The 122,943-nt window shown below is 43.4% G+C and overlaps 2 protein-coding genes and 1 pseudogene across 3 annotated transcripts; 1 reads left to right on the top strand and 2 right to left on the bottom strand.

Moving 5' to 3' along the window:
- Positions 1–9,770: 9,770 nt before the first annotated feature.
- On the bottom strand, positions 9,771–28,195 carry rabl3 (RAB, member of RAS oncogene family-like 3). Of its 2 annotated transcripts, XM_078232996.1 has the most exons (8): positions 27,901–28,193; positions 25,449–25,540; positions 22,632–22,761; positions 20,170–20,284; positions 18,895–19,045; positions 17,649–17,720; positions 16,238–16,276; positions 9,771–11,914 (listed from the first exon to the last, which is right to left on the bottom strand). In XM_078232996.1, the coding sequence occupies exons 1-8, from the start codon at positions 27,944–27,946 to the stop codon at positions 11,846–11,848; spliced, it is 714 nt and encodes a 237-aa protein (XP_078089122.1). In that variant the 5' UTR covers positions 27,947–28,193; the 3' UTR covers positions 9,771–11,845. The 2 variants fall into 2 exon arrangements, with proteins under 2 accessions (XP_078089122.1, XP_078089121.1); XM_078232995.1 differs by lacking the exons at positions 9,771–11,914; positions 16,238–16,276; positions 17,649–17,720 and adding an exon at positions 18,179–18,506 and having other exon boundaries at positions 27,901–28,195.
- A 340-nt stretch (positions 28,196–28,535) lies between these two features.
- On the top strand, positions 28,536–98,465 carry gtf2e1 (general transcription factor IIE, polypeptide 1, alpha). The gene is made up of 6 exons (XM_078232992.1): positions 28,536–28,627; positions 35,304–35,403; positions 45,786–46,240; positions 82,145–82,346; positions 91,450–91,682; positions 94,040–98,465. The coding sequence occupies exons 3-6, from the start codon at positions 45,793–45,795 to the stop codon at positions 94,453–94,455; spliced, it is 1,299 nt and encodes a 432-aa protein (XP_078089118.1). The 5' UTR covers positions 28,536–28,627; positions 35,304–35,403; positions 45,786–45,792; the 3' UTR covers positions 94,456–98,465.
- A 10,551-nt stretch (positions 98,466–109,016) lies between these two features.
- LOC144506734 (U2 spliceosomal RNA) lies at positions 109,017–109,226 on the bottom strand (annotated as a pseudogene).
- Positions 109,227–122,943: the final 13,717 nt, after the last annotated feature.

The raw sequence follows: 122,943 nt of genomic DNA, 5'->3' as shown, positions 1-122,943 counted from the left end.
GCTGTGACAGAAGGAGAACAGTAATGGCATTATATTTACCCAATATGGAGTGGTTAGAACAATCAGAGATAATTGTGCACTCCATTGGGAACAAGTTGCCAATACAGAAGCTGCCCTCGCGGGGATCAATGGTGAGATTGTTGCCACACGTACAGAGAGACTATAATGGTATTGGATTGCGTCTTGGTAGCAAGGGGAGAGATACCTGCAGTAATTGGATCAGCGTGTTGCACTTACATACCAGACAGTTCAGTAAACATAACTAATCTGGTTGTGCACATCAGGAAGGAGGTGGGGAAACTCAAAGACCCTGAACCATTTACCTTGGGTTGTTGGCTCTCAGGCTGGATAGGCTCTCCGGGAACATCGACTCTGGAAGGGATTATATTATTTTCATTGTGATCCCAGTGTTTGTAGTAATTGTATGCCTGACCACATATGGAAGTGCACAACTTTCTATCCACAGGAGGAACAGCATCAGTAATGGCAGGTAGGGTAAAGAAAAAGAGAATCTGAAAGTCGAAATACTTAGTAAGGGCTAAGATTAGTTACTTAGATACATCCATTTAGTGGCCTTAGTTGGTCCTTGGCCAATGGCCAAAAGGGGGGACTGATGTAGGGGGGCTAATTAGACTAATAAACACATAATCATAGATTTAGGAGCACTAACACAACATTAACTTTAGAATGAATGATCTTGGACTATGGGAATGTAAGCCAGCCAGAGCTGTTGCCGTAGAAGACAGCTCTGTATGATTAACAAATATTTCTCATTTAAAACATGTATTTTGAATTTACAAGATGGATGTGTTTTGTTTTTGGTTACGTTTTGTGAAACTTCAGTTAGTGACAAAATACAGGGAGAGGGGAGGGACAATAGTTCCACTGAAAGCAGTAATGCCATCAGCAGTGGTCGGGAACAAGATGGCTGCCAATGTTAGCCTTATGAATAGGGTCATACAACTCCGAGAGATAGCGCAGGTGGCGAGCAGACAAGAAGAATTTCTCAGGGTCAGACAAGAGTCACGTGGGTTCAATTCGGTGGGAATCATTTCACTGTCCAGCGTCCCATATTGCTGGGCAACAGAAGGGAGCTAATGTCTGTAATTAATGACAAATGAAATCCCATGAGGTCAGGATGTGTATTGTTATTGGCTGGGATTAATGGCAGAATGATTATTGACTAATTTGTGATAATTTTTACTGGATAATGTCCACCAGAAAGGTGGGCAATATGATTTGGTAAATGTATAATTGCATGGGGGCATTGTTTTTCCAGACTGGTATCCGGCTGCCTGCATTCTTTACCTTGAGTGCAGGCTTCCTCATATCATTCTCCCATTCGATCGTTTAGTTAAATAAAGTCACATCTTCAAAATCAACACACTACATTTTGAGTCTTTGTATTTATCTTAAATCTGAGCAAATAATAGTCTTGAGAGGAAACCTCCCCCCCCCCCCCCCCATCTACAATTTGGCACTGCGAGCAGGGTGATGTCACTGGCTTCAGGTAGCAGGACAGAACTCCTAAGTGGGGGTGAGTATGTTTTTATATTGATCACCCCAATTAGTTAGAGGAACCCCTATCAGGCCATCAGGACCATAAGTTGACTCACCTGAATTACTGCGAAGGGTTGTGGGTTAACTGAAGGGTTGGAGAAGACGTGAGGAGTTTGGCGCACTTAATATGGATGACGGGGAGTGAAAAAGACCCCGGATCGGTTTGAGAGCAGAGACAGAGCCGCACCCACCAGGAGCAGCACCATCAGGTGGCAAGACTCCAAAAAAGAGAGAGCCACACCACATCAGGTGTCGAGACTTGAACAAAAAGTTGGCACAAGGGTGTGGACCATTGGCACAAGGGTGTGGCTAAAGGGTGTTAAGAAACTGAGAAGTCCCCAAGGAGGGGTGGGGGGGGGGGGGGGGGGGTGCAGGAGACTAGTGAGAGTCCCGGGTGGGCTTAGAGCAGGACTCAAGAGGTTAATGTAGAGAGAGACAGAGAGAGAAAAAGAGAGAGAGAGACAGAGAGAGAGAGAGACAGACAGACAGAGAGAGTCAGAGACAGAGAGTGAGAGAAAGACAGAGAGAGAGAGGCAGTCAAACAGGCTGCGATCCGAGTAGAAGACCGAGGAGAGAGAGCTAGAGTTAATGGAGGGAAAAAACCCAGTGAGAAATTCTCAGAGAGGAAGTAAGGAATTTTTTAAAATGAGAGCAGAGAGGGATCTGGATTTGGAGAGAGAGGGCCCGATTTTACCATCAAGTTGCGCCCGTTTTCGGGCGCGGAAACGTGGTAAAGTCAGGCAAGAGGTGAGTATCGCAACCCGCGCCCGCTTCTGCACCGGTTCCCCCTTTACCAAGGCCCGAAAATGGTGATTGGGACCTCACCCAGAACGGAAGCGATGGCCATTTAAATGCATTTGCATACATTGAAATTGACTTAATGGGCTGCACGCTCACCCTTACCGCCACATTCACCCATCCAGAATCAGCGCAAAACGGACATGCTGAATAGAAGTCTGATTTTGGCGTTCCAGTTAATAAGTAGGTAGGTGCCTAGCGTCTGACGGCTCTCTGCTTGAGATCGTTGTGGGGGGGGGGGTGAAGTCCGCTGCCACTCTGCCGAGATCGGTGAGGAGGTACGGGTGTCCGCTGCCACTCTGCCTCAGATCGGTGTTGGGAGGGGGGGTCCATTGCTACTCTGCCTGAGATCAGTGGGAGGGCAGGGGGGAGGGGCTCACAATCGGTCTGAGTGGCAGGTGGGTGGGGGGATAAGGGGGTCAGTAATGTTGTGGGGGTGGGTCAATGTCTGTGGGGGCCAGGGGGAGGCATTATCCGGCCCAGGACGGATGTGGCAGGGGAGCCGCATTCTATCATTTTTTTTCTGCGCATGCGCAGTGGGAAGCGCTGATCGGAGCTGCAGGATTTCGGGCGCGTTAAGTCCCAGCCACAGACTTGTGCAGCACGATTCAGAATCGCTGATATTTTTGCAGGCCGAGTCAGTATGGGGCGCCTGAGAACAGGTCTAAAAGTTGGATCTGAAACACTCCCAGTTTCAAGTCCACCCAGCACTTAGAATCAAAATGGTAAAATAGGGCCCAGAGAGAGAGAGAGAGCGGTGGGCAGGTTGTGGGTGAGAGCGAGGGCACACTCGTGTAGATGCTTGGGAATTGCAGGTGACAGCAGAATTAAGACTAATGCAGACACTTCAAAAATCAAAGTAAGATACTAACGTCTTGAATTTCTCAATTTTTGGAGGGTGATCAATGGCCAAGGCCATTCTTTAAAAAAGAGGATAAGAATTTGGCAGAGGTTTGGGCTCTTTGTGTGTGCATTGGTCCAAAAATGGCAAAATGTTGCATCTGAAAAGTATTAAGAAGGTGAGGAGAGTGCGATAGTCTTTAGCAGGTATGGTTTCGAATCCAGATGTTTAAAAGTGATTATGATAAAGCTTGTTTTGGATTAACCTTAACAATGGAAAGATAGGGATTAATCTTTGATTCAGAAGTACAGGGTTTTGATGTGATGACATTCATTTGAGAAAATGTACTACGTCCCATTTTGAAACAAGTAGAGGGTTAACTCATTCTGTCCCACACAGAACGGATCTTTGTGTTTTAAGATTTTGTGGTAGCTTTTAAATAGTAAAGTCATTAACTTAAATCAAAACATAGCAGAGGGGAGAGAGAGCATTCAGTGAAGAGTTACATAAGGTAGAATGGGACTGAGTTTAATGATTGGCAGATTGGTAATAAGAGGTGAACGAAATGATCCAGTGGAATAAATGAACACTTAAAGGAAAGGAACAGGTAAGTGAGGTACAGATGAGATGTGGGAAGTGAACAGGGTAATAAAAGAAACATTATGGAAGAGATGATAATCGACAATGAAATAAATGGAAATGGGGTGGAAGTGGAGGGGAGAGTTCATGCTCTGAAGTTGTTAAAGTCAATGTTCAGTCTGGAAGGCTGTAAAGTGTCCAATCGGAAGATGAGGTGCAGTTCCTCCAGTTTGCGTTGGGGTTCACTAGAATTGCAAAAGGCCAAGGATGGACAGGAGAGCAGGGTGGGGTGTTGAAGTGGCAAGTGACAGGAAAGTCTGGGTCCCGCTTGCGGACAAACTGAAGGTGCCCAGCAAAGCAGTCACCCAGTCTGCGTTTGGTCTCTCCGATGTAGAGTGGGTCCACATCTCATCTGTACCTCACTTACCTGTTCCTTTCCTTTAAGTGTTTATTTATTCCACTGGGAGCAGCAAATGCAATAGACCAGATTGAAGGAGATGTATGTGAAGCACTGCTTCGCCTGAAGGGGAAGTTTAGGACCTGGGACGGTGAGCAAGGAGGAGGTAAAGGGGCAGGTGTTGCACCTTCTGCGATTGTGTCAGGGGGAAGGTGCCGTGGGCAGGGGGTGAGGTGTTGGGTGTGATGGAGGAGTGGACCAGGGTGTCCCAGAGAAATCAGTCCCTGCAGAATGCTGACGGGGGTGGGGGGGGTTGAGAGGAAGATGTGTCGAGTAGTGGCGTCATGCTGGAGTTGGCAGAAATGGCGGAGGATGATCCTTTGAATGGGGAGGCTGGTGGGGTGAAAAGTGAGGACAAGGTTCTATCCTGGTTCTGGGAGGGCGGGGAGGGGGTGAGAGCAGTGGCCCGGGGGATGGATTGGACGTGGTTGAGAGCCCTGTCAACCACAGCAGGTGGAAGACTACGATTGAGGAAGAAGGAAGACATATTGGCAGCACTAGTTTGGAAAGTGGCATCATCAGAACAGATGCCGTGGAGGCGAAGGAACTGAGTGAATGGGATGGAGTCCTTACAGGATGTGGGATGTGAAGAGCTGTAGTCAAGGTAGTTGTGGGAGTTGGTGGGTTTGTAATGGATGCTAGTGGACAGTTTATCATCAGAAATGGAGACAGAGAGGTCAAGGAAGGGAAGAGAAGTATCGTAGATGGACCATGTGAAGGTGATAGAGGGGTGGAAATTGGAAGCAAAATAGATAAATATTTCCAGGTCCAGACAGGGGCATGAAGCGGCACCGAAATAGTCGTCGATATACTGATAAAGGAGTTGTGGGAGGGGGCCAGAGTAGGACTGGAACAGGCAATGCTTCACATAACCCATAAAGAGACAGACATAACTGGGACCCACTCACTCATGATGAGGTGCATCCAAGGATACGGAGGGAAATGAGAATGGAAATTGCGATGACACTAGTCATAATTTTCCAATCTTCTTTTGACTCAGGGGTGGTATGGGAGGGCTAGAGAGTTGCAAATGTGGCATCCTTGGGCAAACAAATGATGTAAAGATAAACCCAGCAACTATAGGCCAGATAGCTAAACGTCAGCGGTGAGGGAGATTTTAGGAATGATAATCCGGCACAAAATTAATAGTTGGTTGGGAAAATATGAGTTAATTAAGGAAAGTCAGCAAGGACTTGTCATGGGCAAATTGTGCTTAACTAACTTGCTTGAGTTTTTTTGATGAAGTGGAGAAGAGGGTTGATGAGGGTAATGCTGTCGATATGGTATACATGGACTTCCAAAAGGCATTTCATAAAGTGCCGCATGATAGGCTTGTGAGCAAAGTTAGAGCTTATAGAATAAAAGGGACAGTAGTAACATGAATATGAAATTGGCTGAGTGAGAGGAATGAGAGATTAGTGATTTGTTTTTCAGACTGGAAGAAAGTTTATAATGCAGTTCCCCAGGCATTGGTTTTGGGACTCCTGCTCTTCCTGATATGTATTGATAATCTATATCTTGGTGTACAGAGCAGAACTTCAAAATTTGTGGACAATATGAAACTTGGAATCATGGTGAAGATGATAGTGTAGGACTTCAAAACTGAAGTTGCCCATCACTGGAACTATTCTTGTGAATCTTTCTTGCACTCACTCTAATGCCTTCACATACTTCCTAAAGTGTGATGCCAATAACTGGATACAGTGCTCCAGTTAGTGCCGACTCGGTGTTTTATACAGGTTTAACATTGTTTCCTTACTCTTGTATGCTATAGCCCTGTTTATAGAGGGCATAGAGAAACTGGTGGAATGGGCAGACAAGCGGCAGATGAAATGCAGAGAAGTGTGCAGTGGTAGAAAGAATGTGGAAAGACAATATAAAATAAAGGATACAATACTAAAGGGGGATTGCAGGAATAGGGGACCTGAGTGTATATGTGCATAAGTCATTGAGGGTTGCAGAACAAGTTGAGAGCACGATTAATAAAATATTCACCATCTGTGTTTTATAAATGGGGGATTCCACCCTTGGCCTGCTGCAATGCTCCAGTAAAGCCCAACACAAACTGGAAGAACAACTCATCTTCCAATTGGGCATGTTATAGCCTTCTGGACTCAACATTAAGTTCAACAACTTTAGACTGTGAACTTTCCTCTCTAGCTTGGCCCCCTTTTGTTTTTTTCTTTGGGGTCCTTGATTTGCTCCAATACAACCCCACCATCCCCACATGGCCTTCTGTTCCATGCTTGTCAAATGTGCTTTCACTCAGCACTGACCTTTATTCTCCTATTACATATTCTGCCACTTTACCTTTATGCCACGATTAGCACTTCTTCAGTCTCCATTAACACCCTCGTCTTATGTTCATGACATCTTTGCCAATCTGACCTTAGTTCTGACCTATCCTTATCCTTCCATTCTACCCACCCCCTTCTCCAACAATAGAATTAATTTCTATCCCTCTTCAGTTGTGTAGAAGGGTCATATGGACTCAAAACGTTAATGCTGTTTCTCTCGCCACAGATGCCGCCAAACTTGCTGAGTTTATTCAGCATTTTCTGTTTTTCAGAGTTCCAGCATCCGCAGTATTTTGCTTTTATTGGGATAGACGTGCTGGTGATGATGGCAGATTTAAAAGGAGCAGGACAAAGAGGAAGGATCTGCTTACAACATACGCTGGCATCAGCACAAGGAATTGACTTCGAATGGTCAGAAGTTTAGTGATAATAAGGGTGAGTAGGATGCACATTTTAAAAAATTCATTCATGGGACATGGGCGCCACTGGCTGGCCAGAATTTATTGCCCATCCCTATTTGCTCTTGAGAAGGTGGTGGTGAGCTGCCGTCTTGAATCGCTGCAGTCCATGTTCTGTGGGTTGACCCATAATACTGTTAAGGAAGGAATTCCAGGATTTTGACGCAGCGACTGCGAAGGAACGGCAATATATTTCCAAGTCAGGATGGTGAATGGCTTGGAGGGGAACTTGCAGGTGGTGGTGTTCCCATGTATCTGCTGCCCTTGTCCTTCTAGATGGAAGTGGTCGTGGGTTTGGAAGGAGCTGTCTAAGGATTTTTGGTGAATTGCTGCAGTGCATCTTGTAGATAGTACACACTGCTGCTACTGAGCGTCAGTGGTGGAGGGAGTGGATGTTTGTAGATGTGATGCCAATCAAGCGGGCTGCTTTGTCCTGAATGGCGTCGAGCTTCTTGAGTGTTGTTGGAGCTGCACCCATCCAGGCAAGTGAGGAGTATTCCACCACGCTCCTGACTTGTGCCCTGTAGATGGCGGATAGACTTTGGGGAGTCAGGTGAGTTACTTGCCGCAGTATTCCTCGTCTCTGACCTGCTTTTGCAGTCACTGTGTTTAAGTGGAGAGTTCAGTTGAGTTTCTGGTCAATGGTAACCTCAAGGATGCTGATAGTGGGGGATTCAGTGATGGAAACACCATTGAATATCAAGGGGCAGTCGTTAGAGTGTCTCCTATTGGTGATGGTCATTGCCTGGCATTTGTGTGGTGCGAATGTTACTTGCCACCCAAGTCTGGATATTGTCCAGATCTTGTTGCATTTGAACATGGACTGCTTCAGTATCTGGGGAGTCGCAAATGGTGCTGAACATTGTGCAATCATCGGCAAACATCCCCACTTCTGACCTTATGACAGAGGGAAGGCTATTGATGAAGCAGTTGAAGATTGTTGGGAATCTCATGGAAAAGATGAGTTCTGTGGGCAGAAGAAGAGTTGGGGGAAGAACTAAAGAAATATACGTATGTCCATTGGTGGTATGGCTGGGGTGGGGAGAGAACCTTGGCTTGGTGAGCAAGGAGAGAGTTGAATGGATGGTCTCCTTGCACATTGCAGGTGCGATTGAAGGGGATAGGGGAAGCCTTTGAGGATATTGTTCATTTTGTTAGGTTTGTTTCAAGACTATTCCAAGACATTGGGCAGAATTCTCCACCCTCCCAGCCACGTGTTTCTCGGTGGTGTGTTGTTCGCTGGCAGTGGGGTTCTCTGGTCCCACTGTTGTCAACAGGATTTCCCATTGGAGCCACCCCCTGCCACCAGGAAACCCATGGGTGGGGGTGCACTGCTGGCCGGACCAGAGAATCCCATCCATTATTTTGCATACTGACTTTTAAAAAGCTTTATTGATTTACTCATTGCCAAGAGGGCGTGATAGTGCACGCAATTAGACTGGGGCTTACGCTCATAAGAAATAAGAGTAGGCCATTCAACCCATTGAGTCTGCTCCACCATTCAATAAGATCATGGCTCATCTGATGTGACTTTAAATCCACTTTCCTGCCTGCCTCCCATGATACTCGACTCCCTTGCAAATTAAATTAGATCTCAACAATCATCATCCTTTAGGTGATTCCCAAGTCACCTCATCCATTCTCAGTCTCGGTTTCTAGCTGTAATTGTACAGTGACTTGGGAACCACAGAGCTACCTCTTTCTGATACACTGTAATCTCCTAAGAATTGTTCAGACTAATTTAGTACAACTCAGATCAGTCAAGTAGACTTCATTCATTGCTTTCCATCAGTTTCTGTCAAAACAGGTTTCAGAAAAGTGGCTAAGCAATTTTTCTTCCATCGACTGCATTATAGGTAGTAAAATACAAATTGCTGTAATTTATCTAGTTACTGGTCTGGTTTAATAAATTTAACTTTAATGATGTTTCAGAAACAGAGGAATCATTGTTTTGCAGCTGCTTTGTTCTCATTCCTCTGAGAATACCAAGTTCAACAAAAATATGAAGCTGCAAGAACAAAGCAGTTATTTCATGCTTCTGTTAACAATGCTCTTTCAACCGTTAAATGTGGACATGATTAAAAAATAATCATCGCTGGCAGTCACAAATAAGGGTAAAGGAGAAACGCGGGAAGTATCAGTTTAATTTGTTTTGCATTCCTTCGGAACAGCATTTAAAACTACGTGGGACTGTTGCTTTGTCTCACTAAAGTTTATTTATTAGTCACAAGTAAGGCTTACATTAACACTGCAATGAAGTTACTGTGAAAATCTCCTAGTCGCCACACTGTTCGGATCAATGCACCCTAACCTCCACGTTTTTGGAGTGTGGGAGGAAACTGGAGCACCTGGAGGAAACCCACACAGACACGGGGAAAACGTGTAGACTCCGCACCGACAGTGACCCAAGCCGGGAATCGAACGCGGGTCCCTGGTGCTGTGAGGCAGCTGTGCTAACCACTATGCCGCCCACACTTGATCGAAGGAGGTTTGGCACTAATAGCTGAAATGGAGTAAGTTTCATTCCTCAGTGTATATTTACACACACACAAAATCTTCTATAATGTTTAGCCATTCATTCCTCCAAAACGTACTTTGTTACAATTGAATATCTTTTGCAATTTTCAAACGATATAATTTTAAGTTAGCATTGATTTTCAACAAATTTAATTACAGAACTACAGAACGTGTTTACCAAATAGCATTTAATAAATTATTTTCTGAGAACGCTTTTAAAAAAAATCCAGTTTTAATTTCCTTTTTTGTAAATCATAAACCCAAAATCATACTTGAGCTCAATTCTTCACCCTGTGCACTCAAATCAATTTCTAGCGACATTATAAACATATTTACAGTAAACATTTATACCTGGTTTTACAAGAGAAATTTTAGCAAGTCTATGTAGTCAACAACAAAACTGTACAATACAGCTCATGTAACCACAGGAGATACAAAGGCTCCCCGTTAGACATACAAGTTGAATTATTGGTACAGGTTCCAAACATGGGTACCTAAATATCACTAAAATCAAAGCAGATGTCGGAAAACTTAAATAAAAACAGAAAACACTGAAAAATAGAGTCTGGCAGCATATGTGGAAAGAGGAGTTTTAGAAACATAGAATTCTACAGTGCAGAAGGAGGCCATTCAGCCCATCTAGTCTGCACTGACCACAATCACACCCAGGCCCTATCCCTATAACTCCATGCATTCACCCTAGCTAGCTCCCCTGACACTAAGGGATAATTTAGCATGGCCAATCCATCTATTTAGCATGGCACATCTTTGGACTGTGGAAGGAAACCGGAGCACCCGGAGGAAACCAACACAGTCATGGGGAGAATGTGCAAACTCCACACAGACAGTGACCCAAGTCAGAAATCGAACCTGGGTCCCTGGTGCTGTGAGGCAGCAGTGCTAACCACTGTGCTGCCCAGTCTAGAGTTCGTACATATGGACTCGGAATTGAACTCAGTTTCTCTCTCCGCAGATGCTGCCAGACGTGCCGAGATGTTTCCAGCATTTTCTGTTTTTATTAACCAAGTTTTACTTCTGTACTCGAGGAACCATTACAAGCTGTTATGGAGTTCTAGTAGCCTCAATAATCCAACGTCTAATATAAAACAGAGGTTGCATGGACATGACAGACCATAATGGCCTCCTTCTGTGGTGTAACCACTCTAATGATTCTTTGATCAAACCTTTCTATCCACCATTTTAGTCACAGGGACAGGTGCAGTGCTTTAAAGCAACGGAATGTGGTGTTGGGAAAGAAATATTTAAAAAGAGTGTTGTAAGGACCAGTGTTGCCCTTCAATAGTATCCTACTGATAACACAGCTTGGATGGTGATTATGGTGGTACCCGTAGCCCAAACACCTTCAGGCAAGAATGGAAGTAGTTGAGAATACACAAACTGAAGTGTAAAAAGGGCACTACATCTAGTTTTGCCTTTTTTTGTTTCTGAAAATTTCAAAAAACACAAAACAATGGCACCAGGTGCTGACCCACAGGCCATCCAAAGCACTGACAATTCGCAAACATAATTTTGAAGACACTCAACGCCCCAGGAAGAACAATAACTTCAGGTGATGCCGTGCTCTGTTCGCAAGAAACTAGTTAGCCGATTGAATGATTGTCTATTGCCCCAAGGCAAGCCTTAAAACTATATTTGCGCACATGTTTACATACAGCATGCTTCAAATAGAGTGGAATCCATTTATTAGAGACCTCTAATGAATGTTTACTCCCTTTCTCAGCCTACAAACACCTGAGGAACATGTATTTTGAGTGTCACAGGTCCCTAGGGATTTTCACCGAAGAGGTCTCTGGACAATTCTAGATAGACACAGGTAACAAGCTCAGGCAGATCCTTCAGATGCACATTCATTTTTGCAAATGAAACTTAAGGCAGTTACTCATGAAAGAAATTGGAACATTTACTGGACAAAAGTTTATGTTCAGATTTGCATAACACCATAAAAGCTTGCACAGCTCAATCTTATTAGACAAATTTGAATTCAACTTTTATACTGCATATCATTTCATATTGCTATTGGTTGCTAAAACGTTCTCACCATTGAAATATACATTATTTCATGAACAAAGTGTAATTTACAGATTGAAGAGGGCTTTTGAAACATGTATCTTTTGAGCAATGTAACCCAAAATTTTGACAATACAAAGATAGAAAATGTTTCAAATATGCTCAGGCGGCTCAAATTTTACTTTCTTTTATAAAAAGCAAAAGTAGCAATCCGTTCCCGAAAAAAATTCTCCAAAATATGTAAATGTGCGATCAGTGTGCGGTGTTGAGGGTCGAGCCCCCATACTCCACAAAACATTGACCATTCCGCTTAATCATAATGAAGAATCTTCATTGTGCCTGATGCCCCAAAGCGTTTCCGGTCAGCAAAATTGGGAATCTGTGAAAATATAACATTTAAAAAAGAAAATAACTAATTACAATTGCACGATCCGTTCCATACTACGTACTCCGAACTCAGTTCCCTGATGCAGTCATCAAAACTTAACTCACTCTGACGTGTTCATGAAGATGTCCTGGGGTTGTTAAATGGAAACATTCCATGACGCGCAGGCTTCTGCTTCGTGCAAACGCATATTTTGGGAAAAATAAGTTTTCCTCTTTGGGTTACTTTGTGGCTAATAATTCAACCCTGGTGCAGCATAGCCACTGTTCGGGCACTTTGCATATCCGTGCAAGAATGAGCCGAACTTGCCCGATCACTCGAGACATATTAACAAAGCCAAAAGCAGCGGGATGGGAATTCAAGTGCCGGGAAAGGCTGACTTGTAGCTTTGCCTCCTAGGGGAGGAGTAGGAGTGGAGTGTAGCAAGGCAGGACAGGGAAGAACAAAAGACAGGCTTGCATTTATACAGCACTTTACGTGACCCACAGGATGTCTCAATGCACTTAACAGTGAATCGCATTGTAAGGAAACACAGAAATTACCGTAAATAAAAAAAGCACTGCTCTGGGTGGCACGGTGGCACAGTGGTTAGCACTGCTGCCTCACAGCACCAGGGACCCGAGTTCGATTCTGGCCTTGGGTAACTGTCTGTGTGGAGTTTGCACATTCTCCCTGTGTCTGCATGGGTTTCCTCCGGGTGCTCCTGTTTCCTCCCACAGTCCAAAGCTGTGCAGGTTAGGTGGATTGGTCATACTAAATTGCCCCTTAGTGTCAGGGGGACTAGCAGGGAAACTGCATAGGGTTATGTGAATAGGGCCTGGGTGGGATTGTGGTCAGTGCAAACTCGATGGGCCGAATGGCCTTCTTCTGCACTGTGGGATTCTATGATTCTTTCCCTCAATTAACCTTTCAACAAACTTTATTTAGTAGTTTAAAGCAGTTTCTGTAGTAGGGACGATGTTCTGTAAGACAGAACAACATGTCAAGGGTTTTCTGGTCAACCCCTAGAATTTGCTACAGTTAACTAGCAACTGGGCAAGTGAAGGTATAACCTGATTCATAGGGAATCTACGCAGGTTTACAAGAGTGATGAATGTCACCAAACTCAAAAATAAATTAAGTTGTTCAAATCACATTATGAGTATGTCATCCATTTAAGGTTAAAGTCCAACAGGTTTATTTGGTAGCAAAAGCCACAAGCTTTCGGAGCGCCGCGCCTTCATTCGGTGAGTGGGATTTCAGTTCACAAACAGGGCATATAAAGACACAAACTCAATTTACAAAATAATGGTTGGAATGCGAGTCTTTACAAGTAATCAAGTCTTAAAGGTACAATGTGAGTGGAGAGAGGGTTAAGCACAGGTTAAAGAGATGTGTATTGTCTCCAGCCAGGACAGTTAGTGAGATTTTGCAAGCCCAGGCAAGTCGTGGGGGTTACAGATAGTGTGACATGAACCCAAGATCCCAGTTGAGGCCGTCCTCATGTGTGCGGAACTTGGCTATCAGTCTCTGCTCAATGACTGCGCTGTCGTGTGTCGTGAAGGCCACCTTGGAGAACGCTTACCTGAAGATCAGAGGCCGAATGCACGTGACCGCTGAAGTGTTCCCCAACAGGAAGAGAACACTCTTGCCTGGTGATTGTCGAGCGGTGTTCATTCATCCGTTGTTGTAGCGTCTGCATGGTCTCCCCAATGTACCATGCCTTGGGACATCCTTTCCTGCAGCATATCAGGTAGACAACGTTGGCCAAGTTGCAAGAGTATGTACCATGTACCTGGTGGATGGTGTTCTCACATGAGATGATAGCATCCGTGTCGATGATCCGGCACGTCTTGCAGAGGTTGCTGTGGCAGGGTTGTGTGGTGTCGTGGTCACTGTTCTCCTGAAAGCTGGGTAATTTGCTGCAATGGTCTGTTTGAGGTTGTGCGGTTGTTTCAAGGCAAGAAGTGGAGGTGTGGGGATAGCCTTGGCGAGATGTTCGTCTTCATCAATGACATGATGCCATCATCTCACGTGAGAACACCATCCACCAGGTACACGGTACATATACTTGCAACTCGGCCAATGTTGTCTACCTGATACCTGATTGTGTCTTTATATGCCCTGTTTGTGAACAGAACTCCCACTCACCTGATGAAGGAGCAGCACTCTGAAAGCGAGTGGCTTTTGCTACCAAATAAACCTGTTGGACTTTAACCTGGTGTTGAGAGACTTCTTACTATGTTTACCCCAGTCCAACATCTCCGGCATCTCCACATCATTCCATTTAAGGCCCAGATGTTTAATACCACCAAACATCTATTCAGATATTATATTGGTTCTGCCACTGAGATAGCAGGAGTGCTATTTCACACAATAATTAGTTGGAATTCCATGTGTTATTGGTCATTTAAAAATCTAGAGATAACTGGTCTCAGCGATTTAACTTGCAATGGAAACATTGCTAAATTGCTCATAATCTAGCTACAAGTTTCACTACAATTAAAAAGTAGATTGTGCAAAGTGAAAAAAAAATTCTAGGTAGGGATATTCTGATACCAGGGATTGGGCATATTGTTGTGCACAGCTCAGGGAACTTTACTATACCTCTGGTCTGCATTATATCAGACCTGGGAGTGCCTGATGTTGGCACCGAATACAAGTCCCTAGCACTAACAACTTGTACTTTGATGAACATCCTAATTTGAATTGTGTATTTTGGAAATTGTTGTCCCACCAAGTAGATTTACAATGGCTGGAAAGAAGTAGGAAGAGAAAGGGGAAAGAGTGATCTGGAAAGAATGCTCTATAGTTTACTTTAAAATAAAGCTAAAATAGATTGTGGTTTTATTAGCATGCAAAATATATTGCAGCAGTGCACTGCATTCTCTTTTTTGGAGACTTGTATCCAATGATGGCATGGTGGTACAGTGGTTAGAACGGCTGCCTGGTAGCACCAGGGACCCAGATTCAATTCCAGCCTTGGGTGACTGTTTGGAGTTTGCATGTTCTCCCCGTGTCTGCGTGGGTTTCCTCCGGGTGCTCCGGTTTCCGCCCACAGTCCAAAGATGTGTAGGTTAGGTGGATTGGCCATGCTAAATTGCCCCATAGAGCCAGGGGGATTAGCAGTGTAAATATGTGGGGTTAAGACGATAGGGACTAGATGGGATTGTTGTTGGTCCAGGCTTGATGGGCCGAATGGCCTCCTTCTGCATTGCATGATTCTGTGATTCTATATCCAGCCAAACTGACAATCCCCTGTAATTGCAAGATCACCCAAGTGAAATAAATTGAGTAATATCAATCCAATTTCCAGTGGACAGAACCAAACTAATTAGCAAATTTTAATCAATTAAATTACAGAATAGCTGATAAAGAAAACAGAAAAAATTCATAGAATCCCTGAAGTACAGGAGGCCATTTGGCCCATTGAGTCTGCACCAACCACAATCCCACCCAGGCCCTATCCCCATAACCCCATGCATTTACCCTAGCTAGTCCCCCTGACACTAAGGGGCAATTTAGCATAGCCAATCCACCTAACCCGCACATCTTTGGACTTTGGGAGGAAACCGGAGCACCTGGAGGAAACCCACACAGACACGGGGAGAACATGCAAACTCCACACGGACAGTGACCCAAGCTGGGAATCGAACCCGGGTCCTTGGCGTTGTGAGGCAGCAGTGCCACCAAAGGAACTGTCAGAACTTGCATTTGTATAACACATCTTTGTCAGGATGTTCAAGTGTGCTTCACATCTAAATAATTACTTTCCAAGTATTGTTATGTAGGCATCTGAACATAAGATTCCATAAACATCACATGAGAAGAGTGACTGGTTAATGTATTTTAGTTGGATATAAAGATGATGGCCATCATATCTGAAGAATTGATTTTCTTTGAAGTGTGCCACAGGATATTTAATTCACTCAAACAGTCAGATTTGGACTTGTGCTTTATCCGAAAGAACATACCTCCAACAATACAACTCTCATTGAGTGCCACAATGAAGTATAAACTGAGATTGTGTGTTCAAATCTTGGAGTATGTGTTCAGCCAACAACCCTCGGGCACACAGGCAACTGTGCTACTTGGGTGAGTCAAAGCAAGGAACCTGGCCAAGCAGGGGATGTTCTGCTGAAGCACATTGCTGAAGCTCTGCTCTGAAAAATCATGCTGAGCAAAGACTGATGTGAACCCAAGGTTGGTGCTCATTGATTTTCAAATCCATGCATTTCAATTGCTTGAATTATTCACTCATCTGAACCACTAGCTGGGGGAGAAACAAAGCAGATAGAATCCGGTTTGGGAGAAAAACAAATTTAAAAATGTACAAACCTGGTTACCATCACGTGAAAAATACCTCCTTTCAATTACCTGGAAATACAAAACGGAACAATTATCATCATATATGACAGTGATAGAGCTGAGTAAAGCAGAACAATTACTATACATGTATGACAGTGATAAGAGTGAGATATAGACAGCAGCAGGTAATGTGCTGCAACCACTTGAGAACAAAAAAGATGCAGCATTAATTGAGTTTCAGAAGATTGTTTGTCGTGTATAATTAAAGTTTATTTATTATTTATTAGTCACAATAAGGCTTACATTAACACTGCAATGAAGTTACTGTGAAATTCCCCAAGTCGCCACAGTCTGGCGCCTCTTTGGGTCAATGCACCTCACCAGCACGTCTTTCAGAATGTGGGAGGAAACTGGAGCACCCGGAGGAAACCCACACAGACATGGGGAGAAAATGCAGTCTCCACACAGACAGTGACCCAAGCCGGGAATCGAACCCGGGTCCCTGGCGCTGTGCCACCATGCCACCCCTGAAGTTATTCACTAGCTGTATAAACCCTCATCCCCACTGTACTCTCTCCCTAAAAGAAATATATTTTACATTGCAGCAAGATGATAGTATATTGAACATAGCAAGCAATGTGATGCAGGATTACGTATGGCAAAAAATCTTCCAAATTTCTGCATTTTCATTTTAACATTAAGCCATTGGAGTGGTGATAGTTTCGGAGAAGACATTTCACTTGTTGTCATGATCAATATGCAGAATTCAAATATTTATAGAAAAGCAGCCAGCATAATTAAGGACCCCACGCACCCCGGATATTCTCTCTTCCATTTTCTTCCTTCGGGAAAAAGATACAAAAGTCTGAGGTCTCGTACCAAATGACTCAAGAACAGCTTCTTCCCTGCTGCCATCAGACTTCTGAATGGACCTACCTTGCATTAAGTTGATCTTTCTCGACACGCTAACTGTGGCTGTAACTTTACATTCTGTACTCTCTCGCCTCCTTCTCTATGAATGGTATGCTGTCTGTATAGCGCGCAAGGAACAATACTTTTCACTGTATGCTAATACATGTGACAATAATAAATAAATAATAAATCAAATCAAATCCTCAGATAGTTTCTTAGGAGAAGGACAGTGTGGTGCCCAGGGATTGGAGTTTATAGCAGGGACCAAAGACAATGGTTTTGATCTTCCCAATATTGAACGCAATTATAACATAGTCCACACATCACCTAAAAACTAAAATATTAAGTTCCCATCATGTTATTTCAATAATTGAGATTCTCAAAGCTGAGACTTCAAGGGTAATGCATGGTTTTATTAAAATATCTGGCAAATGGTAACTGCTCCTTGAGAATGTCAATTCATTGAAAATTCATGTGAAAGTAAGAAATTAAAAGATTGGTTACAGCAAGAACTTTTTTAAAAACCTACTTTATCAAAGAAACGGCTCAGTTTCACAGCATTGGATGATCCTGCAGCCAAATATCGTGGATTGGTACAGTCCTAGGACAAATAGTAGAAAAAGGGATCAATGAAAGAGCATTCCAATAGGAAGTATTTAAGCAAGAGCGAAATACTGCGGATGCTGGAAATCTGAAACGTAACAGAATTATGAATCCTCAATGTGTCTGGCCGGATCTGTGGAGGAAGATAAAGCTAATGTTTCAGGTCAGTGACCTGTCATCAGGTTTCTTTGAGCTGAAACATTAACCTGTTCTCTCCCACAGAGATTTCCAGTAATGACTCAACTTTATGACTGAATTTCTTTGGAATCACTGAGAGAATTATAATTGTTTACTATTTGAGAACTACTTTCAAAAAAGATACTACTACACTTCTAATATATTAATTTAACAGACATATAAATTCATCTTTATGTGAAATGGCCGGTGGCTAAGGCTGTGCAGCTGTACACCATTTTGTGGTACACAGTTATGCTGATCATGAATGACATACACCTATGGTTTCGATGGAGGCTCTGAAGCTGGCCAGGGGGCTGAGAGTTGAGAAAGAGTAGAAATCAAACAACAGGCAAGGATTTTCTGTCTCTTCCCGCTGGCTGGATATTTCGTTTCCGTCGCGGGTTCCCTAGCAGCGCGGTCAGCGAGTAACGCAAACAGACGACGACTTTGGTGGGACGGGAAGATCCCACCAGCAGCCAATGGTGAGCTGTCTCCGCTGCTGGAAAACTCGCCACAAGGAGGTCAGAAAATCCCAGCTGGGGTCTTTAGTACCAAACGTGGACCACCCTACTGGGAAATAGGCAAATGTGGACATGGATTGTCTTGGCTGAAAAATATGGATAAAAACATATTACTTTGGAATGCTTTTTAATTCTATTTGTAACAAGTCAAATTTTAAACTTGAGACTTTTTCCATGTAATCAAAGCAGTTATAAGAAATTAAAACTAACCCTTGATCTTCACACCAAGCATCAAAAGCACGACTGAAAACCAAACCATTATAACCTCCCAGAACACAAGGTTAGAGATTTTATTGGGCCTAGTCCATCCATTACTGTATAATAATTACAGATTTTATTAAATGTAGAATCAAATGCAAACTGATAAAATAGAATAATTTTCCTAATCTATCCTCACTCCTACAAGAAGCTCTTTCTCTAGTAGAATTAAATTTTGCTGTTTGAAGTCTGAATCATGATATAAAAAGCCCGTACCAGATTAATTTCTTCAGCATTGAAATCCTCTGCCAAGAATGCAGTCCTTGTCAAAACCTCATTCCTTTTAGTTTCATGAATCTGGTCCAACTTGGTACCAATGACCAATAGTGGAATCTGGTTATCTGCAAACTGTTCACGATCGTAGTCCCTTGGAAAAAAAAAGGGTTGACTTTGGACTTCTACACAGCTCATGTAAACATGCAATTGCATCAATTCAGCTTTTATTTTTTGTAGAGTCGGAATTATGAAATAAGTCAGGGATTCCTCAGCTCTTCCGGCATCAGCGCTAGCTCAAATCTATTTTTGTTCACTTTTCGTTTACTCCAAAACATTACTGCATTTCCCATTTTAACTCACTCTTTGGTTATAAATCCCTTCTTCCACCCCCCACCATTGGCTGCAGTTTGCCCTCAGATTTTCAGTTGAATACAGACCGTGAAAGCGGGGCCTCACGATCCTTCTGACCTTTTGGGTCTACTACTACCCTGCTTAGTTTTCCCCTTCAAAAATAAATCACCCCACAAGTTCATTTCTCCCCTCTTCATTCATTAGTATTCTCCTTCCCCCAAATCAATGGTTTCCACTTCTCAATCCCCATATCTCCATTGATCAGAGTTCGATTTCCAGCTTGGTCACTTGTCTGTGCGGAGTCTGCACGTTCTCCCAGTGTCTGCGTGGGTTTCCTCCAGGTGCTCCGGTTTCCTCCCAGTCTGGAAGACGTGCTGGTTAGGGTGCATTGACCCGAACAGGGGCCGGAATGTGGCGACGGGGGGAATTTCACAGTAACTTCATTACAGTGTTAACATAAGCCTTACTTGTGACTAATAAATAAACATTTAACTTCTGTTACCATTTGCCCCACTGGCTTTCTTCACCCCTTGCAATGACAGCATTTCCCCGGCGAGGGACAGATCCATTGAACATTACCTTCCGCAATGTCCCTCTTCCCACTCCTTCCTCCGCTTAATTCTACTCCTGCCTCCCTCCTTTCCCCACCTCCACTCCATTCTGTCGCCCCCTTCCCATCCCTCAGATAGTTGCAGTTTTCTCTTGAACCTGAACAATTAAATTTAATCATGACTATTCAGGTGCAGTACTACAGGAGATTAACCTAGTAATGTAAAGGTATTTCCAGTGAATTCTTTATCGAATTTTAGTTGAATGTAATATAGTACATACTTAAACTCTTCAAGCTATCAAAATGAATATTCAAGTAGGCGTATTGCTATTGCTTGAAGAATGTAACAGAATGACAATGAAAGCACAGCTTACCCATTCGTCACTATAACTCCAGTAGGAGAGGAGTCCTTATTTAAAGCTTCTAACGACCACCGATACAGATTCTGGGATGACTTTTTGTTCGTACAATCATGCACTAATATTATACCTTCAAGGACAAACAAAAGATAAACAGAAAAGATCATATTTATGAAAAATAAAATATTTTGACTGTTCCTGCCATGCAGTTATAATGCTTTTCATTCCAAGGGATGGAACTTTTCAATAGGAAGTCCATGTAGATCTCACCAATATTGCAGCAGAAATAAAAATACAAACACTCCCCAAAGCCTGTCTACCAGCTACAAGACACAAGTCAGGAGTTGGATGGAATACTGTTCACTTGCCTGACTGAATGCGACTCCAACAGCACTCAAGCTCAACACCATCCAGGACAAAGCAGTCTGTTTGATCGGCACCCCATCGGCCACCTTAAACACTCACTCACTCCACCACTGGTGCACAGTGGCAGTCGTGTGTGCACCATACACAAGATGCACTGCAGCAACTTGCCAAGCCTCTTTTGTAAGTGCCTTCCAAACCTGTGACCTCTACCAGAAGATGCATGGGAATACCCCCACCCCTTCCAGAAAACCATCACAATTTGGAACCAAGTCGCTGTTCCAAAAGCGTGGAACTCCTTTACTAACAACGCTGTAGTTACACCTACCCCACATGGACTATAGAGGTTCAAGGTGGAGGCTCACCACCTCCTTCTCAATGAACAATTAGGGAAGGGCAATAAGTGCTGACCCTGCCAGCAAAGAATATTTTAATTTTCAGCTGTTGCCAGTTTGGCAAGTGGTTAGCATTGCTGCCTCACACAGGACCTGGGTTCGATTCCCGACTTGGATCACTGTCTCTGTTGCGTTTGCACATTCTCCCCTTGTCTGCGTGGGTTTCCTCCGGGTGCTCAGGTTTCCTCCCACAGTCCTAAAGACGTGCTGGTTAGGTGAATTGGCTATGCTAAATTCTCCCTCAGTGTACCCGAACAGGCGTCGGAGTGTGGCTACTAGGGGATTTTCACATTAACATCATTGTAGTGAGAATGTAAGCCTACTAATAAATAAACTTTATTTTCAGCTTATACATCGTTCAGCTGTGGCCAGTTGGCCTCAGCTTATACATCGTTGTGTTAATATTTTTGCTTCAATAATTTAATATATGTAAAATAGTGCATCTCCAGGAATAAAACACTCCCTCAGTGTCAGCCTACATTATGTTTTCTGATGCTGGAGTGGGGTTTGAATGCTTAACCTGCTGATTTAGAAATGAGAATGATACCAATCGCACTAAATTACCAGTGCTTTTAAAGGCAAATGTCAGAAACACCCACTCCCAGCTGTATATTTGCAGTTTGACATTTTTTAGACATCTCTAAATACACGTTGCAATTATAAACTTCATACATACTTTTGTAAGTATATAGTGCTCTTATATACTCATGCTGGGTAAATTATAACAATATGTGGTTCATTAGGGAGTGTTTACACAATCCAATCAAATCTTTTTTTGAAAAAAAATCAACAGCTAACAGGGATGGAGTGAAGATCTGCATTTAAAAAAATCAAAATACAAGTGTGAACAGACTTGTAGAAAATATTAATTAAACTACAGAGCTGTGAAATTGACTACATTAAGTTGGAAGATATATTATTTCACGAAGGCATCATACCAGGTAACACATCATTCTGTTAGAAAGTGCCTGCATGATTACTGTGGTGTGTTCTTTTAGCACTGCATAGTTTAATTACTATGCTGTCCCACAGTAAACTGCAGGTTAATTACAGTGACAGAACAGCAAAAGTAACTCCTGGCACACTGGGAATCTCAAGGTCATGATAATGTACTAAGTAAATGTAAATGACATTCCTTCATTTAAGGAAGTCCTTAAGTCAGTTAAGGTTTAGAAGAAACCAGCAGGAAATTGCATTCAGTCTTTCTCTTGGAGCTGTTTTTAAGAAAAAAGCGTCACTCAGAAATATTGCATGCTGAACAAAGCATGAGATTATCAGAAAGGCATCACATTTATCCATTAGGGATGGTCCATATGCATTTTAGGTTAAAAGAAAGAAATCCTCGCTTTGAGTTTGCACCTAAAAACAGATTAAAATCCAAGATACATAATAACGGACCATTTATGACCAATTTTAAAATAATATAAAATAGTTGTGTCACTATACGATTTGAGAAAAGGACTGAAATGTAACAAATGGTAACTTTAGGATCAGGTACAAGTTACAGGTTGGTGAAGTAGATTCCATAAAGGGAACGAGGTAGTTGCTCTTGAAGAAAGAGCATGAAACACTGGCTCGGATTTGATGGACTGCATTACCTGTTTCTCTGCTGCAACACTCAATACTTTAAGGCAAACAGTTTAGGACACAGATTGAAAATGGACTAAGCTTACTCATAATTAGACAAAAACTACTGAATCGCAAAAGTAGCTTCCATACCATTCACAGAGTTATAAAATACAGCTCTAGTGCTTTTAATACTGCTGGCATTGCCCACAGATCCACCAACATCCCACAGTTCAATGTAGTAGGTTTTCTCAGCTGGTGTGCCTTCTTTATAGTCATGAACCTGAGTTAAAGAAAGGGAAAAACAAAATGTATACAAATTCCACAAAAGTCACCAATTCCAGCAGCTACTGGAACAAATGGGACAGATTTCGAACAGATCTAGCAGCTCAAAACTGAGCATCCATGAGGTGCTGTGGGCCATCAGCGACAGTAGGATTGTACTCAACCACAATCTGTAACCTCATGGCTCGGCATATCTCCCCAGTCTACCACTACCCAGGATAAACTCTGGTTCAAAGAAGAGTGCAGGAGGGCATGCCAGGAGAGCACCAGGCATACCTAAAAATGAGATGTCAACCTGGTGAAGCTCCAACATAGGACTACTTGCATACCAAACAAGCAAACACCATGCGAGAGAGCCAAGCGATCCTACAACTAATGGAGCAGATCTAAGCTCCGCCATATCCAGTTATCAACAGTCATGGCCAATTAAATAACTAACTGGAGGAGGAGAAGGCTCCACAAATATCCCCATCCTCAGTGATGAGGGAGCCCAGCACATCATTGCAAAAGACGAGATTAAAGCATTCGCAGCAATCTTCCGCCAAAAGTGCTGAGTGGATGATCCATCTCAATCTCCTCCCAAGGATTCCAGCATCAAAGATTACACTCTCCAGTCAATTCGATTCAGTCCACATGATATTAACAGCTGAAGGTACCGGATACTACAACAGGTATGGGTCCTGACAACATTCTGGCAATAGTACAGAAGACGTGCTCTAGAACTCGCTGAGCCCCTAGCTAAGCTGCTCCAGTAGAGCTACAAGAATGGCATCCACGTGGCAAGGTGGAAAGTTGCCCAGGTAAGTTTGTCCACAAGAAGCAGGACAAAGCTAACCTGGCCAATTACCACCCTATCAGTCTACTCTTGATCATCAAAGTGATTTAAGCAAGAACCTGCTTACTGATGCTCAGTTTGGGTTCTGCCAGAGCCACTCAGCTCCTGACTTCATTGCAGTCTTGATTCAAACATGCACACAAGAGCTGAACTCTACAAGTGAGTTGAGAGCGACTGCTCTTGACATCAAGGCGCACTAACAAAATTGGAGTCAATGTAAATCAGGGAGAAACTCTCCACTAGTTGGAGTCATACCTAGCACAAAGTAAGATGATTGTGATTGTTGGCAGTCTATCACCTCGGTCTCAGGCCATTGCTCCAGGAGTTCCTCAGGGTAGTCCTAGTCCCAACCACCCTCAGCCACTTCATCAATGAGCTTCACTCCATCATAAGATCCGAAGTGGGGATGTTAATGGATGATTGCACAATGTTCAATGCTATTGACGGCCTGGAGGCACAGTGGTCAGCACTGCTGCCTCTCAGAGCCAGGGACCCGGGTTCGATTCCAGCCCTGGGTGACTGTTGAGTTTGCACATTCTCCCAGTGTCTGGGTGGGTTTCCTCCAGGTGCTCTAGTTTCCTCTCACAATCCAAAGATGTGCAGGTTAGGAGATTGGCCATGAAAAACAAAGTTAAAGTTTATTTGTCACATGGCAGGCTTATATTAACACTGCAATGAAGTTAATGTGAAAATCCTCTAGTCGCCACACTCCAGCGCCTGTTCAGGTCAATGCATCCAGCCAGCATGTCTTTCAGACTGTGGGAGGAAGCCAGAGCACCCGGAGGAAACCATGCAAACACGGGGAGAATGTGCAAACTCCACACAGACCGGGAATCGAACCCAGGTCCCTGGCGCTGTGTCACCGTGCTGCCCAGTGTTACAGTGTAGATGTGAGGCAATACATTTGGTCAGAAGAATGAGGAGACTGTGGGAGGAAAGTAGAGAACCTGGAGGAAACCCACCCAGACACTGGGAGAATGTGCAAACGCAACATTCTAAATAGCACCATTATAAGGTGGGGATGGAGTGCACAAAAGGAGGGAGCGACCTGGGATGTTTTGCACAATCTTTGTTGATGCAGGAAAGATTAACAAATCCAACAGTAAACCCAACGATAAATGGAGACATGGTATACAAAGGCCAGGAAGTGATGCTAAGCCTATATAAAACATTTGTTCAGCCTCAGCTGGAGTACTATGTCCAATTCTGGACCCAAGACTTGCTGAAGGACGTGTTGATGAGTACGGAAAATATTTACTAGACTGATTTCAGGAATAATGGTTTTGTGAGTTGGAATTATTCACTTCAGAGCAAAGAGTTCACTTACACTTCAGTAAGAGAGCATTTAATGCAGGTGTTTATGATCATGAAGGATTTAGAAAGAGTAAATAAAGACAAACTATTTCCAGTGATACTGATTTCCCAACCAATGTAAACAATATTTTTCTATTAACGACTCAAAGCTTGCAGCCTACCCAAGTAACGAGTTTTCTACTTTTTGCGCGATCCATTTGTTATTTATCTTCCATACTGTTTCTCCTATATTTGTTTTAAATATTATTGAAGTCCTACATTCATCTGCCTCCGTAAAAAGAGGGAAGATGCTTATCAAGCAATTCTGCTATTGCATCCCAGTACAAGTTTTTCCCTTCATCTCCAAATTCCCATTACATTGAAATCAGCCAGTACTAATGCACAGTTACGTCTAGTTTATTTTCCCTCTTAGAAATGTATGGTGCTATACAGAGGGAACCAATCAATTGCTAGAGAAAAAAAAAATCAACTTTCACATCTTTTAAAACAATAAGAGCTTTCACATTTATGAACAGGTTTGGCCCTCTCATACATACCCTCACATCAACTGAGCATCCAACCGTCCAAGATGGATTTCCTAACACTTGGTTGTGGCACAGCAGGTGGACAAGGGATGATTTCCCAACTCCTGGATAATAAACAGAGTCAAGATTGAAAACAGAAGAGGTGGAATAAAATAATTCACCCTTTTGCTGTCAGCATTGTCTTAATAGCAGTGTTCCACATTTCACACAATACAATAAATAAAATCATATGACTTATATACAAAAACTTTACGAGCATATGCAACATTCTAGTGATATTCAAAGATTACCTCACACCCAGCTGTACACAGATTTTGTTTGCAAGAATATCTTTATACATGAATAGGATGGGAATAGAGGGATATGGGCCCCGGAATGATAGGGGGTTTTAGTTAAGATGGGCAGCATGGTCGGTGCAGGCTTGGAGGGCCGAAGGGCCTGTTCCTGTGCTGTAATTTTATTTGTTCTTTGTTCTAATAGTAATTCAGAATACTGGTCTTTTCTTTAAAATAGGGGAAATTTAAAGATCTATATTCAGAGCACCAATGTTGTGAAGAAAAAAATAGAATTTGCATTTATATAGCACCTTTCATACCTCAGATAAAGAGCTACACGGCCAATGTGAGCCCTATTTGAAGTGAGGTCGTTGTTGTAATTGAGGAGAAACACTACTCAAGGTGACACAAACAGCAGCTTAATAATACAAACATACAAAATAGGTGAATTAGGTAACTTAGCTCCTGGAGTCTGCTCTGCCATTCAATACCATCACGACTAACCCTTTTGAGTTTCATATTCCCCATCAAATAATGGCCAAATAATGTTTATGGTGATGTTGGTCACGAGGGAGCTGCTTAACTCAGTTGGCTAAGCATGTGGTTCAGATTAACGCCAACAGCTTTGATGCCCATTCCAGCTGAGGTAGGACTAGGACATGCCTTCCTTACCCTGCCTGGAGAATGGCAAACAACCAAAAGGTAAAGTTTATTAGTCACAAGTAAGGCTTACATTAACATTGCAATGAAGTTACTGTGAAATTCCACACTACGGCGCCTGTTCAGGTCAATGCACCTAACCAGCACGTCTACCACTACTAACAAAAACTGTCAAGAAAATGGGTCAGGATGAAGCAAGAGTAGGCAGCAGAATCAAGGACCAGCCTTTGGGCAGAGCAAACTGGAACAATGGTGTTAATTGAGCAATAAATGTTGGCCAAGACACCACAAGAAGTTCCCAACGCTTCTGTGAACAATGCCATTGAATCTTTTACATTCATCTGTAGAAGCAGACGAGCTTAAATATCTTATTTAAAAGACTGAAGTTCCACAAATACCTCATTCCCTGAATTTGATATTGCACTTTAATCTCTTAATTAGGACTTGAACCCTGGATCTTCTGATTCATAGGTGAGAATGCCAGGAATAATCCGAGGCTGACATTATGTTTAGCTGTTTTGTTTGTTTTAAAAGGGAGACAATTTCAGATCACAAAACATTACATTGTCGGTTTATTTTGTTCATTTGAAAGACCTTAAAATTTATCCATGTCAATATGCTCAAAAATTGGGGCAACAGGGTGGTACAACGGTTAGCACTGCTGCCTCACAGCGCCAGGATCTCAGGTTCAATTCCTGGCTTGGGTCACTGTCCGTGAGGAGTTTGCACATACTCCATGTGTCTGCATGAGTTTCCTCTGGGTGCTCCGGTTTCCTCTCAGTCTGAAAGATATGCTGGTTAGGTGCATTGGCCATGCTAAATTTTCCTCAGTGTACCCAAACGGGCACTGGAGTGTGGCAACTAAGGGATTTTCACAGTAACTTAATTGAGGTGCTAATTTAAGCCTACTTATGACACTAATAAATAAACTTAAATTCAGGCAACAGATTATTTAGAAATTCATACAGTGCTGTCTGTGGGAGCTTGTTACACACAAACTGGATCACAACAGAGATAACCAACTTCAAAACAACACTTTGGCTGTAAAAACTTTGGGATGTCTTGAGTTGATGAAATGCACTATATAAATGCAAGTCATCCTTTGGTTCTGATTAAATCAACTCATTAAGAATTAATTCCCATTGCTCATCTCGTGTTTAACCTATTTGGATCATTCTATCAATAATTTACAACTGACAGCACAAGTGACATTTCCATCTGCTAGTCCGGCCCAGTGAATTGAATGTAGAATGTTGTCAACATAGAAAACAACATTGTCCACCAACCTGAGGGTCAGGAAGATTAGAAATCCACTTAAAAGAGGAAATTGCATTTACTAGTGAACAGATTCCATTTCTAAAACATTGCTCCGGGTATGTAATATTTGTGGGTGAAGCTTTATTTCCAATATAGTACATTAACCGAGTAATTAATGATTAACCATCTGGAATTTCATACATTTTGGTTGTGGCAATGCGGAGGCCGGCTCCATGCCGCTCTCGGGAGGTAAACTACACCTGAATCTTTACCTGAATCCCCCAACACCAGCACCTTCACCCGCTCCAAGGACGCCATGTCACTAACAGCTCCGCCTTCACCCCAGCCCCCACCCCCGGGTTAGCGTGTGAGATTATACACTATATTTCTCCAGGCACAGAGAGGCGAGGATCGATCAGTCTTTACCGAGTGGCTGACAGGCGGGCCGTCACAGCGGGCCAACTCAGGCCCAGCGCCTTCAGCGGGCTAAAGCCCCAAGAGGAGCCATCCTCTGGACTCAGACCTTCCCCACCGCACTGCGCCGTGACGTCAACCTCCACGCTCCGCACTTGCGCCGCGACGACAACCTCCACGCTCCCCACCGCGCGGTGACGTACGCCAGCCCCACCGCGCTGCGCGGTGACGTACGCCAGCCCCACCCACACTGCGCGGTGACGTTCACCTCCACGCTCCCGCGCTGCGCGGTGACCTCCGCCCGCCCCACCGCGCTGCGCGGTGACGTACACCAGCCCCACCCACACTGCGCGGTGACGTTGACCCCCACGATCCGCACTGCGCGATGACGTTTACCTCCACGATCCGCACTGCGCGATGACGTTTACCTCCGCGGTGCGTGGTGACGTACACTCGCCCCTCCGCTCTGCGCGGTGACGTCACTTGCCCAGCCGCACAGCGTGGTTACGTCGCCCTCTTCCCACCGCGCGGCGCCAGCCGGGTAAGGTGGTGGTGCTTCTTTAAGGGCTGTAGTTGTGAGCTGTGGTGGGTATTTATTTAAATATAGAAATTATTTTAATAGTTATTGTCATTTAATGTCTAATGCGGCTGTTAAAATGCCCCCCCTTGACTGGCACCAGTGGCCGGCCCTTTGTGGTAGTTGGCATTGTTTTTAGTGTGGACCTGGCGCTTTGATCAGTGACCATTTGTTGAACATTTTGTATTTGGTGATGTTTTAAATTCCTCACCTGAAGCTGTCTTTATTGATTATAATCCACAATGTGCGATAGCATTTAAGTTTCGGTATTTGCACTGAGTAGTTCCAAGTGAGGTGTAATTTGTCAGAGTGGAGGAGGTGGTTGTGGTTTAATTACATGGGGAGTAGACTATTTAAAGGCTAAAGCACTCGGGGGGATTGGGATCAGATCTCCTAAACAACCAGGGCAAATCCCCAGTGGGTTGTACAGCATTTGAATGAACCTTGAGCTGTATTCCCCTGTAACCCAACGTGAACTCTTAATCCCCCCCACTTGTTTGAAACTAGACAAATATGTTAGGAATCAATATTTGTGGGCCTCCATGCAGGGGTGTGTTTTGAATGTGTCTAACTTTTAATGTTAGGAAAGAAGTGCTCATGCTGTCTGGTTTCTATGAACAGATTTGAAAGTGTAGCCTTGTGCTGGGCTTGAGTGCTATTGAATCTGGTGTGAGATAATGTTGGATAACATGCTTTGGTGTACTTGGGAGTTATTAAAACCAGATCTGATTAATGAAAAAGTTCATTCCCATCAGTGTTTAGTGTAGCTACCTTTATTTACCTTTTGAGGATTGACTCGGTGAAATGAAACTATGATTTGACGGATATAATTCTTTAAAAATTGTAAACTTTCCAACTTGTACAGATAGAGGCTGCAATCTTTGTCGTGTTCCAGCAATGAGACATGGGAGTCAAACATTGGCACCCAGCAGTGCTTTGCTATACAAGTTTAAACATGATCTAGATCTCTTTCTTTTACAAACTTTGAGCTACTGTATTACACCATATATCTTTCTAACTATATTACTTTGCTTGCCTTCCACAAACTCAGCTTGTATCAGCCTTTATCAAAAAGTTGTATGTGATTTAAGCATCCGTCATCTGAGCTCCTAGCGGCTTGTGGAATTTGCTTATGTTTAGGTTAGAAAAAGTGTAGAATGTAGACCGCTGTGGGTCAAAATCTGGTAACTCTTATCCAACAGCATTGTGGGAGCAACATTACCACATGCAATGCAGTAGTTCAAGAAGGTGGGCCACCACCTTTTTGGTGGTTAATAGGAATGAGTAATGAGTGCCAGCCATAATGTCACATCATGAAAATTAATTTAAAAAGGAAAAATCACTTGTACAGATAAATTAGCCTTGAAGCATGTGTGAATGTGAGAAAGTTTAGAATTAAATGTAATTATTTTACTTTGCTCAGGCTGTTTATGACTGATGTGAAGACTGTCACTGTCAGCAATGTTCTATGGGCTTTTCACATTGAGACTTAATATAAAGTGGATTACCCATTAGGATTAAGATCCTTGTGTTAATTTATTTGCACCTCAGATTGTAGAAGCCTACTATTTTTGTCAGTCTTGGTATCTGTAGCTTGGCCAAAAAACGGTTCAAAAGAACACAACCTGACATTGCATATTAGGACAAGTTTGGTCAGTTTGAATCAGTGTTACAGCATCAAAACTTTGGGCCCATCAAGTTGACTTTTCCTGCCAAACCTCCTTGTCCAAATATATTCTTCTGTTTACTCCATGTAGCCTTCAAAGTTCTTCCTGTAAAGCTGTTATCTAATTCTCTTTTAGTGGGAAAGCAAAATTGCTTTAATTTAATTTATTATTGTCACATATATTAGCATACAGTGAAAAGTATTGTTCCTTGCGCGCTATATAGACAAAGCATACCATTCATAGAGAAGGAAACGAGAGAGTGCAGAATGTAGTGTTACGGTCATAGCTAAGGTGTAGAGAAAGATCAACTTAATGCAAGGTAAGTCCATTCCAAAGTCTGACAGCAGCAGGGAAGAAGCTGTTCTTGTGTCGATTGGCATGTGACCTCAGACTTTTGTATCTTTTTCCTGACGGAAGAAGGTGGAAGAGAGAACGTCCGGGGTGCGTGGGGTCCTTAATTATGCTGGCTGCTTTGCCGAGGCAGTGGGAAGTGTAGACAGCCTACTAGGAAGACTACTGGGAGGCTGGTTTGCGTGATGGATTGGGCTACATTCGACCTTTTGTAGTTTCTTGTGGTCTTGGACAGAAGCAGGAGTCATACCAAGTTGTGGTACAACCGGAAAGAAGTACTGCAGATGTGTGAAATCCAAAATAAAAGCAGCAAATGCTGAAAATACTCAGCGGGTCAGGTGGCCTCTGTGGAGAGAAAAACATGTTTTGTGACTATGGCCGTTCATCAGAACTGGTTAAAGGTTTTGAAGAAAGGTCACAGACCTGAGAAGTTAACGTTCGTCTCTTCCAGAGATGCTGCCTGACCTCCTGAATATTTCCAGCATTTTCTGTTTTATCCCTTTTAATGGAACTTTATTTTAATCATGACTTTTAAATTTATGCCCCCTGGATAATATCTTGTTAACCACCCTCGATCAATATTTACTATATCATAATTCTGGTTGCCCCTCAACCGCCTTCATCTCCACCAAAGTCTCAAGTATAATCCCTTCATCCCTACTGTTGAATCTATGCTGCATTTTCTGTACTGATTTTTATATTTTTCCTATAATGAGATGTCCAAAATTGCGGAAACTGCAAATACTTCTGAAAGGTTATTTTATTCCGATTAATATTTTTTTAAAAATGAAGTTATTCAATCATTTCAGTGATTTTGATTGACAAGAAGACCTGTTGCTTATCTAAGTTTAACACGTTAGAGGCATGTCATAAGAGCTGGAAAGACCTTCTTTAAAAAGCTGGGTACGGGCATCTATGAAAGTAGGACTATGATATAATTAGGGTTAAAAGGCGCCTCTGTGAAGGAGGAGAATTTTTAAATTGTTAATATGATTGAAAGATAAGGAAGGCAATTACAACATGTTCTGACTTCACAAAAGTGGTTCACAAACCTTTTTGAAAAGTCACTTGCCCTGTGCATTTTAATGTGACCACACAAGCTTCTCAAAATCAATCAAATATAATTATGCATTTTTAGCACAAAAAACCCAAGTCTGCCAGAATAGGTGGATCACGAAGCACAAATTCCACATTGCATTGGACTACTCAATACAGAAAAATTTAAAGTTATGCACTTTGGCAGGAAGAGTAAAGGAGCTGAATATTTAAGTGGTGAAAGACTGCAGAAAGCTGCAGCATAAGGATTTGAGGGATCTTGATCACAAGCTAGCATGCAGGTTCAGCAGGCAATAGGGAAGGCTAATGGAATGTAGGCCTTTATTTCAAAGGGAATTGAGTATAAAACTAGGGAAGTTTTGCACTGCTAGTTAGACTACACTTGGACTACTGTGAACAGCTTTGTCTAAGGAAAGATATAGTGGCACTGGAGGTAGTCCAGACTCGGTTCACGAAGGTTGATCCTGAGTATTGAGGGATTTTCTTATGAGAAGAGGTTGAGTAGGTTGAGCCTGCACTCATTGGGGTTTAGAAGAATCAGAGGCGACTTTATTGAAACATATAGGATTCTCAGGGGGCTTGACAGGGTACATGCTGAGAGGTAGTTTCCCCATGTGGGAGAGTCTAGGACCAGAATGCGTCATCTCAGAGTAAGAGGTAAGAGATTGCCCATTTAAGACAGAGATGAGGTGGAATTTCTTCTCTGAATCTGTGGTGTTCTTTACCGTAGAGGCTGGGTCGTTAAGTATGTTCAAGGCTGAGATAGACAGATTTTTAATCAGTAAGGGAATCTAGCGTAAGGCGGGAAATTGGAGTTGAGGATTATCACATCAGATCAGTCATGATCTTTATGGTAGAGCAGACTCAATGGGCCGAATGGCCTACCTCTGCTCCTTTGTCTTGTAGTTAGCCAATTTTTAAAAATTTTCTTTTGCAGCACTTTAAAAGAAATGCTAACATCTTCCTTAATAGTACTCCTTAATAGTAAACTGCAGCTCTTCAACATAGGAGACTTGGACAGGTTAGGAGAGTGGGCAAAGAAGTGGCAGATGGAATACAAAGTAGGAAAGTGTGAGGTTATGCAGTATTTTTAAGGAAGAATAGAGGTATAGACTATTTTCTAAATGGGGAGATAATTCAGAAATCGGAAGTGCAAAGGGACTTGGGAGTCCTAGTTCAGGATTCTTTTAAGGTTAACTTGCAGGTTGAGTTGGTTGTTCGGAAGGTAAATGCAATAGAGTCATAGAGGTTTACAGCATGGAAACAGGCCCTTCGGCCCAACTTGTCCAAGCCGCCCTTTTTCTTTTTAAAACCCCTAAGCTAATCCCAATTGCCCGCATTTGGCCCATATCCCGCCATACCCATCGTACCCATGTAACTATCTAAATGCTTTTTAAAAGACAAAATTGTACCCACCTCTACTACTACCTCTGGCAGCTTGTTCCAGACATTCACCACCCTCTGTGTGGAAAAAATTGCCCCTCTGGACACTTTTGTATCTCTCCCCTCTCACCTTAAACCTATGCCCTCTAGTTTTAGACTCCCCTACCTTTGGGAAAAGATGTTGACTATCTAGCTGATCTATGCCCTTCATTATTTTATAGAGCTCCAAAAGATCACCCCTCAGCCTCCTACGCTCCAGAGAAAAAAGTCCCAGTCTATCCAGCCTCTCCTTTTAATTCAATCCATCAAGTCCCGGTAGCATCCTAGTAAATCTTTTCTGCACTCTTTCTAGTTTGATAATATCCTTTCTATAATAGGGTGACCAGAATTGCACACAGTATTCCAAGTGTGGCCTTACCAATGTCTTGTACAACTTCAACAAGACATTCCAACTCCTGTATTCAATGTTCTGACCGATGAAACCAAGCATGCTGAATGCCTTCTTTACCACTCTGTCCACCTGTGACTCCACTTTCAAGGAGCTATGAACATGTACCCTTAGATCTCTTTGTTCTGTAACTCTCCCCAACACCCTACCATTAACTGAGTAAGTCCTGCCCTGGTTCAATCTACCAAAATGCATCACCTCGCATTTGTCTAAATTAAACTTCATCTGCCATTCGTCAGCCCAGTGGCCCAATTGATCAAGATCCTGTTACAATTGGAGATAACTTTCTTCACTGTCCACTATGCCACCAATCTTCGTGTCATCTGCAAACTTGCTAACCATGCCTCCTATATTCTCATCCAAATCATTAATATAAATGACAAATAACAGTGGACCCAGCCCTGAGGCACACCGCTGGTCACAGACCTCCAGTTTGAAAAACAATTCTCTACAACCACCCTCTGGCTTCTGTCAAGAAGCCAATTTTGTATCCATTTGGATACCTCACCCTGGATCCCATGAGATTTAACCTTGTGCAACAACCTACCATGCGGTACCTTGTCAAAGGCCTTGCTAAAGTCCATGTAGACCACATCAACTGCACTGTCCTCATCTACCTTCTTGGTTACCCCTTCAAAAAACTCAATCAAATTTGTGAGACATGATTTTCCACTCTCAAAGCCATGCTGACTGTCCCTAATTGGTACTTGCATCTCTAAATGCCTGTAGATCTTTCAAAATACCTTCCAACAATTTACCCACCACAGATGTGAGGCTCACTGGCCTGTAGTTCCCAGGCTTTTCCCTGCAGCCCTTTTTAAACAAAGGCACAACATTTGCCACTCTCCAATCTTCAGGCACCTCACCCGTGACAATCAATGATTCAAATATCTCGGCTAGGGGACCCGCAATTTCCTCCCTAGCCTCCCACAACGTCCTGGGATACACTTCATCAGGTCCTGGGGATTTATCTACCTTGATGCGTTTTAAGACTTCCAGCACCACCACCTCTGTAATATGTACACTCCTCAAGACATCACTATTTATTAAATGCAATGTTAGCATTTGTTTCGAGAGGACTAGAATACAAATGCAGGGATGCACTGCTGAGGCTGTATAAGACTCTGGTCAGACCACATTTGAAATATTGTGAGCGATTTTGGGCCTAGTATCTAAGGAAGGATGTGCTGGCCTTGGAGGGGATCCAGAGGAAGTTCACAAGAACGATCCTGGGAATGAATGGCTTGACATACAAGGAGTATTTGAGGACTCTGGGTCTGTACTTGATGGAGTTTAGAAGGATGAGTGGCGGTGGGGAATCTCATTGAAACTTACAGTATACTGAAAAGCCTGGATAGAGTGGACGAGGAGATGTTTCCATTTGTCGGAGAGACTGGGATCCAAAGGCACAACCTCATAGTAAAGGGACAGCCCTTTAGAACCAAGGTGAGGAGGAATTTCTTCAGCCAGTGGATGGTGAATCTGTGGAATTCATTGCCACAGAAAGCTGTGGAAGTCAAGTCATTGTGTGTATTTAAGATAGATGGGTTCTTGGTTGGTAAGGGGATCAAATGTTATGGTGGAAGAATGGGGTTGAGAAACGTATCAGCCATGATCGAATGGCAGAGCCACTCGAGTCAAATGGCCAAAATTTTGTTCCTATGTCTTATGGTCTTATGATATATTTTGTGTCTTTGCGTCTGTACCATTATTTCAACATTTCTAATGCTTTGCTTTTTAAAGCAGTTTGAAAAAACAATATTATCCTCATCTCCACAGATGAATTATCATCGGGCTTCTCTACTGGATCCAACCTTGATTCAACCCTGTGTCTGAAAATTTAAACCAGTCTCTGAAGTGGCACAACCCAGAAACTCAGGTGGGTTGAAAGACAACGTCTTCTTTTGTTACTTGTAATTCTATGCACAATTATTCATTTTCTGAAAATAGGAAACAGATTTGGGGGTGAGAGATGCGCTGATGCCGAATAATGAGAAGAACCTTCATCTATTGCTGAAACCTTCAGTGAGCCTTCTCTGGGAGGCACTGCACAAGTTGATAGCATCTGTAATAACCAATCACGTGGTACATGTACCAGCCCTTAATTATGTTGCTGATCAGCTTTATGTGGATTCCGGTGGACTGTGTTTGACTTTGTACCATTGGCTATTTTATGTATGTCCATCCGGGTAAATGCATCGATATGATGCAGAGGGAATTTGTTGCTTATAGTCCACCTTGGCATGGAGAAGAAATCTTTTGTGCTGCCTAATTTGTCTTAAAGTACCTATATGGTATACAATATCATTTTCTATTAGTTACATTGGTTGCAGCACAGAAACAGGCTATTTGGCCTAACTGATCTATGCTGGTGTTTTATGTTCCACGTGACACCCTCCTTCACCTCATAGCATCCGCAGAACTTTCTATTCTTTTCTTCATCCACTTTTCTAATCACGGTGGCACAGTGGTTAGCACTGCTGCCCCACAGCGCCAGGGACCCGAGTTTGATTCCCGGCTTGGGCCACTGTCTGTCTGTGAGGAGCCTGCATGTTCTCCCCGTGTTTGCGTGGGTTTCCTCCGGGTGCTCCGGTTTCCTCCCACAGTCCGAAAGACGTGCTGGTTAGGTGCATTGGCCATGCTAAATTCTCCCTCAGTGTACCCGAACGGGCGCCGGAGTGTGGCGACGAGGGGATTTTCACAGTAACTTCATTGCAGTGTTAATGTAAGCCTACTTGTGACTAATAAATAAATAAACTTCAATTGTCTACATTAACAGTAACGAGAAACCTGGTCCTATCATGCCTCTGATGATTTTGGCATTCTGATTTAGTGTGTTTAAAACTAATCTCACTCCCTTTACTTTTGCATAAGCCAATCTTGCTTAGAAATATCAGTGGTGTGGCACTGAAATATTACCTGTGTGTTTAAGCCAGCCTACATACTAAGAAAACAATGGTAGGGATTTCTGTCTGGAAATCAAACTCTCCAATTCAGGATACCAGGTTCAATATCAGGGCAGGTATAGTAAGCAGCTGCAGATGTGCCTAAATGTAGCAGAAAACTGTTGGCATTTTAAATAGGTTTTGCTGTCTCAGCTGACAGCTTGATGCTGCCCTCTTACCCATGTAAAAGTGATAATGACCAGAACCTCCAGACTCACACGGCTGTTGTGGTTTCACTGACCTGTCCTAAATTTAACTGCGGCTAGGGTGGCACGGCGATTAGCATTTCAGCCCCTCAGCGCCAGGGACCCGGGTTTGATTCCCAGCTTGGATCACCGTCTGTGCAGAGTTTGCACGTTCTCCCCGTGTCTGCGTGGGTTTCCTCCGGGTGCTCCAGTTTCCTCCCACAGTCAGAAACAGGTGCTGCTAAGGTGCATTGGCCATGCTAAATTCTCCCTCGGTGTACCCGAACAGGTGCCGGAGTGTGGCAATTAGGGGATTTTCACAGTAACCTCATTGCAGTGTTAATATAAGCTTACTTGTGACACTAATAAATAGACTTTAGATGATGTTTATACAACACACAAGGATTCATTAAACAGTGGGTCATGTAGTTTATTAGTCTGGTCTAGGAAACTCTATGGTAGTCATGATGTGGAGATGCCGGCGTTAGACTGGGGTAAACACAGTAAGAGTTTTAACAACTCCGGGTTAAAGTCCAACAGGTTTATTTGGTAGCAAATGGCATTTGCTACCAAATAAACCTGTTGGACTTTAACCTGGTGTTGTTAAAACTCTTACTAGGAAACTCTAGTCAATATGCGTGCTACTCTGAATTTTAAATTACAAAATTCCAATTACCTTTTTTGCGGTATGGAGCACTTTATTATGCTAATGACATTGCATAATTTGAGCTATTGGATAAGTAGTGCAAAAGTAACTTTTGAATTATCAGAAGGGGACTGACCTGGTTTAATATCACAAAACAACTGATTTTCTTGGGTTACAAAAATACAGACCCCACCTTTACGTAATGACCCGATGAACCCACTGTAAGTGGTGAACAGTGTTTCAGAGAATAGGAAGTAGGATTGAAACCACACCGTTCTGGGCATAATCATCTTTGCTGCCACGTTTTGAATTTTTTAATTCATCCGTGGGGGCTGGGCATCGTAGACTACATCACCAGTTATCAATGCCCTTAAGAATGTAGTCATGAGAAGTCTTGTGATGTAAGTACACTTAGGGTGTAAGGAGAGATTTTAAGGATTTTGAAGGAGTGATGATATACTTCCACGTTGGAATAGTGTGTGGCTTAGTGGGGTACTTGCACACGATTCCTATATGTCTGTTACCCCTGTTATTCTAGATGATAGAGGTTTCGGATTTGGAAGGTGCTATTGTAAGAACCTTTAATGAGTTGCTGCAGTGCATCTTGTATATGTTATGCACTGCTACCGCAGTGTGTCAGCAGTGGAGAGACTGAAGGATTAAGGCTTTGAGGCATCAGGAAGTGATTTGCGTGCCAGAGTTCTCAGCCTCCGATATACTCTTGCAACCGCAGTATCTATATGGATGGTCCAGTTAAGTTTCTGGTCAGTATTAAGTCCCCAGGATGTTGTTGATTGGGAATTCACCGATGACGATACCATTGAATGTTAAGGGGAGTTGGTTAGATTCTTTCTGGAGATGGTCATTGCCTTGCGTGACCTGAACGTTGCGCTTATCAACCCAACCATGAATATTGTGCAGGTATTGCAGCATGCAGGCAGATATTGCTTCATTATCTAAGGAATTACAAATGGGTCTGATTGCTGCAGTGAACAGCCCACTTCTGATTTTAATAATGGAGGGAAAATAATTGATGAAGCAACTGAAGGTGATTTTGCCTAGGACACTACCCTAAGGAACTCTTGCAGCAATGTTCTGGGATGAAATGATTAGTCCCCAACAACCACAATCACCTTCCTTAGAGTCTTTCCCCTCATTCCCATTGACGTCAATTTTATTAGGGCTCTTTGCTGCTATCCTTGATCAAATGCTGCCCTAATAGCAACGACAATCACTAGCCTCACCTCTGGAATTCAGTTCATTTGTTCATACTTGGACAAAGCTGTAATGAGGTCTGGAGCCAGGTGGACCAAAACTGAGCAGGTTGTTGCAACATAACTGCTGCTGGATAGCACTGCCAATGTCACTACCCATCACTTTGCTGATGATTGAGGGTAGACTGGTGGGGTGATACTTGGCAGGATTGGATTTGTCCTGCTTTTCCACGTTGTCAGGTGAGTTGCCAGTATTGCAGCTGTACAGCTTGGCTAGTGGTGTAGAAGGTTCTGGAGCACAAGTTTTCACCACTACAGCTGAGATGTTGGTGTCACAGATGGCCTTTGCTGTATCTGTTGTGTTCAGCTGTTCCTTGATGTCATGTGGAATTATTTGAGTTGGCTGAAGACCGGAGCTGTGATGGCGGAAGCCATAGCAAGAGGCCAAGATGGGTGTATTCAAGGAATCTGGAGAGCAGTGACAGGAGGAAGCTGCAATGGACTATCTGCTCAGTATTTCTGGCTGAAGATGGTGGGAAATGTTTCAGCATTAATGAGCTGGGCTCCATCATTCAGGAGGGGGATGCTTGTAGAGTCTCCTCATCCTATTAGTTGTTCAATTGCCCTCGACCATTCAAGACTGGATGTAACTGGTCTGCATAGCTTTGATCCGATTCATTAGCTGTGGGATCATTTAGATTTATAACATGTGTGTTCGCTGTTTAGCATGTCTGTAGTCCTGTGTTTTCACTTCACTAGGTTGGTATCTCAGTTTGGGCTGTGCGGTGCTACTCCTGTAATGCTGTGCTGCACTCTTTGTTGAACTGGGTGGTTCTTTTGCATGTGAATTATGGATGTGCTGAACCATGAGGTACAGAATGTGGTGGAGTACAGTTCTGTGGCTGCTGGTGGCTCACAGGGTCTCATGGTTGACCAGTTTTGAACTGCTAAATCTGATCTGAATATCTCATTTAAAACATAGTGCCAAACAACACAATGGAAGTTGTCCTCAATGTGAAGGTGGGACTTTGTTTCCACAAAGACTATGCAGTGATAAGTCCAATACCATCGAGGACAAAGGCATCTGCGATAGGTAGATTGGTAAGGACGTGGTCCAGTTGGTTTTCCCACATGTTGGTTCTCTCACCAGGGCCACTCCTTCCCTACCATGTACCACTGTGTCGCCACCTCTGCTGGTGGGACTGAACATACACAGGGAAGGTAATGGAGGAGTCTGGGAAGATTCTGAGAGTATCGCTATGTCAGACTATTACTTGTCCAGAGCTGTGGGGCAGCTCTCTCAATAATAGAATCACTACAGTGCAGGAGGCCATTCGGTCCATCGCGTCTGCACCGACCACAATCCCACCCAGGCCCTATTCCTGTAGCCCCTCATATTTACCCTGCTAATCCCCCGACACCAGGGTTAATTTAGCATGGCCAATCAACCTAACCCACACATCTTTGGACTGTGGGAGAAAACCCACGCAGACATGGGGAGAACGTGCAACCTCCACACTGTGACCCGATGCCGGAATTGAACCCAGGTCCCTGGCGCTGTGAGGCAGCAGTGTCGCCCACTGTGCTGCCCTAATGCTGGCACATCCCCAGATGTTAGTGAGGAGGATTTCACAGAGTTGACTGGGCAAGGTGTGCCTTTGTTGCGTCTGTGGCCAAGACAGATGCTGGGTGGTCTGTCCTGTTTAATTCTTCAACATTTTAGTGAACTGGATTGGTTTTTATGACAATTTGGCAGTTTGATGGTCATCGTTACTGAGACTAGCTTTTTATTCCAGGGTTATCAATGAATTGAATTTAAATTCCGCCAGTTGCTGCAGTGGGATTTGAACCCATGTCCCAGAGAGTTAATCTGATTCTCATTCCCTAATAGCAGTGCCTCAATTATCTTTGAGTCACAGGGTTCTAAGTCTCATTCCAGGGTTTGAGCACAAAAATCAAGGCGGTGCTGTTTTTTATATGATCTGTTAAACTGAAGCCTTGTATTACTGCTTGGGTGGATGCTAAAGATTCCATGGCACAATTTCAAAGAAAAACAGGGGAGCTATCCCCAGGGCCCTGGCCAATGTTTATCCCTCAATCAACATCATAAAAACAGATTAACTCCTTAATATATAAACTAGAAAGAGAGCAGAAAAGATTTACTGGGATGCTACCGGGACTTGATGGTCTGAGTTATCAGGAGAGGCTGAATAGACTGGGACTTTTTTCCCTGGAGCGTAGGGGGCTTTGGGGTGATCTTATAGAGGCCTATAAAATAATAGGGGCATAGATCAGCTAGATAGTCAATATATTTTCCCAAATGTAGGGGAGCCGAAAGCTAGAGGGCATAGGTTTAAGGTGAGAGGGGAGAGATACAAAAGGATCCAGAGGAGCATTTTTTGACTGAGGGTGGTGAGTGGCTGGAACAAGCTGCCAGAGGTAGTAGTAGAGGCGGGTACAATTTTGTCTTTTAAAAAGCATTTAGACAGTTACATAGGTAAGATGGGTATAGAGGGATATGGGCCAAATGTAGGCAATTGGGATTAGCTTAAATGGTAAAAACTGAGCGGCATGGATAAGTTGGGTGATAGGGCCTGTTTCCATGCTGTAAACCTCTGACTCTAATATGGGAGTTTGCAGTGCACACATTGGCTAACACATTGCAATATTAATATATTTTTAAAAATGGTTTAAAGCACTGAGACAACTGGTGATTGTGAAAGGGCCATATAAAGAACAAAAGAAGAAAGAACAATACAGCACAAGAACAGGCCCTTCGGCCCTCCAAGCCCGCACCGCTCCCTGGTCCAAACTAGACCATTCTTTTGTATCCCTCCATTCCCACTCCGTTCATGTGGCTATCGAGATAAGTCTTAAACGTTCCCAGTGTGTCTGGCTCCACCACCTTGCCTGGCAGCGCATTCCAGGCCCCCACCACCCTCTGTGTAAAATACGTCCTTCTGATATCCGTGTTAAACCGCCCCCCCCTCACCTTGAACCCATGACCCCTCGTGAACTTCACCACCGACCTGGGGAAAAGCTTCCCACCGTTCACCCTATCTATGCCTTTCATAATTTTATACACCTCTATTAGGTCACCCCTCATCCTCCGTCTTTCCAGTGAGAACAACCCCAGTTTACCCAATCTCTCCTCATAACTAAGCCCTTCCATACCAGGCAACATCCTGGTAAACCTCCTCTGCACTCTCTCTAAAGCCTCCACGTCCTTCTGGTAGTGTGGCGACCAGAACTGGGCGCAGTATTCCAAATGCGGCCGAACCAACGTTCTATACAACTGCAACATCAGACCCCAACTTTTATACTCTATGCCCCGTCCTATAAAGGCAAGCATGCCATATGCCTTCTTCACTACCTTCTCCACCTGTGGCGTCACCTTCAAGGATCTGTGGACTTGCACACCCAGGTCCCTCTGCGTATCTACACCCTTTATGGTTCTGCCATTTATCGTATAGCTCCCCCTTACGTTAGTTCTACCAAAATGCATCACTTCGCATTTATCTGGATTGAACTCCATCTGCCATTTCTTTGCCCAAATTTCCAGCCTATCTATATCCTTCTGTAGCCTCTGACAATGTTCCCCACTATCTGCAAGTCCAGCCATTTTTGTGTCGTCCGCAAACTTACTGATCACCCCAGTTACACCTTCTTCCAGATAGTTTATATAAATCACAAGCAGCAGAGGTCCCAATACAGAGCCCTGCGGAACACCACTAGTCACAGGCATCCAGCCGGAAAAAGACCCTTCCACTACCACCCTCTGTCTTCTGTGACCCAGCCAGTTCTCCACCCATCTAGCCACCTCCCCCTTTATCCCATGAGATCCAACCTTTTGCACCAACTTACCATGAGAGACTTTGTCAAATGCTCTACTAAAGTCCATATAGACGACATCCACGGCCCTTCCCTCGTCAACCATTCTAGTCACTTCTTCAAAAAACTCCACCAGGTTAGTGAGGCATGACCTCCCTCTCACAAAACCATGCTGACTATCGTTAATGAGTTTATTCCTTTCTAAATGCGCATACATCCTATCTCTAAGAATCCTCTCCAACAACTTCCCGACCATGGACATCAAGCTCACCGGCCTATAATTTCCTGGGTTATCCTTCCTACCCTTCTTAAATAACAGGACCACATTAGCTATCCTCCAATCCTCTGGGACCTCACCTGTGTCCAGTGACGAGACAAAGATTTGCGTCAGAGGCCCAGCGATTTCATCTCTCGTCTCCCTGAGCAGCCTTGGATAGATTCCATCAGGCCCTGGGGATTTGTCAGTCTTTATATTCCCTAAAAAACCTAACACTTCCTCCCTTGTAATGGAGATTTTCTCTAACGGCAGTCTAATAAATGGCCATCCACGGACGATTAAGGGCATGCATTCACAATTATAGCCAAGCACCATACCTCTCACGTTCAGTCTGCACTGCCACTTTTAAACTGTGCTCATACTACCTCACTTGAGATTCACACGTATTCACTACACGAGGCTTCTCCCTTTCTCCAAAGTGGGCAGCATGGTAGCACGATGGTTAGCGCTGCCGCCTCACAGCGGCAGGGACCCAGGTTCGATTCCCGGCTTGGGTCAATGACTTGTGCAGAGTTTGCACATTCTCCCCGTCTCTGCGTTCCCTCTGAGTGCTCCAGTTTCCTCTCATTCTCAAAGACGTGCTGGTTAGGTGCGTTGACCTGAACAGGCGTCGGACTGTGGCGATGAGGGGAATTTCACAGTAACTTCATTGCAGTGTTAATGTAAGCCTACTTGTGACACTAGTAAATTAACTTAACTTTACTTTGAACATGTGTTGCCTGACTTTAACTGCATCACTCCTTAACTAATCACTCTGCTCCATCTCTAACACTGGGGTAAATGCCTCTTCCCACACCTACTGGCTGATATCAACTCTATTACCCTGTTCTACCACCAACTCTTTAAAAGCATCATTTATATAGTGCTTTCCATGATCTCACGACGTCCCAAACTGCTTTGCAGCCAATTAAGCATTTTTGTGGTGCAGTCACTATAATTTAAGTAGTAATTTATTTAATCCAGCTGAGACCAGAAAAAAATCTAAAACCGGCAAAGACAAAGAATTATCCATGAAATGATTTAAATACAAATGTCAATGAGGTGCAACAAGCTTATTGAAATCCCTGCAATAGTTGCTACACTTAATGGGTTATAGTCAGTGCTTCTGTGATTGCCTTCAGTAGAAAAAGCAAATGATTATCAGCTTTTCAGGTGATTGCTCGTGAAGTGCAGGCAGTGGGGCCCACACTTCAATTCTGTACCAGAAATATAAAACAAAAGCACTGATGTTACATAACAAATATTCATAACCACTCAGTAAACCATGGAACTTGTGACTTACCTGGTCTGTCGAGCTGGATATTAATCAATCAGTGTTGCACTTCATGTCAGCCCATAGCATTGTGTTTTGTTTTAAATTACTCCCACAGGTGTGGGCATCGCTGGCTAGGCCAGCATTTGTTGCCCTTTCCTAATTGCCCTTGAGAAGCTGATTGGACACGTTTTGGAGAATTAGGTAATGATGTTACTCACTGCAGAATTCCCAGGGCACCTCGGTGGCACAGGTGGTTAGCGCTGCTGTCTCACAGCGCCAGGGACCCGGGTTCGATTCCTGGCTTGGGTCACTGTCTGTGTGGAGTTTGTACATTCTCTGTGTGGGTTTCCTCCGGGAGTTCTGGTTTCCTCTCACAGTCCAAAGATGTGCCATGCTAAATAGGTGGACTGGCCATGCTAAATTGTCCCTTAGTGTCCAGGGACTAGCTAGGGTAAGTGCATGGCGTTATGGGGATAGGGCCTGGGTGGGATTGTGGTCAGTGCAGTCTCGATGAGCCAAATGGCCTCCTGCACTGTAGGATTCTATGATCTACTCTTGTAGCCAAAATTTTTATATGGCTGGTCAATGGTAACCAAGATGTTGATGGTTTTAAGGGAATGTTTAAAACTACAGTGCAGGTTCACATTAAAAATGTCCTTACTACACATGTGAAGCACTCAACAATATAAAATTCTCTATAATTGTAAAAGGAGGTTATAAAGGCGGCTGTGTGTGAAGCTGAAGCAAGACCAGCCAGCTAGGTGTGCCCTGTGGATCGGAATAAGCAGTAGCCCATGGCATGGTGGCACAGTGGTTAGCACTGCTGCCTCACAGTGCCAGGGACCTGGGTTCGATTCCTGTCTGTGTGGAGTTTGCACATTCTCCCCATGTCTGCGTGGGTTTCCTCGGTGCTCCAGTTTCCTCCCACACTCCAAAGATATGTGGGTTAGGTGGATTGGCCGTGCTAAATTGTTCCTTAGTGTCAGGGTGACTAGCAGGATAAACACATGCGGCTGTGGGGATGGGACCTGGGTGGAATTGTGGTGGGTGCAGACTCGATGGGTCGAATGGCCTCCTTCTGCAATGTAGGATTCTCTGATATCTGTTGTTCGTTGATTTCTGAGATGACTCATTTTATGCTGGTCCTGACTTAATTTGAGTTTGTTTATTTGGTTTGATCTAAAAAGAGGTCAATAAATAAATACAGCTCGTACTCGGCTTAACATTCATAAAATTGGTCACTGGTGGAGAGGCACTTCTGGGCAGCTGTGACACACTTTGAGGAGCGCCCAGCATGAGTTACTACCTTTTTTAGGAGAGGAAGAGAGAAGCTAGTTTGGGATGGAGGTAAACGGGTTGTCCACCTCGATCATCGGTTAGCATTTCTGGGATTTGGACTGAATCTGGTCCTGACTGATGGCATGAAAACTGTCTGCTGTCGGTTGCGATGGTTTCAATTGGAACATGTTTGAGTCATGACAAGACAGGTCTCTAAATTAGTACTCTCAGTTGAAAACCAAAAGAGCATTCAAAACTAGTTGTGGCATTCAATGTTTGTATAGGATAATGCATTTCCTTAGTTTGTTTCTACTATCAAAGGTGCTGTGCTCACCCTAGACCATGGGGCCATTCCAAGCCTTGTTGACAGTAAACATATTGACAGCTACAACATCAAGTGCAATTTTTAAAATTTTGATTATCGTTGTAGGTGACTACTTCTAATGACAGGAGTGCAAACCAGGGGATTCTATTGCCTTAACAATGTAGTTAATATTCTGACAATATAGCTTGGTTAAATTTATCGTCCATATACAAGTTACCTGATAGTAACAGGTTTGTGTTTGTATGTATATTCCCAGTGTGAGAGATCCTAATTTTGAATGAATTTTCTTTTTTTATAAATCAAAGGTCAAAGATGACTGATCCAGATGTTGTGACTGAGGTGCCTGCAGCTTTGAAACGCCTTGCCAAATATGTTGTAAGAGGATTTTATGGGTTGGAACATGCACTGGCCTTGGATATTCTCATTAGAAACCCTTGTGTCAAAGAAGAGGACATGCTGGAGCTGCTGAAATTTGACCGCAAACAACTGCGAGCGGTCTTGAATACACTGAAAAATGACAAATTTATTAAAAGTAGAATGCGGGTTGAAACTGCTCCCGACGGTAAAACTACCAGGCACAATTATTACTTCATAAACTACCGTCTTCTGGTGAACGTGGTGAAGTACAAACTTGACCACATGAGGCGAAGGATTGAAACCGACGAACGAGATTCCACCAACAGAGCCTCTTTTAAATGTCCCACCTGTTTCAACACATTCACAGACCTGGAAGCAAACCAACTATTTGACCCAATGACAGGTACAGAAAGTTTTGTACTTAATTATTCAACATGCCACCATCATTTACCCAAGTAGTTTAAATGATCCTGATTTATCTGAGAACCGTGCTAGTGAATATCTCATCCGCACCGACAAGGAACGTCCCAATCTTAGTTCCCATTATATGTTGCTGAACTTAGCCACGCTGGTGGTCGGGGTACTATAATTGTCATGAATATCTTGGGTTGTAGAGGGGAAAATCAGCTGAAATTCCAGGAATCCTTGCTTGAAATGTATATCAGTGGACAGGATTGGATTGGGCTCTAAAACTCTTTAAAACCAAGGAGCATATTGTCACAATTCATGCATCAGTGATGGCCACTTGTGGAAGGGGCACGATAAATATCTCAAACCTTTGGACAGGAAGGAGGGGAAATAATGATGCGGAATGGAGTAAGGAAAGAGGTAAATTCTTTAAAAAAAAGGAGTATTGATTTTATGGATTACTTAAATTTTGAAAATTTAGTTACAGGAATTGAAACTACATTTGAATTTCAAATATTTCTAATCAGTTGGTAAGTTGCCAATCTTGTTCCATTTAGGAACATGAGTAGGTTTTTGAATCCCTCAAGCCTACCCCTATCACAAATCATAGCTGGTTGGCATCTCAACTCATAGAATCATAGAAACCCTACAGTACAGAAAGAGGCCATTCGGCCCATCGAGTCTGCACCGACCACAATCCCACCCAGGCCCTACCCCCATATCCCTACATCTTTTACCCACTAATCCCTCTAACCTACACATCTCAGGACACGAAGGGGCAATTTAAGCATGGCCTATCAACCTAACCTGCACATCTTTGGACTGTGGGAGGAAACCGGAGCACCCGGAGGAAACCCACGCAGACACGAGGAGAATGTGCAAACTCCGCACACACAGTGACCCAAGCCGGGAATCGAACCCAGGTCCCTGGAGCTGTAAAGCAGCAGTGTTAACCACTGTGCTACCGTGCTGCCCTTTTATCTCCTTTTATCTGTCCTTTCAACTCCTTTTATCTGTCTTTTTTCCACCTATTCCTTAGTACCCATACCTAACAAAATATCCAAGTCTGAAAAAGGATTTCGTTCCTAAATGGCCTACCTTGTAAGTTATTTTGTCTGGATGCTCCACCAGCGGAAGCAGTTTCTTTGTATATATGCCATTGAATTCCTCAATCATTTTAAATACCTAGTTTGAATTCCCCCTCAACCTTCTAAACTCAAAGGAATAAATACCACATTTATGTAATGTGCCCTCATAATTTAACCCTGAAGTCTTGATATCATTCTGTGGAACCTGCACTGCACCCCTTCCAGGGCCAGCATGTCCTATGGTATGGTGTCCAAAACTTTGAGCAAGGATTTATCTAACCAAATTATGATTGCCTCCCTATTATGTTCTTGTCTGCTTGGGATAAAGCCCAACATTCCATTAGCCTTTCTGATTGCTTTTTGCGCATGCCTGCTAGCTTTTAATAAGAATATAGGAATTTTGTGTAGTTGCGCTGTCAAATTTGCTCCTGTATATTTTATTGTTGAGGTAACAAAGAGGGTTGTTGAGGCTAATATAGCTGATCTGGTGTCAATGTAAGAGGTTCACGGTCCTGTGTCCCCTAGCTGGGGCAGCACGGTGGCACAGTGGTTAGCACTGCTGCTTCACGGCGCCAATTCCCGGCTTGGGTCACTGTCTGTGTGGAGTTTGCACATTCTCCCCGTGTCTGCGTGGGTTTCCTCCGGGTGCTCCGGTTTCCCCCTACATTCTGAAAGACGTGCTGGTTAGGTGCATTGACCCGAACAGATGCCGGACTGTGGCAACTAGGGCAATTTCACAGTAACTTCATTGCAGTGTTAATGTAAGCCTTACTTGTGAGTAATAAATAAGCTTTAAACTTGACTTTAGGATTTTATAAAGGACCAAATTTACAGACACAGGAATTGGCTCAACCACAAACTTGTTGTTTACTAAAAAAAACTCCTAATGCCCTAATAGAGAGAGCTCTAAACTAGTGTAAATGACACTACACGACACTTAATTGCTTACTCTGATTTAGGTGCCTCCACGATTTAACCTCAGCTTCCACGTAAACATGCAATACAATCACGACTTATTAGGAAGCCTCTATTTAAAAGCCACAGGTAAAATCCTGCATTTGTGCCCCAGCCCTTCCTCAATTCAACCCCCCCCCCCGACCCAAATTTTGCAGAAACATACTTTATTCGTAAAATCTCTGAAAGACAGATTACAAAATCATTTCAAATCAGTAAAGTACAATGATATTCACATTTCCTCCAGATGTCAAGATGCCCTCTGACGAATTTCAATTCAGTAATGGGAACATTTAATATGCTTCAATATTTTCATTACAGGGAGTGCAATTCTTTTGAAACCATGTTGTACTCTGCAGTGCTTCAATATGGTAACATACGATTAGGATTAAACACACAGTCTGAGAGGTTTTGCACATTTACCAGCCCCTCGGTGTACGTTGGCTGAAAAGCCTTACGTGGTGGTCTTTCACCATTGTGCCTTGGCAGCAGCTGCCCCAAGCTTGAGTGTGTCCCTCAGCACATAATCCTGGACCTTGGAATGCGCCAGTCTGCAACACTCTGTCGAGGACAATCAGAAAGATGAACGCGTTTTGGGCAGATCAAAGAGTGTCTTCCGCAGAGTTGATGATTCTCCAGCATTTGTCTTGGAGTGTGTTCCTGGGAACAGCCCGTAGAGCACAGAGTCTTGTGTCACAGAACTGCTTAGGATGAACCTCGACAAAAACCTCTTCATTTCTCTCCAGACCTTCTTTGCAAAAGCACATTCCACAAAGGGGTGTGCAACCATCTCTTCCCCACCCCCACCCCACGGTTCAACTACTTGGAGTGTTCCACGGCAACGTGGCCAGACCGGGGTCAGGTAAAATCTCAGTACTTGGTGACACTTGATGTTAGCGTACCAAGAATCAACACACAGCTGCGTGCAGCCACATACAAAGGCGGCCATCAGGATGAGGGTAGTATTGGTACATTTATTCCTCCCTTTGTGCTTGGCGTCCCTTTTGGACTCGATCCATCTTGGATTTTCAAATTAACTTGAAGATGGCTTGGGTGATAGCTGTGGCACAGGATCAGAGTTTGAGCCAGACCTGTGCCACGTATAGTAACCCCAAAAGTACCTCACACCTAATGACTAGGCTCTTGCCGGCAATGGAGAGGGAGCGTTGGTTCCATATGCCCAGATTCTGCTTTTACCTTGGCAATACACTCCTTCCAGTTTTTGGCACATGTGCTAATCACTCTGAACCACATCCCAGCAACTTCTGGTATTCTGACCTGATGAAGGGGCCAAAGGATCAGTCAGCCCAGTTCTCAAAGAACATGGTTTACCTTGGCTCCCAAGGCCTGATTGAACTGGTCACAGACCTTCAGGGGCTGTGCATAAGCATTGGATTCAAGCAGAATATGGTGATGTCATGCATATACAGGGAGGTTTTGACCTGCGTGCCTCTGTTGCCTGAGATCGTCATTCCTCTTACGCACAGATCCTTCCTGATGGACTCGGCAAAAGGTTCTATGCAGCACACAAGTAAGATGGAAGAGAGAGGGCAGCCCTGCCTGACGCCAGATTTGATCTGAAAGCTTTCTGATTCCCAACCATTGAATAAAGCTGTCCCACTGATCTTTGTGTAGAGCAGCTGGATCCAGTTGTGGATTCCCTCCCCAAACCCATTTTGGAGAGCAGACCCATCATGTAGGTGTGCGATATTCTGTCGAATGCCTTCTCCTAGTCCAGGCAGGTGTTCATCCTCCTGCTCTGCACATAGGCAATCGTATCCCTGAGTAGCGCAAAGCTATCAGAGATCTTCCTGCCAGGTACAAGACCGGTCTGCTCAGGGTGGATCACTGACTCCAGAGCAGACTTGACCCGATTGGTGATGACTTTGGCTGGAATTTTATAGTCAATGTTCAAAGTTGAATGGATCGCCACTTTCTAATTTCTTTCCTCCCCCTTTTCCTTTCCCTTTTCCCTCTTCTGCTTGTAGATGAGAGCAATGATTCTCTCCTCATGGATTCTGACATGCTGCTGTCCAGAAGCATCCACACATATACTCCAGCAGCTCTGGGCTGATCCAGAGCCGAAATCCCATACAGTTCTTTGGCATGAATTGTAAACCAGGGTGACTGTTTCAGATCCTCTTGTCCTTTTTATGGTGATTCTTATCGGAATATCATAAACACATTTCCTGAAGCCATCTTGTTGCCAGTGCTTAGCACCGTTCATCCTTTTCAGTCTGTCATGTCCTGGTCCAGTCAGACTCGCTCAGTGCTGATATTTCCATACTCAAAAACAATGGACTTGGCCATTCGGAGGTGACAATGGCCTCCTTGGCTTCTTAATTGGGTTATCTGATGGCAGTTATCTGGTGCCACTGTTGTGATAACATCCCCATTTCTGGCCCTTTAATAGTGCTGCAGTTCTGCTGCAATATTGGGTTGTTTGAAGTTAACCCCTTGCAGTACAGCTTGCCTCTCTGTGTTTTGTGTTGAGATTGGCTTTTTATTTACAGTCCTTGTGTCTGTAGGTTTTAAGTTTTTTTTACTTCAAAATACCCAGTTGGAGGGGCTTCTGATCCTTCATAAATTAACTTTCAAAGGGCGAGCATGCCAGGAGCAGCACGTGGCATACCTAAAAATGAATTGCCAACCTGGTGAAGCTGCACTACATGACCTCAGACTTTTGTATCTTTTTCCCGACGGAAGAAGGTGGAAGAGAGAATGTCCGGGGTGCGTGGGGTCCTTGATTATGCTGGCTGCTTTGCCGAGGCAGCGGGAAATGTAGGCAGTGTCAATGGATGGGAGGCTGGTTTGCCTGATGGATTGGACTACATTCACGACCATTTGTAGTTTCTTGCGGTCTTAGTCAGAGCAGGAGCCATACCAAGCTGTGATACAACCAGAAAGAATGCTTTCTATGGTGCATCTGTAAAAGTTGGTGAGAGTCGTAGCTGACATGCCAAATTTCCTTAGTCTTCTGAGAAAGTAGAGGCATCGGTGGGCTTTCTTAACTATAGTGTCGGCGTGGGGGGACCAGGACAGGTTGTTGGTGACCTGGACACCTAAAAACGTGAAGCTCTCGACCCTTTCTACTTCGTCCCTGTTGATGTAGACAACGCTTCCAGAAATTGATGACAATCTCCTTCATTTTGTTGACATTGAGGGAGAGATTATTGTCGCTGTACCAGTTCACCAGATTCTCTATCTCATTCCTGTACTCTGTCTTGTCATTGTTTGAGATCTGACCCACTAGGGTGGTGTCGTCAGCAAACTTGAAAATCAAGTTGGAGGGGAATTTGGCCACACAGTCATAGGTGTATAAGGAGCACAGTAAGAAGTCTCACAACACCAGGTTAAAGTCCAACAGGTTTATTTGGTAGCACGAGCTTTCGGAGCGCTACTACTTCATCAGGTGAGTGGATAGTTGAGATCACAAACAGGACATATATAGACAGACAATTGCAAGATAATGATTGCAATGCGAGTCTTTACAGGTAATCAAGTCTTTACAGACCCTTGTTCACAGCAAACTACCCAGTCTTCAGGAGAACAGCGACCATGACACCACAGGCACCGTATGACAATCACCAGGCAGGAGTGTTCCCTTCCTGTCGGGGAACACTTCAGCAGTCCAGGGCATTCAGCCTCTGATCTTCGGGTAAGCGTTCTCCAAGGCGGCCTTTAAGACACACTACAACGCAGAGTCGTTGAGCAGAAACTGATAGCCAAGTTCCACACACACGAGGACAGCCTCAACCGGGATCTTGGGTTCATGTCACACTATCTGTAATCCCCACAACTTGCCTGGACTTGCAAAATCTCCCCAACTGTCCTGGCTTGAGACAATTCACACCTCTTTAACCTGTGATTATCCCTCTCTCCACTCGCATTGTCTGTACTTGAAAAGATTTGATTACCTGTAAAGACTCACATTCCAACCGTTATCTTGCAATTGAGTCTGTGTCTATACATGCCATGTTTGTGAACCCAACTATCCACTTACCTGATGAAGGAGCAGCGCTCCGAAAGCTCATGCTACCAAATAAACCTGTTGGACTTTAACCCGGTGTTGTGAGACCACTTATTGTGCCCACCCCAGTCCAGTGCCGACATCTCCACATCGTGTACAATGGGGGCTGAGAACACAGTCTTGTGGGGCAGCGGTGTTGAGGATGATCGTGGAGGAGGTGTTGTTGCCTATCCTTACTGATTGTGGTCTGTGGGTTAGGAAGTTCAGGATCCGGTCGTAGAGGGAGGAGCCGAGGCCCAGGCCACGAAACTTGGAGATGAGTTTCATTACAATAATGGTGTTGAAAGTGGAGTTGTAGTCAATAAATAGGAGTCTGACATAGGTGTCATTGATGTCTAGGTGTTCCAGGGTTGAGTGCAGGGCCAGGGAGATGGCATCTGCTGTGAACATGTTGCGGCGGTAGGCAAACTGTAGTGGTTCCAGGTAGTCCGGGAGGCTGGAATTGGTTCGTGCCATGACTAGCCTTTTGAAGCACTTCATAATGATGGATGTCAGAGCCACCGGATGATAGTCATTAAGGCACGTTGCTTGGTTTTTCTTTGGTACAGGGATGATGGTCATCTTCTTGAAGCCGATAGGGACCTCAGATTGTTGTAAAGAGAGGTTGAAGATGTCTGCGAATATGCCCACCAGCTGATCCATGCAGGATCTGAGTGCTCGTCTGGGTACCCAATCCGGGCCAGTCGCAGGATTACAAATTTGCTGAACAGCAGAAGCAGCATGCGCTAGAGCAAAGCGATCCACAACCGACAGATCAGACCCAAACTCTGCAGTTCTGCCGCATCCAGTCGTGAATGGTGGTGGATGCTTCATAAGCATCCCCATCCTCAATGATGAAGGTGCCCAACACATCAATGCAAAAGACAAGGTTGAAGCATTTGTAATCATCTTTGGCCAGAAGTGCTGAGGTGATGGTACAGCAAGAGGTCCCCAGCATTACAGATGCCAGTCTTCAGCGAATTTGATTTCAGTTTACATGATATCATACAAAGACTGAAGCACGACATACAGTCAAGGCAATGAACAACACCGAGACTCTAGTACTGAAGACTTGTGCTCCAGAACTAGCTATGCCCCTAGCCAAGCTGTTTCAGTACAGCAAGGCACTGGCATCTACCCGGCAATGTGGAAAATTGACCAAAAAACACGACAAATCCAACCTGGCCAATTACCGCCCCATCAGTAAGTGAAAGAAGGTGCCATTGAAGCTGCTAAGAGATAGCATTTACGCAGCAAAAACTTGCTCACCAATACTTAGTTTGGCTTCCATGAAGGCCATTCATCTCTTGGACCTCATCACACCCTTGGCCCAAATATAGATAAAAGAGCTGAATTTCAGAAGTGAGATGAGAGTTGACTGCCTTTGTCCAAGAGTGGCATCAGGGAACCCCAGCAACAATTGAAGTCAGTGGGAATAACTGCGAAAACTCTCCACTTGTTGGAGTCATGTATATTTTACAACTCTTGAATCTGGATGAAGAGACTGCTATTGGATCATTCTGGCTGCTTTTTTGGTAAAAGGTTGAAACCAAGTGCTAAATAGATGCTGGCTAGTAAGACGTCCATTTGAAGGTATTGTCTTAGCACTCATTTTGGACCTGATTTCTGAAATTTTAACTTGCCCGGAGGAGCTTAAACAGACTCCTGTGGGTTTAGCACTCGAGCACCATTCGACACAATCTTCACAGAGTAGTTAGTGTATGTGAACCCCACGCACCCACTTCCACTATCTGTAGGTCTGTAATGTTGTGGCATATTTAAGGATGGCTTGGGGACCAACTGAGATGGCCACATAGGTTCTCCTGACTTGGCGTGGAGGCCCTAGTGGAAGCTGTGTAGTGAAGGAGGGTTGTTCTGTACCTGCAGGGGCTGAAGGAGCCCATCTTGCTCACCTGACAAAAAAACATTCCAAGCATAGTTGAAAATCAAGAGGTAAAAGGGAGTGAGGAACTTCTAACAAAATCACTCGGGAAAACGTACTGGGAAAAGTATTGAACAAAAGGCTGACAACTCGCCTGGACCTGATGTTCTGCAATCCAAGAATCTAAAAGGAAGTTGGATGCATTGGTTGCGATCTTCCAATGTTCCCTCCATTCTGGAATGGTCACAGTTGATTGGAAATTTGCAAACGTGACACCTCTATTCAAAAAAGGGGTGAGGGCGACAGAAAACAGCAACTATAGGCCAGGTAACCTAACCTTTGTCACAGGAAAAATGCTGGAACGAGGCATTTAGAAAATCATAATGCAATCAGGCAGAGTCAACATGGTTTGGTAAAGGGAAATTGTGCTTGACTAATTTATTAGAATTATTTGTCGAAGTATCAAGCAAGATGGACAATGGGGAACCTTTGAGTGTGGTACACTTAGATTTTTTAAATGCCCTCGAGAAGGTGCCACACATAGTCTACTTCACAAAATATGAGCTCCCAGTACATGGTGGCACAGTGGTTAGCACTGCTGCCTCACAGCACCAGGGACCCGGGTTCGAATCCCAGCTTGGGTCACTGTCTGTGCGGAATCTGCACATTCTCCCCGTGTCTGCATGGGTTTCCTCCGGGTGCTCCGGTTTCCTTCCACAGTCCGTAAGACGTGCTGGTTAGTGTATTGGCCATGCTAAATTCTCCCTCAGTGTACCCAAAGACAGGCGCCAGAGTGTGGCAACTAGGATTTTCACAGTAACTTAATTGCAGTGTTAACGTAAACCTACTTGTGACACTAATAAATAAAACTTTAAACAGTGTAGGGGACAACATATTAGCACAAATAGAGAATTAGTTAGCGAGCAGGAAGCAACGGGTAGGGATAAATGGGCCACTTTCAGCTTGGCAAGCTTTGACTAGTGGAGTTCCACAGGGATCAGTGCTAGGGCCTCAACTATTTCCATTCGTAGCGATGATTTAGATGTAGGGAGTGAATGTATGGTAGAAAGATAGCTAGGAAAGTAAGTTTATACAGTCATACAGCATGGAAACAGGCCATTTGACCCACTTGTCCATGCCACCTTTATTTTTTTAAACCCCTAAAATAGCCCCAATTGCCCTCATTTGGCCCATATCCCTCTATACCCATCTTACCCATGTAACTGTCTAAACGCTTTTTAAAAGACAAAATTGTACCCACCTCTACTACTACCTCTGGCAGCTTGTTCCAGACACTCGCCACCCTCTGTGTGAAAAAATTACCCCTCTGGACCCTTTTGTATCTCTCCCCTCTCACCTTAAACTTATGTCCTCTAGTTTTAGACTCCCCTACCTTTGGGAAAAGATATTGACTATCTAGCTGATCTATGCCCCTCATTATTTTATAGACCTCTATAAGATCATCCCTCAGCCTTCTGTGCTCCAGAGAAAAAAGTCCCAGTCTATCCAGCCTCTCCTTATAACACAAACCATCAAATCTCGGTAGCATCCTAGTAAATCTCTTCACTCTTTCCAGTTTAATAATATCCTTTTGTATAATAGGGTGACCAGAACTGTACACAGTATTCCAAGTGTGGCCTTACCAATGTCTTGTACAACTTCAACAAGACGTCCCAACTCCTGTATTCAACGTTCTGACCAATGAAACCAAGCATGTTGAATGTCTTCTTCACCATTCTGTCCATCTGTGACTCCATTTTCAAGGAGCTATGAACCTGTACCCCTAGGTCTCTTTGTTCTGTAACTCTCCCCAACGCCCTACCATTAACTGAGTAAGTCCTGCCCTGGTTCAATCTACCAAAATTCTTCACTTTGCACTTATAGTTGTTAAGAGTGCCACAAAGCAGTTTAGATAGGTTAAGTGAGTGGGCAAAAAATTGGCAGATGAAGTAAATTGTGAACTTGTCTACTCTGACAGGAAGAATAGAAAAGCAGCATATAATTTAAATGGAGAGAGACTGCAGAACTCTGTGTAACAGATGGAACTGGGTCTTTGTAGATGAGTCTTTGAAAATACAGCAAGTGACTGGGAAGGCAAGTGGAATGTTGGTGTTCATAGCAAGGGGAATGGGATATGAAAGTAGGAAAATGTTGCTACAGTTGTGCAGGGCCTTCGTGAGCCCGTATCTGAGTACTGTATACAATTTTAGTCTCCTTACTTAAAGAAGGACATATTGCATTGGAAGCAGTTTAGGGAGGGTTCACTTGATAGATTCCTGGGGTGAAGGGGTTATCTTTTGAGGAAAGGTTTAGCAGGTTGGGCTTGTGCAATTAGGAGCACAGAAGAATGAGAGGTGATCTTATTGAAACATAAAATCCTGAGTGAACCGCACAGGGTGGATGCTGAGAGTGTGCCCTTTGTGGAGAAGTCTAGAACTAGGGGACACCGTTTATATTTTTAAAAAACATAGTGGTCTCCCATTTAAGACAGATGAGAAATATTTTCTCTCAGTGAGTCCTTAGTCTAGAATTTTCTTCCCAAGAGAGCTGGGGAGGCTGGGTCAGTGAATATATTTAAGGCTGAGTTTCTGATAGATTTTAGGTCAACGAGGGAGTCAGTAATGGGGAGGAGAATGGAAATTGGAGTTAAGGCCACAGTCAGACCAACTATGTTCTCACTGGTGGAGCAAGTTCAAGGGCCGAATTTACCTACTAATTCTTGTGCTCTTCTTTATAAGATGGATAAACTACAATGGGCTGAATAGCTGCCTTTGTGAGCATCTATCCTTTGATCCTGTCAATAGTCGTGCAGTAGTGGTTTTAAATTAAGAGGTGGGGCAGAGTGTGGATGGATTGGGATTACTCTGACAGTGGGATGAAGTGGTTTCTCTGATATATGTTCCACAAACTTCCCCTGGGCAGTAAATACCTAACCAATGTTGCTCTGGCTAGTCAGATAGTGCCTTTTACAGCAAATGTTCCCATATTTCTGTCTTTGTTCTGAAAGGAATCTCAGGTAGTCTTTTCCTTCAATTCAATAATTCTGACACTTATGGTGGAATTAAGGAGGGTGGTGTAATTTTAATGCACATGAAACAAGTGAATAGGGCCTAGGTGGGACTGTGGTCGGTGCAGACTCAATGGGCTGAATGGCCTCCTTCTGCACTGTCGGGATTCTATGAGGTAGGTTGGAAACATGGTGAAAATTTTAAAAATCTGAAGCTGATTTCCAACCTGCCTACTTATGGATTTTATCAAGGTGGATGATGGAATGGGTAACCAACCTGTTCCCAGTAGGTGGGTGTCAATTGAAATATTTCAGTGAGGTATGCAACCTTTGATTTAATCTGCTTTGCAGGTTTTAGTGGGTGGGAAACCTGACAACTAATGTGAGGACAGCTTCAGGTAGAAGGCAAGTGTCCTTACACTACTGCTTATAGTCTGGGAGAAGCAGGAATACTTGCCCTCATCTTCTGCGTGCACATTGCAGCCCCCCCCACCCCCAAATACAAAACCCCTGCTAACTGGTTTCATGGACTAGGATGCCACTAACATCCTGGAAGTTACTATTGACCAGAAGCTAACTGGGCCAGCTATATAAATACTGTGACTGCAAGAACAGATCAGAGGCTGAGAATCTACAGCAAGTAGCTCGCCTCTGAATCCCCAAAGCCTGTACACCAACTACAGGGCACAAGCCAGGAGTGTAATGGAATGCTCTCCAAATGCCTGGATGAGTACAGCAACAACTGCGCTCATAAGCTACACACCATCCAGGATAAAGTAGCCTGCTTGATTTGATGCCCAATTCTCCACCTTAAAGATTTATTCCCTCCACCACTGACACACAGTGGCAGCAGTGTGTACCATCTACAAGATATACTGTAGCAACTCACCAAACCTCCTTCGACAACACCTTTCAAACCTACAACCTCTACCGCCTAGAAGGACAAGGGCAGCAGACACACGGGAACATTACCACTTGCAAGTTCCCCTCCAAGTCACGCACGATCCTGATTTGGAACTATATCATCATGCCTTCACTGTTGGATCAAAATCCTGGAACACTCTTCCTGACAGTACTGTGGGTGTATCTATACCACATGGACTGTGGCCGTTCAAGAATGCAGCTCACCCCCAACTTCTTGAGGGCAATTAAGAATGGACAATTAATGGTGGCCAGCCAGTGACGCCCACATCCCATGAGCGAATTTTTTTAAAAATCGGTCTTGGGATCAGGTTGGTCCGATCTGGTGACCCGCAATACTCCCTGTCTGAAACTTCATTTCCCGCACTTGTCTACTCAACTTGGCCCTTTTAATATCCCGACCACAGTATTTCAACTCACCCCTTTCCCAGCAGCGTCTACACATTATGTTAATGAAGCTCCTTGGCTCTGTCTCAAGTTGTTCTTTTTTCAATTTCCTGTCACCCATTTTGGTAATAGTTCAATGAAAAATGCTTACAATCTTGAACATTTCCCAGTCCATTTGGTAGATTTTTGGCCAACTGGAGTTTACCCTCTAATACCTTGCTGATCACTTACTGCAATGCGTTGAAGAGGCAAGTCACTATTTCTGGAGCTACTGTCTGCTGCAGCCAAATGCTGATTTGGGAGACACTAAGTGAACAGGGTTTTGAAAAAAAGCGATCCGTCTACTGTGAGCACAAACTAATAGCAACTATGACTAATGTGTCATGTTCCAGCATTTTTAGATATTAATTTCTTCAATGCCTCGATTGAACTTTTCTCCATCAGGCAGTGCATTCCAGATCCTAATCACTGCATGAAAATGTTTTCCTCGTGTCGCCGTTGCTTTCATACAATATTAAATGGTTCCAAGTCGTGCTTTTAGCAGTTCATGTGTTCTGCAATCTGCTGAAAATGAGCAAGGAAACCAGGTTAATTTTGAGTCTTAGCTATACTCTACCGATATAAATTCTGTACTCCATGAAGTGCTCATCAGTGAATGGAAAATTCTTCTTTGGACTGACTAACTACACAGCATTTTGCCACACCAACACAAGTACAACTTTCAGTCCTTGCTTCCTATCCCAACAGTGACGCATAACCTTCAAGTACACCACACATAATAGACAATGGCATGGAACATACCTTTGTGGATCTAAAACAATTAAGTAGCTTTGTACAAACAATATGTACTTCAAATTGTGAATGGAATTAAGAAGTTCAATTCATCCTCCAAAGCACTTGAGTTTGTGTATGCAAAGTACAATAACGTTTCTTGATTCTGAGACTGGACCATTGCAAAATGCGCATGATTTTTATAGAAATTACCGTTATTGATTTGATATTGTCAGATGTATTAGCATACAGTGAAAAATATTGTTTCTTGCGCACTATACTGGCAAAGCATACCGTTCATAGAGAAGGAAACGAGAGAGTGCAGAATGTAGTGTTACAGTCATAGCTAGGGTGTAGAGAAAGATCAACTTAATGCAGAGTAGGTCCATTCAAGAGTCTGATGGCAGCAGGGAAGAAGCTGTTCCTGTGTTGATTGATACGTGACCTCAGTCTCTTTTTCCCGACCGAAGAAGGTGAAAGAGAGTACGTCTGGAGTGCGTGGGATCCTTAATTATGCTGGCTGCTTTGCTGAGGCAGCAGGAAGTATAGACAGAGTCAATGGATGGGAGGCTGGTTTGCGTGATGGATTGGGCTACATTCACAACCTTTTGTAGTTTATTGTGATCTTGAGCAGAACAGGAGCCATACCAAGCTGTGATACAACCAGAAAGAATGCTTTCTATGGTGCGTCTGTAAAAGATGGTGAGAGTTGTAGCTAACATGCCAAATTTCCTGGTCTTCTGAGAAAGTAGAGGCGTTGGTGGGCTTTCTTAACTATAGTGTTGGCATGGGGGGACCAAGACAGGTTGTTGGTGATCTGGACACCTAAAAACCTGAAGCTCTCGACGTTTTCCGCTTCGTCCCCATTGATGTAGACAGGGGCATGTTCTCCTCTACGCTTCCTGAAGTCAATGGCAATCTCCTTCGTTTTGTTGGCATTGAGGGAGAGATTATTGTCGCTGCACCAGTTCACCAGATTCTCTATCTCATTCCTGTACTCTGTCTCGTCATTGTTTGAGATCCGACCCAGTACGGTGGTGTCGTCAGCAAACTTGAAAATCAAGTTGGAGGGGAATTTGGCCACACAGACATAGGTGTATAAGGAGTATAGTAGGGGGCTGAGAACACAGCCTTGTGGGGCACCGGTGTTGAGGATGATCATGGAGGAGGTGTTGTTGCCTTTCCTTAATCATTGTGGTCTGTGGGTTAGGAAATTCGGGATCCAGATGCAGAGGCGGGAGCCAAGCCCCAGACCACAGAGTTTGGAGATGAGTTTTGTAGGAATAATGGTGTTGAGCTATGATCAATAGATAGAAGTTTGGCATAGATGTCTTTGTTTATTATTCAGTAAACAATATTGAACATTTTACTAACTTGTAACCAAGGATTAATATTTTGTGTACAACATCACATAGCTGATAGTAATTTGAACTCACTTTGTCAAAGCAGATTATACTGAACGAACAAGCTTGCATTTAAATGGCACTTTTAATATGCTCGGGTCGTCCCAAAGCATTGAATCAATTTGAAGAGTAGTCACTGGTTTGTAGGCGGATCCAGCAGCCAACCTGTGTGTAACAACGTCCCACAGACAACAATGAGAGAGTTCATCAGTTCAACTACTTTGTTCATCGAATTTAAAATGGTAAATGGTATATTCTAGCACTGCCTCATTTAAATTAGAAAAAGGTATATCCTGGCCTGTCTGAATTAAATTGGAAAATAGTATATCATAGTCCTGACTCATGTATATCCTAGCCCTGTCTCATTTAAAATGGAAAATGGTATATCCTAGCTCTGTCTCATGGACATAGAAGGATGTGCTTTAAAATGTCTCAAATTAATTTCCTATTTTTGTTAAAGCACACCACCCTTTGGCAGTCAAGAAATATTTGATATATTTTTAGGATTTATCCTACTTTATTAATTTGTTTGTCTGAATGTCCATCAATGCAGCACATTCTCATTATTGCCCCGTAGCAATATACTGATTTGATACTTATATAGATAGCTATTTTTAAGCCAGGTAGACTGACTAATGCCAATTTATCCATGCAGTTTGTGCATACTGTAGTTACAAAAGTTCGGCTTACAGTTTGTATTTAATGCATGTAGGAGGTGAAAAAAATACTATTAGATGTACCACAAACTTTGTGCATGGATATCATTAGACTTTTCTGCAATTGCCACAATATAATTACTAAAGTTACCATTCGTTAAATGCTGAGAGTGGGTCCCTTTGTTTTTTTTTGCTGGTCTATAAAGGAACATTCTCATAGTGATGCAGCCTAGAGGGTAGCACTCAGTTTGGGTGATACAAGTGTGAAACAACTTGCACTATTTTTGTCTCCCACCCCATCACAGATTTCAACATTATTATGCTGTACTTTAGTTATCCGGTGTAAGATTTGTTTTTCCACTGAGTAATTTTTCTTTCCCTCACATTCCCCAAGACCTTTTTTCTACAGGAGGCTTCTTGTCCAGAAATATTGTTGTTACATTGGATAGTCAATAGAGGGCAAGACAACACCAGTGGTTAAAAAGAAAACTAGAATCCATTGTCGGAAACAACATTAATATAATGACATTGCTGTGTTATTATGCAGCTACTCAGCTAAATATATATTTAACTCATTTAATCAATCATCTCTGTTCTTGGCATTTAACTCATCTACTCAAAGAGGAGAAATTTGCAGGACTAAGAGCGAAGAGCAGGGGAATGGGACTAATTGGAAAGCTCTTTCATAGACTCCTACAGACACGATTAGTCGAATGGTTTTCTTTTGTGCTGTATAATTCTATGCACTAACAGACCTTCTGTGGGGGTGTTCACAATGAGTCAGAGGTTTATAAGAACAGGGATGTTATGCTCAGTATTATCAGGGACACTCATTTATCAGCATGGAGGCGGCACTTAAGGGGATATGGGTCTGGCAATGCTGGCATAAAGGACCCAATATCTTGCAATATTTTTTGGACAACATACTCTGCTTTTGTCAACTATTATATCATTACAAGTTGTTGTACAAAATATCTATATTTCAGCTTCAGCTCATTCGTAAAGTAATTCATGCATATATCATGATTATCTGTAATATGTCATCAAAGCAATGAGGTAATCACCAGTGTTTAATCTCTGTTTATTTTCTACTTGATAAATAAGTCAAACCTATATGTATGACGGAACACTTGAGCTACCTGGGCTACTACAAGAAATATGAAAGATTGTGGCAAAAGTTACAGGAATGTTTTTTCTTTGTGGAGGGCCTGTGGGTTGTTGTGGTTACGGATTGGCACTCTGTGAAACCTGAACGATGAATTGTTTCTTAATCCCCTTCCTTTCGTATGACATGGAGCTACACTTCTCCTTGCTCTCTGGTCAGACTGGTAATCTTCTCTTCCTCAGTTCACTCTGATTCCCAGTTCATGTTGTCGGCCTCTCCTCTCCAATTCAATGACCTGCGTTTCAGCAGTTTTCCTACACAATGGGCTATTTCTTCATCCACCAACAACAGACTTTCGCAACAGATTTCATAACTTCTTGAGATCGGGGTTTGCAAAAGCCCCGTGGATCAAATTGTACAATCTATATGCAGCTTTATCCAACCTCCCATAGAAGTATCTATGTTGTCCATCTCACTCTCTTGGGGTAGTGAGTTCGATATTCTAACCACATTCTGAATAAAGACATTTCTCCTGGATTCCCTATTAGTGACTATCTTATATTAATGTCTAATTTTGGTCTCCCACACAAGTGAAAACATCTTAATCAAAACTTTTCATAATCTAAAAGATCCCTTGTTAGATACCCTACAGGGTAGAAGCAGCGAGGTTATCTCCACTTACAATGGAAACAAGAACTAGGGGGCATAGCCTCAAAATACGGGGGAGTCAATTTAGAACAGAGTTGAGGAGGAACTTCTTCTCCCAGAGGGTAGTGAATCTTTGGAATTCTCTGCCCAATGAAGCAGTAGAGGCTACCTCGTTAAATGTGTTTAAGTCACAGATAGATACATTTTTAACCATTAAGGGAATTAAGGGTTATGGGGAGCGGGCGGGTAAGTGGAACTGGACCCACTATCAGATCAGCCATGATCTTATTGAATGGCGGAGCAGACTTGAGGGGCTGGATGGCCTACTCCTACTCCTATTTCTTATGTTCTTATGTACCCCTTGGCCTGTTCAATTTTTCCTGATGGATATAAGGTCTCAGTTTTGGTATCATACTTTTAAATCATTTTTGTACTTTCTCCAGCCCCTCTATATCTTTATCAACCTGTACACTGCAATTGTAAGAGAGCAGGATCAGGGAGGCAAGCAACTAGGAGTTATGCTCCTTGTTTAATCTTATAAGGATGCTCTCTGCCTTACGTAATCTATCTTCAAAGTTTAAACTTGGCTGGCTATTTCCCAGCTGGCAAAGTGAGGCAAAGGCTACTTTTGCGCAAAAGGCAGCTACCTTTACAGCACTGCTTGTGGGCCAGGAGTAGCTCCTCTCAGCCCATAATACTTGCCTCCCTTGTCCACCAGAGGACTCCAAACCTCCAAATCTCAAGTGATCAGATTCCCTGGAATTGGTAATTGGAACTCTGACCCTGGCATTGCTGACCTAAACCCCACATTTAACCATTAGCACTCAGATTAACTTCCGGGCACCTGCTGGAACAAGAATACCCATGCCGTGGACTTCTGGGCTTCCCGAACTAAAATCTTCCCTGCTCTCAGAACCCACCCCAGTCAATATCTGGTTTATTGTAATTTACAAAGCTAGAATCAAGGACCGTGGCAGTTAGCTGGGTAGGTAGTTTTACTTTGTAATAAAATTGCAGGAAAATCATCACTTAACGTTTTCATGAATAGACTTAAAAATATTTTTAATTGGCCAGGAACCAACAGCAAGGTTAGATCTCATTCTAGTTGTGCCATAACTACATCGAGGGCAAAGCGTCATGTGTTTCTCTTAATGATATTTGCAGATGCATGTTTTGAGTAATTCTACATTGATATGACAGCCAAAATAGCAGAAAAATGGGCACAAATGTATTATGGGCTGGTTATGTTACGGGGGCGGCATGGTGGCACAGTGGTTAGCACTTCTGGCTCAAGAGCGCCAGGGACCTGGGTTCAATTCCCGGCTTGGGTCACTGTCTGTGGGGAGTCTGCACGTTCTCCCCATGTCTGTGTGGGTTTCCTCCCACATTCTGAAAGACATGCTGGTTAGGTGCATTGACCCAAACAGGCGCCGGAGTGTGGCGACCAGGGGAATTTCACAGTAACTTCATTGCAGTGTTAATGTAAACTTTACTTGTGACTAATCAATAAACTTTATTTTACAGAATTTGCTTTTTTGTATGTAAAGCCTTTATCTGGGTGCTCCGGTTTCCTCCCACAGTCCAAAGATATGCAGGTTAGGTGCATTGGCCATGCTAAATTCTTCCTCAGTGCACCCGAACAGGTGCCGGAGTGTGGCGACTAGGGGATTTTCACAGTAACTTCATTGCAGTGTGAATGTAAGCCTACTTGTGACTAATAAATGAACTTAAACTTAAGTAATTTCTGTGATATATAAATGCAAATTTTTCTTTCTTTGCTGTGTTTCACTTAGCCCCCTGCTGTGGTTTTCCTTGAAACTTAAAGGTGTGTCCCAGAACTGGACTTCTGCGCAGGATTGCAGACATGAGAATAATTGCCCAAATAGTTTCCCCTCCTTTTTATTTGCTTGATGAATCATCTATATCTTTCTTTGAACTAAATTTCAAAAGAATAAGGAAGATGAAAACACAGTTGGTAATCTTAACATTTTGATATAATTAGCTGCTACTTAGCACATTTTAACTAAACAGGAATTAGCTTAAAACACTACAAGCTTACACTCCTGCATGGTAAATTTAAAAGTCATATCCATCTGGTACTGACTGCTACATGAGTTGGGCGAAACCATATAAGGTGGCACAGGGCAGGATCAGTAGGGTTAGCGCTGACTGGTTCTATTGAAGCATGTGTACCTTATTGAGATGTGGAGATGCCGGTGTTGGACTGGGGTAAACACAGTAAGAAGTCTCTCAACACCAGGTTAAAGTCCAACAGGTTTATTTGGTAGCAAAAGCCACTAGCTTTCAGAGCTCTGCTCCTTCGTCAGGTAAGTGGGAGCTCTGTTCACAAACAGGGCCTATAAAGACACAAACTCAATTTACAAAATAATGGTTGGAATGTGAGTCTTCACAGGTAATTAAGTCTTAAAGGTACAGACAATGTGAGTGGAGAGAGCGTTAAGCACAGATTAAAGAGATGTGTATTGCCTCCTGACAAGACAGTTAGTGAGATTTTGCAAGCCCAGGCAAGTCGTGGGGGTTACAGATAGTGTGACATTACCCAAGATCCCAGTTGAGGCCGTCCTCGTGTGCAGAACTTGGCTATCAATCTCTGTTCAGCGACTCTGCGTTGTCGTGTGTTGTGAAGGCCACCTTGGAGAACACTTACCCAAAGATCAGAGGCCGAATCCCCGTAACCCTGAAGTGTTCCCTAACAGGAAGAGAACAGTCTTGCCTGGTGATTGTCGAGCGGTGTTCATTCATCCGCTGTCATAGCGTCCGCATGGTCTCCCCAATGTACCATGCCTCGGGACATCCTTTCCTGCAGTGTATCAGGTAGACAATGTTGGCCGAGTTGCAAGAGTATGTACCGTGCACCTTGTGGATGGTGTTCTCACGTGAGATGATGGCATCCGTGTCGATGATCCAACTTGTCTTGCAGAGGTTGCTGTGGCAGGTTTGTGTGGTGTCGTGGTCACTGTTCTCCCTGAAGGCTGGGTAGTTTGTCGCGGACAATGGTTTGTTTGAAGGCAAGAAGTGGGGGTGTGGAGATGGCCTTGGCGAGATGTTCGTCTTCATCAATGACATGTTGAAGGCTCCGGAGAAGATGTCGTAGCTTCTCCATTCCGGGGAAGTACTGGACGACGAAGGGTACTCTGTCCGCCGTGTCCCGTGTTTGTCTTCTGAGGAGGTCGGTACAGTTTTTCGCTGTGGCGCGTCAGAACTGTCGATCGATGAGTCGAGCGCCATAACCTGTTCTTAGGAGGGCATCTTTCAGCGTCTGGAGGTGTCTGTTGCGATCCTCCTCATCTGAGCAGATCCTGTGTATACGGAGGGCTTGTCCGTAGGGGATGGCTTCTTTAACGATGGCTTCATCGTCCAGTACTTTCCCGGAGTGGAGAAGCTATGACATCTTCTCCAGAGCCTTCAACATGCCATTGATGAAGACGAACGTCTCGCCAAGACCATCCCCACACCCCCACTTCTTGCCTTCAAACAACCGCACACCTCAAACAGACCATTGTCCGCAGCAAACTACCCAACCTTCAGGAGAACAGTGACAACAACACCACACAACCCTGCCACAGCAACGTCTGCAAGACGTGCCAGATCATCGACATGGATGCTATCATCTCACGTGAGAACACCATCCACCAGGTACACGGTACATACTCTTGCAACTCGGCCAACGTTGTCGACCTGATACGCTGCAGGAAAGGATGTCCCGAGGCATGGTACATTGGGGAGACCATGCGGACGCTACGACAACGGATGAATGAACACCGCTCGACAATTACCAGGCAAGAGTGTTCTCTTCCAGTCGGGGAACACTTCAGCGGTCACGGGCGTTCAGCCTCTGATCTTCGGGTAAGCGTTCTCCAAGGCGGCCTACACGACAGCGTAGAGTCACTGAGCAGAGACTGATGGCCAAGTTCTGCACACGTGAGGACAGACTCCACCGGGATCTTGGGTTAATGTCACACTATCTGTAACCCCCACGACTTGCCTGGGCTTGCAAAATCTCACTAACTGTCTTGTCTGGAGACAATACACATTTCTTTAATCTGTGCTTAACGCTCTCTCTACTCACATTGTCTGTACCTTTAAGACTTGATTACCTGTAAAGACTCGCATTCCAACCATTATTTCGTAAATTGAGTTTGTGTCTTTATATGCCCTGTTTGTGAACAGAATTCCCACTTACCTGACGAAGGAGCAGCGCTCCGAAAGCTTGTTGCTTTTGCTACCAAATAAACCTGTTGGACTTTAACCTGGTGTTGTGAGACTTCTTACTGTGTTTACCTTATTGAGAGCATGATTTAATATTTAATCAGATTTCAAGAGATGTATTATAACTGCATTTTTAATTGTCCTTTTTAAAAAAATTTCTCTGCCACTTTTTTCTTCCTTCATACCGCTATAATCCCTGTAGAGAACAACAACTTTTGCTACCAACCCAAAGCACAGCAAGGGTCATAAAAGATCTGAGTAAAAATAAACAAAACCCCATTTAAACCACCTGAAGTAGCAATAAGACGGTGGCACAGTGGTTAGCACTGATGACTCACAGCGTCAGGGACCTGGGTTCGATTTCCGGCTTGGGTCTTGTGTGTGGAGTGACAAATATTTTCTAATTTTAAATTGAGACTGGCTGCACTCACAAATGTCTAGCACAGAGCATACACCCGGAGAACTAAGTACTTCAGATGCTGCAAATCTAAAATATAAACAGAAAATGCTGGAAATACTCAGCAGGCAGCATCTGTGGCGAGAGAAACAGAGTGAACGCTTCAGATCCACAATCAGCACTGGTTCTCACCAATGGTCACTGCCTGACCTCCGTTCTTCTCTGCACAGATGCCAACAGATGTGTTTGAACATTTCCAACACTTCTTGCTCCTATTGAAATAAAAATAACCCCTTTTTCCAGCCCTCCAGAAATCACTCAGACTTCTTGCGACCTCTCATTTCCTTTCAGCAAGAAATCCAGCAGCAGCTGCCCGAGATCTGGTTTGGCACAACATTAAACGTGAACTTCAAGTAAAGCTATAAAGACAACATAAGCAACTTTCTAAGCAAAAAAAAAAATCAAAGCAATACATTTATAATTTAAAAAAATAGTAATTAATGAAAAATAACCATTTAAAACAAGCAGCAAAGCTATCAAACAAAAACCTTTTTTTGCCTTTTCATCAAAGAAGCAGAGCCAGAGCATGATGGGCTAAGTCCCATGTCCTGGTCACCAAAGAAGGGGAGGGAACTGGGGTTGAGCTCAGGAGTTGGCTTTAACTAACGCCAACCTGGTGTTCACCTCTGGTGGCACACTCCAAGCTGACCTCAGTAGAACTCATACAAAAGTAGGGTCAAAAGCAGGTTGCCTTTCAGCCTGGGTCTTCCTCCTCTCCCTGTGTGGTCTTAGAAATCTTAGGAAGAAATCTTAGAAACCCTACAGCACAGAAAGAGGCCATTCGGCCCATCGAGTCTGCACCGACCACAATCCCACCCAGGCCCTACCCCCATATCCCTACATATTTACCCACTAATCCCTCTAACCTACGCATCCCAGGACACGAAGGGTAATTTTAGCATGGCCAATCAACCTAACCCGCACATCTTTGGACTGTGGTGTATGGACAGAATTTTGGGGAGGGGTTGTATGTTATGTGTGCCTATGTCCATTTGGAAGAGGGGTGGTGTTGCCCAAGCCTCCAAACGTACGAACCCCCGATGATTAACTATGTGCTTACACCCCCATTCCCCCCCCCCCCCCCCCCCCACTTTTCCCAGACTTTGGCCTAGGGAGTTCATAACAAAGCTCATTAGCAGAATAACTTTGAAAATTCAACACCATCCAAAGTTGAAGTTTATCTTAAAACCAGAAATCTGGTAAATTTATGTTAGTCTTTCCAGCCATGCAATTTCCAAATGTAGTTTCCTTCTCAAGTCAAAATTACTTCAATTTGATTTTCTATTGTGTAAATGCCTTTGCAGATGTTGTTTTAATTGCTTAATTCTGGTTGATTTGACCTTGTTTAAAAAGTAAAATGGGAAACACTGCTTCTAAATTTAAAATATGCAGAATGTTGGAATTTGCATTTAAAGATTTGTGAGTGTAATATCATAAGTGGGAGCAGGAATAAGCCATTTGGCCCATTGAACCTGTTCTGCCATTCACTGCGATCGTAGCAGATCTGATTGTGACCTTAAACAAACCTTGTAAATCTGAAATGTATGAGGGAAGTCAAATTAATCTTTTCATTATTACATTGATCTATCCCACACGGTGCTATTAATCTTTGAGTAACGCTATTAATCTTTTTGCATAGAAATCACTTATGACACAATTAAATTGAAGTAAATATAATTATGTAGATTTCATTTTGTTGAAGAAACTACTTGGAAAAGGATGAAACTACTATTACATACATATTTCTAACAGGCATTCATTATTCTCATTTTTGCCTATGTCTTTGCCTACTTCATGCAGGATTTTCAAATCTAGTTTGTTACAAGGGATTCTCGCAGCCTCGGGGCCATTTGCCCCATCGTATGGAACAAAGAACAATACAGCACAGGAACAGGCCCTTCGGCCCTCCAAGCCCACGCCGCTCCCTGGTCCAAACTAGACCATTCTTTTGTATCCCTCCATTCCCACTCCGTTCATGTGGCTATCTAGATAAGTCTTAAAGGTTCCCAGTGTGTCTGCCTCCACCACCTTGCCCGGCAGTGCATTCCAGGCCCCCACCACCCTCTGTGTAAAATACGTCCTTCTGATATCAGTGTTAAACCTCCCCCCCTCACCTTGAACCTATGACCCCTCGTGAACGTCACCACCGATCTGGGAAAAAGCTTCCCACCGTTCACCCTATCTATGCCTTCCATAATTTTATACACCTCTATTAGGTCACCCCTCATCCTCCGTCTTTCCAGTGAGAACAACCCCAGTTTACCCAATCTCTCCTCATCACTAAGCCCTTCCATACCTGGTAAACCTCCTCTGCACTCTCTCTAAAGCTTCCACGTCCTTCTGGTAGTGTGGCGACCAGAACTGAGCACAGTATTCCAAATGCGGCCGAACCAACGTTCTATACAACTGCAACATCAGACCCCAACTTTTATACTCTATGCCCCGTCCTATAAAGGCAAGCATGCCATATGCCTTCTTCACTACCTTCTCCACCTGTGGCGTCACCTTCAAGGATCTGTGGACTTGCACACCCAGGTCCCTCTGCGTATCTACACTCTTTATGGTTCTGCCATTTATCGTATAGCTCCCTCCTACGTTAGTTCTACCAAAATGCATCACTTCACATTTATCTGTATTGAACTCCATCTGCCATTTCTTTGCCCAAATTTCCAGCCTATCTATATCCTTCTGTAACCTCTGACAATGTTCCTCACTATCTGCAAGTCCAGCCATTTTCGTGTCGTCCGCAAACTTACTGATCACCCAGTTACACCTTCTTCCAGATCGTTTATATAAATCACAAACAGCAGAGGTCCCAATACAGAGCCCTGCGGAACACCACTAGTCACAGGCATCCAGCCAGAAAAAGACCCTTCCACTACCACCCTCTGTCTTCTGTGACCAAGCCAGTTCTCCACCCATCTAGCCACCTCCCCCTTTATCCCATGAGGTCCAACCTTTTGCACCAACCTACCATGAGGGACTTTGTCAAACGCTTTACTAAAATCCATATAGACGACATCCACGGCCCTTCCCTCGTCAACCATTCTAGTCACTTCTTCAAAAAACTCCACCAGGTTAGTGAGGCAGGAACTCCCTCTCACAAAACCATGCTGACTATCGTTAATGAGTTTATTCCTTTCTAAATGCGCATACATCCTATCTCTAAGAATCCTCTCCAACAACTTCCCGACCACGGACGTCAAGCTCACCGGCCTATAATTTCCCAGGTTCTCCTTCCTACCCTTCTTAAATAACGGGACCACATTAGCTATCCTCCAATCCTCTGGGACCTCACCCGTGTCCAGTGACGAGACAAAGATTTGCGTCAGAGGCCCAGCAATAGTACTTACTGGAATGTTTGATTCAATTCACTGTTGTCACCCTGGAGATCCTGGTGTTATATTATCCACGTGGAGGGTGCCCTGTAAATGAGTGCTAATTGCAAAGACGCAGTTATGTGTTGGCCCACCCATGTTGCACAAAAAGATACCCGTTGCATGATGCAAAAAGTATAAAACTCCTTGAGTGCATATTTATTAATTCTCCATGTTGATACAAGATGTCTTCCGCATTAGTGCAGTAGGATGAGTTATTTTGATTACTGATTGTGTTCATGGTTCTAAAAGTCAATTCTCACCTGTTGAAGAGTGTTAACATAAAGTCTAGGATGACTGGCTAAAATATCCAGGAAGATGTCAACCTTATGGGAGTCTTACGGCACAGGAAGAGACAACTCAGTCCATTCTACCAATGCTATCTAATTAGTTCCATTCCTCTGTTCTTTCCCCATTGCCAAGCAATTTATTTTCCTTCAGCATTTGTCCAATTCCTTTTTTGAAGTTACTGCTGAATCTGCTAACACTATCTTTTCAGGCAGTGCTTCCCAGATCATCAGATCTCGCTCCACAACACATTTTTGTTCTCTCACCTGTAGATCTTGAAAATTGCCTTAAATCTGTGTCCTCTAGTTGCTGACCAATGGAAACAGTGATTCCTTCATTAAATCTCCTCTCAACCTTCTCTGCTCTAAGGTGAACAATCCCAGTTTTTTAAATTATTGCCTCGCTAAAATGAATTGGATTTAGTTCCCAGTATTGTCTTAATAAAATGTGAAGCCTCAAGCTATAGTAATTTACAACCAGCAGCAGCAAGATAATGTTGTAGAATATGCAATTAGTGATAAACGCTTTTTGTTTTCTCTGCACAAAATTAATCAAAAAAAATCATTGTTTAACCCTGCCTAACAAGATGCATTCTCCTGCCTTCCAGTTATATGCCCACGTAGCATTGAGATTTGTAGAGATATTAGATAATACTATACACTTGATTGCAAGTATAGAACTATGTATAATTCAAGGTAACTTTTATGTTAATGATAAATTTCAATACAGTGATATTGTTCTGGATGTCTTTTATATTCTGTTGTACTGAAATGCAAAATTAACTGCAGTGGATTTAATGTAAATGTTGTTACGGTTTACTGGAGAAACTAGTCACTATATATTGCAATTCTAGAACTTAGAATTCAATATCAACCCTGGAGTATAGTATGCAAAGAGTGGAGATTTGTTAGAGTCCTTAAACTCAGATCTCTGAATTAATTTCAAGAGTAAAATTATAAATTTGAAAAGTGATTTTGTCCTCCTCCTGTCAAATATGACTACAATCATGGTGGGTTTATCTTTCTTTCCTAAAACCTCTCTGTAGTAAATGGCCATCACTCATGCTGTGAAGAGGCTTATCACAGCCCAGCTATGCTGCCATCAGGATGCTTTTAACAACATGACTAAGCTTTCAATTTTCCTCTTGACCTCCTATTTGCAAAAGGCGTGCTAAGTGCAGGAAAGAGTTAATGGCTCCCACTCCTGCCATTGTAAAAGGACCATGTAATTTATTCCATTCCTCTTGCTGAAAGTAGACAAATATCTTTCCCTTGTCGTGACAGATGGAAACAAATGACAACCTCAGAATTGAGCCCTTGCATCTAATTGGTCGGCAGGTGCTTGACTGTGGGTGCCAACAAGCTGCCAAATAATTGCGTTTTTTTAAAGCTGCACCGAAAATGTAAGGTTTCCCGTTCAATCCAGAGACACATGATAGGCCAATGTTAGATCATTTGTTACTTGCTCTGTGTGTGTGTGTGTGTGCTGTATAGAGTAAATAAATTTGGAAGGTGATAAAACATTATTCCCCTGTTGCTGATGTGACAGACATTCTGCATTTAGAAATTGCTTATTTATCTGCTCTTGCTCCGCAGTCACAATAGACCAGTAACATCTAATTCTCTTCTTGAGCTGATCTCATTGATTGCAGTAAAATTTCCTTACCATTCACAAGTCTTTGAAACTGCAGCAGGGCTCAGCTGAAATGCTTAGGGATGAACACCCGTGTGATGTAGATGCTTTGAGATGTAGAATTTATTGAAGGAATTGTTATCTTGCTTTGCTTACAGTGCACTGGAATTATTTTGTTTATATTAACTCAAATGTTTCATTATTTGGAATTAAATGTTACGGAGCAGACCTTTCATTGCTTGTGCCGAAAATCCCTATTTGTAATTAAACATGGCAGCCTTTCTAAAGCATAGCCTACAGACTGAATATGTTTTTTGTTTCTCTGCCCCCCCCACCTTTGCCAAACAGTAAATACATTGTTGTGCACAGAAAAATGACACTTGTACATACATTTTATTTACACTTATAGTGGAATTCCATTCAGATTATATAGAACTTGTATAAATTCAATTTCTCTCATGTTTACACTATATTTTAGCACTGAATTGGCACAGTTGTTGTGCTGTATCAAAACTATATCTTGCTGTGCTGCAGTGCACCTCAAGTAAGAAAGCAGAAATTCAAATCTTCAGAGCTGTGAGATTTTAAATAGCTTTTCTTTCAACTTTGTCAGATTTCTCTCAAGAAAGTGAATTATTAATTGAGGCATACGGACTTTCATTGGAAAGTGATCCTAGCAATATCAAATTTCCTCTATCTATAGCCACCTTCCTTTCATTTGAGTGGAGCTGAAATGATGATTAGGAATTGTGTTAAGCAAGTCAAAAACTAGAGTCATTAAATAGTTAGTAATTTGTAATGCCATTGGCATCTCCAAGCACAGTTGACTGGTTTTCTTATTTCTTACAGGGCGGTGCTCAAACAAACTTTAACATCACAGTAATCAAACTGCTCATCTGTCACGTATAACTTCATTACTTTCTACTGTGAAAACTTAAAAAGGTAGCTTGAAACCAGATGTGTAGAACCTAGCCATATGGACAGGATTATATCTCCAGTTAGATCTTAATACTTTCCTGGAAGTATGGTCGCACATTGTAGACCACTCATAGAAGCTGACCACAAAGGTGAAGCCATCATCTTTGGTCCCTAGCCACTAACTCCATCTCTCTCCCTGACGATAGTCTGAAGCAGAAACAGTCTGTCTGCAACCTTGATCTGATATCTTACCTCAACATGAGCTTCTGACCGCATTATGTGCACCATTATTAAGATCCTTTTCCCCTTCTATCATTTTATTTGACCTAACCCAGTCTCGGCTTATCTGCTGCTGAAACCTTCATCCATGTCTTCATTATCTCTTGCGTTGTCCAGTCTGACAAACTCCAGACAGGCCTGATGACAGGCCATCACCCCTGCACTCACCAATCGACATTGGTTCCGATTAAACAACGTCCAGATTTTAAAATTCTCAAGTTTATTTTGAAATTTATTTGTGGCCTTGCCCCTTTCTATCATTGTAATCTCATCCAGCCCTACAACCCTGCAAGATATCTGCCTCTTGTACATACCCGATTTTAATCATTCCAATGTTGGCAGCCATGGCTTTAGCTTCCGAGGCTCCACAATCTGAAATTGCCTCCCTAAACTGTTCCATGCTCTTCCTCTCTTTCTTCCTTTCAGACTCTCTTAACCTCAATTTCTTTGACCCATAAGTCCTTATGCAATGGGATATCAATTTTGTTTGATAATACCTTGAAACGTTTTGCTAATTTAAAGGGGCTATTTAAATACAAATGACTGCTGTTGTCATTGTGATGCAAACTGCCAGAGGATTCCAAATACATTGAGCATCATCTAATGATAGCATGTTCAGAGACTTATAGAATCGCAGAACCCAACGGTGCCGAAGGAGGCCATTCAGCCCATCGAGTCTGCACCGACCACAATCCCACCCAGGCCCTATCCCCACAACCTCGTGCATTTATCCCAGTTTGTCCCTCTTGAGACTAAGGGGCAATTTAGCATGGCCAATCCACCTAGCCTGCACACCTTTGGACTATGTGAGGAAACCAGAGCACCTGGAGGAAACCAACTCAGACACGGGACGAACGTGCAAACTCCACATAGACAGTGACCCAAGCCGGGAATTGAACCCGGGTCCCTGGCGCTGTGAGGCAGCAGTGCTTGCCACCGTGCTGCCCCTGATGGTAATGCTGTATTGAGTTTGCCTATGTGGAGTTTTACTCTTGAAAGTTATTAAGCCATTACAGAATGAGCTTTCATATAGCATTTGGAATGATGGAAGGAGTTGAAATTTCAATAATATGTCAGCTTTATAATAGAAAATAAAGGGTGTCTATCAATGGTAACATTTTTGATTGAACCAGCCTGCTCACAACTTTGATGTCATATTTGACCCTGAGCCTTTATCCTCTCCATCGCTAAGATTCTACACCCATCACCTGCCTCAGTCTGTCTAATGCTGAAACCTCATCCCTGCCTTTGTTACTTCCAGTATTGACTATGCCAATACTCTCCTGGCTGGTCTACCATCCTTCAGCCTTCATAAACTTGAACCCATTCAAAACTTGACTGCCTCTGTCCTAACTCATACCAAGTTCAGTTCTTCCATACCCCTGTGCTTCCTGACCTACGTTGGCTGTTGGTGCTGCTTCAACTGTTTCAATGGCCTTGACTCTACCTCTATAGTCTCTTCAGGTCTACAACCCACCAAAAAATCTATACCTCTCCAACTCTGGCTTCTTGTGAATTCCTATTATACCGACCGGGACATGATCTGCAAACTTGCAGATGATGTATTAAGATCTGCAAGAGTGTTAGAACTGTAGTCCATGCTGGTTGACTTCAGGTTGAGCATGTTGGGCGTTTGGGCTCATGACTGGGAATGATTTTTAGTTTGGCGAAGTGCAGTGTTCTGCAAGTAGACAGAATAATTGCTGAACATACAAACACCAATCAGTGAACGACACTAAAGAAAATGGATAAAGAAAAGAGCTGGGCATTCTAGTGCATACATTTCTAAAGGTACATAATCAGTGCTGTGAAGCATTGTTTACAGTGAATAGGGTTTTGAGTTGCATTCATAGGACAGTTGATAATACAGAAACATAGAAAATAAAAGCAGGAGTAGACCATTTGGCCCTTCAAACCTGCTCCCATCATTCATTTTGATCATGGCTGATCATCAAAATCCTGATCCTACTTTCTCCCCCATATCCTTTTCATCCCTTTAGCCCAAGAGCTATATCTAATTTATTCTTGAAATATATCATTCTGCCCTTGTACAGTCAGGCCTCAATGGAATGCTGAATCAAGTCTCAGAAGGTGGGTGATGTGAAGAGTGTTGAGCAGCAGTTCCCAAACTTGCGGGATGAGCAATTGGGGATGATGAGCTTGGAGCCAGCAATGGCAGCTGTGGAGTGGAAACTCAGATTTGACATTCCTGAGATTGCCAAAAAGCCCCTTTAACTTTTTTTGACTATGAGTGTGGCTTAATCCAGTGAGTTGAAGCCCGATCGCTTACAAAATGTAGGTGCCTTAGATGTCTTTTGTCCCTGTATCCCTAATGTTTGAACTCTCCCCCACCCCCATGCAATTTTCACTCTGGGGTCGCACCAAGTGTGAAGCATTAAAATGGGGTCACAGCAGAAATCATGAAGTAGTGGTGTAGAGGAGAACCAGGAGGCTAATTGTTGTCATTCAAGAAGGGTGGCATGCAGGGGACCGCTGGTGAGGAAGTACACAGATGTAATGTTTATTTATTAGTCACAAGTAGGCTTGCATTAACAGTGCAATGAAGTTACTGTGAAATTCCCCTAGTCGCCACACTCCGGCGCCCGTCTGGGTCAATGCACCCTAACCAGCACGTCTTTCAGACCGTGGGAGGAAACCGGAGCACCCGGAGGAAATCCACGCAGACACGGGGAGAGCGTGCAGACTCCGCACAGACAGTGATCCAAGCCAGGAATCGAACCTGGGTTCCTGGCGCTGTGAGGCAGCAGTGCTGAATGCACTCAGGCCTGCCTACCCCCTTCTATCACTGTCATTGAGCATTTTGTCTCCATCTTGGTAGAGGACATTGCACACAAAAAAGATTGAGTATCTCACCCAGTGGCACTGCAATTTCAGCTCACATGTTTGATGCACCCTTTAGGGTGGGTAGACCTTCAGATATATGAATGTAACAACAACCATGCCAAACCCAGGAACTTGCCACAGCACCTATAAAATATTCCACAGTAATTCTACAAACTCTGCAATGCCCAAAGTTGGCCTAAATCAGCTTAGCTGCTAGTTGGGCGCCTGACCTTTTAAATAACATTAATGAGGGTTCCCTCTTGCAACTGAACACGTTTTTTGGTGAGTGGCAAGTGAGTACATTCTGAGAGACTGATGAAGGGCTGTATTGGAGTTCTCAAAGTGTGGTGTGCAGGATAGTCCAAAATTGGCCATGGCACTGTAAATCAATGACTTCAATGTCCTACTACCGAATAGGCTAGAACCCTCAGCCCACCACTTGTCTAATGTCACACAACCAGACCAATTCACACTCTGTAGCATGAGCGTGAGCGACATCGATTATAGTTTGATAAGCAAATTTCATGGTACTGTTGCAACACACAACTGCAAGATAGGATTTTCAACATTTGTGGGGCTGAAAACCAGAAAGAGGAACTGGCTGAAAAGAGCCCGACGTGAGACTAAAGCTCTCCAACTTGGAATCGGGCATCATCCCATCAAAAACAGTGGTTAGCACTGCTGCCTCACAGCGCCAGGAACCCAGGTTCGATTCCTGGCTTGGGTCACTGTCTGTGTGGAGTTTGCACGCTCTCCCCATGTCTGCATCAGTTTCCTCTGGGTGCTCCAGTTTCCTCCCACATTCTGAAAGACGTGCTGGTTAGGTGCATTGACCCGAACAGACGCCGGAGTGTTGGCGACTGGGGGAATTTCATATTCTCCCCATTAATTGTGATGATTTGTTTTGTGGTGGGGCTGCTAAGTGGTCCTTGGATCTTTTGCCCTGCCTAAGTGGTGCATGGCAAAACGTTTGCGAACCACTGATGTCAGGCACTGTGGTGGTAACCCTTTGAGGTTTGCTGAATAAATACACTAAAAATAATGTAATCAAAGTGTTGCCAAATCCAAGCCTGGTATGTTCGTTAGTCAAAGTTGCTGGTCGTGATTTAGTGTTGCACCGATTTGGCTATATTACTGGATAAATCCTGAATGTATAAGCGTATTTCATTGTGTGAGATGATAGATACTTCAGAGTCCTATTGTAGACAGAAATGCTGTTAAAGTTGCAGCTTAACGCAGCTTTAATCTTTATGCCGAGACTCTCCAGATGGGAAAGATGCAGGATCCTCGGCAGTCTGGGTTGCATGTCTTGGGGTTGGTGCCATCTGTTTTCCGTCCCTCTCACTTTGTTATGCACATGAGAAGGACTGATGCTTTCATTCCTGCAGAGAGCAGCATCAAGGGGAGCTCTAGTACGTGCAGTGTCTTCGTTTGACAAATCCTGGCTCTGTCCTAAAATAATCGAAAGACAGATGGCAAAGTGTATAATTCACATCCTGACACAGTAACGTGACCTGCTATCTGCTGGTCTGAAGTAGGATTGGTGTTATGCATTCTAAAAGCTTTAAAAGGTTGATGGAGAAAACTATTCTGCTTTTCCCCCACTTAATTGAAAGCCATTTTCAGTTTTCACCATGTATGTAAGGTTTCTGTTCTGCATTGTAATTTTACTCCACTTTGTGTCATTATACAGGAAGTTGGTATTTTGTTCTATCTGTGTTCCATCTATCAAGGTACAACATGGGCGGCACGGTAGCACAGTGGTTAGCACTGTTGCTTCACAGCTCCAGGGTCCCGGGTTCGATTCCTGGCTCGGGTCACTGTCTGTGTGGAGTTTGCACATTCTCCTCGTGTCTGCGTGGGTTTCCTCCGGGTGCTCCGGTTTCCTCCCACAGTCCAAAGATGTGCGGGTTAGGTTGATTGGCCAGGTTAAAAAAATTGCCCCTTAGAGTCCTGGGATACGTAGGTTAGAGGGATTAGCGGGTAAAATATGTGGGGGTAGGGCCTGGGTGGGATTGTGGTCGGTGCAGACTCGATGGGCCGAATGGCCTTCTTCTGCACTGTAGGGTTTCTATCTTTCTATCTTCTATCTAACATACACGGCGGCAATGGATGAATTTGCCCTTTAAAGCCCCCAAAAAGCCTTGGAAAATTTAATGATTGGGATGACCAGTGAAAGAAAGGTTACTCTGTGGAACTGAAGGAATTTGTGTGGGGAGCTACTCCTCCAACCACAGGCTGCTTCTCTTCCACGTTTATGCTCGTGAGCCTATCAGCAGCAAACATGGCAGAGAAACAGCTTGTAATTGGAGGAGCAGTGGGAAGGTGAGTGACGGTACATCAGCCTGAGCGCTGGAATAGTGGCAGGTAGAGGGGCTGTGAGCGAGAGGCTGAGAATAGGAGCGAACAGTTTCAAACCTCTTGTCAAAGGAATACTCGGGTAACTTGGAACCAGGAAAACTTGAAGTTACTGAGATAATGAATTTCTTGCAAATTAATGTGAGATCTCTAAGGGTGCATATGTTCATAAGCATAAGCCATTGTGTAGGGAAAAATGTAGTGAGTGCTTTGTAATGAATACTCTGTTAATTGGATATTGGAATACTGAAGATAAAGATGTGCATTTATTACATCTCAAAGGTTTCACATACTGAGAGTTACTTGAGGTGCAGTTTTGAGAAAGGGTCGTCTGGACTTGAAATGTCAGGTCTTCTCTCTCCTTACAGATGCTGCCAGACCTGCTGAGATTTTCCAGCATTTTCTCTTTTGGCTTCAACTTAATTTTTATTGTGCTTTTTCGAAGTGTAGTCAGTATTATAATGAAGGACATGTAATGAGATGAATGATCAACTGGGGATCTGGGACTAGGGAGCAAAGTCCGAACCAGATCTTTCAAAATAACATTAGGAAACACTTCTCGGCCTTTTGGCTAAGATCAAGCCCAAGATGGGGTGCGATGCCTTTTACTTGTCTGCTTGGATCTTGTATGTCTCTCTTTTGGGGATCATGAATTGGTTTCAGTTTGACTTTGAATTGTTATTTGGAGCAAGCAACGAGATGGATTCTGGCTTGCCCAGTACACTCTGCGCATTGGCTTTGTAACTTTAAGAATGGAGTTTTTTTTAAAAAATTAAAAATGGAATTAGGAAACACTTCTACATGCAAAAATGGATAAAAGTTTGGAGGTCTCTTTCACAAAGACCAATTGATGCTCGATCAATATCAATGCTCGATCCATTATTAAATTTAAATCTGAGGTTGAGATCTGAGATGCAGTAAAAAGGGTAGTGGTGACCTGGTTAAAAGCTTCCAGCTTTGTGCAAATTTGATGAAAATGCATCACCAGTCTGTAGAAAGCGTGTTTAGGATGATGACTTTTGTGTGTCTCAGTTTGTGCCAATTATTTTGAAAAAAACTTGTTGTCAACTTAAGCCTGTTGTGCAAACTTGGGTACTGTGGTGTCTAGGAAATTCATGCTTTCCTTGGGTGTTGTGGTTTATATTTAATGGAGGGTGTTGATTATCGATGATACTGATACATTCTTCTGATTCTGCTTTTGTTCTAAGAGTTCAAATATCACAGTCCCTTTTGTGTTTCATCATATTCTTTATCGCTCTCCTCATCAAAGGAACTCTGGCTTTGTTTCCCCTTTTTGCTCTTGTTTGAATGTACTTAGCCTGTACCTGAAGTATCTCCTCAAAGATCATCCATTGTTTCATTACAGTTTCTGCTGTCAGTCTTTGTTCCATTTACCTTGGTTAGACCCCTTCTTGTCCCATGGAAATTGGTCCTCTTCTAATTTAGATGTTCTATTTTGGATTGTTCCTTGCCCTTCTGCATTACCAGTCTAAACCTTATGATACAATGATCATTCTTACCCAAGTGTTCATCCACTTGGCCTATCTCATTGCCCAGCAACAAATCCAGCAAAGCTTCCTTTCTAGATGCTCTGAAAACATAATGGTCAAGGAAAGGTTTGTAACCACACTTCATAAATCCCTTGCCCTTTACTCTAACACTAGCCCAATTAATGTTTTGGTCCCCCAAAATCACCACCTTTTTGCTTCTCAGCCTGAACTAAATGAGTTATCCAGTGCCTTCCCTCCTTTGTCAGTACTGCCACTCCACCTCCCTTTTCCCTTCCCTAATCTTTTCTGAACGCTATATATCCTTGAAAATTAAGCTTCATGCCCATACCATTTTTAAGCCCCAACAACACATTCCCACACAACTCTTTGTGCTTGTATCTCATCAAATTTACTCACTACATTTTGTGAATTTACACACATGTATCGTAAACCTGTTTTTATTCCTCAGAGTCAGTAATTCTTGGTCTGCTCCTAGTCCAATGTAAGAAGTCTCACAACACCAGGTTAAAGTCCAACAGGTTTATTTGGTAGCAAATACCATAAGCTTTCGGAGCAATGCTCCTTCGTCAGATGGAGTGGTCTCTGTTCTCAAACAGGGCACAGACACAGAAATCAAATTACAGAATACTGATTAGAATGCAAATCTCTACAGCCAGCCAGGTCTTAAATGTACAGACAATGTGGGTGGAGGGAGCATTCAGCACAGGTTAAAGAGATGTGTATTGTCTCCAGACAGTACAGCTTGTGAAATTGTGCAAGTCCAGGAGGCAAGCTGTCCTAGTCCAATGAACATGGTTCATCTCCGATTGTTCTTTTGAAAAAAAGAGCCGTTTTTACTATGTTGGTTTCCAAAAGAAAAGCCACTCCTGTAGCTCCCCCTTAACCCCCCTGCCTGCCCCCCCCCCCCCCCCCCCCGCCCCCCCATGGCTGCTTTCTTGGTGTCATGTGAGTTTTGCCTCCCATTTACCCACAATCTCATGTTCTCACAATCGTTTTGATCTGTTAGAAGTGCCACTGAGATCTACTGTATTTCATTGATGAACTTAAACCTAATTATCACGCAGTATAAACAGCTGGTACAGAAATCTTGGAGTAAGATTTGTGATAATTCATTGACGACATGGCATTCATACTGTGGTGAATGTTAATAGAAAATTCCTTTCTGTCCTTGCAGGAACATTCCGATGCACCTTCTGTCACACTGAGGTGGAAGAAGATGAATCTGCGTTACCAAAGAAAGATGCCAGAACACTGTTGGCAAGATTTAATGAACAGATTGAACCAATCTATGCTCTATTGCGAGAAACTGAAGATGTTAATTTGGCCTATGAAATTTTAGAGCCAGAACCAACAGAAATTCCATCGCTTAGGGCAAGGTTAGCTTGTGTTCTAAATGTTTTGTTTTATATTTTATAAGGGCCTAAAAAACACTTACTATGTCATTAGTAATCTGTGCTTGTAAAAGGTGAACTTCAGGCAGCTTTTGCTTCACTTGTGAAGAATGTACTTTGGGCTTATCTCCCCAATTGGAATTTACTTAAAATTTCAGTATAAACTTGAATCCTACTCACAGCACAGTGTATGAAACCCATAAGGTGAAAATGGCAAAAAGAAATTCAGCTCAGTTTTATATGTAGGACTTTTGATTTGATTTATTATTGTCACATGTATTGGCTTACAGTGAAAAATATTGTTTCTTGCAAGCTATGCAGACAAAACCTACCTTTCATAGAGTACACGGTGGCACAGTGGTTAGCACTGCTGCCTCACAGCGCCAGGGACCTAGGTTCGATTTCTAGCCTGGGTCACTGTCTGTGTGGAGTTTGCACATTCTCCCTGTGTCTGCATGGATTTCCTCCTGGCGCTCTGGTTTCCTCCCACAGTCCAAAGATGTGCAAGTTAGGTGGATTGGTTATGTTAAATTGCCCCTTAGTGTCAGGGGGACTAGCTAAGGTAAATGCATGGGTTTATGAGGATAGGGCCTGGGTGGGATTGTGGTCGGTGCAGACTCGGAGTCTGTGGTCGGTGGAAGATCAGAAGGATCTTGGGGTCCGAGTTCATAGGACGCTCAAAGCAGCTGTGCAGGTTGAGGCTGTGGTTAAGAAGGCGTATGGTGTACTGGGCTTCATCAATCGAGGAATTGAGTTTAGGAGTCGTGAGATAATGTTGCAGCTATGTAGGACCCTCGTCAGACCCCACTTGGAGTACTGTGCTCAGTTCTGGTCGCCTCATTACAGGAAGGATGTGGAAGCCATAGAAAGGGTGCAGAGGAGATTTACAAGGATGTTGCCTGGGTTGGGGGGCATGCCTTATGAGGATAGGTTGAGTGAGCTCGGCCTTTTCTCCTTGGAGAGATGAAGGATGAGGGGTGACCTGATAGAGGTGTATAAGATGTTGAGAGGTATTGTTCGAGTGGACAATCAGAGGCTTTTTCCTAGGGCTGAAATGGTTGCCACAAGAGGGCACAGGTTTAAGGTGCTGGGGAGTAGGTACAGAGGAGATGTCAGGGGTAAGTTTTTCACTCAGCGCATGGTGGGTGCGTGGAATGGGCTGCCAGCAACGGTGGTGGAGGTGGATTCGATAAGGTCTTTTAAGAGACTTTTAGATACGTACATGGAACTTAGTAAGATAGAGGGTTATAGGTAAGCCTAGTAATCGCTAAGGTGGGGACATGTTCAGCACAACTTTGTGGGCTGAAGGGCCTGCATTGTACTGTAGTTTTTCTATGTTTCTATGACTCGATGGGCCGAATGGCCTCCTGCACTGTAGAGATTCTATGATTTCTGTGTTACATAGGGAAGAAAGAAAGGAGAGGGTACAGAATGTAATGTTACAGTCATAGCAAGGGTGTAGAGAAAGATCAACTTAATATAAGGTAGGGCCATTCAAAAGTCTGATGGCAGCAGGCAAGAAGCTGTTCTCGAGTCGGTTGGTACGTGATCTCAGATTTTTGTATCTTTTTTCCGATGGAAGAAGGTGGAAGAGAAAATGTCAGGTGTGCATGGGGTCCTTAATTATGCCGGCTGCTTTTCTGAGGAAGCGGGAAGTGTAGACAGAGTCAATGGATGGGAGGTTGGCTGTTATCATCATCCTTGTTTTGGTGTTTCTTTTTGAATTAGTAATGTGTTCATTTCTCATTTGAATATTTTAGTATGTTCATAGCAGTAGGTCGAAATTGTCTTTTATTTTCTAAGTCTTTAATTTTAAAACATTTTTATGGGGGCTTGTGTCTATTCACTTTAATTAGGTTTCTTGTGCATTCAAATCCCATTCTAGGGCTTAAGTCTGAAAGACGTGTTGGTTAGGTGCATTGGCCACACTAAATACTCCCTCAGTATTTCCAAACAGGCGTCGGAGTGTGGTGACTGGGGGATTTTCACAATAACTTCATTGCAGTGTTAATGTAAGCCTACTTGTGGCTAATAAATAAACTAACTTACTTAAAAATCAATGCTAACAATCCAACATAGTGCTGAGGGAATGCTGCACTACTAGAGGTGCTGCTTTTCAGTTGAGATATTAAACCGAGACTCCATCTGCTACTTTGGTGTAAAAGATCCCATGGCATTATTTCAAATAAGAGCAGGGGAGTTATCTCTAGTGTCCTGACCAATATGTATCCCTCAATTAACATCACAGAAAACAGATTATTTGGTCATTATCACACTGGGAGTTTTCTGAGTACAAATTGGCTGCTGCATTTCCTGCTGTGAATACAATTTGAAGAGTATTTCATTGATAGCGTACAGACCTGCAAGTTATATCTACCCATTCCATGCCTCAGAGTTGTGTAAATAAGGTGCCTTTGAGTTCCTGTTCTTCTCTGTCATCGACTATAAATTAAGAAGTGTGGTCATTATGTGAAATCGAAGTTTTATTAGCATCTGAGCAGATAAGCAGTTTGACTAAGTGCTATAAACAATTAACTTGCATAACTGGGCTATTAATCTATGACACTGAGGGGAATTGACTACAAGAGTGGAGAGGTTATGCTTCAGTTGTCCAGGGCATTCGTGAGACCACATCTGGAGTGCTGTGTGCGTATTAGTCTCCTTGTTTAAGGAAACATGTAAATGTGTTAGAAGCAGTTGAAAGAAGGTGCACTAGACTAATAGCTGGAATGGGTGGGTTGTCTCCTGAGGACAGGTTGGAAACATTAGGTTTATCTACATTGGAGCAGTGATATGCAAGCTAGGCTAGTAAGTGGGTCACACGAGTGACCCTCCTCCATCTCCATGGGTTGTAAGATCGAAATGAGGCTTGTTGACTAACCGTGGCCCTGGGAATAAGATTGAATACCCAAATTACATACAGCACTTTAGTAATTACTTTCACTCTGTGCTTTGCTGAATATTTCATAACGAGTTATAGAAAGTGCTTAATCATTCATCTATTAATAGAACTGTCATCAACTTCAAATAGTAAAAGCAAAATAAATAAATATGCTTCGGAAAGGTTGAATGTTACAGAGAAAGGTTGAATAGGTTAGGACTTTGTTCCCTGGAGTGTAGAAGAATGAGGGGAGATTTGATAGAAGTGTATAAAATTATGATGGGTACAGATAGAGTGAATGCAAGCAGGCTTTTTCCACTGAGGCTAGGGGAGAAAATAACTAGAGGACATGGGTTAAGGGTGAGGGGGGAAAAGTTCAAAGGGAATATTAGGGGGGGGCTTCTTCACGCAGAGAGTGGTGGGAGTGTGGAATGAGCTGCCAGATGAGGTGGTGAATGCGGGCTCACTTTTAACATTTAAGAAAAACTTGGACAGGTACATGGGTGAGAGGGGTGCGGAGGGATATAGTCCAGGTGCAGGTCAGTGGGACGAGGCACAAAAATGGTTCGGCACAGGCAAGAAGGGCCAAAAGGCCTGTTTCTGTGCTGTCATGTTCTATGGAAGCACAGCTCTCTCTGTCAATGTTATTTTAAACTTTTAAGATCTTGAAGGGTATTAACAGGGCGGATGTGGAGAGGAGAATCTAGAACTAGGGGTCACTGTTTAAAATTAAGGAATCACTTTAAGACAGAGATGAGGAGAATTTTTTTCTCTTGAGGGTCAACAGTCTCTGGAACTTGCTTCCTCAAAAGGCACTGGTAGCAGCGTCTCTGAGGTAGAGCTAGGTAGATTCTTGATTAACAAAGGGGCGAAAGGTTATGGGGGGTAGGTGGGAATGAGAGGTTGAAGTTACAGTCAGATCAGCTATGATATTATTGAATGGTGGAGCAGACTGCAGGGGCCGAGTGGCCTAATCCTGCTCCTGGTTCGTATGCAATTAGATGAACTCTGAAATCAACAGCATTTATCAAACCCATGACCACTGGCACTATTTTATTTATGTATGAAGGAGATTCAGGTCCTCTTTTTGAATAAATTAGTTCTGTCACACGGACAGGCTTGCCAAAGGCAAGACCCTGTTTTTAAGGATTCGATGTACCAATTAATTAACAAATTTACTTAGCTCCAACAGACGTGGACACCAGATGTGGCTCCGTCGGTCAAATTGAAGGGTTTATATGCTTAACCCTTTCAAACTGATATTGTTGTACTTGGGATGATGTTACTTGCCACTGTAAATGACTTTGCAAATAAATCATGCCCCTCATGACTGAAATCAGTTACCTTCCAAAGTGATTTGGGTGTGGGCAGTAGAAACCCTACATTTAGCCCAGAAGGATTCGCCCAGAGTGCACTGTCTCTTGGTCTCTTTCTGTGCTGCAATTACTGTATGTAGTTACAGTGCACTCTGGATGAATGGTGGGTGAACAAGTTGTTGGCAGAGAGTGGCCATAAGTCAGAGAGAAAGTGAGAAATCAGAGGGACAGAGCGAGGCTATAAACCAGTCGGAGAAAGTGAGAATTGGAAGGATTGAGCGAGGCCACAAATCATTAAGGGAAAGCTGGTATTGGGAGTGACAGCGAGGCCACAGATCAGTAAGGGAAAGCTAGCAATGGAAGTGACAGGGCAAGGCTATTGATTTATAAGAGAATTCAAAGATTGGGAGGGACAGAATGGAGCTATTGATCTGTAAGAGAAAGTGAATGTGGGGCGGGGGCAGAGCGGTGGGGGCGGAGTGGAGGGTGCGGGCAGGGCAGAGTGGAGGGCGTGGCAGGGCTGAGTGGAGGGTGCGGGCAGGACAGAGTGGAGGGCAGAGTGGAGGGCGCGGCAGGGCTGAGTGGAGGGATAGAGTGGAGGGTGTGAGCAGGACAGAGTGGAGGGTGTGAGCAGGACAGAGTGGAGGGATAGAATGAAGGTTGTGAGCAGGACAGAGTGGAGGGTGTGAGCAGGACAGAGTGGAGGGATAGAATGGAGATTGTGAGCAGGACAGAGTGGAGGGACAGAGTGGAGGGTGTGAGCAGGGCAGAGTGGAGGGTGCGGGCAGGGCAGAGTGGAGGGTGCGGGCAGGGCAGAGTGGAGGGTGCAGGCAGGGCAGAGTGGAGGGTGCAGGCAGGGCAGAGTGGAGGGTGCAGGCAGGGCAGAGTGGAGGGTGCAGGCAGGGCAGAGTGGAGGGTGCAGGCAGGGCAGAGTGGAGGGTGCAGGCAGGGCAGAGTGGAGGGTGCAGGCAGGGCAGAGTGGAGGGTGCAGGCAGGGCAGAGTGGAGGGTGCGGGCAGGGCAGAGTGGAGGGTGCGGGCAGGGCAGAGTGGAGGGTGCGGGCAGGGCAGAGTGGAGGGTGCGGGCAGGGCAGAGTGGAGGGTGCGGGCAGGGCAGAGTGGAGGGTGCGGGCAGGGCAGAGTGGAGGGTGCGGGCAGGGCAGAGTGGAGGGTGCGGGCAGGGCAGAGTGGAGGGTGCGGGCAGGGCAGAGTGGAGGGTGCGGGCAGGGCAGAGTGGAGGGCGTGGGCAGGGCAGAGTGGAGGGGCAGAGTGGAGGGACAGAGTGGAGGGTGTGGGCAGGGCAGAGTGGAGGGTGTGGGCAGGGCAGAGTGGAGGGGCAGAGTGGAGGGTGTGGGCAGGGCAGAGTGGAGGGTGTGGGCAGGGCAGAGTGGAGGGACAGAGTGGAGGGTGCAGGCAGGGCAGAGTGGAGGGTGCGGGCAGGGCAGAGTGAAGGGTGTGGGCAGGGCAGAGTGAAGGGTGTGGGCAGGGCAGAGTGGAGGGACAGAGTGGAGGGTGTGGGCAGGGCAGAGTGGAGGGTGTGGGCAGGGCAGAGTGGAGGGACAGAGTGGAGGGTGCAGGCAGGGCAGAGTGAAGGGTGTGGGCAGGGCAGAGTGGAGGGACAGAGTGGAGGGTGTGGGCAGGGCAGAGTGGAGGGTGTGGGCAGGGCAGAGTGGAGGGACAGAGTGGAGGGTGTAGGCAGGGCAGAGTGGAGGGTGTGGGCAGGGCAGAGTGGAGGGATAGAATGGAGGTTGTGAGCAGGGCAGAGTGGAGGGGCAGAGTGGAGGGTGTGGGCAGGGCAGAGTGAAGGGACAGAGTGGAGGGACAGAGTGGAGCTATTCTGTAACCTAGTACCTGGTCAGAGCCTCATTTGGAAACACAAATTAAGATAGGACATCATGCAGAAGCAGGTAGGTGATTGGCTAGTGAGTATTCCCTTACCATCTATTCTAAACCAGGAAATTTCTATCAGCGAACACAAACATTTATTGCAGTCGTAATACCATAAGTACAAATGAAACTAGATGCATTAATTAAAATTTATTTTGGAAAATAATCAGTTAATGAGTTAATTATAATACAATAAATATGGTTCAGCCGGTGATGTGAAGCGACTGCAGAATGTGGGGGATGGTGGATGCCCAATGTGTTCCACGGGAGAATCGTGAGCGGTATCTGCAGTCTGAGGAACCTTGGTTCAGCTGCTGGCTAAGCTACAAACATTGCAATGGCTCAGGGAGGGGACAGGTTCTGGACACTTTGTTCCAGAAGGCAGTCAAACCTCTCGGGCTAGGTTCGTCTGATTTGTTCCATGTCAAGGACAGGAGTGTGTCAGACAGTTACGGGCATCAAAGTTGAGAAGCCTCAGCTTTTTCAATTATCCAACAGCTTGGAAGTTCTTGCAGTTTGTGTAAATGAAAGTGGGAGCTGAGGAGTGGATGAGCAAACTGAGCATTCAGTGTGGTATAGGAAGCCATTCAAGCAAGGAAGTAAATAGCAATGTAGTGGTAATAGAGAACAGTAGAGGCAGACGCAGTTCTCTGTAGCTGCGTTGCCTGCCCAGTGCCAAGGTTTATGATATCTACTCGGGGTTGGAGAACTTGCGATGGGAGGAGGATCCAGTTTCATGGACCACATTGTTACCATTGAAATAGCACCAGGAAAGGAGTTTTGCGTAGCAATTGTTTCAGCTAGGGGCTAAATTAGAAAGCAGACCTTCAAAGGTAATAATCCCTGAATTATTACCTGAGCCACAAGTTAATTGGTATAGGATAAATAGGTTTAGAGAGTTAAATGGGTGGCTCAGAGATTGGTGTTTGACAAATGGGTTTCAATTCATGGGGAACTAGCACCAATACTGGGGAAAGTGGGAGCTGTACCATTGGAGCTGTCTTCACCTGAACCATGCGGTGACCATTGTTTTGTCGTATAACTAGGTTTATGGAGCTTTAAACTAAATAATGAGGGTGAAGGATCATGTGAGGGAAGATGTGGTAAATTAAAGAGAAAGGATAAGACAAGATCACCAACAACATGTCCTGGTCTCCCCATGCCAACATTATCGTTAAGAATGCCTCTACTTTCTCAGAAGACTAAGGAAATTTGGCATGTCAGCTACGACTCTCACCAACTTTTACAGATGCACCATAGAAAGCATTCTTTCTGGTTGTATCACAGCTTGGTATGGTTCCTGCTTTGTCCAAGACCGCAAGGAACTACAAAAGGTTGTGAATGTAGCCCGATCCATCACGCAAACCAGCCTCCCATCTATTGACTCTGTCTACACTTCCCGCTGCCTCGGCAAAGCAGCCACCGTAATTAAGGACCCCACGCACCCCGGATATTCTCTCTTCCACATTCTTCCTTCAGGAAAAAGATACAAAAGTCTGAGGTCACGTACTAACCGACTCGAGAACAGCTTCTTCCCTGCTGCCATCAGACTTTTGAATGGACCTACCTCGCATTAAGTTGTTCTTTCTCTACACCCTAGCTATGACTGTAACACTACATTCTGCACTCTCTCATTTCCTTCTCTATGAACGGTATGCTTTGTCTATATAGTGCGCAAGAAACAATACTTTTCACTATGTACTATCACATGTGACAATAAATCAAATCAAAAAGAAAGCTAGGTAGCAATAGGAGTGATGACAATCAGAGCATGGCAGAAAGGACAGAACATACAAACTTAAGAGTGCAACAGCAGATAAAGCCAGAGTATGCAAACGTAGCAAAAGGACAGAACTCAAGTCTCTGAATCTCGATGCCTGTAGCATTCATAACAAAATAAAGAAATTGACAGCTCAAATAGATAAAAATATCTATGACCTGAACATGATTACAGAGATGTGGCTGCAAGTTGGCCATTGCCAAGAGCTGAATATCCAAGGGTACTTGTCATTTTGGAAGGGCAGGAAACTAGGAAAATGCAGTGGGGGTTTCTCTGTTAATTAAGGATGACATTGGTACAAATGTGAGGTGACCTTAGTTCTAAAGATCAATATGTAGAATCACTTTGGGTAGAGATCAGTAACAATGCTTTTAGGACAGGATATACTGAAATAATTGATGGGGGCTTGTGGGAAAGATACAACAATAAGCATGGATGATTTCTTTTCTCCAGGTTTCATCAGATTTTGGTATCTTGGTGAAAAAAGTTATGTGCACATTATCAATATTAATTAATGTGCGTGTGCGAAGTGTGATTGTAGTACACACAGGTCCCTGAACTTAATCATAATGCAAGGCTGTCAGAAGCAGCATTATAATTCAAATTCAGATAACATAAAAGAGGTTTTAATTAGTTCATGAGTGAACACTGCCAAAAAGGTGAAAATGGGCAAAAATCAGAACAGCCCGATTATTAAAGGCCTGAATTATTCAGAAATAGTTAAAAACTGAAAATGTGGAGCCTTTTTTCTGAGCTCAATATGACACATTAGCGAATGTGGACAGAAACTACAGCAGAACGATAACATTATTTTTCAAAGGTTTTCATGCTCAGTTTATGATACTGAAACAAAAGTCATAATCCATAGAATCCCTACAGTGTAGGAGGCAGCCATTCGGCCCATCAAGTCAGCACCAGCCACAATCCCACCCAGGTCGTATCCCTATTTACCCCGCTAATCCCACTAGCCTACGCGCCCGGGACACTAATGGGCAATTTAGCATGGCAAGTCAACCTAACCCGTACATCTTTGGACTGTGGGAGGAAACCAAAGGAAATCCACGCAGACACGGGGAGAAACTCCACTGACAGTGACCCAAGCCAGGAATCGAACCCGAGTCCCTGACGCTGAGCGGCAGCAGTGCTAACCACTGTGCCGCCCGTAATCCTGGACCGTTTTGTTGTATTTGTGACTGATGCTGATACTTACTGATTTTATTTTTCAGTCAACGGGCACTTGGTGCTGGCAGTGGAAACATGCACCTTCAAAAAGAATCGTGGGCAAACAGAGGGCCTACATATGAGGATCTCTACACGCAAAATGTCATCATCAACATGGAAGAACATAATATTCAGCATAAAGCTGTATCTGACGGGAAACCAACTAAGGAGAGACCAATCTGGATGAGGGAGAGCACTGTCCAAGGAGGCTTTAAAGACTTAGACAAAGTTCAGGAAGGTGAGTTTTCAGCTTGCGTTTGCCTATTTCTTTGATTTATTTACAAATTCAGCGAAGTAAGTTCCACCTCTACTGAAGTATCGAATTTGTCTTGTTCTAAAGAGTATCGCCTCTATTACCCAATTCTTTTAAATTTCTGTGCTGGTTCTTAGAGCTGCTTTACAAAAAGGAGTACAAATTATTTAAAGCTAAGGGTTTTCTGCTTTTGTGTTGCCAATGAGTGGATGAAGAAAAGGAATCCAGCTGCTTTGTTTATAATTATAGTTATTAAAAAGATAAAACATAATAACAGAGTCCATTAATTATACAGTTTTGTGCCCCGATGTCAGCTGTGGCTCAGTAGTGGCACACTTGCCTCTGAGTCAGAGGTTCAGTGCTAAGAGAGAGCTGCACGAGCGGTAATACTGTCTCTTAAATAAGACATTAAATTGAGATCCTGTCTGCCCTCGCTGTGGGCGTAAAAGATCCGGTGGCACTCTTTGGAACAAAGGAAAGTTCTCCTGGAGTTCTGGTCCATATTTATCCATCAACCAACATCACAAAAAAACTATTTGGTCTTTATCACATTGCTGTTTGTGGGAGCAAATATTTTGTGTTGAACGGCTGTTGCATTTCTAAAGTAAAGTGTATTTATTAGTCACAAGTAAGGCTGACATTAACATTGCAATGAAGTTACTGTGAAATTCCCCTAGTCGCCACACTCCGGCGCCTGTTCGGGTCAATGCACCGAACCAGCACGTCTCTCACACTGTGGGAGGAAACCGGAGCACCCGGAGGAAACCCACGCAGACATAGGGAGAACAAGCAAATTCCACACAGACAGTGACCGAAGCCGGGAATCGAACCCAGGTCCCTGGTGCTGTGAGACAGCAGTGCTAACCACTGTGCCGCCCCCAACATTACAACGGTTACAACATTACAACAGTGACTGCATTTTTGAAGTGTCATGAAAAAAAAGTTGTATTGCATTGAAATAGTGCCTTCCACAATCTTGGATGTCTTAAAACACTACAGTAAGTGAAATGAAGTCACTGTCGTAATATAAAGTAGTAATATAGGAAGCATGATAGACAATTTATATACAAACAACAATGTGATAATGACCAGAGAGATAAACTGTTTTGGTTGCATCAGTTGGGAGATAAAGGTTGAGCAGAACATTGAAGATAACTTCTTACTCTTAGAGATAGTGTGGCAGAAGCTTTTCTATCCATTTTCCGAGTGGGATTTGAACCCACAATCTTTTGACGCAGAGGCAAAGAGTGCTAACAACTGAGCCACAGCCGACAGTGAGGTTATGAAAGGCGCTGTGCAAGTGCGAACCTTTCTTTCAGTTTTCCTGTTGTAAACTTATTCCTTAAAAAGAATATAATCTGAATACAGCTGAACAACGATAATAGCAAATTAGAGACCTCCGAGCAGGTGCAGTCAATAGCTTATCCCAACTGCATTAATGAACTAATTAACTAGATCAATATTAGCTTGAGTTATAGAATTTTAAATTTCAAATCCTTTCATGAGGCTGAACTTCATCAGTGGCACAAAATAGTTTTAAGTTATGGACACAACTCGGCTGCTGTATCTCAGGAACATTCCAAGTCGCATTTTTTAAAAACATTTATTTAGAAGGTAAAAACAAGTTAAAATGCATAAAAAGTCTCAGCTAAAATAAACAGGGGAAAAATGAAATTCTCCTTTTAAAATGAAATGCTTATTTCAATGCTGTTTATTGTAATGATTTTTGTCAACTATATTTTTCTAATTGAGGTTGGCGTGGTTGATCTGTCATCTGTTATCTTGCTGCTGGTTATCGTGTGTGCACCTTGGAATGGCTTATTGACTTGAATAGAGCAGCACTTTAGACCCTCCTGGGAGAGTCTAATCCAGAACTCTGTAAACAGGTTGGGGGCACTGCTACATACTTGCTATGTGCTGATCTTTAAAGCATGTAAAGTTTTAAAGTTTTATTTATTAGTCACAAGTAAGGCTTACATTAACACTGCAATGAAGTTACTGTGAAATTCCCCTAGTCGCCACACTCCGGCACCTGTTCGGCTCAAGGCACCTAACCAGCACGTCTTTCAGAATGTGGGGGGAAACCGGAGCACCTGGAGGAAACCCACGCAGACACGGGGAGAAGGTGCAGACTCCGCACAAACAGTGACCCAAGCCAGCAATCAAACCCAGGTCCCTGGCGCTGTGAGGCAGCAGTGCTAATCACTGTGCCACCGTGCCAACCAGTAACAGCAGTAATCGTTCATTCAATCAGTTGCTATAGGAATAAATGAACTGTGTGGAAGTTTTTTTTTTTGGAAATCCAATTCTTTAACATTTCCCCACTCCTCTGTATATTATAGGTGACAATGATGTTGACTCATATCACGATCGTGAAGGAAAGGGAAATCCAATGGAAGCAAATGAAGAAGTCATGCAAACATTGCTCATCCATGAAAAGAAAAGTACATCTGCAACTGTGGCTGCAGCTGCTGCAATCCCAACTTCAAATGCCAGTGATTCAGAGAGTGACACCAGTGAGTCAGAAGATGAATCCCCTCGACCACAGGCAGCTGCAGCATCATTCCCAGTGGCAGCAGCAGAAGAGGATGAAGAGTTTGAAGAAGTGGAGGATGAGCCAACTGTGCTGGTAGCAGGACAGCCATATCCCTATAGCCAGGTCAGCCAATGTCTAGAGCTAGTGGCACAGATGACAGCCGAAGAGAAGGAAGCATACATTGCCATGGGGCAAAGAATGTTCCAGGAGATGTACGATTGACCATTGCCACAGCTCTTGAACAAAAGTCCTAATTATATACTTCCTATGGCTTTATCAGTCAGTGTTTCCACAATTTTAAGTGTGTCTGCCAAAACGTTAAAGAGACAGAATTCTTTTCACAACAAACAGGCTGATTTTAGAAGTATTTTAAGACAAAAGTATTATTTTTTAAGAGGCTAAGAAACTGCAGTACTCTCTGACTTTAAAGTTATGTATTTCATAGGTATTCTTGTTTTTAAATTGCATATTTCCTTCCTCTGGGTGGCAATAAAATGTACGAAACCCCTTTGCGCCAGCATAGTTAAATGAGGCTTGTTCAGCCAATAAGAAATGTGTTTTTCTGGATCGTGGAGTGGCCCCTGCCAAGGTGGAAATATGTCTGCCTTGTGCTCCATCTAACTGTACGGATAATCAATTGGCAAATTATAGGCGAGGAGCAGCGATGAGATTGAAGCTCAGAACCTGCTGGTTAGAAATCAGTTGCTTATTCACTCGAACTACGAGGCCCAGTAGCACTGTATATTTGTCTGGTGGTACAGAATATGTATCCGGTTCTTTTTGAAGAAAAATGGTTTGTTTTGGCATTTGGAACAAACGTGCCTGAGAGCAAGGGGACCTGTATTAAAAAAAAAAGGATGAGCTATGTCACTGTAAAGGAACTGATACTTGGTTGTTCCACTAATGTATGCATTCATCCTGATGGTTGTGGGGTAAGAAAATGGTGGTTGATGGTGCTGGTAAAGATATTTCTTAACGATTGATCAATCGATTGACCAACCCAATTGCGTCTACGGTTCAACATCTCTCTGCCACACAGAACAGAAATGTTCCAGGTTGAATTTCCAATTTGTGTTGAGTTAATTGACCTTGGCTGGAGCAATAAGAAGGATTCTTGATTAGCTCCAGAGCCCCAGTTCAGTTAACTGAAAATCTGCAAAATTCCTGCTTCTGATCACAATTGCGTTGTCCCTACTGAAATTCCAAATGTCTGGACAAGTGAGGATTAGGATCAGATGTAATGTCATCTGTGGTCAGACAGCTGCTAGTGTTCTGTGTCGAATTGTGGATGCTTACGTGAGGTAGCAGTAGATATCTGTCACCCTGGAATTCTACCCAGCAGAAGTCATTGCCTTCAGGAAGGGAGCAGAGGAAAATTTGACAGAGAGGAATCGATCACACCATTTGCTTAAATCTAAACAAAATTAGTAGCTTTTTATCTGAAATAAAAATATTTTAAGTGTAATCATTATAGAGCAATGCAGTTTTAAAATGAGCTGGATAAGTGCCAAACCATTGTGACTCTGTGTTTATAAGCATCAGGGACAGAGCTTAAATATACTGACTGTACGAGTGAGTGATCTTCAGATGTGTTTTGCTGCCTTAGGCCAGCTAAGGTTTTGAAAAGGTTCGGTAAAGTTTTATTTTCTTAGTAGCTGTGCAGCAGAAGATTAATGTGAAGTTTTTAATAGCCGTAATATAATCAGATTTCAACACTGCACTCTAAACAGAAAATGCTGGAAATACTCAGCAGGTCAGACTCCATCTTTGTTTCAGATTTCCAACATCTGCAGTATTTTAGTTCTGTTTTAGCTATCTAATACATCATGTGTTAGAGAAAGCGAAATCTGCAGCTTGACCGTCACTTGTGTGTGTTCCCTCATGCTTTTCACTTAATTCAGGCTCAGTGTAACATTAAGTCCTTTCTTAAATTATTCTAGCCCAATACCACTTCCGCCATCTCACTGTGTAATCTTCTTTTTCAGTATCAGACATGCACTGTAATTGGTGACCTGCAGTTTGGTTTTGCAGTCAGATTAATGTGTTACAGCCTGTAAAAAGTGATGGGAATGTCTCATCGACTCTTAACCTTTCCACCTGTACAATTCTACACAGAGGTTTGAGTGAAACACTTAGAAGATGATGGAAATATACACAATGGAAAACTAGAGCATGCATTTGCCAAGTCAGAACTATTACATTAACATTGAAAACGGTTAAAGCTTTTCTAACAGCAGAGGAGTTGGTGTATCATAAAGAGTATTGCCTCATCGTGAAATGTATTTTTATTACAATGTTTATCTGCCCACTGAATACTTGAGATTGATTACAATGTTGTAATCCAATTCAGAAGCCTCAGGGTTGCAACTGAACTGAGTGTGATCCTGGAGTAGCAATATAACCTGAATCTTGGAAATAAGCCTTCAAATTCACTCCCTGCTGTCTGTTTTTGTGTCATCTAACCTAAACAGTTTAATTTGTGTTTGTGATATTAGGTCATGTTCTGTCGCTGGTGATGGACTGTGTCTTATGCATGGTGGTCATAAAAGAACATTGATGCCACTACTATAGGTTTTGGTGGTTGATTGCAAGGAAATGCTCTGTTCTGATCTTACAAAAGATCACACCTTTGTAATGAACTGTATGTTGCTCTTTCCAGGCATGGAAGAGCCACTGTATGGTGTTGTGAGTAATGCAATATTTATTCTACACGTGTCTTACAGTGACTGTGAATTGCAGACAGCTGTTTTGGTCTCCATTTTCCATGCAGTTAAGTATCAGATCTGGAGGGTGACATTCAATCTGCTCCCTTTAGATCAACAGCTTAAGTTAAATTATCTAACAATTCCATTTCTTTTGCACAAAATAGCCACTGTTTCGTTTATGCATATTTAATTGATTCTTACTGAAAATTAGATTTCCACTATTGACATTCATAGGATAAATCACTTTCAAGGTTCTTTCACTGCACAAGTGTGAAAAGGTACCTGAAAACAAATGCTTGAGTTTATTGGGACTACTCTATTCTAATGTTACACTATGAGCAGGAGAGTCATCCTTAACGCCCAAAGGGAATAAAAACTGCGTTGAATGTTATTTTAAATTTGCAGGTTATGAAGATTATTCACTGATCAATGTCTCCGAGTTACATTTTTGAGAGGAAGGAATCTAGCCAAGGGAAAAATCTGTTGGATGCTGGAAAATGTATGGCACTTAATTTCTCCAGCCTTCTGGAGTTATTTAGATACTTTACTAGCAGCATCCAGTGGCAACCATCAAGTACTGCGGTGATGTGTTCATTCCTGTAATGGGGTTTGCGTAAGTTGCTACCCGTCACATAAAGCCAATTGAAAGACATTTTCTTGTTTCTTGCGCACTATTGCAATAAAAATTGGCCCCAGTCCCTTGCATGCAGTATACAATGACCAATTAAAGCATTTTATTGTACAGTGCTCTCAAATGAATAAAAAAAATAACCAACTGCTTTTAAGGTGGTGTGGGAAAACGTCTTTCTTCCTAGCTGATAGGGTTGGAAAAGTACAACTTCTACAACGTTCAGCCCACACCAATGAAAGTACCTTTTCATGCTCAAATAAAAAAAAACAGAACGTGTTAGAAATGCTCATCAGGTCAGGCTGCATCTATGGAGGGAAAAACGGAATTAACATTTCAGATCGATGCACCTTTCATCTCTCTCTCTCTCTCTCTCAAAGATGCCTTCCCTATTATTCTCAAATGCAGCATTATAGAGAGATGAATCAATTTCAATTGTGCTTAATCTCATGCATATATCCAAAAGTACAGTAAAATTACCTGAGCTTTCAGATATCTCTACTCCCTGTTGGAGCACAGCCCAAAAGATTTATTCTGATATGATTCTTGTGTGTACGCGTGTGTATATAAAGCACACAAAAATGTTGTTTGCAACTGTACAAGATTAAAGGAGAGAGAAAAATGCTGTACATTAGCATACAAGTTCTCGAGCAGAAAATAAAGAAAGGGACTCGTTTGGGAGAAAGAGACAACATTCGAACTTCACCGAATCCCCAAACTCTGTAAATTTTAACTTTGTTCAGCTTTCACAAAAGTGGTAAATTATCCACAATTAGAATTAAAATTGTGCTGTTTGAAAAGAATATTCTTCTTAGAAACCAAACCCAAACCAGTGTCTTTTCCATTTAGTGCTTTTTATTCAGTTTTATTTGCTAATATTTGAAAATAAAAGTTTTGCAATGATAAATGTGTCAGTAATTATTTTGGATGTAAACTCCTTTCAAGTGTCTCGCTTTGCTGAATTGTATCAGTTACCAAGTAACACGAGTTTTAATAAATTCCATAATCTACAAATAGAAATAGAGGTAGGGGAGAAGGACATATTGAGCAAATTGGATTATTATCTAAATGGAAAGAAATTACAACATACTGCTGTGCAGAGGGACCTGGGGGTCCTTGTGCATGAGACACAAAAACCCAGTCTGCAGGTGATCAAGAAGGCAAATGGGATGTTGGCCTATATCGCAAGGGGGTTAGAATATAAAAGCAGAGATGTCTTGCTGCATCTGTACAGGGCATTGGTGAGGCCGCAGCTGGAATACTGTGTGCAGTATTGGTCCCCTTATTTGAGGAAGGATATATTGGCCTTGGAGGGAGTGCAGAGAAGGTTCACCAGGTTGATGGCAGAGATGAGGGGTGTTGATTATGAGGAGAGACTGAGCAGATTGGGTTTGTATTCGTTGGAATTTAGAAGGCTGAGGGGGGATCTTATAGAGACCTATAAGATAATGAAGGGGCTGGATAGGGTAGAGATGGAGAGATTCTTTCCACTTAGAAAGTAAACTAGAACTAGAGGGCACAGCCTCAAAATAAAGGGGGGTCAGTTTAGGACAGAGTTGAGGAGGAACTTCTTCTCTCAGAGGGTGGTGAATCTCTGGAATTCTCTGTCCACTGAAGTGGTGGAGGCTACCTCGTTGAATATGTTTAAATCACGGATAGATGGATTCCTGATTGGTAAGGGAAGTAGGGGTTATAGGGATCAGGCGGGTAAGTGGAACTGATCTACTTCAGATCAGCCATGATCTTATTGAATGGCGGGGCAGGCTCGAGGGGCTAGATGGCCTACTCCTGCTCCTATTTCTTATGTTCTTATGAGCCGAGAAAATCTTATAGCCACAGTAATGGGGAATGGTAAAGGCTTCTTATGAACACATTAGGTAAAAGAATAATCTCAGAAGTGAATTCATAGAAATCATAGAATCTCTACAGTACAGAAGGAGGCCATTTGGCCCCCATCGAGTCTGTACCGACCGCAATCCCACCCAAGCCCTATTCCCGCAACCGCATGCATTTACTCTGCTAATCCCCCTTACACTAGGGTCAATTTAACATGGCCAATCAACCTAACCCGCGCTCTTTGGAAGGAAACTGGAGCACCTGGAGGAAACCCATGCAGACATGGGAAGAACATGCAAACTGCACACAGACAGTGGCCCGCGACTGGAATTGAACCTGAAACCCTGGCGCTGTGAGGCAGCAGTGCTAACCACTGCTACCGTACTGCCCTATTGGGTGGTCAGAAATGAGTAAAGTGAAATTATAGTCAATAATGAAATAGAGGAGTTTCCTTAATAATACTTTGTCTCAATATTGATAGGAGAGAGAAATAAATCGTGATGGATTAATTAATTTAATTAATTAAATCTGTGGAAGCCAGGTCATTGAGTGTCTTTAAGACAGAGATTGATATGTTCTTGATTAATAAGGGGATATGGGGTAAGGCAGGAGAATGGGGATGAGAAAAATATCAGCCATGATTGAATGGCAGAGCAGACTTGATGGGCCAAGTGGCCTAATTCTGCTCCTATGTCTTATGGCTCGTGGCTAAGGAAGTAGGACATTAGCTGATGCAAGAAGGAGCAGAAAACTGATACAAACAGGAGCAAATGAAATGCAGCTCAAGAACTGAAGGAGGTTAGTGAGGAGGTGGCAGAGAGACTAATTTTACCTCTCGAGGCACTGGGGTCACAGAGTTCCAGCTCACCCTTTGTGCCCAGACGAGATGCCCCTGAATAGGCTACTCACCTCTCTTGGTTATGCAGTGGTCTCTCCCTGACTCCCAGAGGAGGGAGATCAAGGTGCTTTGTTCCCGCCTCACTTGAACACTGTTGTGTAGAACCCAGAGTGATGGATTACAGGTCTGAGCAGATATCCAGCAGCCACTGAGTATTCTGCTGGACCTTGTTCTCCATGGCAGAAGCATCCACTCATGCCGGAGACTTGGCAGAACTCATGGCTTGAATAACTCCTCAACCGTACAGCCTCTGGCATCTCCACCAGATGTTCCCTTGCCTGTTTCTGCATCTCTCAACTGTTTCCAGAGGGCCATCGTCAGCATGGGGCTACGCGAGGTCCAGGTCTTCAACAGCCCTCTGATTATCAGGGACTTCAAACTGTCACACGCTCCATTAGCTGCTGCAAAGTAGCTGTGGTGGGTTCACCAGGTTGTGACCCCAAGCCTGTTTGCAAGCATGCTCCAACAGTGGCCATCCCTGCATTGGTGGAGCATACAGGTAGCATGATGATACATTCTCGGTGTTCCACGTCACTGTACTCCAAGCTGGAGTGCTGCGTTGCTGCCAATTGCAATTGACTTTTTTTCTGATCGCAATGATTTGAAGTGGAGAACACAAAATTAGTTTTGGGAAAAAGGCATTTCTGCTTTCCAGCACAATCACACATGTCTCCTGTAAGCCCACTTCTCGATGCAGGTTGGAGACATCTTCACTCTGTTATCTTTGATATTTTGGCCTTGCAACTGAGCATCCACCCTGTTCCCTGACCAGGCAGGCAGAAAGATTGATTGAATAGTACCTCAATGTAAAGCAAACCCCTTTAAGAGCATGCAGGCCTATGATAGTTCTAGTCTCTGGTAAGTGGTTGACACTCTGGCAACGGGTACAACTTACACAGTTCCCACATATTCCATCCACATGTTCCATCTGGTGCTGAGCCCTAGAAGCCATACTCATACCTCTCCCCTCACATATTTACATTGATTGATGTCATCACAAATATGACTTTGCAGTGACTACGCCCTGTCACTTAGCCTTTTTCGGGCATTTGGACCCAGTTTCACTTGTGGACTTCATTGCTGTTCACCTCCGCCACCATCTAAAAAGTAAAGTTAAAAAGTTTATTTATTAATCACAAGTAGGCTTACATTCACACTGCAATGAAGTTACTGTGAAATCCCCTAGTGGCCACATTCCAGCGCCTGTTCGGGAACACTAAGGGAGAATTTAGCATAGCCAATGCACCTAACCTCCACATCTTTGGACTGTGGGAAGAAACCCACACAGACACAGGGAGAACATGCAGACTCCACACAGTGACCCAAGCCAGGAATCGAACCCAGGCCCCTGGTGCTGTGAAGCAGCAGTGCTAACCACTGTGCTGCCCACCTCCATCCAGGCCACCTTAGTCAGGCAGATGGGTTGCCTGCTGCTATTGCTGGGAAACATGACCTCCTTTTGTTCCTGATCAGCCTGAAGTAGAATAAGGGGGCGAGGTGGGGGGCGGTGTTAGATCAGCAATTAGCAACAGCAGCTGTATTTTCCAAAAACACAGCCAGACTGCTGCTGGATTGCAGGGAATGTATTCCTGTTTGGGTGTCTTTTAAATATGGAACCTTGACCTCCAACCCCATGAGGAAACAGCAGGGTTATTGGCTCTCCCACTCAACCCTGCGCATGATTGGCCAGGCTCTTGGTTCTGAATCTGTAATTGGCTGGCTGCTACATGACTGTGTGTGGCCAGCTGTCCAGTCTCTCGGTAGAAGTCCTGCCACCCATCACTGAGACACTCAACATAGCCACAAGACTCTGCCCTATGTTTCTTTTGTTTGGTGTTTATAATTAAGATGCTAAATGATGCTATATGGACCATTGAATAATAATTGTTCCTTTCTAACTCAAATGAATTTTAAGATATTGGAAGTCCTTGATTTTTCGAGGAACTTAAGATTAATATTGATAACATTTTTTATCTCTGCTATATTAATTGAGTAAGAAGTCTCACAACACCAGGTTAAAGTCCAACAGGTTTATTTGGTAGCAAAAGCCACTAGCTTTCGGAGCGCTGCTCCTTCGTCAGGTAAGTGGGAGTTCTGTTCACAAACTCAATTTACAAAATAACGGTTGGAATGCGAATCTTTACAGGTAACCAAGTCTTAAAGGTACAGACAATGTGAGTGGAGAGAGGGTTAAGCACAGGTTAAAGAGATGTGTATTGTCTCCAGCCAGGACAGTTAGTGAGATTTTGCAAGCCCAGGCAAGTCGTGGGGGTTACAGATAGTGTGACATGAACCCAAGATCCCGGTTGAGGCCGTCCTCATGTGTGCGGAACTTGGCTATCAGTCTCTGCTCAGCGACTCTACATTGTCGTGTGTCGTGAAGGCCACCTTGGAGAACGCCTACCCGAAGATCAGAGGCCGAATGCCCGTGACCGCTGAAGTGTTCCCCAACAGGAAGAGAACACTCTTGCCTGGTGATTGTCGAGCGGTGTTCATTCGTCCGTTGTTGTAGCATCTGCATGGTCTCCCCAATGTACCATGCCTCGGGACATCCTTTCCTGCAGCGTATCAGGTAGACAACGTTGGCCGAGTTGCAAGAGTATGTACCGTGTACCTGGTGAATGGTGTTCTCATGTGAGATGATGGCATCCGTGTCGATGATCCGGCACGTCTTGTTGAGGTTGCTGTGGCAGGGTTGTGTAGTGTCATGGTCACTGTTCTCCTGAAGGCTGGATAGTTTGCTGCGGACAATGGTCTGTTTGAGGTTGTGCGGTTGTTTGATGCACACATGAGGACGGCCTCAACCGGGATCTTGGGTTCATGTCACACTACCTGTAACCCCCACGACTTGCCTGGGCTTGCAAAATCTCACTAACTGTCCTGGCTGGAGACAATACACATCTCTTTCACCTGTGCTTAACCCTCTCTCCACTCACATTGTCTGTACCTTTAAGACTTGATTACCTTTAAAGACTCGCATTCCGACCATTATTTTGCAAATTGAGTTTGTGTCTTTATATGCCCTGTTTGTGAACAGAACTCCCACTCACCTGACGAAGGAGCAGCGCTCCGAAAGCTAGTGGCTTTCGCTACCAAATAAACCTGTTGGACTTTAACCTGGTGTTGTGAGAATTCTTACTGTGTTTACCCCAGTCCAATGCTGGCATCTCCATATTAATTTAGCACATAAACCAGGGAAATGGTTGTTGGGCATTTGGATTAGCTAGGCCCTGTGTCGATCTTGGCGAATGACTCATTTTGCAAAAGAGTTTTGTTTGATCACATGATTGCTAGGACAATGCTCATCATAAAATCTGGCAACACGAAATTGCCAGATGCCCAATGTATAGAGCACTAGAAACTGAAGATTCTGCATTATCCGTTCATCAGACAAATTAACCTCTTAGTTCAAAAGAATTGGTGCGCATTGGCACTCTGCAGAAGATGAAATAGCTAGTACCATTTTTCAGATTGGATCCCCAACTCAAACTAACTCACCATTTTCCTTTTATGAGGAAAATCTAAAAGATAATGGTAATTCAATTAAACGTTAAACTATTAAATTAGGTTGAATTCAAAAGATTTCAGTCTATAAATCTTGTCTGAATTTGAGATGGATGATTTAGGGATTCGAACTAGAAGGTCATTTTCTGCCAAAATAATGGTGCGGCTAAAGGGGCTGATATGTAGTTAAACTCAAAACATCTAAAAGTTTCAGGCAGAGTTGTGCCACTCCACTATTAGCTTCACCAAAATGGCATCTTGTTGTCTCGCCATAACATGCATCGAATGGTTGCCTGGTATGGAGAGCATTAGCTATGAGGAGAGGTTGGAGAAACTTGGTTTGTTCTTATTGGAACGACGGAGGTTGAAGGATGACCTGATAGAAGTCTACAAGATTATGAGGGGCATGGACAGAGTGGATAGTCAGAAGATTTTTCCCAGGGTGGAAGAGTCAATTACTAGGGGGCATAGGTTTAAGGGGCAAGGTTTAAAGGGGATGTACAAGGCAAGTTTTTTACACAGAGGGTGGTGGTGCCTGGAACACGCTGCCGGGGGAGGTAGTGGAAGCAGATACGATAGTGACTTTTAAGGGGCATCTTGACAAATACATGAATAGGATGGGAATGGAGGGATATGGTCCCCGGAAGGGTAGGGGGTTTTAGTTCAGTTGGGCAGCATGGTCGGTGCAGGCTTGGAGGGCCGAAGGGCCTGTTCCTGTGCTGTAATTTTCTTTGTTCTTTGAATTGATGTTGCTACATTTGTACAGTTAATGTGAATTGAACTCACTATAGAAACTTAAATCTCTTCTATTTAAGTCAAAATACCATTTTAACACCGTAATTGTGTTAATTACTGCCAAACAATCTCTCTGGCACTGAAAATAAATTATTGCAAACCTGGGGCCTCATTCTTTCAGGTATTAAGTTGAAATTTTTAAAAATGTAGAATTTTAAATTTATTTTTAAATTTTATTTTCTCTCTCAATTCAATCTTTCCTTTTCACTCTTTATTTCTATTTAGGTACTTAATTTGAAATTGCATTTCACATTTCAAAATTAACACTTCCTTCTCATTCTTGTGCTATTAATTTCAAAATCTTTCAGCCTGTTTAGTTAAGGAGATGCCTTGCTATTTTCCCCGTTCGCTTTAGAAACATTTCCTTCCCTGTCATGTTATAATCCAATCACAGAAAAGAAAGTCTAACTAATGGCAGGTGCTGTTAGATGACCCACTGCAGCAAATTATGATGTGCTATCTCTATAAAGTTGTTATTCTGACATATGAAAACTCATTACTTAGCACTCCAACAGTGGTCCTTTTAGTTGCTTCCAAGCTATTATTCATAATTTTCATTCTTCCGCACACTTACACCATAGAACACAATGACACCTTTCAGGATGGTGAACTTTCCATTGAGGGAGCACCAAGTAATCACTGAGTTCAGTAGTTTCTTGGCAGCAGATCTCTCATGCCTACAGAGTGGAATGACGCAAAGAATGCTAAGTTATTCCATTTGATAACAATGTCTGAGTGCAAAAGATTCTTCATCACTTGTTTTACTTGTCCATTTTATGGGTTGATTGTTCTTTATGGATTAAATGCCTTACATCTCACAGGTTTGCTGCGGTGCAGGAAGAGACCATTTGGCCCATCGTGTGGATGTGGAGAGGATATTTCTACGAGTAGGAAAAACTAGAACCAGAGGGCACAACCTCAGGCTAAAGGAAGGACCCTTTAAAACAGAGATGAGGAGGAATTTCTTCAGCCAGAGAGTAGTGAACGTGTGGAACTCTTTGCTGCAGAAGGCTGTGGAGGCCAAGTCATTGAGTGTCTTTAAGACAGAGATAGATAGGTTCTTGATAAATGAAGGGATCAGGGGTTATGGGGAAAGGGCAGGAGAATGGGGATGAGAAAAATATCAGCCATGATTGAATGGCGGAGCAGACTCGATGGGCCGAGTGGCCTAATTCTGCTCCTATGTCTTATGGTGTTATGGTGTCTGCACTGGCTCTTCAAACGACTTCGTGCCTTTTCCCTGTACCCCTGCACAAATAATTATTCCATGTTATTTTAAATATTTAAATCAATTCTCACTCTAATCTATTTTTAAGGAGAACATTTATTTTGAATTTCTTAATTTATCTATCAGTCTATTTCACATTTTTCCAAAGATAATTTTCCAACGATATTGGAACGAATATTTTCAGTTTTAATTTTTTAAAAATCTTTTACCTATTTGTAGTTCAATTCTCATGTAACTTTGACTCTATAGTCAACGAAAGAAGATTGACTGGCTGTTTACCTCTGGCCTAAAACTGACTAATAGGCTGGTTAGTTGAACATGACTAATCATTACACAGCATATAATTTAAAGGTCAAATCTATTCTCATTAGTTATTGATCAGCCTTAATAAATATGCCATGGTATTAGAAGTGAAATTATTAACATGCAAGATGTATAATTCCCAACAGAACAAGGCGGCAGATAGTTGAGTAAGCCAAGAAAATGAGATTGCATCATATCTCATATGGTGGCAGAAAAAGTAGTTGATGGTCTACGGTGTGAGAAGTTGAAGAGAAGATTGATAAGACCATAAGACCATAAGACATTGGAGCAGAATTAGGCCACTCGGCCCATCGAGTCTGCTCCGCCATTCAATCATGGCTGATATTTTTCTCATCCCCATTCTCCTGCCTTTTCCCCATAACCCCTGATCCCCTTATTAATCAAGAACCTATCTATCTTTGTCTTAAGTATGGAACAAAAGAAATAGGAGCAGGAGTTGCCCATGTCTCATCTCTGGAATCAGGCTAAATCATTGCTTCCAATGTAAGTATGTCCCTCATTAAGTAAGGAGACCAAAATGGTACGCATTACTTCTAGGTGTGGTTTCACTAACGTTCTGTATAGTTCCACCTTCTTGCAATAAAGGCCAGTATTCAATTTGTCTTCCTAATGAATTTTTGTACCTGATTCATGGAAAAGGACACCCAGATCCCTCTGAAATGTAGCATCCCGTACTGTCTCCATTTAAATAATATTCTTTTCTATTCTTCCTGCCGAAGTGGACATCATATTTTCCCATGTATGTTACACCTGACATTTGTCCACTCACTTATATTCTCACAACTTGCTTTTCTGCCCATCTTTGTTTCATCAGCAAAGTTGGCTACAATACAGTCTTGTTCCTTCATCCATGTCATTGATATAGATCGTAAGATCAATCAATCGTAAAGATCAATCAATCAATCAATAGGTGAGGCCCCAGCATTGATCCAAGTGGCACCCATTTATCCCAACTCACTTTTTCCTGTTTGTTAGCCACTTCTCTATCCATGCTAATATATCAAACCCGACATCAAAATTTGCTGTTAAGACGGAACAATTCTGTGTTGGAGAAACTAATGAACTCTGCAACCTTAGTGGGCCTGAAAATCTGATCTAGCTCAACGGTGGAAAGAGGCCAGGCCAGGTAAACAAGGCTGGAATCTCACTTTCTCATGGGGTGACTTGGCTACGATCTTCTGCTCTAACTTTGGCAGAGACCCAGCTTATTGCATCAGTGATATTTCCACCAAAATTACGGCAGCACTCTGAGAGAAGGTCTGAAATAATTCTCTCCCATCACTCCCCTCCCCCATTCGCCTGTCAGTAGAAAGTGTTTGAAGTCCAGAAATCAGAGCAAAGACAAAAAAAAAGCAGCTATTATACATGAAACTATAGCAGAATTTACATGGTGAGTGACAGTGAGACAAAGTGATGAGAAGGAAACAGTGCTTGAGTGAATATTTCAAAGGGGAAGAATGGGGGTAATTATGGGATTTAGTGACAGTAGCAAAAGAAGTAGGGGATTGATAGGAATGGGAGGAGGTAGTGGGAATGCAGAGGAGTAAGCAAAGTGATGGGACAAAGGGATAGAGCAAAGCAAGACAGATGAGTCATGCTTTCCGCCAGAATACACTCCAGCCTTAAGTGGTTCCTTTCCCTGTCACATCGTTGCGGCAGTCATCACTTTTCAGCTGAGGGAAAGGAGGAAAAGATAAAAAGAAAAGTAGAAGACAGAGATGAACAGTTGAAGAATTCATTCCTCAAAACATCAATATCAACCCTGACATTCCATGTAATAAGAACAGGATTTGACTTATTCAGTCACCATTAATCAATAAATCATTCCGCATTTCGTGACATACCACCTCAATTTCCCCATCATTACAAAACAGCATGTCCGCTGACTCACCTTCAGCAATTTACAGGATTATAGATATTAAAATCCTTGAGTTAGTAATGCTGTAACACCCCCACTATGTGGAAATCAATGGGTAATGCTCAAAAGAGGAACAGCCTATTATTTCGATTCAGCCTTTTGAGAACAACACAGCTAAAAGACACACTATTTCCTCTGATCAACTGTCAGCAAGGACACAGGCCATTCATATACGAAAACCGTGCACGTCCTACTTTATAACACCTGGATAAAAGTATTTTGGGCCTAAAAAAGCACCTTTTTTTCATTGCACACCTTCTAAATTTAACAAAGATTCCAACTTTATGGAGAGCCCTCACTGCCCTTCAACTAATCCTGCACATGATGCCCATGGATGCCTGAAAGGATTCTGATCATTGAATCATGGTGACCTTCCTTTCTCTGGTTAAAATGTGGGTGTAATTTGAAGAATGCCACTGATGCAAGTGCAATTGCAGGAAACTTGCAGATGAAGCTCTGTAAACTGGGGCCGGGGCTACTATTATGAGCAGAGATGTGTTGAGGGAATGGGGACGATAAATGTTAATAATCGGAAAAAAAGGAGACTTGCTTTGCTGTCGTGCCTTTCGCAAAGTTATTTTTACAGCCAGTGAATGATTTTGTATTATAGGTATATAAGAAAAGCAGCAGCCAATTTGTGTACAAGTTTGCACCAATCACAGTATGATAATAACAAGTTAATCTGGGTTTTTTTGTGCTGTTGACTGAGGGGTAAATATTGGCCATAACACCAGTGATGAGTCCCCTTGTTATATTCAACATATCGGCAAGGAATCTTTTAAATCCACCTGTGAGGGCAGACAGGATCTCGGCATCCACCGATTTTTTTTTTGTTACTTTTCCAATTCAATCAAATCAAATCCAATTCAGAGTCTCAACAAGTTGAGACATTTCAGATCCAGGCTGGCAAGACAGGGCGAGCGACCAAATCACCTTGTCCTGGGCCCAATCTACACGAGCCAAGCTGATTGGAGAAGGGGGAGGTTCCTCCTCCAAGACTTGAGCTCATTTGCATCTTAGCCAAAAGGCCGAGATGCCGCTTTTAAAAATTGCTTCATATGAAACATATGAAGCTTCAATGTAACCCAATGACCTCAACCAAGTGCAGCATCCAATCCATACTACACTTGATCTTAGCCAAAAGGCCGAGAAGTGATCTCGGCCTTTTGGCTAAGATCTCATCCACCGATGCTGGACTCCCTCGGTACTGTACCAGGGAATCAACATTAATTTTATACTCAAAGTGTCTTGAATGAGACTTAAACCCATAGTCTACCATCTTTAGGTAAGCATGCCACAAGCTGAAGCACTGAATAGATCAAGGAGATTGGAGCATATTACGGTTTTGCACATAATTATATAGGCCAAATTTTCAGTGGGCCAAATATTTGCTCTGAGACCCCATTGTGCATGAATACATCATATTGTCTCTGAGAGAAAATATGCAGGAAATTCCAGAGCATAGTACTCCGAGCGATGTGTGCATGTGTGTGTGATTCGAGGGCAACAGTTTATTTTCTTATAAGTGTTGTAGAAATAATTGATGAGTAAAAAGTAAGTGTTTCCTGCTTTGCGTTCAGTCCTAGTTTAAAATTAATAGACGTTTCCCAATAAATAAATAAAACCAAGAAATTTAAAGCCTTTCAAACTGCATGAACCAGATTTTTTTTTTGTTCTAGGCCTGGCTGGTAAACACTTTAAAATCAGAACAAATGTATGAACAAAATTAAACATGATCAACAACTTGATAATGCAGCAATACATCTCAGATAAAACATTAGGAAGATTATGGAACATAATTTAGAACTTACGAGTATGAATCTAAAGGTCTGTAACTCACAATTACTAACATCATATTTTATGCTTTCTTTTTGGAAAACTATATTACATTGTTATTTTGTCCTCAATTTTTTTTCTGTGGACTTAAGTTTAGAATTTAACAAATCTTGTCTCAGACTGACAAGAATGATTTATTTCACTACAGCTCCACAAAGGCTAAAGCAATTTTGATTACAGATGAATTGCTACAATGGAAAACGCGCAAAATATTCTCCACAAAAAGAAATACAATGGGTTTTGGAAACCATTCAAGATGCTTTTAGATGTTTAAAGAACAACAGACATTCAACTGTCACTTGAGTTTAGTTAACATTGCCTTCCATGACATTAATAAATATATCTCATATCAAATCGGAATCTGTTAAATCTAGACTATGTTTATATACTTCCAATCACTACTTAACATCTGATGCGTGAAAGATATTTAAAGATCTAAAGTATTCAAAATAAAAATCTTACATTACCTCAATTGAAGCTCTGAATCGAGCAAAAGTGCCAAATGTAGCTATTTAAACAGTTCCTTCCAAATGCTAGCATCAGTTGTGTCATCCTTAAGATCGTTCTAATTTTGGGTGGACTTCTGTATGCGTACTTGAAAACGATAAATAAATCTGAGAAAGCATGGTGCGTCAGTATGGGGATGGCATGGTGGCAATCTATATGTGGCCTGAGTCAGCTCTCAGCCCAGGGGTCAGGGGTAGCAGCGAAGAAAGGAAGAGAGAGGTCTACAGCAGCTGTGAATGACCGAAGCAAAGCCAGCGGGAGCCAAGAGTAGATGAGGGAAGGTGGATGATGATGGGAGTAGGCCAGAGGGAGGCCAATAGTGATGGGAGTGGACCACCAAGGCAACATCAGCCAATAGAGGAAATTGATTTTTTAAAAGTCAAAGTTGAATGAAATTTAACGTGGAAGGATTAGCTTTCGGACTTGAAAAACCTAAGCAGCACCATTTAGGCAGAAGGCTAGTAAGTAGACTGTGGGTCTTGCGAGATAAATAAAATCAATAAAAAGAATGTGACAGAAATATGTTTGCAAATTTGATTACACTGTTCTGAAAGTGCAGAACCCACCATATTGAATCTGGCTCCTTTGCAGGCTTCTAGAATGCATACCAAAATCATTTAAAAACTTTGTTATAATATTTAAGTAAGGTACCTCTGCTTGTTGGAGGACATTTTGTGAAATTGGTCTTCCCACGATCTGACTTACTATGTGATCAACTTTCTCAGCAACCTGTAGAGCGAACAGGCAATAAGGACACACTTCAGCAGTAGCATTTAAAGGCCCAATTCAATCCATCCAGATTTGTCCTTTGTTAGAGTCCTAGACCAGAACCAAAGGTGTGAAGGTTAGATGGATTATCCATGGGAAAAGTATGTGGTTACCAGGATAGGGCGAGGGAGAGGGTCTGGGTAAGATACTCTGTCAGAGAGTCGGTTCAGACACGATGGGCCAAATGGCCTCTTCTGCAGTGTAGGGATTCAATGAGAACCCCCAAGTTACATTAAGAAGACAGACCAGACACCAATAATTGTTTTGGCTTAAATTTGAGGATACAATATTTCTCTCCAGAAGTGATTCTACTGACAAATTAGGGACCTTTTATAGTAAAGCAAATTTTATTTAATAACATAGTTTAAATATAACACAAGCAAATGAATCTGCTCAACCATTAACTGTTGAACAATATTTAAAAATGAAAGGAAGCAACTTTTATTTCTAGCTTATGACTGTTCCAGTTATAAATAAGCCCCATTCATCCATAGATCAAATCCACTTTTAAATAAATACAGTTAACAAACCTAGGCACACTTGCTATTAATTGTGTAAACAGTCTTGGAGCTTTCAGAGAGATTTTGTGGAGAGAGACTGCGTTCTTAGGAACAGCTGCACATGCCTCTGACTTCAGCAGACCTCCAATAGCAACTGCTTCATTTTTCCCCTGCTACAGACCTAGCTCCTCTCTTTACCACATCAGCACCCAGTTGATAACTCATGACACTTTCAATCAACCTAATCATAAACTCCAGGGGAAATCCCCATTTATAAACAAAGGTCCATTAGCTCTATCCTAACTAAAGGCTACATGGCTAAAATGAGTAATTATTCTGCTCTCCCAGCATCTGAGCTGCATTCCCTCCAGACATGCTGACTGCCTGTAGAATAAAGCTGACTTTTAACCATTCCCCTTAAACAGTGATATATATATCAATTGCACTATTATTGCCTTTTAGGCCTCTGATCAACTTCTGTGTGTGTTTAGATTATTTTCCAGTTTTGAGGGGGTGAGAACTCAAAGATAGCAAGACATTGGAAATGAACTTAACTCAATTCCTCTGCCTTCTGAGTTGTGACTTAGGTGGTTGTACATTCACCTTGAATATAGAAGGTTCTGGGTTCAGGTTTCATTCCAGGACTTGAATACAAACATCAAGACTGACACTTCAGTGCAATACTGAAGTGCAGTCTTTTGAATTTTTAAAAATTCATTTGTGGGTCATGGGCGTCGCTGGCTGGCCACCATTTATTGCCCATCCCTAGTTGTCCTTGAGAAGGTGGTGGTGAGCTGCCTTCTTGATTCGCTGCAGCAATGTTCTGTGGGTTGACCTACAATGCCATTAGGGAGGGAATTCCAGGATTTTGACCCAGCGACTGCAAAGGAATGATGATATATTTCCAAGTCAGGGTGGTGAGTGGCTTGGAGGGGAACTTGCAGGTGGTGGTGTTCCCATTTATCTGCTGCCCTTGTCCTTCTAGATGGAAGTGGTCGTGGGTTTGGAAGGAGCTGTCTAAGGATCTTTGGTGAATTGCTGCAGTGCATCTTATAGATAGTTCACACTGCTGCTACTGAGCGTTGGTGGTGGAGGGAGGTGTTAAACTGAGGCCCTGACTGGCTGTCAGATGGGCATAAAATATATTAAGGTGCTTTTTTGATGTAGAGGAGGAGAGTTATCCCTATGATATGATCCCTACGTGAGTTTATGGCATTCTGTGCAATTCAGAGGCTGTAATCTGATTCCCACCAGTAGGGGGGATGGAGCCTATTCACGCTGGGAAGCCAGCTGCAGACTGCAAGGGTGCTATTGTGCAAGTGTCACTCTCAATCAGGCAATGTTTTCCCTGGGGCCCAGGTGTTTCAGTACTCTAATGTATATATGGGCTGTCAGCCAAGAGTTCATCATAAGGCTTGTTTGAGAACCCAGAATTCCATTAGCCTGTTGAAGCATCTGCACCCCAGGGAAAAACATTGTGTTGTTGACAGCTCTTGCTCTGTGATCTATATTATCAATTGCCCAATGTTTATTTAGTAAAGAGGTTTCAAGTGCTTGAAATATCAGCTATTTATACTGGAAGTGTCAGGATGTTTGACATTTTTATTTGCCTGTATTAAAAGGGAAGTTTTTCTTTAGGAGAGTGGCTGGTTATCAATGAATGAACTTCTTTAAAGTTTTCTTTATACATCCTATTGTCACTATGGGTTTTTTGGTTCCATACAGTGTAAAGTGAGTAAATGGGCTTGGAAGTGCCATAGTTTGGCAGGGGAGGAGGTCAAGAGAAGCCATAGGAGGGTATATGGGGTCTTATCTTGAAATGTGGAGCATGAAGGCCATGTGGCGGGGAACATACCTCAGCATGAGAAGGTTGCTTTGAACTTACCTTTCAAAAGATTCCATCATGCAGATTCCATCATACACTCATCCTATATTTAAATTAGTCTGTAATGCACCTCAGTTTCACACAGGTTAACATTTTTTAAGCATTTGGAACCCCAATGTTATCTAGCTACACTTTAAGCTAATCAGCACTAAAGGTTAATAACTAGGAGTCAAGTTACAACCTTAAACCCTTAAAGCTCTGCTTCAATGTAGAAATAAAAGTCCAGCCTTTCCAGCACTTTGTCGACATTTCCAATTGAAAACACTACTCATGTCTACATGAGTTTCCTCCGGGTGCTCTGGTTTCCTCCCACAGTCCGAAAGATGTGCTGGTTAGATGCATTGGCCATGCTAAATTTTCCCTCAGTGTACCCGAACAGGCGCTGGGGTTTAGCGACTTGGGGATTTTTTCAGTTACTTCATTCCAGTGTTAATGTAAGCCTGCTTGTGATACTAATAAATAAACTTTAAAAAAAGCCTGATTAATTTTTGTTAGATGTCTTAAATGTAATGAATATTCATCAATTTGCATTTGATTTACATCCGAACATACAAAAATGTTTTATCTATTTAAGGATTTTTGCTCTGCTGTATATTTTCAGTTTGCTTAGCCTTCTATTTTCATGTGCCAAAGTAAAACTCAATTTTATTTATTTTCAAGTAGGGGTGTATTACTTTTACTATCAATTTAATAAATTAAACATCAAATAAAAAAGCACAGTAAGAGCTTGTACAGTTCTTGATTTAGTTCTGACTCAACTAAGCTGCAGAGAATTAAGGACAATACTAGTGATATTAAAAAGAAAGTCAATGATCCAATGAAATGATTCACACATGCAATTCACAAAGGGGTTTAAAAAAAAGGGCGGCATGGACAAGTTGGGCCGAAGGGCCTGTTTCCATGCTGTAAACCTCTATGACTCTATGACATATCACCAGAAAGTTTGGTTTGCTGACTTTTCACAGTTAAAAGGATGCCACAGAAATGAACCACATGAATCTCAATACATTTCTAACATGTTTTTCCTCTAAGATAAAATGATCTCAGGCAATTGATCCATTAATTTTTACATGCAATGTAAAGTTTCCCAAAGTATTGCCACAGTTTCAATTATTCCATCCAATCCTTTTGACTTGAGTCTAAATGTAGACTCAAGGATGCATTAATATGTTAATGTCATACTCCCTGCGACTACATAACTACATCGCACTAATGCTCAGATGGTGGTGGAGGGTTGGGAGTGGAAGGGTGGGGGGAGGGGCAGGGAGGGTGGTGAGTTGCATTGACGTCATCAGCAGTACAGTTATTAGTAAAATGACTTTCAACTAAATGAAGTGATTTATGTTTCCTTGGGCAGTCATTTTGCATTGACGACCTCTGATTTCCAGCAGCTCTGTATTTTTATTCACGACCGTATACCCTGTCCGCAAAAATATGAAAATACAGAGGTACAAAATATGTTACCTAATTTCCTAGGCAAATATTGTAAAACTGTTTGGTATCCGTCATTTCAATTTAATCCAGTGAATGTTAACTAAGGATATGAACTGGATTCAGTACATTCTGCAAATTATTTTTGAACAGCGTAATATTGCCAAATACAACATTCTTTCGGAAAAATATATTGAGTATTTCAAATGTCTGGCTGAGTAAAATCACCATTAGCTGCAACAATACCCAATTCACCATGTTAGAGCTGTAAACATGGCTCACAAATATAGAAAAATAATTTTAGAAAAGAGTAATTATGCCATATGGTTATGATTCAATATGAACAATGGACATACTGAATGCTGTTCCTGTTAAATTGAGGTTTGTTGGACGATTGGCAGATTCAACCTTCAGTTTTGTCCTTCAGTCCTTCTGTTCATCTCAGTTTGGCAGACCACACATGTGCATAGCATTGTTTTAACTCCACATTAATAATACTAATTGTCATCATCATCGTCATTATAATAATACATTGTTTCAGGTTGCTCATCCGAAGCAGATAACGCTGCAGACACTACCCAGGGCATCCACAAATTAATACTTCATGACGCAAAACAATTCTCTAATTGATCGCTGCTAATTAAGTGCTTGTTAATATATTATTTCAGAATTAACCAGCTCCTATTTTTTTTAATGTTCTGGAGAAACCAGATGTTGACGGAGTGAATGCCGCTTTGGTCCCATCTTACATCTGGGAAGTCGTAGTGTAACCCTGAGCTTGGACAAAGCACTCTTGTCACTTCCCTCCAGATTACTTTCATTTCAGCCTCCTCCTGGGGTGCCCAGCATCACTGCCTCCACTCTTCAGCCAATTCAATTCGCTCTATGTAATATCAAGAAATGGCAGAACGTATTAGGGTGCAGCAAAGGTTAAGGGTGCTGACAACAGCCCAGCTGTAGTATTTTCTGTGGACTGTTTTCTGAATGGGGAAATGCTTAGGAAATCAGAAACACAAAGGGACTTGGGAGTCATTGTTCAAGATTCTCTTAAGGTTAACGTGCAGGTTCAGTCGGCAGTTAGGAAGGTAAACGCAATGTTAGCATTCATGTCGAGAGGGTTAGAATACAAGAGCAGGGGTGTACTTCTGAGGCTGTATAAGGCCCTGGTCAGACCCCATTTGGAGTATTGTGAGCAGTTTTGGGCCCCATATCTAAGGAAGGATGTGCTGGCCTTGGAAAGGGTCCAGAGGAGGTTTACAGGAATGATCCCTGGAATGAAGAGCTTGTCGTATGAGGAATGGTTGTGGACTCTGGGTCTGTACTCGTTGAAGTTTAGAAGGATGAGGTGGGATCTTATTGAAACTTACAGGATACTGCGAGGCCTGGATAGAGTGGACATGGAGAGGATGTTTCCACTAGTAGGAAAAACTAGAACCAGAGGGCACAACCTCAGACTAAAAGCACAATCCTTTAAAACAGAGATGAGGAGGAATTTCTTCAGCCAGAGAGTGGTGAATCTGTGGAACTCTTTGCCGCAGAAGGCTGTGGAGGCCAGGTCATTGAGTGTATTTAAGACAGAGATAGATAGGTTCTTCATTAATAAGGGGATCAGGGGTTATGCGGAAAAGGCAGGAGAATGGGGGATGAGAAGGATATCAGCCATGATTGAATGGCGGAGCAGACTCGATGGGCCGAGTGGCCTAATTCTGCTCCTATGTCTTATGGTCTTATTTGTGCTCCAGAATTTGCTGCGTCCCTAGCCAAGCTGTTCCAGTACAGCTACAACACTGGCATCTACCCAACAGTGTGGAAAATTGCTACAATATATTCTTTCCACAAAAAGGTCAACTCCAAGCCAGATAATTAGCACCCTATCAGTCTATTCTCAAACATTCGCAAATTGCTATCAGCCCTTACCCAGCAATAACCTACTCGCTGATGCTCAGTTTCTGTTCTGTCAGGACCACTCAGCATTGCTCCAAGCATGGACTCAGGAGGTAATGTGAGAGTGACTGCCCTTGACATCAAGGCAGCATTTGACGGAATGCGGTATGTGGCGAGACAAAGATGGGGGAAGACAAAAGTTGGTCCCTTACAGTCAGGAACAGGGGAAGTTATAATGGGGAACATGCTGTGGTTCTGTCTTCACAAAGGAGGATGCAAATAACATGCCAGCAATGTCCAGGAACTTTGGGTTTAGTGAGAGGGAGAAACTGAAGAAAATCGGTGTTAATAGAGAAATGGTTTTGGGGAAATTGACGGAACTGAAGGCAGATAAATCCCCAGGTCTGGATAGTCTACAGCCCAAGTACTTAAGGAAGTGGCCCGAGAAATAGTGGATGCATTGGTGGTCATCTTCCAAGATTCTATAGACTCTGGAACAGTTCCTGCAGATTGGAGGGTAGCTAATGTGACCCCATTATTTACAAAAGGAGGTAGAGAGAAAATAAGGAATTCGAGACCAGCCAACCTGATGTCGGTGGTGGGGAAAATTCTAGACTCCATTATCAAAGATATTGGCCAGAATTCTCCCCACAAAATTCTAAGTGTCGAATTTGCATGAAAGCTGGAGTAATTCACGCTGTTTTTTTCAGTGGGAGTTCAGAGACGAATCTCTCACAGTCTGTGCACTGCAGAGATCACTATCGTGTATATCATCAAAACTCAGGGGCTGAGGGCTATTCCTGCCCAGGAGGCCGGCTGCATATCGCTGAGTGGGCCACTGCACATGCGCTGGTTTGTCAGTGCTGAGATCGGCACATGCACAGTGCAGTTGATTGCTAGCCAGCCCTGCAATCCTGCATTGCTGGTCCTCCACCCGCCCCCACGCGCCCGATCGCTGCCCCCCCGACCATTTCCAGGCCATGCCCCAAACCCCCCCTCCTAGCCCATCCCAATCTCCAGCCCACACCCCCAATTCCCCACCCCCGCAGTCCCGACCATCCCCCCCCCCCCAGTCCTGAATGCCCCCAGCAGGCTGACCCTCCAACCTCTACCCGATCGCTGGCCTCCCTCCCACCTCCACCGATTGCCCCACCAGGCCCTGCCCCATCAGGCTCTGCCACCTAAGCCCCACAACCATAGGATCTGCCCCCCTTGGCCCAGTCCCATGCCTGATGGGCAGTGCCAAGGCACCCCCTGGGCATTGGCACTTTGTCCCTTGGGCGGTGCCAGGGGGACAGGCTGGCACAGCCAGGGTGCCAATGCTCAGGGGAACCCCCCAGCCGCCCAATCCTCTGGGGGGCCCCGCTTGCCTCCCCTTCACTCCAGCAGGATCGGGCCGCTTGCTCCTGGATACCCGGACAGTAGGTAGCTACTTTAATCCCCGCGGGAGTGAACCACTCTGGCGGCGGGGCGGGGGGGGGGGGGGGGGGGGGGAGATGCTAGCGGGCCTGTGACTTCAGTCTTGGCCCACTAATCATATTGAAATTATATTATAATGACCATTTCAATGGTCTTTGTGCCTTCCCGACGATTTCTGGCACGGAGCTGACGCCACCAGAAATCCGTCACTGGGAGATGCTAGCGGGGCCGATGTCAGCATCTTCCAGCCCGCTGTGCTACTTTTTTAGTGCTGTGGGATGGACAATCACGGCCATTATAACAGAGCACTTGGAAAATAGTGGTAGAGTCAGACACAGTCGGCATAGATGTACGAAAGGAAAACCATGCTTGACAAATCCGAATGCCCCCTCCAATGTTTGATTAACACATTTTTGGGTGACGCGGTGGCACAGTGGTTAGCACTGCTGCCTCACAGCGCCAGGGACCCGGGTTCAATTCCAGCCTTGAGTCACTGTCTGTGTGGAGTTTGCACATTCTCCCCGTGTCTGCGTGGGTTTCCTCCAGGTGCTCTGGTTTCCTCCTGTTCTCCAAAGATCTGAGGGTTAGGATAGTGTCAGGGGGATTAAGAAGGTAAATATGTGGAGTTACGGGAATAGGGCCTGGGTGGGATTGTGGCCGGTGCAGACTCGATGGGCCGAATGGCCTCCTTCTTCACTGTAGAGATTCTACGATTCTATGAAATCTACTGGAATTCTTTGAGAATAACTGATAGAATGGATGATGGGGAGCCAATGGATGTGGTTGATTTGGATTTTCAGAAGCCTTTCAACAAAATCCCACATAAGAGATCAGCGTGCAAAATTAAAGTGCATGGGATTGGGGATAGTGTATTGAGATGGATAGAAAACTGGTTGGCAGACAAGGAAACAAGGAGTAGGAAAAAATGGGTCTTTTTCCAAGTGGTAGACAGTGACTAGTGGGGTACCACAGGGATCAGTGCTGGGATCCCAGCAAGTCACAATGTATATTAATCATTTAGATGAGGGAACTAAATGTATCATCTCCAAATTTGCTGATGACACAAAGCTGGGTGGAGGGTGGGGCTGTGAGAAGGATGCAGAAATGCTTCAGTGTGATTTGGACAAGCTGAGTGAATGGGCAAATGCATGGCAGATGCAGCATAATGTGGAAAAATGTGAGCTTATCCACTTTAGAAGCAAAAACAAGAAGCAGATTGAATTATCTGAATTAAGAGAGGGGATGGTGCAATGAGTTCTGGGCATCCTGGTACACCCGCCAATTAGCACCCTATCTGTCTACTCTCAATCATTAGCAAAATTATGAAAAGTATCATCGAAATTGCTTTCAAACAGACCTTACCTACCAATAACCTACTTGCCGATGCAAGGTAAGCATGCAAGTGCAGCAGGCTGTAAAGAAGGCAAATGGTATGTTGGGCCTTCATAGCAAGAGAATTCAAGTACAGGAGCAGGGGTGGTCTTGCTGCAGTTATAAGAGACTTGGTGAGGCCACACCTGAAATATTGTGTGCAGTTTTGGTCTCTTATCTGAGGAAGGATGTTCTTGCTATGGAGGGTGTGCAACAAAGGTTTACTAGAACTGATTCCTAGGGATGGCGGGACTGGCGTACAAGGAGAGGTTGAGTCGGTTTGGTTTAAATTTGCTGACGTTTAGCAGAATGAGGGGGAGGGGATCTCATAGGAATGTTTAAAATTCTAACAGGACTAGACAGGGTATATGAAGGAAGGATGTTCCCGATAGTGGGGGAGGCCAGAACCAGGGGTCACAGTCTTAGAATCTGGGATAAACCATTTAGGACTGAGGTGAGGAGAAATTTCTTCATCCTAAGAGGGCTCAGCCTGTGGAATTCTCTATCACAAGGAGCAGTTGAGGCCAAAACATTGTATGTTTTCAAGAAAGAGTTAGATATAGCTCTTGGGGTAAAGGGGTCAAGAGATATTGGGGAAGGCAGGATCAGGCTATTGAGTTGGATGATCAGCCATGGTCATAATGAATGCTGGAGTAGGCTCGAATGGCTGGATGGCCCATGCCTGCTCCTATCTTCTATGTTTTCTATCCAGGAACTCAGGCAAAATTGAAGTCAATGGAAATCAGGGTAGCGGTGGTGGGGTGTGGGCGGTGGCCTGCCCTTTGGCCTATTGAGGCCCTTCACCGTCAGAGCCGCTGACCCAGTTTGATTGAGGGGCGGAAAGTTCGACCCTCAGTCTGTTTAGCCTGCCCTCACCTTGCTTTCAAAAAGTCAATCCATCAATGCGGGGCTGTCTTTCCTTCTGGGAGGTGGAGAGCAGATCCCCCCCACCCACCCCCCCCCCCCCCCCTACTCAGGCCTGCCAAACCCCTCCCCTCTGTGAAATGCTGTCCTCTAGCTTAAACGAAGAAAAAGAATTATGCCACAAATAGTTAGGAGTTGGAATCCTACTACTCCTCTATGTTGAACACCACTTTGATTTGATTTGATTTGTTATTGTCACATGTATTGGTATGAAGTTAAAAGTATTTATCTCGTGTGCTAGGCAAAGCATACCATTCATAGAGTACATAGGGGAGACAGAAAGGAGAGGGGGCCGAAGATATGGGAACAGAATTTGGCCATGCGGCCCATCGAGTCTGCTCTGCCATTCAATCATGGCTGATATGATTCTCATCCCCATTCTCCTGCCTTCTCCCCAGAGGGTGCAGAATATAGTGTTACAGTCATAGTTAGGGTGTCGAGAAAGATCAACTTAGTGCAAGGTAGGTCCATTCAAAAGTCTGATGGCAGCAGGGAAGAAGCTGTTCTTGAGTCGGTTTGTACGTGATCTCAGAGTTCTGTATCTGGGATAAAGAATGTATTCTGGGTAGGGGGCTGCATTGTTCATACCAAGCGTGGCTTGGTAGTATCACCACAGTCTGAGCTGACCCGGTCCTAAAGGACATAGATGCTAGACAGGTCTGCAGCAGGTGGCGATGGAACCAACAGGACGGTGAAACATACTTGACCTCATCCTTGTCAACTGCCTGCTGCAGATACATCTATCCATGACAGTATTGGTAGGAGTGACCACTGCACAGTCCTTGTGGAGGTGAAGTCCCATCTTCACATTAACAATATTCTCCATCATGTTGTGTAGCACTACCACCATGCTAAATAGGATAGACTTTTAATAGACCTAGCAACTCAAGACTAGGCATCCATGAAACACTGTGGGCCATCAGCAGCAGCAGAATTGTACTAAACTGCAATCTATAAACTCATCACCCGGCATATCTCCCACTATACCATGACCATCAAACAAGGATATCAACTCTGGTTCAATGAAGAGTACAGGAGGGCATCATAGAATCCCTACAGTACAGAAGGAGGCCATTTGGCCCATCGAGCCTGAACCAACAACAATCCCACCCAGGCTCTAACCCCGTAACCCCACATATTTACCCTGCTAATCTGTGTGACACTAAGGGGCAATTTAGCATGGCTAATCGACCTAACCTACACGTTTTAGGACTGTGGGAGGAAACTGGAGCACCCAGAGGAAACCCACTGGGAGAACGTGCCAACTCCACACAAAAGTCACCCGAGGCCAGAATTGAACCCAGGTCCCTGGCGCTGTGAGGCAGCAGTGCTAACCACCGTGCCACCATTCCAACCTACTGATGCTACTGTTAAAGCTGAGGAACACCGTGGGCAGTGGGACTCCTCCATTTCGTGGCAAATCCCAAAGGAGTCACCTCCATCTTCTCAGACAGGGACATGGAAGCTCCACGACCTCTGAGTTCTCCATCCATGGCCCACGCACAGGAATTGAGAGATTTCTCCCCCTTCAGCCTCCTCCACTCTTCAGTATGACCAGAGCTGATTTGTGACCTAATTCCATAGATCCACATATTGTGCATCCAAGAGGTGGGAGGGACTTTATCAACTGATGTGTCTCTGACTTGGTCACGAGGTCACTTAAGGTGAGAGGGGGAAAGTTCAAAGGAGATGTGAGGGGCAAGTTTTTTTTTACACAGAGCGTGGTAGGTGTCTGGACTGTGCTGCCAGGGGTGGTGGTGCAGCAATATACGATAAGGCCGTTAAAGGGGATTTTATATAAGGACATGAATATGCAAGGAATAGAGGGATATGAACCAAGGGCAGGCAGAGGAATTAGTTTAATTTGGTGTCATGTTCGGCACAACATCATGGGCCGAAGGGTCTGTTCCTGTGCTGTACTGTTCTATGTTCTATGGAAGGATGACCTAACAGGGTGGTGAATAAATAGTAACTGGAAGAAGGGAATTGGATAAATAGCTGAAGATGAAACAACTGTCAGTGATACAAACAGGGGGAGTGGGGCTAACTGGCTCGCTCTTCAAAAGAGCTGGCACAGCTTGGCTGAATGGTCTCCATCTGTGCTGTACAGAATCTATGATTCTGCGATTCTACTAATTCTGCCTTCTGACAGTTTACTTTGACCAAAGAAGACCTGACGTTATTTATTTATTAGTGTCACAAGTAAGGCTTACATTAACACTGCAATGAAGCCAATGTGAAAATCCCCCAGTCGCCACACTCCGGCGCCTGTTTGGGTACACTGAGGGAGAATTTAGCATGGCAAATGCGCATAACCAGCACGTCTTTCGGACTGTGGGAGGAAACCGG

The sequence above is a fragment of the Mustelus asterias genome, chromosome 17 (genome assembly GCF_964213995.1).
Source record: "Mustelus asterias chromosome 17, sMusAst1.hap1.1, whole genome shotgun sequence".
Lineage (NCBI taxonomy): Eukaryota > Metazoa > Chordata > Chondrichthyes > Carcharhiniformes > Triakidae > Mustelus > Mustelus asterias.
Note: the sequence above shows the minus strand (reverse complement) of the source record. Positions and strands in the feature narration are given on the sequence as shown.

Bases quoted from the DNA above. Each gene is read 5' to 3' on its own strand.
- gtf2e1 (XM_078232992.1), top strand. From the start codon at position 45,793: ATGACTGATCCAGATGTTGTGACTGAGGTGCCTGCAGCTTTGAAACGC. The intron at 46,241-82,144 runs GTACAGAAAGTT...CTGTCCTTGCAG, and splicing joins ACTATTTGACCCAATGACAG to GAACATTCCGATGCACCTTC. The intron at 82,347-91,449 runs GTTAGCTTGTGT...TTTATTTTTCAG, and splicing joins ATTCCATCGCTTAGGGCAAG to TCAACGGGCACTTGGTGCTG.
- rabl3 (XM_078232995.1), bottom strand. From the start codon at position 27,946: ATGGCGTCCTTGGAGCGGGTGAAGGTGCTGGTGTTGGGGGATTCAG. The intron at 19,046-20,169 runs GTAAGCTGTGCT...TTTTTTTCCAAG, and splicing joins GGAGTTATAGTGACGAATGG to GGACTACGATCGTGAACAGT. The intron at 18,507-18,894 runs GTACGGGCTTTT...CATATTTTTCAG, and splicing joins ATGCTGAAGAAATTAATCTG to CCAAGACAATCCATGTCCAC.